We start from the raw sequence: 137,740 nt of genomic DNA on the forward strand, positions 1-137,740 counted from the left end.
GCCGGTGGGGGCAAGTTGGGCCGAAAGGCATGTTCCACACTGTATCACTCTGCGAGTCTATGACTAGAGGGCTTGGTTTTAAAGAGAGAGAGACAAAGTTTAGGGGTCATTTACAGGTTTAGAGGGATATGGGCCAAACGCAGGCAGGTGGGACTAGTGTAGATGGGACATGTTCGTCGGGGTGGGGAGGTTGGGCTGAAGGGCCTGTTTCCACACTGGATCACTCTACGATGATGTAGTCCTAGGTCAGGCTGTGCGTGAGGGGTGGTACTTGCAGGTGGTGGTGATGGTATGAACATTGTCTAGTTTAGTTTGTAGATGCAACGTGGAACCAGGCCCTTCGGCCCACCAAGTCCATGCCGACCGATGATCCCCGTTACACTAGCACACTCTACGTACTAAGGGCAACTTACAACTTAACCGAAGCCGATTAACCTTCTATTGACTCCATTTATACCTCACGCTGCCTCGGCAAGGCCAGCAGCATAATCAAGGGCGAGTGGTGAAAGTGGCAGCACGATGGCCCAACGGTAGAGTTGCTGCCTCACGGTGCCAGAGACCCCGGTTCGATCCTGACTACGGGTGCTGTCTGGTCGTAGTTTGTACGTTCTCCCCGTGACCTGCGTGGATTTCCCCAGGGTGCTCTGGCTTCCTCCTACGCTCCAAAGACGAGCACGATTGGCTTCGGTAAAAACTGTAAATTTAGATTTAGATTTTAGATTTAGAGATGCAGCGCGGAAACAGGCCCTTCGGCCCACCGGGTCCGCGCCACCCAGTGATCCCCGCACATTAACACTATCCTACACACACTAGGGACAATTTTTACATTTGCCCAGCCAATTAACCTACATACCTGTACGTCTTTGGAGTGTGGGAGGAAACCGAAGATCTCGGAGAAAACCCACGCAGGTCACGGGGAGAACGTACAAACTCCGTACAGACGGCGCCCGTAGTCAGGATCGAACCTGAGTCTCAGGCGCTGCATTCGCTGTAAGGCAGCAACTCGACCGCTGGGCTACCGTGCCGCCCGTTATTGTCCCCAGTTTGTTCGGATAGTGTTCGTGTGCGGGGGTCGCTGGTCGGCACGGACTCGGTGGGCCAAAGCGCTTGTTTCCACGCTGTATCTCTAAGCTAAACTAAACTAAGTCACTCAGCAGACACCCATTCCCTGATTCCTGGTCCGTGATTCACTGGATGATAATTTACGGCCTCTGTGCTAATATCAATGCAGAAACCACATCTGATCTTGCACCATCTTCACAACCTCAGTACATTCCAAAGTGATTTACAGCCACCGGGATCTGTCATACTAGCACAGGCATGAACAATACTGAAGAAGCTGTTGGGACATCGTGTGCTGCTGGAAGATCATCAACTCGGTGAGACTCACTCGTTGGTCTGGCCCCAAACCTGTTGACCTCCCAGCGGAGCGAGATGTCCGTGGGGGAATGTTGCCGACTGGCCCGCTCCAGACCGCAGGGGTACGTGCTGAGGGACGCACTGAAGCTCGGTGCAGCCAACGCCAAGGCTCTGTGGGGGAGGACCACAGTTTAGGGTCCCTCCACTGCTGGACATTGGTGGGGGGAGGGGGGGGCAGTTTGTGGTGGAGACGCCCCTCAAACAAGGGAAGGGATATCACATGAGTGGCAAGGGTGCCTGGTGTAATGATAGCTTGTGAAACATGGAAACATAGAAAATAGATTTATTAGATTTAGAGATACAGCGCGGAAACAGGCCCTTCGGCCCACCGAGTCCGCGCCGCCCAGCGATCCCCGCACATTATCCTACACACACTAGGGACAAAGTAGGTGCAGGAGTAAGGCCATTTGGCCCTTCGAGTCAGCACCGCCGTTCATTGTGATCATGGCTGATCATCCACAATCAGTAACCTGTGCCTGCCTTCTCCCCATATCCCTTGATCCCGCTAGCCCATGGAGCTCTATCTAACTCTCTTTTAAATTCATCCAGTGAATTGGCCACCACTGCCCTCTGTGGCAGAGAATTGCACAAATTCACAACTCTCTGGGTGAAAAAGTTTCTTCTCACCTCAGTTTTAAATGGTCTCCCCTTTATTATAAAGGCTGAGAATGTCAGAAGAGTTTTTGCCCTGTTCTTGTTTTGTATATATATATTTTTTTTTATAATTCCGAATAAAATTTACTTTTGGAGAAAAAAAAATGCCATCAAGAAGCTTGGAGGACCACTGTCTTGGGTTCTTCTGCTGCTGGACATTGAGGGCAGAGTGAGCACAGCCCTCGGTCAAGGGAAGGGATACCACCCCAGGTGGGCACATAAGTGGGGAGGGTGTTTTTTTAAAGACAGATGCAAACACTACAAACACTTCTCTCCAGAGATGCTGCCTGTCCCACTGAGTTACTCCAGCATTTTGTGTCTACCTTCGGTGTAAACCAGCATCTGCAGTTCCTTCTTAGACACCACAGAGTGCAACATTATTGATTGTATCGACATTAAGAATGTGTAAAGAGTTGGGGGGGGGGGGGGCTTGCACGGTTTTTGTTTTATCCCTCTCTTCCCCTCCCCCTTTCCAGATCTCCCACTGTCTTCCTGTCTCCACCTGTCTGAAGAAGGGTCTCGACCCGAAACGTCACCCATTCCTTCTTTCCCGAGATGCTGCCTGACCTGCTGAGTTACTCCAGCATTTTGTGAATAAATCGATTTGTACCAGCATCTGCAGTTATTTTCTTATCCACCTATATCCTTCCTTTGTCCCGCCCCCCTGACATCAGTCTGAAGAAGGGTCTCGACACGAAACGTCACCCATTCCTTCTCTCCTGAGATGCTGCCTGTCCTGCTGAGTTACTCCAGCATTTTGTGAATAAATACCTTCGATTTGTACCAGCACCTGCAGTTATTTTCTTACACTAGTTATCAACCTCTACTCAGCGAAACAAGTTCTACCTGTTCATCGTGGCAAAGCCACACGCAAATTTTAAACATAAATTAAAGCTTCCCCGTGTGCACCAGGCCACGGGGACAACTCGGATTGGGCCATAGGATGGAGCCACATCACCCGCTTCCATCCTGACTCACATGGTGAGAAGATCACCAAGTCAACCTGTTTACCACTTAGATGATGCAAGCTACAGGGAGAGGTCAGATAGACATGGCTCAATTCCACAGGAGGGTTGAGAGGAGACGTGATAGAAGAACACAAAACAACGACAGGCATCGATAATGTAGGCAGGAGGCAGCCGGAATCTTTTTTTTCCAGGGCGGATATGTCAAAGACCGAAGGGTAAAGCTTCAGGGAGAGAGGGGCAAAGTTTAAAGGAGATGTGCGGGGCAGGTTTTCTACACAGAGGGTGGTGGGTGCCTGAATCTCGCTGCCAGGGGTGGTGATGGAGGCAACTGTGATGGTGGTATTTAATCTGCCTGTCACTCCGGTCCTCAAGTCCTGGCAATATCCTCGTAAATCCTCTCTGCACTATTTCAAGCTTAACAACATCCTTCCTATCTGGGTGACCAAATCTGAACACAGTGCTCCAAATGCAGCCTCACCTATGTCCTGCACAAGTGTAATAATGACATCCCGACGTCTACACTCAATATGTAAGAAGGGACTGCAGATGCCGGTTCAAACCGATGTAAAGGCCAGTGTACTGAAAGCCTTCTTGACCACACTACCTGTGATGCCACTTTCAAGGAATTATGTACCTGCACTCCTAGACCGCTCTGCTGTACAACACTCCCCAGGGCCCTGCCATTCTCTGTGAAGGTGGGCACAAAATGCCGGAGTAACTCAGCGGGACAGGCAGCATCTCTGGAAAGAAGAAATGGATGACGTTTCGGGTCGAGACCCTTCTTCAGACTGATGTCAGGGGAGAGGGAGATAAATAGACGAGGAAGTATAAGGTGTGAAAATAGGACAAAGGGGATGAGATCAAGGAAAATGTAGAATAGATCATTGTTAGCTGGAAGAAGGTTAGACCAACGTAAACAGAGATAGAATGTAGTCGGAGACAGTAAGACTGGTGGGAGAATTGGGAAGGGGGAGGGATGGAGAGAGTGGGAAAGCAAGGGTTACTTGAAGTTAGAGAAGTCAATGTTCATATCGCTGGGGTGTAAGCTGCCCAAGTGAAATATGAGGTGCAGTTCTTCCAATTTGCACTGGTCCTCACTCTGAAAATGGAGGAGGCCCAGGAGAGAAAGGTCAGTGTTGGAATGGGAGGGGAAGTTAAAGTGTTTAGCAACCGGGAGATCAGGTAGGTTTAGGTGGACTGAGCGAAGGTGTTCAGCGAAACGATCGCCGAGGCTGCGCTTGGTCTCGTGGATATATGGTTCAGCAAAACGATCGGCGAGACTGCGCTTGGTCCCACCCTGCTTCCTGTAAAGGCTCTATCCCCCAACTCCCAATTCCTCCATCTACGCTGCATCTGAACAACCCTCTGTGATTCACCCTGGTTTGACTTCCCAAAATGTAACACCTCGCACTTATCTGCATTAAATGCCATTTCCCATTCCTCAGCCCACTGGGTTAACTGATCAAGATCCAGCTGTGATTTTTGATAACCTGCTTTGCTATCTATGATACCACCCACTTTGGTGTCATCTGCAAACTTATTAATCACGCCTTCTACTTTCCCATCCAAATTGTTGATATACACCTCAAACGGCAATGGGCCCAGCGGCGATCCCCAAGGCACATCGCCAGTCACAGGATTGTACATCATTAAACCTTTGATCCTCCAAAATTAGTATTCTGTCGTCAGTGATTGAATTAACACCTGGTCCGTTTGTTTCCGTGATCCACTTGAATGTGTGGGAAGAAAATGCAGATGCTGCTTTAAACGGAAGAGAGACACAAAAAGCTGAAGTAACTCAGCAGGACACGCAGCATCTCAGAAGAGAAGGAATAGGTGACGTTTCGGGTCAAGACCCTACTTCAGACTGAGTCAGGGGAAAGGGAATCAAGAGATATAGATGGTGATGTAGAGAGAAATAGAACAAACTAGACCAAGTGGACCTGTTGGGCCCAAACCTTTCCTGCATTGGTGCAGCACCCTCTCCTCCCCCACTCCCCCCCCCCTCCCCTCCCCTCCCCCGCAATCCCCCATCCCCTCTCCCCCCCCCCCCCCCCCACCCTCCCTCCACTCCCCTCCTCCCCCTCCCTCCACTCCCCACCTCCCTCCCTGGGAGATGGATTTAAACTTTAAAATGTGAATAACTTTTAAAATATAACACCGATTTTAATGAAACTTCTTCCATTAGCACCATAGGGACGACGGTGAGTAAGGTGGGCCTAAAATTGCCGCGCTATCGTGTACTGTTTTGGCTGTAGTTGAGGAACAAACATACAAACAAACGGGAATTTGGGTATATAGATGAATGAAAGATATGCAAAAATGAAACGATGATAAAGGAATATGAATATGTTCTTAAATATGTTCACTCCTCACATCTTATTTATTTTTGACCTCTACATGGGGATTGTTCACCCATTGTGGGTTTTTTTAAATGTTGTGGTTGTATAATTTTAACCCCTTGTGGTTGTGTACGTCCCATGGCTGGCTATTTTAAACACATCAGGCAGCTGAACGCACCATTTTGCCTCTAGTTAGTAAAATGTCCCAAGGAGCATTCAAACCAATACACAGGAGGGGATAAGAGTGCAGGTGACCAAAAGCTTGTTTAAAGCGAAAGGTTTTAAGGAACAGTTTAAAGAAGATTCTTCATGCTGGATGCACTGGAGGATAGTGGAGGAAGCAGCACCTGGAGTGATTGTGGCAGTGGAGCAATGACTCCAGAGGTAGGGATACAGGGGACCACAGTTCAGGACAGTCATCTTATAACTCAGTTCCAGGCAGAATTGGGGAGGATGTTTCCACTAGTGGGAGTCTAGGACCAGAGGGCACAGCCTCAGAATAAAAGGACAATAGACAATAGACAATAGGTTCAGGAGTAGGCCATTCGGCCCTTCGAGCCAATACCGCCATTCAATGTGATCATGGCTGATCATTCACAATCAGTACTCTTTTCCTGCCTTCTCCCCATACCCCCTGACTCCGCTATCCTTAAGAGCTCTATCTAGCTCTCTCTCTTGAAAGCATCCAGAGAATTGGCCTCCACTGCCTTCTGAGGCAGAGAGTTCCACAGGTTTACAACTCTCTGACTGAAAAGTTTCTCCTCATCTCCGTCCTAAATGGCCTACCCCCTATTCTTAAACTGTGGTTCTGGTTCTGGACTCCCCCAACATTGGGAGCATGTTTCATGCCTCTAACGTGTCCAATCCCTTAATAATCCTATATGTTTCAATAAGATCCCCTCTCATCCTTCTAAATTCCAGTGTATACAAGCCTAGTCGCTCCAGTCTTTCAACATACGACAGTCCCGCCATTCCGGGAATTAACCTAGTGAACCTACCTTTAGAATGGAGATGAGGGGGGATTTATTTAGCCAGAGGGTGGTGAATCTATGGCATTCATCACTCTGGAAGCCAAGTAATTTGGAGATGAATTGTTGTTGATTAGCAAGGGTGTGGGGTCAAGGAAAGAGCGTTCTCGTCATGGCCCTGTTTCCATGAATCTTTTCACCTCTACGCACAAGAAGCGCAAGACGCCATTGTATGCAGATGCCGAGAAGTGTGTTTCTAATCTTGTGATATGGACACGATAAGAAGTAAGGATGTCAAAGATTACAGGGAGAAGGCAGGAGAATAGGGTTGAGAGGGAAACGTAGATCAAGGTTTGAGTTTGAGTTTAGTTTGAGTTTAGTTTGAGTTTAGTTTGAGCTTGAGTTTAGTTTATTGCCACGTGTACCGAGGTACAGTGAAAAGCTTTTGTTGAGCGTTAACCAGTCAGCGGAAAGACAATATATGATTACAACCGAGCCATCCACAGTGTACAGATAAGGGAATAACATGAATAATGTTTAGTGCAAGATAAAGCCAGTAAAGTCCGATCAAAGATAGTCCGAGGGGCTCCAATGAGGCAGCTGGTAGTTCGGGACTGCTCTCCAGTTGTGGTTGAATGGCAGAGCGGACTCGATGGACCGAATAGCCTAATTCTGCTCCTCTGTTTTATGATCTTCTGGACTTAAAATGGAGATTCCACGCAGAGCCGCACAGCTCATGCAAGCGTCAGAGCGAATAGTAGCCCACCTTTGGAAAACTGGTTTCTATCTGTGCTACCCTCAACAGTGAAAGAGCACAGCAGTGAAGAGGAGGGAAACATATCTTCCACCCACATTGAGCTGCCCCTGAGATTCCACGACAATTAAATCATTACCGCCCCCGAGCTTGGCGTTTAATTAAGGAAAAGGTGAAAACAAAATGCATTCTCACACACGACTTTCCAACAACACCCTGAAACAATATTATGGTTCTGGGCCCCTGCTGAATTACTTGGTTTCCATTGCCTTCTTCAGGCCTGTTGTTTCTTAAAGAGCAGAGGCCAATCTCCCTTGGTCAGGCGCGGCGAAGCATTCACATTAACCCATGGGAGGAGGGACTGCAGAGCCTCCACTTAAACCATTCCCCACGGACAAAAACATCTTCGAGCCCTAGACGATTAGAGCCCTGCCCACCGTTCCTCACCTCACCACGGAGAAACTGCAAGAACGGGATCGCGTCCTTGGAAGAAACTGGGGTGGGGGGGGAGGGGGGGGAGATGCAGGCAGCCATGGGAGTCAGTGGACTTATGGTAAACATCTGTGGGTCGTCTGGCTCCTGAGATGGAGATAGAGAAAGGGGAGAGAGGTGTCAGAAATGGTCCAAGTAAATTCGAGAGCACGGTGGGAGTTGGTGACGAGGTCGATCAATTATACGAGTTCTGCAAGGGTGCAGGAGGCAGCCCCCATTGCAGTCACTGATGCAGCGGAGGAAGAATCGCAGAGAGTCACAGAGTCATGCGGCGTGGAAACAGGCCCTTCGGCCCAACTTGCCCACACCGACCAGCATGCCCCATCTTTTAGAAGGATGAGAGGAGATTTTATTGAAACATATAAGATTAATAAGGGATTGGACATGCTAGAGGCAGGAAAACCACGCTATCTGCAGGATTATGTGCCCAAATAAGGATAGGGCCTCTACATGTAGTTGAGTATAGATGTAAAGGCTATTAGGTTATGTTTAAAAAGTTCATGTTATATTTGTAAAGGCTATTAGGTTATGTTTAAAAAGTTCATGTTATATTTGTAAAGGCTATTAGGTTATGTTTAAAAAGTTAATGTTATATTTGCGGTTATAGTTTGATATGCATAGGTTTATGTAGAAGTAGTGGTAATGGCCATTTAAAACTAAATAAATAAACAAACAAATTAATAAATAAAAAGGGGAAAGGGAATGAGGAACCAGACATGTGTTGTTCAAAGTTTAGATAATTCCGAGCACTGACCTGTCACAGATCCAAGGGAGGAGAATTTGGAAGCTACCACGGAAATGGATTGTCAAAGGCATGTTGGAAAATGGATTGTTGGGGACATGTCGGACTCAGTGAAATAAGATGCCATGGAAGAATTTAATTTATGACTATACATGTAAAGTTCCTGTACATATCTGTTTTGTACATAAAGGGGGATGTCATGGGAATAGCGCACCCGGTGTTGCAGTACCCATGAGGCAGTAGCATTAGAAGACTGAGGGGGGGATCTTATAGAAACATATAACATTCTTAATGGGTTGGACAGGCTAGATGCGGGAAGATTGTTCCCGATGTTGGGGAAGTCCAGAACTAGGGGTCACAGCTTAAGGATAAGGGGGAAGTCTTTTAGGACCGAGATGAGAAAACATTTCTTCACACAGAGAGCGGTGAGTCTGTGGAATTCTCTGCCACAGAAGGTAGTTGAGGCCAGTTCATTGGCTATATTTAAGAGGGAGTTAGGTGTGGCCCTTGTGGCTAAAGGGATCAGGGGGTATGGAGAGAAGGCAGGTACAGGTTACTGAGCTGGATGATCAGCCATGATCATATTGAATGGCGGTGCAGGCTCGAAGGGCCGAATGCCCTACTCCTGTACCTATTTTCTATGTTCTAAAGGAGATCCTGAATTAAAATGGCTGAACCCAAGGCTCGAGTGTAAAGCCTCTGTTAATTAGATGTGTAGCTGTAATGGAGCAGGTTACAGAAAGGAACCACACTAACAAAACAGGTTGGAGCTCCGAGGTCGAACCTTGGCAAAGGGATCGCGAGCTCCCCGATGGTAAGTCCACGGTGCAGCTCTCAAAATCGCTCTCCAGCAAAAGCCGCCAACTGCTTGATGTTAGGCCGCAGTGCGGACGGAGATACGATACAGAAAACAAATTGCTTCTCCGTCGAGGTAAGAGATTAGAAAAAGTTTTCCCCAACCACCCCCCCAAACCCCCACATAAAACAAGCTAAAGAACACTAAAAACATCATAATAATAATAATAATAATAATACATTACATTTATATAGTGCTTTTCTAACACTCAAAGACGCTTTACAAGGTTTACTAAGACATAAAAGAAAATAAGTAGATAAATGAGTTAACGAAGGGAAAAGGAAAAAGAAGGAGAGGTAACGGTCAGTGGTTGAAGGCAGTGCTGAACAGATGAGACTTCAGTGATGTTTTGAATGTGGTGAGTGAGGAGGAGTCTCTGACGGTTTGGGGTAGTGAGTTCCAGAGGGTGGGAGCAGCGATGGAGAAAGCCCTGTCCCCCCAGGATCTGAGTTTGGTCCCTGGAGATTGAGGATGGAGGTCCATTGCAGTGGGGTCCAGAGAACGTCCATGGCCGCTATTTGAAGAGACCTGCAAGAGATGTGTATGTTAGTCATACAAGTGAGAATCAACAGACCAGAGTCAGAAGACAGTTCATGGCCCCATACGGTATATATCATAGTAATGTTCAGAGCAACAGATGTACTGTGACATTATGTGATAATGTAATAAAAAGGATCTGCAGATGCTGGTTTATACCAGACATAGTCACAAAATGTTGGAGTAACTCAACGGGTCAGGCAGCATCTCTGGAGAAAATGGACAGCTGACATTTCGGGTCAGGACATTTCTTCAGACTCACTATTTCAACAGAAGTTAGTATTTCAACGGAAATACTGGTCTTCCGTTCAGACGTACATGCATGTATGTGTTTTCATGCACATAAACACACACACGCACGCACACACACTCACACACACGCACACACACACACACACACACACACACACACACACACACACACACACACACACACAGACACACACACAGTTAATCTATTCACTGCTCCTATATAGAATGATACAGTGTGGAAACAGGCCCTTCGGCCCAACTTGCCCACACCGGCCAACATGTTCCAGCTACAGTAGTCACACCTGCCTGCGCTTGGTCCATATCCCTCCAAACATGTCCTGTACCTATCCATGTACCAATCTAACTGTTTCTTAAATGTTGGGATATTCCCTGCCTCAACTACCTCCTCTGGCAGCTTGTTCCATAAGCCTTTGTGTGAAAATATTATTCCCCAGATTCCTATTATATCTTTTCCCCTTCACCTTGAACCTATGTCCTCTGGTCCTCGATTTCACTACTCTGGGCAAGAGACTTTGTGCGTCTACCCGATCTATTCCTCTAATGATTTTATACACCTCTATAAGATCACCCCTCATCCTCCTGCGCTCCAAGGAGTAGAGACCCAGCCTGCTCAACCTCTCCCTATAGCTCACACCCTCTTGCCCTGGCAATATCCTCGTAAATCTTCTCTGAACCCTTTCAAGTTTGACAATATCAGCCCAGAACTGAACACAATATTCTAAATGCGGTCTCACCAACATCTTATACAACTGCAACATGACCTCCCAACTTCTATACTCAATACTCTGACTGATGGAGGCCAATGTGCCAAAAGTCTTTTTGACCATCTAATCTACCTGCAAACCGACCAAGGAAACATGCACCTGCACTCCTAGATCCCTCTGCTCCACAACACTACCCAAAGATCTACCATTTACTGTGTAGGTCCTGCCCTTATTAGACGTCCCAAAATGCAACACCTCACACGTCTCTGTATTAAATTCCATCAACCATTCCTCAGCCCACCTGGCCAATCGAACCAGATCTTGCTGCAATCTTTCACAACCATCTTCACTATCTGCAAAACCACTCACTTTTATATCATCAGCAAACTTGCTAATCTTGCCCTGAATGTTCTCATCCAAATCATTGATGTAAATGATAAACAGTAAAAGGCCCAGCACCAAACCCTGAGGCCCACCACTAGTCACAGGCATCCAGTCCAAGAAGCAACCTTCCACCATCACCCTCTGCTTCCTTCCATGGAGCCAATTTGCTATCCATCCAGCTATCTCTCCTTGGATCCCATGCGATCTAACCTTCCAGAGCAGCCTACCATGCGGAACCTTGTCAAATGACAAGGAAAGAACTGCAGATGCTGGTTTAAATTGAAGGTAGACACAAAATGCTGGAGTAACTCAGTGGGCCAGGCAGCAACTCTGGAGAGAAGGAATGGGTAACGTTTCAGGTCAAGACCCTTCTTCAGACTTCTTCTTCAGACCGTTTGAGACCAGTTTGAAGAAGGCTCTCAACCCGAAACGTCATCCGAAACGTCATCTTTCTCTCCAGAGATGCTGCCTGTCCCGCTGAATTACTCCAGCATTTTGTGTCTACCTCTTGTCTGCCCTCATCGACCTTTTTGGTCACGTCTTCAAAAAAATGAATCAGACTTATGAAACACGACCTCCCACTTACAAAACCATGCTGACTGTCCCTAATTTGCCCTTGCCCGTCCAAATGCCTGTGCAACCTATCCCTCAGAATACTCTCTGGTAACTTTCCAACTACAGATATTAAGCTCACCGGCCTATAGTTCCCAGTAATTTCCCTGCAGCCCTTCTTGAAAAGAGGCACAAGATTTGCCACCCTCCAGCCTTCTGGCACCTCTCTTGTATTTAAGGCCGACCAGGGCTCAATTACAACCAGAGCTCTCGCAATTTCCTCTTGGGTTTCCCACAATGTCTTTGGATATATCTGATCAGGCCCTGCAGATTTGTCTACCTTCATATACGATAGTACCTTCAGTACGTCTTCACTGACTTCTCTCAAGACACTTCCATTGACTGCCCCAAGTTCCTCCATCCTACTGTCTCTCTCCTCAGTAAATACAGAGGAGAAATACTCATTGAGGACCTTGCCCATCCCCTTTGATTCCTGAGGTCCCACTCTCTCTCCAGTCACCCTTTTCCCCCTTATGTATTTATAAAATCTTTGGGGATTATTTTTAATGCTACCCGCCAGAGCTATCTCCGGGACCCTTTTTGCCCTTCTAATCTCCTTTTTCAGTTTACTCCTTAGTTCCCAAAACTTCTCCAGGGATGCACTTGATCCCAGCTGCCTATACCTGTCCCATGCACCCTTCTTGTTTTTTACTAATGCCTCAATTTCCCTCGTCAGCCAAGCTTCCTTACGTTAGCCTGCTTTGCCCTTCACTCTAACGGGGACATACGCATCCTGACATTTTGCCAGCACACTTTTAAAAACATCTTATGGTGTGAACAGGCGATCGATGGTCGGAGTGGACCCGGTGAGACAAAGGGCCTGTTTCCGCGCTCTGTCACTAAATTAAAGCTAATTGGGATTTCCGACCCTGGGGAACAGACTGCAAGCAAGAATTCCCTGAGGATGGTGATGATGGGGTTGGGAGATCCCGGGAAAGCCCCCTGGTTTTCCAGCCACTCGCCCACTCCCCTTTCCCCCTTCCACGCCAGTCTGGGAACTCCCGAGTTTTCGGGACCAAGGACAAGCACGCTTCTAGGGACAAGCACGCTTGCCTTGGCCAGTGGTTCCTCAGCAAGTATCTCAGAGCCTGGGCAGGGAATCCCCAAGAGCTCTGGACTTGTTTACTGAATGACATCATCCCTCTGGTAGGGGGCGGGACCTAGAGCATGGGGAGGGCGGGACCTGTCGGAGGACCAATAGAAGGCGGCGATGGCCGGAGACTGACAGGGGGAAGGGCCAATGGACCGAGAAGGGGCGGGGTTTGGTTAATGTGATTGACAGGAGCTGTGCATAAAGCTAGAGTCCCGTTAGTTGTGTCCCTTGGATCTGCTGAACGGTGGGAGGAAGGAAGGAAGGATCGATCATCGAAACATCCACACAACGGTCTCATTCGTTCAAGTGAAGTATGAGAAGATCTTTAACCTTTAAATTCTTGAGGGAGACAGCATTTTGAGTGATGTGTGTCACAGTTCCACTGGAGAGTAGGAAAATCAAATGATATGGGATCTGGTGTGTAGGAAAATAACTGCAGATGCTGGTACAAATCGAAGGTATCACAAAATGCTGGAGTAACTCAGCAGGTCAGGCAACACCTAGGAGAGAGGGAATGGGTGACGTTTCGGGTCGAAACGTCACCCATTCCCTCTCTCCTAGATGTTGCCTGACCTGCTGAGTTACTCCAACATTTTGGGATCTGGTGTGGGTCTTCAGGGGGGTTCTTTGGAGGGTTTTTCCATTGGATTGTGTGTGAATGTGTATGTGATCTGAGGCTGTCCTCTCGCTCTCCGCCAGCATTTACTTTGCCAACCCAACCCACCCAGAAGGATGAGAGGGGATCTTATAGAAACGTATAAAATTATAAAAGGATTGGACAAGCTAGATGCAGGAAAAATGTTCCCAATGTTGGGCGAGTCCAGAACCAGGGGCCATAAAGGGGAGGCCATTTAAAACTGAGGTGAGAATTTTGTTTTCCAAAGCCAAATCACTGAATGGATTTAAGAAAGAGTTAGATAGAGCTCCAGGGGCTTGTGGAATCAAGGGATATGGGGAGAAGGCAGGCACGGGTTATTGATTGGGGACGATCAGCCATGATCACAATGAATGGCAGTGCTGCTCGAAGGGACGAATGGCCTCTTCCTGCACCTATTTTCGATGTTTCTTTCCTCCCTCTTTCTGCAGCCGCCCAAACAGTCAAAGGCAAGATGCTATCTCAATTGGAAGGGGCGATGGATGCAATCATCAAAGTCTTCTACCATTACTCTGGGAAAGAGGGCGACAAGTACACACTGACCAAGGCTGAACTCAAGGACCTCCTGAGGGGGGAGCTTGGAGCCTTCCTGAAGGTAAATTAGTTTTGTTTATTATTGCCATGTGCACCCATCTTTCTAGCTGTGTGCTATCCAGTCAGCAGAAAGACTGAACATGATTACAATCCTGCTGGGGTGGGAGCTGCTTTCTGTCCTCGTCGTCCACCCTGGGTGTTTCTACGGAACTGGCAAAACTTGCAGCAAAGCATCAACTGCGGTACTCTGAGGCACCAATTGCAACTTTTGACTGTTGTAGTTGACATACGAAAGAAAGACAACCCTGCCACCCACAGCGTACAGACGTGTGCACACAACACATGTGCTGGAGTAAGTCAAGAGAGTCAGGCAGCATCTCTGGAGAAAAGGGATGGGTGACTTTTTGGTCCAGGACCCTTTGGTACAAGATAAAGGGAATGACATTTCGGGCCAGATATAGTCCGATTGAAGATAGTCCGAGGGTCCCCAATGAGGCAGATGGTAGGTTAGGACTGCACATTAAGTGTGTGATGGGATGATTCAGTTGCCTGATAACAGCTGGGAAGAAATTGTCCGTTAATCTGGAGGAGAGCGTTTTCACACTTCTGTACCTCTTGCTTGATGGGAGAGGGGAGAGGGGGGGGGAGGGAGAGACTGATGAGAGAGGGGAGAAGGGGGAAATTTAAGCTGTGGAGCTAGTTGAATGAACATCAGTGCCGAGAGGATGAATAGATAGCTTCAGATGCTACAGAGGAGTATGGATTAGTGAGGTGATTGGTTGCAACATTTAGTGGTGGGATGGATGAGGACTGAAATGGGAGGTTGCGGGGAGATTTTATTTTCTCCAATGCGCACTCACAACTCACAGGGAGTCGAGCTTGATCCAAAACCTCTACCTGTGACGAGCTTGCAGAGCCGCAGAAAGCAACGAGGGTTTGAGGTTCCTGCATCTGCAGGAGCTGTCAAATCTCAGCACGTCCCTCAGTGCTGACAGAGAGCAGGATTTGCATGTCATTCCCCGTCGGCATGTAAGAAAGACAGCAAGATCCCAGACAGAAATCTGAAGAAATGTCCCGACCCAAAACATCACTCATCCATGTTCTCCAGGGATGTGGCAAAAGAGGAAATATTTAGGGGTGCATCGAGTTACCGGACCTGGAGGGAGTTCACCCCAGACTCTTAAACAGAGCGACAGAGGAATCTGTAGAGGCTCTGGCTGATTTTAAACCCTCCGTGGCTAAAGGGCAGATGTGGGAGGGTTGGAAGGTTGTTAACATTGCACCATTGTTTAAGAAGGAATAAAGGGATAAAGCAATTAATTACAAGTCGAGACCCAAAGTGATGGAGTAACTCAACAGGTCAGGCAAGAACTCTGGAGAAAGTGGATAGGTGACCTTTTGGTTTGGGACCCTTCTTCAGACTGATTGTGGTCAGGGGGTAAAAGCTGGAAAAGAGGTGGAAATCTAACCATGTTCTCCAGAGATTTTGTCCTTTTGTGTATCTGCACACCCTTGTGTCTTAATTACAGGTTAGAAAATTATTAGAATCTACATTGAGGTACCAAGATTTGTTCAGGGAAGATGGACACAAAGTGCTGGAGTAACTCACCAAGTCAGGCAGTATATCTGGAGGGAAAGGATGGGGGACGTTTCTAGTCGGGACCCTTCTTCAGTCTAAAGCCTGACCCGTTGAGTTACTCCAGCACTTTGTATCTATCTTTGGTATAAACCAGCATCTGCAGTTCTTTATTGAAGGTATCACAAAATGCTGGAGTAACTTTAGCATCTCTGGAGAGAAGGAATGGGTGACGTTTCCGGTCAAGACCCTTCTTCAGACTTTATTGCTACATTTTTTTAAGGGAAGGCCAGGACTAAAAAATAATGAAATTCTTTGAGGAGGTAAACAAGAATCTTGATAAAGGTAGCGATTTGATACATTTCCATGGGTTAAATATAGCAGGGGATTTGACACAGGTAAAAGGTTAAAAGCCCAAGGAGGAGTAGAAAATGGATCCAAGGCTGCTTCAATGGCAGGAAGCAAATGAGGATGATGAATGGGTGTCGTGAGAATGGAACGCTGCTTCCAGTGGAGTTCCACATGGCTCAACACTCAGCTTTTTGTAACACATTTTAACGATTTAGACCAAAATGCAGAGAGTACAGTGGTCATAGACGATGCAAAAGTTGATGGCGTGGTGGTCGATGAAGTGGAAGGAATGCGCCAGACCTCAGGGTAGATGGCTTGGGCAGTAAAATGGAAAGTATAATTTAACCCAGGGTGGTGTGAGGTGATGCATTTGGGAAGATGCAATGGGGCACGACATTCTTCTCTCCCCGGCCGCCCATCAGGGTTGAGGATGACTTGTTTCCACTCCATTGCAGTGGGTTCTGAGGTGGTTGTTGAGGGCGACGTGAGATCGCTCCTTTGTCCATGGGTTGGGAAGAATGGTCGTGACAGGATGGTGGTTTGGGAGCTGGTGTCCTTCTGACCTTCACAATGGCCTTCGCTCGACTACCGACAAGGGGACTCCACACTCTCGATGCAGTCCCGAAACACTCCAAAGACGTACAGGTCTGTAGGTTAATTGGCTTTGGTAAAATTGTGAATTGTCCCCAGTGTGTGTAAGATGGTGCTAGTGTGTGGGGATCGCTTTACGGTTCAAAGTGTGAGATCAACACTTTACAATGATTCTCTTCTTTCAAACAACCAGTTGCATAATTTGAAGATCAAGATATTAATCATAGAAAGGGAGAGCCCATGAAATCTGCAGGAAAAAAAACTGCAAATCGAAGGTAGACACACAATGCTGGAGTAACTCAGCAGGTCAGGCAGCATCTCGGGAGAGTAGGAATGGGTGACGTTTCGGGTCGAGACCCTTCTTCGGACTGATCAGTCAGAAGAAGGGTCTCGACCCGAAACGCCACCCATTCCTCCTCTCCCGAGATGCTGCCTGACCCGCTGAGTTACCCTAGCATTTTGCGTCTGCCCATGAAATCTGTTCTGGCCAAACAGGAACTATCATTTGAATCCCATTTCTCACGCTCTCAATCCGGTACGATGCGAGTTTCAAACACAAAATATTTATTAATATTTATTAATGTGGTTGGAGTTTCTGCCACCACAGTCGTTTCAGAAGTGAGTGCCACGCCCAGCCACCTTTTAGTTGAAATAAAGTTTTCAACTCCCTTGTAATACACTGTGCCCTGTGGTCATGGAACTGTTTGTAATGGGACATAGATACTTCCTGGTTGTCCTCTCCAGATCACTAATAGTTTTATACACAGCTTCCCTCAGCTGCTTCCTCTAATGTTCTTTTTAAAAAAAACAACCAGTTGAGGGAGTATTATTGAATACATTAGCTCCAAATTGAATCTGTTTCCCATTTTCTGCCCCGTGGGCCTCTTGGCTTGTCTTATCCGGTTGTGACCAGACCAGGGCACTGTATTGGGGCTGTGGCCCACGAGTTTTTGGGACAGTTCCCACCTTCTCTTGTGCTCCACAGCAGGCAAAGACACACATCCCATTCTTACAAGGACACAAAGTGCTGGAGTAACTCAGCGGGTCAAGGCAGCTTCTGCCTGGAGAATATGGATAGGCGACGTTTCGGGTCGGGACACCTCTTCAGTCTGAAGAACCCGGAATGTCCCCGATCCACGTTCTCCAAAGATGCTGACTGACCCGCTGAGTTACTCCAGCAGCCTGTGCCTACCTTCGATTTTAACCAGCATCTGCAGTTTTTCTCCTACACATTTTGCCGCTCCCACTGCGAATTACAAGATGCTGCATGACCCGCTGAGTTATTGTGTGCCTACCTGCAATTCCTTGCGTATCTCATTGTTAACCATCTTATGAATATTTGTTAACCTTCTTATGAATATTTAATACACTTCTCAGCATGTGACAATTTACTGCATATTCCCATTGCCCTAATGGCCCCTTCCTTAATCCATTAACTCCAAACTTTCTCCCCCCACAGTCCACACATACCTTCCCACAGTCTTTAGCTTCTTTCCTCTCGTTCAACCAAATGCCACATAATAATTATGCCCAGTATAGTTATCCATTTGAGCTGGTAAGGAGTTCTGATGAAGCCCACAATAGCCTCTTGCATTGTGTGATATTTTAGCTAGCGATTTCAGTGGAGGGTTAATAATGGATCCTATTGGAACTGCATCCTCCTGTCGACTTCAAAGATACGGTGTGGAAGCATGCCCTTCGGTCCATCGAGTCTGTGCCGACCAACAATCACCCTGTACACTATCACTATCCTACATACTAAAGACCATTTACAATTTTACCGAAGCCAATTCACCCAAAAACCTTTCCATCTTTGGAGTGTGGGAGGAAACCGGGGCACCCGGAGAAAACCCACACAGTCACAGAGAGAACGTAGAAGCCCCGTCCAGACAGAACCCGTAGTCAGGATCAAACCCAGGTCACTGGCTCTGTGAGGCAGCAGCTCTAATGCTGCACCCCCCCCTACCCTGACCTTGCTAGCTTTTGGACTTCAACTCATTTACTCGCTGTGCAGCAGCAAACTTCTGAGAATCCTAGATTAGTTTAGTTTATTGTCACATGTACGGAGGTACAGTGAAAAGCTTTTTTGGTGAATGCTATCCAGTCAACTGAAAGATTATACATTACAATCAAGCAGTCCACAGTGTACAGATACAGGATATAAAGGATAAAGTAAAGTCCAGTAAAGCCCGATTAAAGATAGTTCGAAGGTCTCCAATGAGGTGGATGGGAGGTCAGGACCGCTCTTGAGTTGCAGATCGGATGGTTCAGTTGCCTGATAACAGCTGCGAGAAACTGTCCCAGAATCTGGAGTTATCACAAAATGCTGGAGTAACTCAGCAGGTCAGGCAGCATCTCTAGAGAGAAGGAATGGGTGGCGTTTCGGGTCGAGACCCTTCTTCAGATTCATCCCACATTCTCCTGTCTTCTCCCCGTAACCTGTGACAGCTGACCCGCACATGGATAAAGGATCCCATTGAACTCCGAGAATGTTTGCACTTTTACCGACATTATGTCCCTTCTGTTACTGACGCCCCTTCCGACCTTTATTGACCACTGGTGTCGCACTTGAGGGAGGTGAGAGTGCAGCATTGTGAACCACCTCCACACCAATCCCAACAAGCCGTAGTTATGGGATGTGTTCGAGGATCATTGAGGGTATATTACAGGTGATGGGCAAGGTGGGGGGGGGGGAGGGGGGAGAGTTTGTGGGGGAGGAGATGAAGTTGGTGTTCAGTGAGGGGGAGAGACACCAGCATGTGAGATCATGACCGTTTTTAGACAAGACTGACTCATCCCGCCTTGTTGATATGGAAACAATTTTGCAAGAGGCTGTTCAAAGTAATTGTCATATTTATGTTTCCACCTTGTCTCCAAGGAGAGCTCACTGTGGGAAGGGAGGGAGGGAGGGAGGGAGGGAGGGAATGTCATTAATCTGAGCTGCTGATCACCTGGGGAATCCTTTACACTGGGAGTTTGGCGATCAGACTGGCTGAATAATGTTTGGTGTATTTTAGAAACTGTTCCCTGGGGCGGCACAGCTGAATTGTGGCATGTGAGACGTAGTGTTTGGGAACACGAAGCTGTGCAGGGGCCAACACAGACAAGGTGGTGCTGGTAGAGCTGCTGCCTCACCAGGGTTGCCAACTCTCCCGTATTAGCCGGGACATCCTGTATTTTGGGGCTAAATTGGTTTGTCCCGTACGGGACCGCCCTTGTCCCGTATTAGGCCTGTGGGCCGCTGTTGGCCGCCCAGGCCGGGAGGCAGGTTGCTACGCAACCTCCTTTAGGCGAACACACTCCGTTAGCCTACACTGTCCCGGCCGACAGTGGCCAGCAATTCGCAGTGGCAGCGGCACGATGTGTAGGAAAAAAAGGGTCTCAAAAAAGGGACTCGACCCGAAACGTCACCCATTCCTTCTCACCAGAGATGCTGCCTGACCCGCTGAGTTACTCCAGCATTTTGTGTCTACCTTCGATTTAAACCAGCATCTGCAGTTTGTTTTTTTCCTACACAACGTGCCGCTCCACTGCGAATTCTCCTCGAGGTGTGTCCACTTTGAAGAAGTTCTCCTCCTCTCTTCGACGTGAGTTTAGCAACCTGTCTGAAGAAGGGTCTCGTCCTGAAACGTCACCCTTTCCTACTCTCCCGAGATGCTGCCTGACCCGCTGAGTTACTCCGGCATTTTGTGTCTACCTTCGATTTAAACCAGCATCTGCAGTTTTCTTTGCCTAATGTATATGTTTATTTATTTCACAATCGTGCTGTCCCCGCCCTGAGGTGTCCTCCTCAACCACTATTCTTACTGTAATCGTTATGCTCCAATTATCCTGACTTTAATTCTTCCATCTGCCTACTGAATCTGTATGCAACCATGAATCACTGGGTGGTTCACCTGACTGAGTAACAATGTGGTTGCTTCAAGCCCTACTCCAAGTTCTTTTAGACTTTAGAGACACAGCGCGGAAACAGGCCCTTCGGCCCACCGAGTCCGTGCCGACCAGCGATCACCTCATGCACTGCTTCTATCCTACACACTGGGGATAATTTAGGATTTTACCAAAGTCTTTGGACTGTGGAGAGGAGACCGGAGCACCCAGAGAAAACCCACGCAGTCACAGGGAGAATGCACAAACTCTGTGCAGACAGCACCCGTAGTCTGGATCGCACCTGGGCCTCTGGCGCTGTGAGGCAGCAACTCTACTGCTGCACCACTGTGCCATCCTACTTGAGTGCAAAGTTTAGACTTCGCACACTTTGTTAAAGAGACTTGAATTCTTCGAGTCTTGTATAAGTTTGGCATATCCAAAAAGCATTTTGCAACCTATGAAGTCTCCTTGAAATGTGGCAATAGCTGGAGATGACTTATTTTGGATAACAGATTTAATGGAGACAAGGAAACAGAAATACAGAGCAGACGTTGACTGCTTGGCCCCTTGAACTTTTTCTGTAATAGTTATACAGCAGAGAAACAGGCCCTTCGGCCCAACCCGACCATGCTGGCAAAAATGCCAATAGACAACAGACAATAGGTGCAGGAGTAGGCCATTCGGCCCTTCGAGCCAGCACCGCGATTCAATGTGATCATGGCTGATCATTCTCAATCAGTACCCCGTTCCTGCTTTCTCCCCATACCCCCTGACTCCACTATCCTTAAGAGCTCTATCTAGCTCTCTCTTGAATGTATTCAGAGAATTGGCCTCCACTGCCCTCTGAGGCAGAGAATGCCACAGATTCACAACTCTCTGACTGAAAAAGTTTTTCCTCATCTCTGTTCTAAATGGCCTACCCCTTATTCTTAAACTGTGGCCCCTGGTTCTGGACTCCCCCAACATTGGGAACATGCTTCCTGCCTCTAACGTGTCCAACCCCTTAATAATCTTATACGTTTCAATAAGATCCCCTCTCATCCTTCTAAATTCCAGGGTATACAAGCCTAGTCGCTCCAGTCTTTCAACATATGACAGTCCCACCATTCCGGGAATTAACCTAGTAAACCTACGCTGCACGCCCTCAATAGCAAGAATATCCTTCCTCAAATTTGGAGACCAAAACTGCACGCAGTACTCCAGGTGCGGTCTCACTAGGGCCATGTACAACTGCAGAAGGACCTCTTTGCTCCTATACTCAACTCCTCTTGTTATGAAGGCCAACATTCCATTGGCTTTCTTCACTGCCTGCTGTACCTGCATGCTTCCTTTCAGTGACTGATGCACTAGGACACCCAGATCACGTTGTACGTCCCCTTTTCCTAACTTGACACCATTCAGATAATAATCTGCCTTCCTATTCTTACCACCAAAGTGGATAACCTCACACTTATCCACATTAAACTGCATCTGCCAAGCTTCCGCCCACTCACACAACCTGTCCAAGTCACCCTGCAACCTCATAGCATCTTCCTCACAGTTCACACTGCCACCCAGCTTTGTATCATCGGCAAATTTGCTAATGGTACTTTTAATCCCTTCCAAGTTGGTCTCATTTGACTGCGTTTAGTCCATATCCCTCTAAAACTCTGCTATCCATGTACCTGGCTGAATCCTTTTTAAATATTGCTATAGTAGTTGCCTCATCTACTTTCTCGGGTATTCAATATGATGAGGCCTAATTCTCTAACTAAGGTCCTGTTCTCTCCCTGTAACTCAATGCCATTCGTATCTAGAAATCTATCTTTATTTTAACTGTTTTCTGCAACTTGGCCTCCACAGCCCTCAGTGGTAGAACATTGTGCAGGTCTCACATTTCCATCGAAATGTCTTGCACCATTTTGTGAGATTGCAACCCCTGATTCTGGACCTCCAACCATGGGAAAGGTCCTCTCTGGCCTCTGACATTTGAATGCTTCAACGAGAGCTCCTCTGGGTGGGAACTGGGTGGCACGGCGGTAGAGTTGTTCCCTCACAGCGCCAGAGGCCCGGGTTCCATCCTGACTATGGGTGCTGTCTGTACGGAGGTTGTATATTCTCCCCGTGACCTGCGTGGGTTTTTGCTCCAGTTTCTTCCCACACTCCAAAGACATACAGGTTTGTAGGCTAATTGGAGTGGTAAAATTGAAAATTGTCCCTAGTGTGTGTAGGATGGTGTTAGGGTGTGGGGATTGCTGGTCGGCACGGACTCGGTGGGCCAAAGAGCTTGTTTCCGCGTTGTATCGCTAAAGTAAACGAAACTGTAAACTCTAGTGAATACAGTACTAGTTAACCAGAGAGGCAAATCAAGATTAGTGTCATGCGCAGAGGTTCAGTGAGGTACAGGACATCGGAGCAGAATTAGACCATTCAGCCCATTGAAAGATCAATACTAGTTTGGACAGGAAATCAGAGACCAGGGCCTGCAGAGACAGATGTTTTAATTTGGGGAAATAGGGATGGCGAGACATGAGGAGGAATTTCTTTTTAATCATAATCATAATTACACATTATTAGCCAAATATGTCTTGCAACATACGAGGAATTTGATTTGCCATACAGTCATACCAATTAAAAGCAACAGAACGCACAAAATACACTTTAACATGAACGTCCACCACAGTGACTCCTCTCCACATTCCTCACTGTGAAGGAAGGCGAAAAAAAAGTTCAATCTCTTCCCTTCTTTGTTCTCCCGCGGTCTGGGGCCTCGAGCCTTCTGTCGACGGGACGATCTTGACTCCCGTAGCCGGCAGCATTTGGGCCTTCCACATCGGGGCGATCAAGCTCCTGCATCGGGGGGGGCCTCAGCTCCCCCCGCACCGGGCGATCTGAACCCGGGTCGGGGCTGGTCGAAACCTTCAAAAACGGCTTGGAGCTCCCGACATCGGTCACTGCCCGAGACCGCGAGCTCCTCGATGGTGAGTTCTGCAGGCCGCGGTCGTTATGGGATTCTTTGACTATTAGATGATGGAAACAAAATCAAACCTGGCTTTTAAAGGGATATTGAGCGAGCATGGCGCAAAGTGTTGGAGTGTTTTGTGCAAAGTGTTTTGCTCAAAATTTCAACATCTGCCGTTCCTTGTGTCTGCTTTGAATAAGCACTCACTTGGTGGGCTAATAATGACTTGGAAGGTCATTGGGGGGGGGGGGTGGGAGGGAGCAAGGGATTAAGGCTACCCAAATCCCTCAACATGAAATCATTGGATGTTTCCAGTAGTGGCAGAGTGTAAGACTAAAGAGTGCAACCTCAGAATAAAAGGGTGTACCTTTAGAATGGTGCTGAGAAGGTATTTCTTTAGGTATCACAAAATGCTGGAGTAACTCAGCAGGTCAGGCAGCATCTCAGGAGAGAAGGAATGTGTGACGTTTCGGGTCGAGACCCTTCTTCAGCTATTTCTTTAGCCAGAGGGCGGTGAATCTGTGGAATTTTGCCACAGACAGCTGTGGAAGACGAGCCATTAGGTATTTTTTAAAGCAGAGACTGATAGGTTCTTGATTAGTAAGGGTGTCAAAAGTTACGGGGAGAAGGCAGGAGAATGCAGTTGAGAGGGGAAAATAGATCAGGCATGATCGAATGGTGGAGCAGTCTCGATAGGCCAAATGGCCTAATTCTGCTCCTATATCATGGGAAACCACAAATGGGCCAAATAGCCTCTTTCAATGCAGTGTGCATTAGTGTGCACAATTAGAGCACATGGTATTGGGGGTAGGGTATTGACATGGATAGAGAACTGGTTGGCAGACAGGAAGCAAAGAGTAGGAATTAACGTGTCCTTTTCAGAATGGCAGGCAGTGACTAGTGGGGTACCGCAAGGCTCGGTGCTGGGACCCCAGTTATTTACAATATATATTAATGATATAGACGAAGGAATTAAATGTAAATCTCTAAGTTTGCAGATGGCACAAAGCTGGGTGGCAGTGTGAGCTGCGATGAGGATGCTATGAGGCTGCAGAGTGACCTGGATAGGTTGGGTGAGTGGGCAGATGCATGGCAGATGCCGTGTAATGTGGATAAATGTGAGGTTATCCATTTTGATGGCAAGAACAGGAAGGCAGATTATTATCTGAATGGTGTTAGATTAGGAAAAGGGGAGGTGCAACGAGACCTGGGTGTGCTTGTACATCAGTCACTGAAAGTAAGCATGCAGGTGCAGCAGGCAGTGAAGATAGCTAATGGCCTGTTGGCCTTCATTGCGAGAGGATTTGAACTTAGGAGCAAGGAGGTCCTACTGCATTTGTACAGGGCCCTGGTGAAACCACACCTGGAGTACTTTGTGCAATTTTGCTCTCCTAATTTGAGGATGGACATTCTTGCTATTGAGGGAGTGCAGCGTAGGTTCACCAGGTTAATTCCCGGGATGGTGGGACTGACATTTGATGAAAGAATGGGTCGACTGGGCTTGTATTCACTGGAACTTAGAAGGATGAAAGAGGATCTTGTAGAAACATATAAAATTCTTGAAGGATTGGACAGGCTAGATGCAAGTAAAATGGTCCTGATGTTGGGGGAGCCCAGAACCAGAGTCACAGTTTAAGAATGAAGGGTAGGCCATTTAGGACTGAGATGAGGAAAAACTTGTAAAGTGCTGGTGTAACTCAGTGGGTCAGGCAGCATCTCTGGAGAAAAAGGATGAGTGACTTTCGGGTTGGGACCTTTAGAGAGGCACAGAGACAGAAGAAGGGTCACAACCTAAGACATCGCCCATCCTTTTTCTCCAGAGATGCTGCCTGACCCGCTGAGTTACGCCAGCACTTTGCATCTACCAGTGCAGATACTGGTTTACAAAAAAAAGGACACACAGTGCTGGCAAAACTCAGCGGGTCCGGCAGCATCTTGCAGCGCCAGAGACCCTGGTTCGATCCTGGCTACGGGTGCTGTCTGCACAGGGTTTTCACGTTCTCCCTATGACTGCGTGGGTTTCTTCTGGTGCTCCGGTTTCCTCCCAAACTCCAAAGACGTGAAGGTTTATAGGTTAATTGGCTTCTGTAATTGTCCCTGGTGTGTAGAATAGGACTAGTGTACTGGTGATTGCTGGTTGGTGTAGATTCAGTGGGCCTGTTTCCACACTATATCTCTAAAATAAAAACTAAATCTATGGAAACCATGGATAGGTGATGTTTTGGATCGGGACCCTTCTTCAGACTGAATTCTTTGTACAGAAGTGCAATTGTTCAATGGACTTCTGTGTTTGTCTTTATTTGACACATATTCAACTGCACAGTGAAATTCTTTTTGCATATGTTACACGTTGGTGCTGCAATTTTTGGCTCCATTATTCAAAGTCCAAAGTCTGGTCAGCCCGCCCGCTCAATGTCCTGGAGCAGTTCCCGTGAACCGACGTCCCCTCTCTTCTCCTCTCCTCTCCTCTCCTCTCCTCTCCTCTCCTCTCCTCTCCTCTCCTCTCCTCTCCTCTCCTCTCCTCTCCTCTCCTCTCCTCTCCTCTCCTCTCCTCGCCATCTGTGTCCTGGGGGCGCCTCTTGCAGCCCACCTTGAAGGTGCTGGAGGCATTATCCTGGTTCACCCTCCGACCCGCCCCTTGCTCCTCGCGTCCGTTGCAAAGACGTGCAGGTTTGTAGGTCAATTGGCTTCTGTAAATTGTCCTAGTATTGATCATTCAATGGGCCAAGTGGCCTAATTCTGCTCCCATGTCTTGTGATGTTGAAGCAAGCAAGAGTTTCCATTGCGCCTATATCAACACTGAACCTATACCCACACTAGTGTACGGGTGACTGCTGGTCGGCGCAGGCTTGGCAGGGCAGCCAAACATGGGGTGCTTCTGCTCTCAACAATTCCTCAATAGCAAAGCATCTCCAAGCTAGCTTTCACAAAATGCTGCAGTAACTCAGCAGGTCAGGCAGCATCTAGAAGAGAAGGAATGGGTGACCCTTTGGGTCGAGACCCTTCTTCAGACTGATGTCAGGGGGCGGGACAATGGAAGGATATAGGTGGAGACAGGAAGACAGTGGGAGAACTGGGAAGGGGGAGGGGAAGAGAGGAACAGAGGAACTATCTAAAGTTGGAGAAGTCAATGTTCATACCGCTGGGCTGTAAATCGAAACATGAGGTGCTGTTCCTCCAATTTCCGGTGGGCCTCACTATGACACTGGAGGAGGCCCATGACAGAAAGGTCAGACTGGGAGTGGGAGGGGGAGTTGAAGTGCTCAGCCACCGGGAGATCAGGTTGGTTAAGGCGGACTGAGCGAAGGTGTTGATCGAAACGAGCCTGCGTTTAGTCTCGCCGATGTAGAGAAGTTGACATCCAAGCTAGTTTTACACTGGGATCAGCCAATCATCCCTGTCCCACCTGCAATTGGTCCAAAACGCCGTAGTGAGACTCCTGACGGGTACCCGTAAAAGGGACCACATCACCCCGATTCTGGCCTCTCTCCACTGGCTCCCTGTACGGTACAGAATCAACTTCAAGCTCCTCCTATTCACATACAAAGCCATAAACGGGCTTGCCCCCCCTATATCAAAAATCATCTAACCCACCTTTCTATCTCCAGGTCCCTCAGGTCGGCCGACTTGGGGCTACTGACTATCCCGCGGACAGGCTTAAGCTCAGGGGTGACCGCGCTTTTGCGATTGCAGCTCCTAGACTGTGGAACAGCATCCCTCTCCCCATCAGAACTGCCCCCTCCATCGACTCCTTTAAGTCCAGGCTCAAAATCTATTTCTACTCCCTAGCGTTTGAGGCCCTCTGAGGGGGTGCTGTGAACTGTTTATGTATGTGCTGTTATGTTTGTGTGCCATTGTATGTTCGTTTTTCTTAGTACCTGAACTGATGTACAGCACTTTGGTCAACGTGGGTTGTTTTTAAATGTGCTATACAAATAAAATTGATTTGACTGTGGCTCAGCGGTAGAGTTGCTGCCATACAGCGCTTGCAGCGCTGGGGACCCGGGTTGGATCCCGACTGCGAGTTTGTACGCTCTCTCACCGTGACCGCGTGGGTTTTTCTCCGAGATCTTCGGTTTCCTCCCGCGTTCCAAAGACATACAGGTTTGCAGATCAATTGGCTTGGTGCGTGTGTAAATTGTCACTGGTGTGTGTGTGTGTGCGGGATAGTGTTAATGTGCGGGGATCGCTGGTCGGTTCGGGCTCGGTGGGCCGAAGGGCCTGTTATTCCTCTCTAAACTAAACGAATCTAAACTATTGAACCTGTCCTTTCCCCGCAGTACCAGAAAGACTCGCACGCTGTGGACCACATCATGAAAGACTTGGACGTGAACTGTGACGGGAAGGTTGATTTCCAGGAGTTCATCCACTTGGTCACGGCCATCACCATCGCCTGCAATGATTTCTTCATTGAGCTTCTGAAAAAGCAGGGGAAGCTGTAAGACATTTGCCGAGAATCCTGAGCAAAAATCACCCAATGCTGGACATTGATAATTATCAATAAAAGTGACGGACCGGCTGTGACTGCCAGGTTTCTGATTTCCATTCATTACCTTGGCTCTTTCTAACCACTTGAAGCTCATGAGCAAGGATGGTTGGCATTCGTGCAAACATCTTATGCATTATGCAGCAAGGAGCTTTGTAAAAACGACGATCAATTGACGACAAATTGATATCAGTGGTCTAAACCAGCATCTTTAGTTCCTTGTTTCTACATTACCTATCATAAGTTCACAAGATATAGGTGCAGAATTAGGCCATTCAGCCCATCGAGTCTACTCCGCCATTCAATCGTGGCTGATCTATCTTTCCCACCCCCCCCCCCCCCCTCCCCTCACATTTTCATGGATATTGGATGAGGTAACTGAAAGCTTGGCAGGCTTTAAGGAGAAGAGGATATGTAGAGGGGACTGTGGAGAGGAGAATTCCAGAGATGAGTTCAAGCAACTGAAAGCATGATTGCTCATGGAGGAGTGACCAAGTGATTAGAATCAGGAACGATCAAGAAGTAGAAATGAAAAGACTGCCAGGATCTGAGGGTTCTCCGCTTGCAGCATTATTACAAGGGATAGAGAGGAGAGAGGTTCAGTTTCAAGTGGAGAATAGTGCTGGAGTAACTCAGCGGGTCGAGCAGCAGAGCATGGATAGATGGCCCTTAGGGTTGGGACCCTTCTTCAGACTGATTGTGGGGTGGGGGAGAACACTGGAAGAGAGGAGAGGCAGGACAAAGCGCGGCAGGAGAATGCTTCTGGCGAGGCACTGACCCGACTTTACACCCTATTGCAAACACAGGGAAACAGAGTCCATGTTTCAGATCCAAGACCCTACATTGGAAGCGGGGAAGCGAGATTAGTTGTAAGTGACGGTAGGTATGGATCTGTTATTTAGAAAGGATGAGAGGGGATCTTATAGAAACATATAAATTTCTTAAAGGATTGGACAGGCTAGATGCAGGAAAAATGTACCTGATGTTGGGGGAGTCCAGAACCAGGGGTCACACTTTAAGAATAAGGGGTACGCCATTTAGGACTGAGATGAGAAAGAAACATTTTCACCCAGAGAGTTGTGAATCTGTGGAATTCTCTGCCACAGAAGGCAGTGGAACCCAATTCACTGGATGATTTCAAGAGAGAGTTAGATATAGCTCTTAGGGCTAGTGGGATCAAGCTATATGGGGAGAGGGCAGGAACGGGGTACTGATTTTGGATGATCAGCCATGATCATATTGAATGGCGGTCGGTGCTGGCTCAAAGGGCCGAATAGCCTACTCCTGCACCTATTTTCTACATTTCTAGATGACATGGACATTTGGACATGTTGCTGTGGGTTCAGGCTCTGTACAACACTGGGTACACACTTGTCACTGTATTTAACAGTGCTCAGTTCTGCAGTACCAGGAACAGATCACCTGTTACAGAATCGAGATAGAGGACTGGTGAAACAGGTATGTTGCCCATGTTTATTTAACCTGGTTTATTTACTCTTCCCACACATCATTTCCAAGCAAAGTGCTTTGCCGAGCCAAGTCAACATTCACCCAGTCTAAAGAAGGGTCTCGACCCGAAACGTCACCCATTCCCTCTCTCCCGAGATGCTGCCTGACACGCTTAAATTACTCCAGCATTTCGCGTCTACCCACAAGTAACTCTGCTGAGTTTACTCCAGCACTTTGCGCCTACCTTCGATTTAAACCAGCACCTGCAGTTCTTTCCTACACAAGCTTTCAATGCAAGCTGGATAAGTACGTGGAGGGGAATAATTTCCAGGGTTATGGAATAAAAATGAAGGGAGCATTTGGGAAGATATGATTACACGTTGAGTGGGAATATTGGCCATGTTTATGTAGTAGCTGTGTGTGCTGGAGACACACCCTTCCCTTCTTCACTTGCAGCCTGAAGCTTTCGAAAATGTGGTAAACTTGCCCAGAGTTATCCTTCAGAAAGCAAACATGCTGAAACCTGCTGGGATCCGGCTTTGCTGTCGCCCGAGCCTGCGGTAATTGCCCCTCCTTCAGTGGGTTGATCGAAACTTAAGCAAGAGGGTTAAATGAGGCGTTGGAATTTCAGGCACACCTGGTTCACCGTTTCGCTTGTGCTTAAAATACTGACACAGTTGCGGAAAGGGTTGGGACCTTTCAGACTGATTGTGGGGTGGGGTGGGGGAGAACACTGGAAGAGAGGAGGGGCAGGACAAAGCGAGGCAGGAGAATGCTTCTGGTGAGGCACTGACCCGACTTTACACCCTATTGCAAACACAGGGAAACAGAGTCCATGTTTCAGATCCAAGGCCCCACATTGGAAGCGGGGAAGTGAGATTAGTTGTAAGTGACGGTAGGTATGGATCTGTTATTTAGAAAGGATGAGAGGGGACCATTATAGAAACATATAAAATTCTTAAAGGATTGGACAGGCTAGATGCAGGAAAAATGTACCTGATGTTGGGGGAGTCCAGAACCAGGGCTCACAGTTTAAGAATAAGGGGTTAGGCCATTTAGGACTGAGAGGAGAAAAAACATTTTCATCCAGAGAGTTGTGAATCTGTGGAATTCTCTGCCACAGAAGGCAGTGGAGACCAATTCACTGGATGTTTTCAAGAGAGAGTTAGATAGAGCTCTTAGGGCTAGTGGGATCAAGGTATATGGGGAGGGCACTTCTCACATGTGACAACAGTAAAAGCACCATTGACCAAATGAGAAGGCTGATGTGTGACATGGTGGCGCAGCGGTAGAGTTGCTGCCTTGCAGCGCCAGAGACCAGGGTTTGATCCTGACAGTACAGAGATGTTCTCCCTGTGGCCATCTGGGTTTTCTCCTGGTGCTCCGGTTTCCTCCCACATCCCAAAGACGTGCGGGTTTGTGGGTTCATTGGCTTCTGTAAAGTGCCCCTCAGGTGTGGGATGACAAAAGTGGGATGAATAGAACTAGTATACGGGCGATGGATGGTCGGTGTGGACTCAGTGGGCCAAAGGGCCTGTTTCCACGTTGTATCACTGAACTAAACTAAACCAAAAGACCCCCCAGCAGCACATTTCAGGCACATACCACTCGAAGTGTAAGAGGTTTGTCTTGTAAATCACCCCTAAACTTTGTCTCTCTCTCTTTGAAACCAAGCCCTCAAGTTATAGAGTTAGAGGCATAGAGTCATGCAGTGTGGAAACAGGCCCTTCGGCCCAACTTGCCCACACAGACCAACATGTCCTATCTACACTAGTGCCAATTGCTTGCGTTTAGCCCATATCCCTCTAAACCTGTCCTATCCATGTACCTGTCTAATTGCTTGTGAAACATTGCGATAATCACTGCCTCAACTACCTCCTCCGGCAGCTCGTTCCATACACCCACCACCCTTTGCGTGAAAAGGTTACCCCTCAGATTCCTATAAAATCTTTCCTCCTTCACCTTAAACCTGTGCCCTCAGGTTCTCGATCCTCTCACTCTGGGCAAAAGACTGTGTGCGTCCACCCGATCTATTCCTCTTACCATTTTATACACCTCTATAAGATCATCCCTCATCCACCTGTGCTCCAGGGAATAGAGTCCCAGCCTGCTCAACCTCTCCCTGTAGCTCAGACCCTCTGGGCCCTGGCAACATTTAAAGCAGTAAAAGCACCATTGACCAAATGAGAAGGCTGATGCCTGACGTGGTGGCGCAGCGGTAGAGTTGCTGCCTTACAGCGCCAGAGACCCGGGTTTGATCCTGGCTTTTACTGTTAACAAAGATTAGTTAAAACAAATGTGGGTCCCTTGCAGTCAGAAACAGGTGAATTGATCAAGGACATGGCAGACCAATTGAATAACTACTTTGGTTCTGTCTTCACTAAGGAAGACATAAATAATCTGCCGGAAATAGCAGGGGACCGGGGGTCAAATGAGATGGAGGAACTGAGTGAAATCCAGGTTAGTCGGGAAGTGGTGTTAGGTAAATTGAATGGATTAAAGGTCGATAAATCCCCAGGGCCAGATAGGCTGCATCCCAGAGTGCTTAAGGAGGTAGCCCCAGAAATAGTGGATGCATTAGTGATAATTTTTCAAAACTCTTTGGATTCTGGAGTAGTTCCTGAGGATTGGAGGGTAGCTAATGTAACCCCACTTTCCAAAAAGGGAGGGAGAGAGAAAACGGGGAATTACAGACCAGTTAGTCTAACATCGGTAGTGGGGAAAATGCTAGAGTCAGTTATTAAAGATGGGATAGCATCACATTTGGAAAGTGGTGAAATCATTGGACAAAGTCAGCATGGATTTATGAAAGGTAAATCATGTCTGACGAATCTTATAGAATTTTTTGAGGATGTAACTAGTAGAGTGGATAAGGGAGAACCAGTGGATGTGTTATATCTGGACTTCCAGAAGGCTTTCGACAAGGTCCCACATAAGAGATTAGTATGCAAACTTAAAGCACACGGTATTGTGGGTTCAGTATTGATGTGGATAGAGAACTGGCTGGCAGACAGGAAGCAAAGAGTAGGAATAAACAGGTCCTTTTCAGAATGGCAGGCAGTGACTAGTGTGGTACCACAAGGCTCAGTGCTGGGACCCCAGCTATTTACAATATACATTAATGATTTGGACGAGGGAATTGAATGCAACATCTCCAAGTTTGCAGATGACACGAAGCTGGGGGGCAGTGTTAGCTGTGAGGAGGATGCTAAGAGGCTGCAACGTGACTTGGATAGGTTAGGTGAGTGGGCAAAGTCATGGCAGATGCAGTATAATGTGGATAAATGTGAGGTTATCCACTTTGGTGGCAAGAACAGGAAAGCAGACTATTATCTGAATGGTAGGATATGGGGAGATGCAACGAGACCTGGGTGTCATGGTGCACCTTTCATGGTGCACCTGTCATTGAAAGTAGGCATGCAGGTGCAGCAGGCAGTGAAGAAAGCGAATGGTATGTTGGCATTCATAGCGAGAGGATTTGAGTATAGGAGCAGGGAGGTTCTGCTGCAGTTGTACAGGGCATTGGTGAGACCACACCTAAATGTAAATATAAATGTAAAATGTAAAAAACCTGTATTGTCACGACACAAAGTACAGCGAAATTAAAGCAATCCAGATGATGCAATCACACAGCAGACAATACAAAGGATAAACCTTTATCCATTAGCTAAACCTAATCTACTGAATTAAACAAACTGACCTCTAATACAATATAGACAAAACAATTACAATACGATCAAGGCAGTGTACAGTTCAATCAAGACAGCTAGTTATTGCACAGCAATGAGAGCTAACATATTGCAAGTGCCGTTTTTAAAAAAAATAAAAGAAATAATGTAATTAAATATAAGGTGCGGTCGGTTGTAACATGTAATAAGTTTAGCAAATGTTAAGCAATATAAGTGCAGTAGGGTGTAAACATGTATTAAATTGAGGCTTATGTTTTCTGACAAGTAACTGACAGTGTTCCGATCAGTTCCGTTCCTTCCATTCAGTTTTATGTGAGTGTCTGGCAGTGTTCAGCTCACGTATGACACTGAGGTAGAAGCTGTTCTTGAGTCTATTAGTCCGTGATGTAATGGGCCTGAACCGTCTACCAGAGGGCAGCAGTTGGAGCAGCTGATGACCAGGGTGGGAAGGATCCCTCAGGATGTTGGCTGCTCTGCTGAGGCAGCGGTCGGAGTAAAGTTCCTCTAGAGAGGGCAGTGGGCAACCAATGATTTTCTTTGCAGAGTTGATGACCCTCTGAAGGGCTTTCTTGTCTGCCTCTGAGCTGCTGGTGTACCACATAGAAATACAGTACGTCAGCACACTCTCGATGGTGCAACGGTAGAAAGTCACTAGCAGCTGCTCTTGCAGGTTGTTCTTCCTGAGGATCCTCAGAAAGTAGAGCCGCTGCTGTGCCTTTTTAACTGCCGCTATGGTGTTTGTGGTCCAGGAGAGATCCTCAGCAATATGCGTGCCCAGGAACTTGAAGGCAGGGACCCTTTCCACACAAACCCCGCTGATATGCAGTGGTGTGTAGCCCATATTGTGTCTTCGGAAGTCTATTATGAGTTCTTTTGCCTTGGAAGGATTCAGAGCCAGATTGTTTTCCGCACACCATCCTATCAGTTTTTGGACTTCATCTCTGTAGGCTGTCTCGTCATCTCCTGAGACGAGTCCAACCACAGTCGTGTCATCCGCAAACTTGATGATGGTGTTGGTAGGATGAGTGGGGGTGCAGTCATGGGTGTAAAGGGCGTAGAGAAGGGGGCTCAACACGCATCCTTGTGGGCAGCCGGTGCTGATTGTGAGAGTGGAGGATGTGTGAGGGCCTAATCTGACCATCTGGGGCCGATTGGTCAGGAAGTCCTTAATCCAGTTACAGATAGATTGGGAGAGTCCTAAATCAGGAGTATTGCGTACAGTTTTGGTCTCCTAATCTGAGGAAAGACATTCTTGCCATAGAGGGAGTACAGAGAAGGTTCACCAGATTGATTCCTGGGATGGCAGGACTTTCATATGAAGAAAGATTGGATAGACTCGGCTTGTACTCGCTGGAATTTAGAAGATTGAGGGGGGATCTTATAGAAACGTACAAAATTCTTAAGGGGTTGGACAGGCTAGAAGCAGAAAGATTGTTCCCGATGTTGGGGAAGTCCAGAACAAGGGGTCACAGTTTAAGGATAAGGGGGAAGTCTTTTAGGACCGAGATGAGAAAGTTTTTTTTCACACAGAGAGTGGTGAATCTGTGGAATTCTCTGCCACAGAAGGTAGTTGAGGCCAGTTCATTGGCTATATTTAAGAGGGAGTTAGATGTGGCCCTTGTGGCTAAAGGGATCAGGGGGTATGGAGAGAAGGCAGGTATGGGATACTGAGTTGGATGATCAGCCATGATCATATTGAATGGCGGTGCAGGCTCGAAGGGCCGAATGGCCTAGTCCTGCACCTATTTTCTATGTTTCTATGTAAAACCTTTCCAAGTCAACAACATATTTCCTATAACATGGTGCCCAGAACTGAACACAATATTGTAAATGCGGCCTCACCAACATCTTATACAACTGCAACATGACCTCCCAACTACTAAACTAAACTCTATGCTAGCCTTTGATACTTTCACATTGGGTAGAAAGGTTTGGAATGTCTGCCCTATCTCCGCCTATCATAATGTTGTCCACTTCAAAAGTAATAGATTTAGAGGTAAATGCCAGTCATTTGAAATCTCATGGCGAGGTGGGAGCTCAACCTACAAAGCCAACAAAGCAGATTGGAAAAGGTGAGCTGGACCGATGGATGGCTGAGGCACACAAACTGAGGAAGGGGTTAAACTGGGTTTAGCTGCAACGTTAAATTGATCTCATTCACCTGTGTTTATTTGAGCAGCTGGAACACCACATTAATCCTTTATTATCCCGAAAACAGGAATCTTTCAATAGCTGTCTTCAAGCAAATATTTATCTCCAACTCAGTATTCAAGGTAATTCTGGAACAATACCACCTCATTGGCGGCTTGGAATCAAATTCACTCACAACATCAATGACGGAGAACTACATTAATCTCAAATAAAACAGTAAAATATTGGAGCAGAAAGGAACTGCAGGTGCTGGTTCACACCGAAGGTAGACACAAAATGCTGGAGTAACTCAGTGGGACAGGCAGCGGCGTCCCTGGAGAAAAGGAGTAGGTGATGTTTCGGGTTGAGACTCTTCTTCAGACCGAGAGATCAGGGGAGAGGGAAACGAGAGATATGAAACTTTACCAATAAATGAATGAAAATCGATGCCTGTTCGGTGCGTCATGTGGAATCAGTATCAGAGACACAGAGTTATCATTTCAGGTCCAAAACCCTACGTCCGCACACAGGTAGGGGGACTGCACATTGGAATGAACGATGTGTTGATGTAAAATGTGACTTTGACTTTAGAAACCCGGGGTGAGGACGATATGCTCTCCTCTCCCTCACCCAAGCCCAGACCGGGTGATCACCATGCAGAACCAGAGCTTCCGGTTGCAGGGCCGTCTTAACGCATGGGCCTGATGGGCACTTGCCCAGGGCCCCACGAGCATAGGGGCCCCATGCTGATCTGTGTATGTTAAGTGACTTGCAATAAATAAATACTACTTTAAAAATGTAGGTTCAATAAGTGCTTTTTTCCACATCATTTTCGGTCCCTAAGTGTTTTTTTCGCAACATTTTCCATCCCTAAGTGCTTCTCACAGCGATCTGTTTCGCAACAATTAGCTCCCTAAGTGCATTGCTTTTCAATCCCTAAGTGCTTCTCACAGCTGTAAGTGCTTTTCGCAACAATGTAGCACCCTAAGTCCATTGCTAAGTGCTTTTCGGTAAGTGCTTTTCGCCGGCACGACAGGGGGGGGGGGGGCTGGTAGGGAAAGGGGGGTGGGGGAGAGTAACGGTGGGGGTGACGGGGAGGGTGGGAGGAGGAGAGAGTGGGGGTGGGAGGAGGCAGAGTGGGACTGGGGAGAGGGATAGCAAGGGTGGGGGTTGGTGGTGGGGGGGAAGAGATTTTGTTGGAAGTGCCAATAAAATAAATATATGTTTAATTTTATCGACCATTTATATTTTTATTCCTGTGAGTAGTTGTCATAGGGGCCCCAGTACACTGCTTTGCCCGGGGCCCATAATGCTGTAAAGACGGCCCTGTCCGGTTGTCCACCATTTTAATTCCCTGACCCACTTCCACCGTAACCTATCCGATTGTGGCCTCCTGTACAATGAGGTCCAGTGCAAGCTGCAGGAACAACACTTGGAGTCAAGTAGCATGGAAACAGGCCCCTCAACACAACTCGCCCACAACTTGTCCTAACTGCATTAGTCACACCTGCCTGCATTTGGCCCATGTCCCTCTAAACCTGTCCTATCCAAAAAACTGTCTAAATGTTTCTGAAACATTGCAATAGTCCCTGCCTCAACTACCTCCTCTAGCAGCTCATTCCATCCACCCACCATCCTTTGTGAAAAAGTTAACTCTCAGTTTCCTATTAAATCTTTCTCCATCACCTTAAACCTATGCCCTTTGGTTCTCGATTCCCTTACTCTGGGCACGAGGCTCTATGTGTCTACCCGATCTATTCCTCTAACGATTTTGTACACATCTCTATAAGATCGTCCCTCATCCTCTTGCACTCCAAGGAATAGAGTCCTAGCCTGCCCAACCTCTCCCTATAGCTCAGGCCCTCGGGTCCTGGCCACATCATTGTAAACCTTCTCTGCATCCTTTCCAGGGAGGGAGAGAGAGAGATGGGGGGGGGGGGGAGAGGGAGAGAGAGGGGGGGGGGGGTGCAAGGGTTACTCGGTTTAAACCAGCATCTGCAGTTGTTCCTTTCTACACATCGAACCCACAAACCTGTAGGTTTTTGGAATATGGAAACTTTGTACAGACAGCACTCGCGGTTAGGGTGGAACCCAGGTGAATGGCTCCATGAGGCAGCAACTCTACCGCTCCGCCCCTGGTGGGTAAATCCCTCAAATGCTGGATGCCAATGGCATGCAAGACTCGGTGAGAGTGACAGGGGGGGTGACGAACTGTCGGTATATATTGCAGCCCCAGAAACATCTTCACAGCGCCAGATCCCGCACACCTTCGCAGGTGAGTAAAGGTCAGAGGAAATCCACAAACGTGAGCCCGCGAGTGGAACAGAAGTAGGATTTCGAACTGAGACAGGACACGGGACTGGAGCAGGGAAGGTAGACTCGACATGTTGGAGTAACTCAGCGGGTCGGGCAGCACCTCTGGAGAGAGGGAACGGGTGACGTTTCAGGGTGAGACCCATCTTCAGACTGAAGAAGGGTCTCGACCAGAAATGTCACCCATTCCTTCTCTCCCGAGATGCTGCCCGCCCCGCTGAGTTACTCCAGCATTTTGTGAAGTGGGATAACGCGTGTGGATCGACGGTGGGTGGAAGGGGAGCCGTTTGTTTGTTTGTATGGTGTGTGTGTGTGTGTGTGTCTCTAAACTAAATGAAAGACAGAAAGACAGACACAAAGTGCTGGAGTATCTGGGCGGGTCAGGCAGCATCCCTGGAGAACATGGGCAGGTGATGTTTCGGGTGGGATCCGGGGAGATGCTGTCTGGCCCGCTGAGTTCCTCCGGCGCTCTGTGTCCATCTTCGGCATGAACCAGCACTTCTTCGAAGATTGGACACAACAAAAAAAAAATATGTTGGAGTAACTCAGCGGGGCAGGCAGCGTCTCTGGGGAGAAGGAATGGGTGGCGTTTTGGGTCGAGACTCTTCTCTTCGGACTTCTACAGAAAGGGAAGACATTGGCTGGAAGACAGACGCGGAAATGGAATCGGAGTGAACTCTTCGCGTGTTTTCTGTTGTTACTTCACGTGTATCAGTTTACTTGGACCCTTCTTCCCTTCGGCTATCAAACCGTACATTCCCTCCCTCCCTTTTGACGTGGGATAGACTGAGACTGATCCATCCTCTCTCCTCCCCCCCCCCCTCCTCTCCTCCCCCCCCCCCCCAAGCCTTTCAACTCGTCGCTTGAATGTCATGCTTCATGTATTTTGTGTTGTTATTGCCGTTGGCAGATCCTGTTCTATTACATTGCCCGCGGACCCCAGACATGGCCTGTGACCCCACGCAAGTTCAGCAGGCGTTGAGCTCGCTGCTCAGCGTGTTCAAGGCAGCGGCTGTCTTGACCGAGGGCGACAAGTCGACACTGGACCGCACTGAGCTCCGCATTTTGATTCAGAACCAGCTTCCGTTTTTATCCGAAGTAAGTCCGAATAATAAGAATAAGGGGTAGGGCATTTAGAACTGAGATAAGGAAAAACTTTTTCAGTCGGAGAGTTGTGAATCTGTGGAATTCTCTGCCTCAGAGGGCAGTGGAGGCCAATTCTCTGAATGCATTCAAGAGAGAGCTAGATAGAGCTCTTAAGGATAACGGAGTCAGGGGGGTATGGGGAGAAGGCAGGAACGGGGTACTGATTGAGATTGATCAGCCATGATCACATTGAATGGCGGTGCTGGCTCAAAGGGCCGAATGGCCTCCTCCTGCACCTATTGTCCGAGCGTGTAGCTGAAGCCACCCGCCCGGAGGTGATGGGGAGAAGGCAGGAGAATGGGGTTAGGAGGGAGAGGCAGATCAAGCCACGATCGAATGTCGGAGTGGACTTGATGGGCGTAATTCTACTCCTATTCCTTATGACCTTACGAATGAAGACAGACACAAAATGCCGGAGTAACTCAGCGGAGTAACTCAGCGGGACGGGCAGCGTCTCTGGAGGAGAGAGAGAGAGAGAGAGAAGGAATGGGTCAGATGAAGAGACGCCGCCTGACCCGCTGAGTTGCCCCAGCATTTTGTGTCTTGCCTCTTGTGTCTGTAGTTATTCCGTACATCACGCGTAATGCAGATTCGGTGGGTGGAATCAGGGCCGTTTTTACAGCATTATGGGCCCCCGGGCAAAGCAGTGTACTGGGGCCCCCACCCCCCTTTCCCTACCAGCCCCCCTCCCTGTCGTGCCGGCGAAAAGCACTTACCGAAAAGCACTTAGCGATGGACTTAGGGTGCTACATTGTTGCGAAAAGCAATTACAGATGCTGTGAGAACCACTTAGTGACCGAAAATGTTGCGAAAAAAGCACTTATTGAACCTACATTTTTAAAGTAGTATTTATTTATTGCAAGTCACTTAACATACACAGATCAGCATGGGGCCCCTATGCTCGTGGGCCCCCGGGCAAGTGCCATATCAGGCCCATGCGTTAAGACGGCCTTGGGTGGAATGAGTGGAATTGAATGCCGGTGGGGTGGGAGAGTGAAGGTACGGACACGTGTCTAGTTCAGGTTTAGTTTGGGAAGGAACAGCAGATGTTGGTTTAAACCGAAGATAGGACACAAAAGGCTGGCGTAACTCAGCGGGACAGGCGGCATCTCTGGAGAGAAGGTTAGGTTGAGGAGGGTCTCGACCCGATCCATTCCCCTCTCTCCAGAGATGCTGCCCGTCCCGCTGAGTTACTCCAGCTTTTTGTGTCCATCTTTAGTTTATTATTGTCACGTGTACCGAGGTACAGTGAAAAGCTTTTCGTGGCCGGCTACCTAGTAGTGAAAAGATTATACATGATTACAATCAAGCTGTCCAGTGTACAGAAACAGGGTGAAGGGAATAGCATTTAGTGCAAAATATAGTCTGATTGAAGAGAGTCCGAGTGAAGTAAATTAGTTGGTAGCTCAGGGCCGCTCTACATTTACAGAGTTTGAGGCCGTCGGTGGATATTTTAAAGGCAGAGATAGATTCTTGATTAGTACAGGTGTCAGAGGTTATAGGGAGAGGGCAGGAGAATGGGGTTAGGAGGGAGAGTTAGATCAGCCATGATTGAATAAAGGGGAGGCCATTTAAAACTGAGGTGAGAAGGTACTTTTTCGCCCAGAGTTGTGAATTTGTGGAATTCTCTGCCACAGAGGGCAGTGGAGGCCAAATCACTGGATGAATTTAAGAGAGTTAGATAGAGCTCTGGGGGCTAGTGGAATCAAGGGATATGGGGAGAAGGCAGGCACGGGTGGATGATCAGCCATGATCACAATGAATGGCAGTGCTGGCTCGAAGGGCCGAATGGCCTCCTCCTACCCCTGTTTTTCTGTGTTTCTACGAATGGCGTAGACTTGATGGGCCGAAGAGCCTAATTCTACTCCTATCACTTATGACTGGCGTTCCGGTTCGGTACGTGGCCCCTTTACATACGCAACCATTTCTTTCCTTTGCAGAAGCAAGACTTTGAACAACAATTCGAAAAATTCTTCAAGTGCATGGAGGACAAAAAAGGCAGCAACGTCGACTTTAAAGAATTCATGTGCCTACTGGCGACGCTTGTGATGTGCAGTGAGTGTCGTCCTTGAGAAGTCGTGTTAATCCACCGTAAAACACCAGTTCAAATCGAACTACCAGCTCAATAAAATGTTTAGCGAAGACAGAGAGTATTGTGTTTCTTTGACGCACTGTGAGGTGGCAATGGAATGACTTACTTTAGTTTCAAATCAGTTATTTCGCTTTTAAATATGGAGTTTCACTGATAGACACAAAATGCTGGAGCAACTCAGCGGGACAGGCAGCATCTCTGGAGACAAGGAATGGGTGACGTTTCGGGTCGAGACCCTTCGGAAGAATGCTGAATGTCCCACGGAGTTACTCCAGCATTTTGCGTCGATCTTAACAAACTGCCCAAGACTGGCTTTACCTTGCACTAAACATCATTCCCTCGTCATGTATCTGTATCGGATTGTAATCGTGTACTGTCTTTCCGCTGACTGGTTAGCACGCAACAGAAGCTTTTCACGGTACCTTTCCCACACGCGGCGATAAACTAAACGGTGTAGGCACAAGACGACAGACACGAGAATCTCCAGCCTAAAAACAAAGAGTGGAGGAACTCGGCGGGTCAGGCAGCATCTGTGGAGGGAAATGGACAGACGATGTTTCGGGTCGGCACCCTTCCCCAGACTTATGGAGTGGGGAAGGAAAGCGGCAAGAGAGAGAGTTGAGAGTGGGGCAAAGATGAAATGGGGCAAAGATGAAATGGGGGTGAGTGGCAGATGGAGATTGTGGGGGGAAAAAAGAGATGAAACAGAGACAAGAGTGGCAGATAAGGGTGGAAAAGCTGGAGTGAAAAGTAAAGGGGGAGGGAGGGATGTGGGTGGAAGAGGACCACGGGTGAGGGGGGGGAGAGAGGATGATAAAGGAGAACGGGAGAAGCAGTTGGGAGATGAGTGGAAGGTATTGCATAAAGGAACAGGGGGACGTGCCGGGTGAACACATGGGGGAGGGGGGTAAGAGGGCTGGGGGATAAGGGGGCATGGGGGGGTGAGTGTTGGGGGGTAAGAGGGTTGGGGGTAAGAGGGTTGGGGGAGGGGGGGATAAGAGGGGTTGGGGAGGGGGGATAAGAGGGTTGGGGAGGGGGGTAAGAGGGCTGGGGAGGGGGGATAAGAGGGTTGGGAGAGGGGGGATAAGAGGGGTTGGGGAGGGGGGGATGAGGGTTGGGGGGATAAGGGCTGGGAGGGGGATGAGGGTTGGGGGAGGGGGGATAAGAGGGTTGGGGATAAGGGCTGGGAGGGGGATGAGGGTTGGGGGAGGGGGGATAAGAGGGTTGGGGGATAAGGGTTGGGGGAGGGGGGATAAGAGGATGGGGGGATAAGAGGGTTGGGGGAGGGAGGGTAAGAGGGTTGGGGAGGGAGGGTAAGAGGGCTTGGGGAGGGAGTTACTTGAAATTAGACAATTTAATGTCCATCCCTGCAATGCCCCCGCCACCCCAGTCACCCTACTAGTTCCACTGTTCACATCCTTGAATCCCTCCATCTTCCCCAGCCAACAATGGGCCATTATGAGCTCCACTTCCCCGGTCATCTAGTGCCTGCCCTAATTTATTCTTGCCTTTTCTCGCCATCATTCTCACTAACCCCCCCCCCCCCCCCCCCTCAATCTTTTAGTCTGAAGAAGGGTCTTGACCCATTCCATTTTTCTGGAGATACTGCCTGCCCCCGAGTCATTCCAACATTGTGTGTCCATCTTCAATATTCATGCTTTGGGGGGTGTACGCTACCCATGTAGGATACGAGGTGGTGTTCCTCCTCAGGTTTGCACGCAACCTCGCTCTGCCAATGGAGGTTGGTATGGGGACGGTTAAGGGAGTTCAAACGATTAGCAACCTGGAGATCGAGCAGGCTTTGGCAGACAGAGCACACACGTGTACAGTGAAATGGTAGCCTAGGCTACGTTTGGTCTCGTCCATGTAGAAGCCACGTCGGGAGCACCAAATGCACTAGTGTCGAGAATGGAAGCGTTTAGAGATACATTGCAGAAACAGGCCCTTCGGCCCACCGGGTCCGCACCAGCCAGCGACCCACCCAAATATTAACACTATCCTACACACACTAGGGACAATTTTTACATTTACCAAGCCGAGTAACCTACACACCTGCACGTCTTTGGAGTGTGGGAGGAATCCCGAAGATCTCGGAGAAAACCCACGCAGGTCACGGGGAGAACGTACAGACTCCATACGGACAGCACCCGCAGTCGGGATCAAACCCGGGTCTCCGGCGCTGTAAGGCAGCAACCCTACCGCTGCGCCACCATGCCGAAGCCAATACAGAGTACGTGGTCACAGTTGTTTGACATCTGGTGGAGATCTCTTGAAATCACAAAAACATCTTCATTTGGAAAGGGGAAACTTGTCGGAACCAGGGCGCTATCAAGGACATTCTGATTTTTTAAAAAAACAGGAATTCTAGTGAACCTCCTTTATCCGGAGGTGGTGAGACTGTGGAGTTTACCACCACGGGGAGTGGCTGAGGTGAAAAACAGGCAGCCTGACGGCAGAGTTGCTGCCTTACAGGGCCAGACGTCCTGGTTGGATCCTGACCACAGGTGCTGTCTGTGGCGAGTTTGCACATTCTCCCCGGGAGCACGTGGGTTTTCTCCGGGCGCTCCAGTTTCCTCCCACACTCCCTCCAAAGACGTACAGGCTTGTAGGTTAATTGACTGCAGTAAAACTGTCCCTAGGATGGTGTCAGTGTATGCGGTGATCGCAGGCCGAAGGACCCGTTTCCACGCTGTGCCTCGAAAGTTTAAAATAAAGATGCCCATGTAGAGTTTAGTTTAGCTTAGAGATACAGCGACAAAATGGGCCCTTCAGCCCACCGAGTCTACACCGACCAGTGATCCCCGCACATTAACACCAGCCTCGGTTTAACACTATCCCCTCACATTAACACCAGCTCGGATAGAGCCGACGGTAGAAGAGCTCAGCAAGGCCATTGACAGCCTGGCCTCAGGCAAGGCCCCAGGCAGTGACGGGATTCCCCCTGACCTGATCAAGCACTGCAAGACTACCTTACTGCTTCCTTTGCATGAAGTCCTCTGCCAGCGCTGGCAAGAAGGCACTGTACCGCAGGACATGAGGGATGCCACGATCATTACCCTCTACAAGAACAAGGGCGAGAGAAGCTACTGCAACAACTACAGAGGCATCTCCCTCCTCAACATCGTCGGCAAGGTCTTTGCTCGGGTCATCTTGATCCGCCTGCAGAAGCTGGCAGAATGTCTCTACCCAGAGTCACAGGTTCCTGTCAAATCTTTTTCTCCTCCAATGCCCTAAACCAATGCCCTCTGGTTCTCCATTCCCCTACTCTGGGCATTGACTCAATCTATTCCTCTTATGATTTTGTACACCTTTATAAGATCTCCCCCTCATCCCCCTGCGTTCCAAGGAACCCTGACCTGCTTAGCCTCTCCCTTTAGCTCAGGTCCTCGAGTCCTGGCAAATATTCTCGGCACCCGTTACAGCTTGATAACACCTTTCCCATAACAGGGTGACCAACATTGACCACGATACTCTAACTGTGGCCTCGCCAATGTCTTGTACCACTGTAACGTGACCCCCCCCCCCCAACTTCTATAAAATGGAGCTAGTAAAAGTCCCCCCCACACCCCACCTTACAGACTATCGCCATCATCTTACCAATAAATTGTCACGCACTGCATTTTTCATTTTTATTACAGTTTTTATGAAGGTACAATGCTGTTTGCAGAGAGGGATGTGGACTGCAGGGAGCTGGTGATGTCAGCCCTCCCACCAGCCCTGGACAGTGCAAGGATTTTTAAAAAATTGACCGAGTAAAATATTCAGAACAGAAAGTGAGAAGGAATTTTAATGCTGGACTTCAGTTAAAAAGGTGCCCGGATTCAGGGCCTTACCGTTCGAGAGGTTATCAGAAGCCTCAGGCAGCCTCCAGCCCATGCTCCTCGCCTCTAAAACAGAATCAGGACACAAGCCCCTCACTTCAAACCCACACCATATGCCACAAGGGGAGGGGGGGGGGGGGGGTTGGGGAGAAGGGAAACAGGACCCATTAAGGGCGAGGTGTCTCAGGATCTTTGCCCGCAAGGGGGGGGGGGGGATTATCATTATCATGGGGGGTGGGGGAAGGGTGGGTTTGGGGGGTGGGGGGTATCAGGACCTTCATCCACAGGGAAGAGAAGCCTCTTTAACTCCACACAAGAGGGAAACTGGAGGCTCAGGCCCCTGTCACTGAAGAACTGTGTCACCTGAGAGACTGCAGAAAATGAGCAACATTTGAGAAAGAGAGAGGAGAGAGGGAAAGGCAGGGGGTGAGAGAGGAGAGATAATAAAGGGGGGAGAGAGGAGAGATAGTAAAGGGAGGAGAGAGGAGAGATAGTAAAGGGAGGATAGAGGAGAGGGGGGAGAGAGGAGAAGGGGCAGAGGAGAGGAGGGGGAGAGAGAGGGGGGAGAGAGAGGGGGGAAAGAGAGGAGAGGGGGAGAGAGGAGAGAAGAGGAGAGAGGAGAGGGGGAGACAGAGGAGAGGGGGCGAGGGAGGAGAGGGGGCGAGGGAGAGGGGGCGAGGGAGGAGAGGGGGCGAGGGAGAGGGGGCGAGGGAGGAGAGGGGGAGGGGGGTGAGGAGAGGAGGGGGAGGAAAGGAGGGAGGGAGGAGAGGGGGAAAACGAGGGGGGGAGAGACGAAAGGGAGAAAAGGAATGGAGAGATAAATGAGAGGAGGGAGAGGAAAAGAGGGGAGAAAAGAAAGGAGAGCAGAGAGCCAGGAGAGTGAGAAAAAGGAGATAGAGAGAGAGAGAGAAAGACACAGATTGGTAAATGTTTAACTTCACAAACAGGCATTGCATTACAAAAGCAGACAGCACAGCATTGACATCTCCTTAAACATAGAATTCGAGAGATTTCAATAATCACACAATGTAAAATCACTTCATATTGTTTCACACACGGCAAGAACAAAATGAAAATTATCACCGTGACCGGGAGGGGGGGACGGATCCACTGGAAGGCTGTCGCCAATGGCAACGCTGACAATCAGCGCGCGCCCCCCCCCCCCCCCTCAGGATGGGATGGGATGACCTCCAGTACAACTCCAGTCAACTATCCCCTGTAAATGGTCTCCCTCTTCACACCGTCCCCTTGCTCTTGCTCTCGTTTTCCCCAGCTGATGCTCCATGCAGTTGGCAGGGAGGGGGGAGATGGTATGCGGTGACCGAGACGCTGATAATGATATCGAGGACCCCTCACGCCGTTTCCCAACCCTCCCCATGGAATAATTTAGCTTCCTTTAAGCACAGTGACAGCGAGAGAGGATGGGGTGGGGAAAGGACTACACAGTCCACTTTGTTTTGCTCCACCCCCCCCCCCACCACCAAATTATGCACATGGTTTCATGTAAAGGAGTATTTTGATTTTTTTTTCCTTTTTAAAACATTTGATAAATACAAGTGGTTGTTTACAAACGCTACACACCCCTTATTCAGTTGTCAAGGCAGCTAATGGGGATAGGTGGCAACCGATGGGAGGAGCTGTGCTCCTGCCCACAGTTTGCTGAACAACCACATTATTTGGGTACCCCCTCCCTCCCTCCCTAACCCCGAACCGGGACCCCCCAGTGCCTCGACGCCCCGCTCTGCAAGCGGGACAAAGTGCAACAGTGGCAATCAGGTGCAAAGACTCAGCACCGCACAGATTACAGCCATCGGCATCGGTGTGTGTGTGTTAAAAAAAAAAAAAAAAAACCCGTTCTACTGCTGACTGCCGGTAGCTTTTCCGGCCAAGAACAGTCCCATGCAAATTCTGTTCCAGCCTGGCGAAGCAGAGAGGAAACAAAGTGCATCGCTCCCATGTGACGGTTTAGTCCAGTGATATAGAGATTCACCAGTGTGGCTGCGGTACGCCCTGCTGTGAGTGATGGTGGTGTAAGGCTCGAAATATAACTGAATGCAAGCTCTCATGAAGTGCCATCAGCGTTACCTCCACTCCTTTCACCACAGATGCTGACTAGCCTGCCGACAATTAGCAGCATCTTCTGCCAAACTTCCAATGTGCTGCATCCATGGTATTTTGCCTACTGACAGAGGGAAACTCCCTCACCCATCCCCACCCATACTGACCCCCTCCCCCCCACCAAGGGCAGTCTGCAGGCAAGTTCCAACGATCGTCAATGCCAAGGTGGCGGGTATGAGTTGCAGGGGGCAGCGGAGTGAAGGATGAGCATGTGCCAGCTATTTCACCATCAGCTGCGGGTGAACGAGGATAAGCGAGGTTTGGCTGGAGATAACTCCGTCCACAGAAACCTAAAGGTTTGACGGCAATGTGCCTCTTTTTCCCTCTCCTTTCGTACAACCCTCCGGTTTCAGAGGGCGATCTTTCCATCCCTGGAGACATTCCACTGGACAGAAGCACACGCCCTCTGCAGTTTCTGGACTCCAACATGAACCACCACCCAACCATTTCAGTGCAGAAGCCAAGCGGGCACCCAGGGGTATTTGGCAAGGGTCAGCCTCACTTGGCAACCCTCCATCAACCTGCCACGTGCTGCAACTAAACAGGGTCACTGCTTGAATTAAGAACACTCTCAGAACAGTTTTTAAGCCTCCCTCTAAAGATAATCTTACACACAAAACATTTAAAAAAACCACCATCCTCAACACCTTGAATCTTTCAGCAAGACACTAATTTAAACAGAGATATTTCCGTAAAGAAGCAAGCCTTAAATTTGAAAACTTTACATAATAGTCAAAAAAATTCCCCTGAATTTCAGGCAGTTAATATATTAACACACGTGTGTTTTGCTTTTGTATCTCCAGTCCATGATTCCTCACTCCAACCCCACTTGCTTCCATAGCAATCTTCAACATGACTTCATAGGCAGCAGCTTCAAAGGAAGTTAAAGGACTCGGCCCGTTAGAGGGTTCAGATTAACATCAGCAATCCTTAAGCAGCTCAGAGGGGTCATGTCGATTTGTGCACAGGTGCACCTGTCCATTTGTCAGCCAGGGATAATGTGAACTGATGGCAGTTCAGCACAAAGGCGCAGGTGGCAGTTCAGCACAAAGGCGCAGGTGGCATTCCATTCAACGAGGCCATCTTACGCTGCTCCCATTTGGCCGAGGTTTAACAGTGTTTGGACGAGCACAGCCTTGAATTGTTACGGACGTGGCCTCCTTACAACAGAAGCGCTTCTGTTTCCAGCTGGACAGGGCGGCAGAGAACACCCTTTACACACCGCGGCAAAACCCAGCCACCGGCCCTGGGACTTACACAACACCTGATACCAACCTTTAATACTGGTCACTGGCAGGGAATTCTGAAAGCAGAGCCCCAGCAACTTGCCGATCCTCCACTTTGCTCGGATGCGGAGTCGGTTGCCTCTGATGTTGCGCAGTTGGCTCGGTGAGATGTACATGCTCCAGGGTTGGCTGATCTCTCACTGGCACAGACCGTAGCAGCAGCTCGTGCGTGCGGGAAGGAACTGCAGACGCTGGTTTACACCGAAGATAGACACAAAATGCTGGAGTAACGCAGCATCTCCGGAGCAAAGAAAGGACGGGTGACCTTTCGGGTGGGGTCCCTTCCGTCGGATGTCTGTCTGACGAGGTGAGGTCGATGTACAGATGAAGATTCACGAGCCTTGCAGTCTTGGTACATGTTTGTGCGAGAGGTTGTCTCAGATATTTACCGCCGTCCGAGAAGCAATGACAGCCTCTGCTTCTTTGTCAAGATAAGGGCGAGTGGGCTTGGGGTGGGAGAGAGGCGCTGTAGCTGGTGAGCACCACAGTCTTTCTTTTCCTAGTCCTGCTAACTGGCGGTCAGGTTGCATCACAGGGTCACAGGGGGGAGTACACATCAGCAAGCATCGGGGCGCAACCAAAAGTATGTCATGCAACATCACAATGTATAATCAGGGGCGGGAGGAGGGAAAATACGACAAAATGGGGAGGGGGGGTGGGGGGCTGGGGAAGGGAGGGGAGAATGAGTTCAAGGATCACAAGCAGATTCATGTCAAGTGCATTTCCTCATCGATAACACGAGCTGTGTTCTGTAGACTGGTGCTGTGATGATCATTCACTTACACAGGGGGTCGGACAGCCCACACAGTCAGCTCGGCAGCTGAGAGCATGGCGTGTTCCCACCGTGGCACAATGCACTTGCAACCGCAGCCTTTGAGTGTGCAAGCACGGGTTCAGTGCAGGAGGGTGTCACGGCGAGGGGGGGCACGGGCTGTACTGTACACGGTATCTGTTGACGGGAATGTCGTGGATGGTGTCGGTCTCGCAGATGGTCTTGCACAGGATCAGGTCCTCTTCGTCCTCGCCCATCAGCCAGTCCTGCACCAGCTCGGCCGCCTCGTCCGTCACGTGGCTCTGCAGCCAGCGGTTGTGCCACGACTGGAACTGCTGGTGCTGGTACCGCACCACCTGGCAGTGAGACTGAGGGAGGGTGGCAGGGCAGGGCATGGGAGGGTGGCAGGGCATGGGGTGGGAGGGGAAGGTGAGGAGGGGAAGGTGAGGTGGGGGAGAGGAAGGTGAGGGGGGAGGGGAAGATGAGAAGGTGGAGGGGAAGGTGAGGTGGGGGAGGGGAAGGTGAGGTGGGGGGGAGATGAGGTGGGGAGGGGAAGGTGAGGAGGGGGGGGGAGGTGAGGTGGGGAAGGTGAGGAGGGGAAGTGAGCAAGAGACAGACAGTCCCCGGAGGGAGGGGGTTGGAGAGGGGCGAGGCGGAGAACCGGGTGAGGGGTCGAAGAGAGGGGTAGGCGAGGGGGACGGGTCAGGGAGAGGCACCGGTGGGGAACAGGCAAGCAGGGATGGGGAGAGTGGCACATGGGGAGACAGGTGGGGGGGGGGGGGCAGGGAAGAGGGACGCGGTGGAGAGAGATGCAGGCAGAGGACAAGGCGAGGAGTCACAGTGCGGGGGGGGGGGGGGGGGGGGGAGATATGGGCAGTGGGCCGGGCAGGGGATGGGGAGGCGGTGAGAGGCAGGGAGAGGAGCAGCGGAAGGTGGGAAGAGTGATGATCGGAGATGGAGGGGGATGAAAGTAGACGGGGGGAGCGTGGGGGGAAAAGGGATTTTGCAGGAAGAATGCAGAAAAGGGAATGCGTGAAAGATTGAAGGTACAAAAGTAGGAGAAAAAAAATGTCAATAGTTGTACCAAATATTTAAGCTCATTGCAACAGTGAAATCACTGATAGAAGTTTGGTAACAAATACATAGCCCTTTCCCATCCCCATAACACAGCACAGATATACACACCCAGTGACACACACAGCTCAGGAGGGCTTTGATTCGGGGAATGGACTACACTCCATGTCACAGGTGTTCTCCCAACACCCACTCTTTGGGCAGGTGGGGTATCGCTTAGATAGACTGATGGTTGCTCTACGCTGCCCCACGCACGCTTCTTTCCCATCACCGCACGTTGCAACTGCTACTGCCCTTCAATTCCCCTGACCACCCCCTGTCCATTACGAGGAGTCGCCTCCTGTGCTCAAAATACATCAGTTGACAGAGGGAGGCGGGGAACAGAGGGAGGCGGGGAACAGAGGGAGGTGGGGACGGGGCAAGGCAGGGGTAGAGGAACGGCAGAGAGGGAGATGGGTGGAGGAATGAAGGGAGACGGGGATTTCGAAGAGACGAGAGAAAGAGGGAGGATAAAAGGAGATGGGAGGAGGGGGGGGGGTAGAATGGGGAAAGGGGGTTTACGGGATGAATGCAGGTCCCTTTGTCTGTAATGCTGCCTGGTAACAGCAGCCATGCTACCAAAGACCATTCATCAGTACAACGGGCGGAACAGTCTCTAGCAGCATGGCTGATGTCTCAATGGGCGAAGGAAGGGTGTGAATGGCTACGTGGAGAAGGCAGGAGAATGGGGTTGAGAGGGAAAGACAGCTCAGCCATGATTAAATAAATGGTGGAGTAGACACGATGGGCTGAATGGCCTCACTGCTCCTATATCTTATAGTCTTTTCTGGTAATGGTTTGAGTCAATGAAATAGGAAGGTGGGAGTACGTAAGGGAGATTAACGCTAGGTTTTATACAAGTAACCCAAGTTTGGTTTAGTTTGGTTTAGTTTAGAGATACAGCGCAGAAACAGACCCTTCAGCCCAACTGGTCCAGGCTGACCAGCGATCCCCGCACACTAACATTATCCTGCACACACTCGGAACAATGTACAATTTTACCAAGCCAATTAGCCTACAAACATGTACGTCTTTGGAGTGTGGGAAGAAACTGAAGATCTCGGAGAAAAACCCACACAGGTCACGGGGGGAACGTACAAACTCCGTACGGGCATCACCCGTAGTTTGGGCTTGATTGTAGTCATGTACTGTCTTTCCGCTGACTGGTTAGCACGCAACAAAAGCTTTTCACTGTACCTTTGGTACCCGTGACAATAAACTCAAACCCGGGTCTCCAGCAGTGTACGGCAGCAACTCTACTGCTGCGCCACCGTGCCGCCCCAGTGACGTGTGATAGAGGGAGGGGGATTACCTCACGTGCTCGGTGCAGAGCTCCACAGCGGTACATGAAGTCTTCAGAGTTCATGACGTACACCAGCTTGTGAGTGTTGAGTTTAAACTTGCAGTCGATGCTGTTGGAGTTCTCGACTCCCAGGCTGCGCTGCCTGCTGTTCCTGCTTTCGTTCCTCATGGATAGAAACTGCTTCTGTTGCCACTTACGAAATTTTCTGAGGTTTCTGCCAACACAGTAGATTTGTTTTAACGTGCACATTCCCACCCGCCAACGTCAAACAGAGGTGACAAGCAGGAGTGTTACACCAGGGAGGCTACTTGCGAACAAAGGGGTAACATCGGCACACAAAAAATTAATCCCAGACAAAAGCCCCGACAGACACTGGGAACTCACCTGGGTAAAAACACTGGCTTATAAAAGAACCCGTCAGTCTGCTCAAACTGCATGGCTGCCTCTGGACCCGCATACTGTTCAACATAACTTGTTAAGTTCTGAGAATGCAACAAGCATTGAATTAGAATGAACACAAGTATCACAGAGCCCGGTCCCTGTTCGGCAGGGATCGAAGAGGAGGATGGAGGGTGATGGTGGCGGAGGCTGGACAAAAGGCCTGGTAAGAAAAACTGTGGGTCTTACCTTCCACGCCCTCAAGTTGTGGGAGGCACTCCACCCACCCCCCCCCCCCCCCCCACCCGCGGGAACAAGCTCTGAAGAGGGCCATGCAAGGAGAGGCACGACGGTTGGCAGGACGACCAGAATGAAGGTGACGACCAGAATGCAACGGGCCTTTGTGACCGGCTGCAGCTGGCAATGTAAAATGGTGCCAAAATGGCTTCTCTTGGAAATAGACTCGGTGGGCTGTTCTATACATTCTGTACCATCCGGGAGATTGGGCTTATGTGTGGTGATAGTCTTGCTGAGTTGTATGCAAAAAAACTATTTCACTGTAGCTTGGTGCACGTGATAATAAAACATAGAAAATAGGTGCAGTAGGCGGCCATTTGGCCCTTCTTTGTGATCATAGCTGATCATTCACAATCAGTAACCCGTGCCTGCCTTCTCCCCATATCCCTTGATCCCGCTAGCCCATAGGGATCTATCTAACTCTTTTAAATTCATCAGTGAATTGACCTCCACTGCCTTCTCATCTCAGTTTTAAATGGCCTCCCCTTTATTCTTAGACTATGGCCCCTGGTTCTGGACTCCCCCAACATTGGGAACATTTTTCCTGCATCTAGCTTGTCCAGTCCTTTTATAATTTTATGCGTTTCTGTAAGATCCCCTCAAAAAACCCATTGAACCATAGATAGAGAAGGTGGTGGTGGGTGGGACTGGACAACTTGGCAGAGAGAATTGAGAATTGCAGGAGAAATGAGCAGGAGTAAAGACCTGAGCGACTTTGACAAATCTGTGGAATTCTCTGCCTCAGAAGGCAGTGGAGGCCAATTCTCTGGATGCTTTCAAGAGAGAGCTAGATAGAGCTCTTAAAGATAGCGGAGTCAGGGGGTATGGGGAGAAGGCAGGAACGGGGTACTGATTGTGAATGATCAGCCATGATCACATTGAATGGCGGTGCTGGCTCGAAGGGGCAAATGGCCTCCTCCTGCAACTATTATCTATTGAATTCAAACAACATTACTCTAATGTAAATTAAAACAAGCGTGGAAGAGTCATGCAGATATTGGAGTTGCTTTTTCACAGCTGCAGCAACCCAGCCTCTGGTGCTGCCCATGTGGAGTTTGCACGTTTCTCCGTGAGTGTATGGATATCCCCCCCAGATCCTCCAGTTTCCTCCCACGTAGGTCAACTGGCTATTGGAATTTGCTGTCTTGTGCGTAGTGAGAGTCTAGCAGACGGGCAGGGATGGGGTGCGTAGGGAGATTCGGTGCTCATAAGTTCATAAATTCTAGGAGCAGGATTAGGCCATTCGGCCCATCAAGTCTATTCTGCCTTTCATTCATGGCTGATCTATCTTTCCCTCTCAACCCCTTTCTCCTGCCTTCTCCCCATAACCACTGACACCCGTAATAATCAAGAATCTGTCAATCTCCGCCTTAACAATATCCATTGACTTGGCCTCCACAGCCGTCTGTGGCAATGAATTCCACAGATTCATCACACTCTGACTAAAGAAACTCCTTCCAATCTCCTTTCTAAAGGTACGTCCTTTTATTCTGAGGCTATGGGCTCTGGTCCCAGACTCTCCCACTAATGGAAACGTCCTCTCCACATTCACTCGATCCAGGCCTTTCACTATTCGGTGCTCTGTGATGAACTGAATGGCACTGCTTCTAAAGAGTGCGTGGTTCCGGAGATCTTTGGGTACTGTCACCCCATGTCACTACGTTTCCCCAGCTCACATCTGGAATGCACCAGTCACGTACTGGGAGTGGAAAGTTCCTTCACCTGCAGTTCCAGAGGATCGTCTGAAGGTGCCTCCTCTGTGTCCAGCAGCTCGATGGTCATGGAAACACGCCCCTTACTCTGAATAAACATAATCTACAACAAAAAATAACAAGAGTTTATTCTGCGCAGATTCACAACTGTGATTGTGATTCACAACTTACTTGCCCCTTTCAGACATTCTATCCCTTCCTACAACCTGCCGGGCAGCACGTTGGCGCAGCGGTAGAGTTGTTGCATTAAAGCGCCAGAGACCCATGTTCGATCCTGACTATGGGTGCTGTTTGTATGGAGTTTGTACGCTTTCCCCGTGACCTGTGTGGGTTTTCCTGCAGTTGCTCCGGTTTCCTCCCACACTCACTCCAATGACGTGCAGGTTTGCAGGCTAAGATAGACACAAAACAACTGGAGTAACTCTGCCTGTCCCGCTGAGTTACTCCAGCTTTTTGTGTCTATCTTCGGTTTAAACCAGCATCTGCAGTTGCTTCCTACAGGTTTGTCGGCTAATTGACTAGGTAAAATTGTCAAATTGTCCCTAGTGTGCAGTGCAGTGTAATGCTAGTGTGCGGGGATCGCTCGTCGGCACAGACTCGGTGGGCCGAAGGGCCTTTAATATCTCTAAACTAAACTGTTCTTAACCATATCTCACCGCATACTCAAAAAAACTCTTCTTGAAACACAGATAGCTTTCCCAATGCATCAATCAGTTAGTTACATTGACATGGCTCAGTACAAACAAGCAATTTACTTTCATTTGGCCATTATTTCAGTTATCAATGGAATCCATTGGGTCTCAATTTGTCTGGCCATCCTGCTGCTACCTCGTTGGAGTGGAGTGGAGGTGGTGGTTGATGCTTTATCCTGAATGGCTTTGAGCTTAATGAGTGTTGTTGAGGCTCCACACATCCAGCAAGCAGAGTAAAAATTTTCCACCCCTTGGCATAACTTGTCCATACCCGAAACAACTTTTTTTTGTCTGAAGAAGGATCCTGACCTGAAACATCACCTATCCATGTTCTCCAGAGATGTTGCCTGACCCGCTGAGTTCCTCCAGACTTTAGACTTCTCTCATCATTCAACTTTGGGTAATAATCCCCCTTACTTATTTTAGTTTAGAGATGCAGAGATAAAGCACCTGTGGGGTGTTTGCATGCTCTCTCTGTGACTGCATGGGTTGCCTTGTTTTCTTCCCACATCCCAGAGTGCGGGTTTGTCGTTTAATTGGCCTCTGTAAACTTCCTCTGGTGTTTAGAGAGGATGCAAAAGTGGGATAACGCAGAATTAGTATGAACAGGTGATCATTGTTCAGCGTGAACTTGGACCTGTTTCCGTGCTGTATGTCTAAACTAAACTTGACACAAGCTGTTGGGCTGCGGCCTCACAGTGTCACAGACCCAGGTTCAATCGTGACCTAAGTCTGTGTGGAGACCTGAGTCTGTGTGGAATTTGCATGTGACCACGTGGGTTTCCTCCAGGCTCTCCAGTTTCCTCCCACATGGGCTTGTAGGTTAATTGGCCTGTGTAAAATTGCTCCTACTGTGTAGAGAGTGGATGAGAAAGTGGGATAACGGAGAACTGATGTGAACAGGCGATTGATGGTCGGAATGGATTCGGGGAGCTTTTGCCCGGGAATACCGGGTGCTATAAGCTTAGTTGGTACTTGGATGGGAGACTGCCCGGGAAACCCAGGTGCTATTAGCTTCTGTGGCTACACTACCTAGAAAACGTCTGATCTCAGAAGCTAAGCAGGCCCAGGCCTGGTTCTTACTTGAATGGGAGACTACCCGGAAATACCAGATGCTATAAGTGTCTGCTGCTACATCAGCTAGCCAATGCCCATCTTCGGTGTGCCGAAGGTGCCTGTTTCTATACTGTATCTCCAAACTAAACCGGGCTAAGAACCCTGTGCACTCCTCCTTGATTCATGGCAAGAGTTTCAGCAACCCAGTCCTTACCTTAAAACAGTTTTCGTCTGGCATCGCTCGCTCTGCCTTTAGCTGGTAGGCTGCTTCCAGGGTGGCTCGGACACACTGGGAGGGCAAGCTCCCGCCAGCAGCTCCTCGCTTTCTCTCGCTCAGGTACACCTCCGCTGCCTGCACACACACGTCATCACTCACCAGGTGCTGTAGCTGCACGAGAAAGGGGCCGTGAGATGCACAGAAATTATAAGTGATAGAAGAATTAGGCCATTCAGCCCATCAAGTCTACTCCGCCATTCAATCTTGGCTGATCTATCAAGTGTTAGGGATGGGGGAAATTAGATAAGTTTAGGGTTAGGCTTATTGTTTCTGTATGACGGCCATCCCACCACCTGAATGCAAGGGAGCAGAAATGAAAGACCCACTCTTCCAACAAGCCTCCTGTCCCACTCTCCAAAAGTGCCGCACCCCTCACCTGCCGCACGATATTCTGGATCAGCTTATCGACAGTGAAGCCAATGTACGCGTGGATGGTGAACATCTCTCGCAGCGTGTCCTCGTACTGTGTCGGCTCGATGTTTCCGTCCAGCAGGTTCCTCACCATGTCCAGAAAGGCCGGGTAATACTCTTCCAACTCAATCTCACCTACAGGTTCAAACAGGCACAAGCGTTCAGTGCACTATCACAGCTGGCATGCATGGCCTTGCACTAGGTAAGTACACTTGACCTCAGGCAGAATTCAGTGAACATCAGCTCCACAATGCTGGCTGAAATGAGGCGGATTGGGAGTGGGAGGGGTGAGGGGGTGCACTGTCAGAGTGACCCTGCTCGAAGACTACTGGCCTGTTGCCATGTGTCTTTTACATGAGACTTTAAACAGATAAATCTCTTGCAAACGAATAGATCCCACTCTTAAAAATTATTACAGCAGTCCAACAATTGTCCGACTAAACCATCCTGCCTTGCAGCCATTGTGTACGCAAAGTGCACTCTCTTTTCTTAGGAACAGAATTAAGAGGAGGCACTGAATTCTGATGTTACGGCATTCGATAATCAGCCAGAGAGGCAAGGCAAAGGTGGAGGAGGTGATCAAGATGAAAATATGCGATAAGAGAGACAGAGCTCATCACTGTTGTGATACTGACAGATACTCAATGATCGGGCTTGTTTAGTTTACAGATACAGCATGGAAACAGGCCCTTCAGGCCAAAGGGTCCGCGCCGACCAGCGACCGTACATACATTAGTTCTATCTAACACCCCGGGACAATTTACAGAAGCCGATTAACCTACAAACCCGCACGTCTTTGGAGTGTGGGAGGAGACCGGAGTAACGGAGAAAACCCACGCAGGTCACAGGTAGTTATCCACTTTGGTGGTAAGAATATGAAGGCAGATTATTATCTGAATGGAGTCAAGTTAGGAAACGGGAACGTACAACGAGATCTGGGTGTCCTAGTGCATCAGTCACTGAAAGGAAGCATGCAGGTACAGCAGGCAGTGAAGAAAGCCAATGGAATGTTGGCCTTCATAACAAGAGGAGTTGAGTATAGGAGCAAAGAGGTCCTTCTGTAGTTGTACAGGGCCCTAGTGAGACCGCACCTGGAGTACTGTGTGCAGTTTTGGTCTCCAAATTTGAGGAAGGATATTCTTGCTGTTGAGGGCGTGCAGCGCAGGTTTACTAGGTTAATTCCCGGAATGGCGGGACAGTCGTATGTTGAAAGACTGGAGCGACTCGGCTTGTATACACTGGAATTTAGAAGGATGAGAGGGGATCTTATCGAAACATATAAGATTATTAAGGGGTTGGACACGTTAGAGGCAGGAAACATGTTCCCAATGTTGGGGAAGTCCAGAACCAGGGGCCACAGTTTAAGAATAAGGGGTCGGCCATTTAGAACTGAGATGAGGAAAAACTTTTTCAGTCAGAGAGTTGTGAATCTGTGGAATTCTCTGCCTCAGAAGGCAGTGGAGGCCAATTCTCTGAATGCATTCAAGAGAGAGCTCGATAGAGCTCTTAAGGATAGCAGTCAGGGGGTATGGGGAGAAGGCAGGATCAGGGTACTGATTGAGAATGATCAGCCATGATCACATTGAATGGCGGTGCTGGCTCAAAGGGCCGAATGGACTACTCCTGCACCTATTGTCTATTGTCTAGAACATGCAAACTCCGTACACACAGCACCTGAGGTTAGGATTGAACCCGGTCTCTGGCGCTGTACGGCAGCAACTCTACCGCTGCGTCACTGTGCCGCCCAAAATTTTCTGCGGTTTAAAATTGGGGGGTTTGACCAGCTGTATGGTGGCTTGTTGTCAGTACCACAGGCTCAATAGAGAAACCAAACCTCGGGGAAACGAATCGTACTTTGCTGCTTGAGCCGGAGCTCGACGGCAGGATCACTTGCTTTCTCCTTCCTTCCCTCCTGCAGCTGTTTCTCCTTCTCCTTCTCCACCTGGTAGTCCAACAGCTGTTTCTCCGCTTGCCTGTAGATGCGCAGCAGCCGGTAGCACAAGATTTGGTGGAGCCGCAGGAAAAAGTACCAGTTGTTGTTGACAAAGAAGAGATTGTAGACGTCGTCCAAGTTCTTTTGGTACTCGGCCACCTGGTCGCGCAGGTCCACCCGCTCCTCGGCCAGGCTGCTCTCTGGCGACGTCGCTCCCTTCTGCCCCGTGTCCGCGCTGTTGCGCTGGCTGTGTCGCTGATCGCTCTCCAGCTCCTCGTCCGTCGAGTCCTCCGACTCGCTCAGCTCCCCGCGCTGGGAGAAGAACAAGTCCGGCACAAAATGGTAGATGATACGCTTGATGTGATCCTTGTCCTCCTTCTGAACGGTGGGCTGCCGCTTCACGTGGTAGATGATGAGGGACGCGGCGTCCTCCATGATTTGCTTGTCCTCGTACACGAACATCAGGTGGGGCCCCGTGAAGCCCGGGCAGCCTTCCTCAGAGTTCTGCTCTTGTCGCTACATCAAGGCAAGAGAAGAGGTCATTTCACTGCGTCTTCATACTGCCTGATAATTTGACCAAAACACAAAACGCTGCAGTAAGTCAGCGGATCAGGCAACGTTGCTTAACCCAGAGGCAAGGATCTGGAAAGCTCGTGCTTAAGAAGCCAGCGTTTGCTGTTCCTTGTGTCTCCAGGTTGACTCTATCCACCCATCACTTGCCAGGCTTTATCCTGCCCCCACCTCTCTTTTCCAGCTTCCTTCGATCAGTTTGAAGAAAGATCCCAACCCGAAACGTCGCCGAGCAATTCCCTCCTCACGTGGTGCCTGACCCGCTGAGTTCCTCCAACATTTTGTGTTTTACAACAAAATTTTAATGAACCATTTAATCAGACAACCAATCTCCCTTCTAGACTCTGTAAGTTTGGTGACCATTCTAAACCCAGTTTATAGCCCTGGACTGACCAAACTCCAGTTTATAAATTGGGATTGACTGATGGACTGGGTTTTATAGTCCAGAATCAACTTGAACCTAATTAATTGTCCAGGACAGACCTGAAGCTGGGTTTTTACCTGCGACTGACTGAAATTAGCCTAATCGACAGTCCAGACTGTGCATAAACATGCTGAATATGGGCAGAAACTTGTTCCATATTTTGTTACAGAAGAACTTCATCGCACTTAGTCCCATTTCTTGGGCAGAACAATTATAGTCATACAGCACGGGAACAGGCCCTTCGGCCCAACTTGCTCATGCCAACCAAGATGCCCCATCTGCACTAATCCCACCTGACTGTGTTTGGCCCATATCCCTTTAAACCTTTTCTGTCGATGTACCTGTCCAAATGTCTTTTAAATTATGTTATAGTTTCTGCCTCAACTACCCCCTGGGCCAGCTCGTTCCATGTACCCACCACCTTGCGTGAGAAAAATTGCCCCTCAAATTCCTATTAAATCTCTCCACTCCCACCTTAAACCTATGCCCCCTGATTCTTGATTCCCCTACTCTGGAGAAAAGACTCCGTGCATTCACCCTCCCTATTCCCCATACGATCTTTCCAACCTCTAAAAGATCATCCCTCGGACTCCTGCGCTCCAAGGAATAAAGTCCTAACGTGCCCAACCTCTCTCTATAGCCAGGCCATCAAGTTCTGGCAATATCCTTGCTCTTGAGATAAAAAATAAGCATGGAAATTTTAAAAAAGAATTCTTCGCAATAATGTTTTTCAAGCACTGGAGATTGTCTTTGGGATTTTGCCTTGTGATTTAATTAGTTGCTCACCACCAACTAATTAAATAGCAAGATTCCAATAAAGGTTTTCATAGCACTTCTCTGATTCTGTTTACAAGGTCTTGTAACAGCATAGATTTATGCAGAAACAAAGAACTGCAGAGGCTGGTTTCTACCAAAGAAAGACAAAGTGCTGGAGTAACTCAGCGGGTCAGGCAGCATCTCTGGAGCATCTCCACCGCTGCTGCCTGAGTTACTCCAGCACATTGCGTCTATCTTTAGCACAGATTCATTGTTTTATGTAACCGTAAATCACCTCATCGTAAACGCTTTCAATCTCGTTCAGCAGACTCTTGGAGCGCAGTGCCTTGGTGTCGTTCTGCTTGAAGTTGACTCCCTGGTGATCCAGTGACTTCAAGTACGATTTCTCGTACTGCTCCCGCCAGATCTTGTTAAAGCCCTGCTGCGCCTCCCGCCATTCCTCTTCCTTGGCTTTCAACCTGCAACAGCACACACGTAATAAAACCTCCTGGTTGGTACAACGTCCTGAGAAAGGTTCACAGGCGTGGGTTTGTGGAATAAGACCGGGCAAGGCAGCGAGTGTCCAGGACAGTGAGGCAGCTAAAGATCTGCACCCAGAAAATGGCTCAACTCCCAACCACAGGCAACAACACAGCGGCTCGTTCACCAAACCCGTTATCACGGCATTTCTTTTAGCAGAAGTAGGCCATTCGGCCAATCAAATCAACTCAGCCATTCAATCACCCCTGATCTATCTTTCCCTCTCAACCCCATTGTCCTACCTTCCTTCCATAACCCTTGACATCATTACGAATCAAGAATTTGTCAATCTCCTCTTTAAAAATTGACGGCCTCCACTGTCTCAGACTGTGGCAATGAATTCCACAGATTCACCACCCTCTGACTCGAGAAATCCCTCCACATTTCCTTTCTAAAGGGACCTTTTATTCTGAGGCTGTGGCCTCTGGTCCTAGCCACCCCTATCAGTGGAAACAGCCTCTCCACATCCACTCTATCCAGGCCTTTAACCACTCTCACCATCCACTACTTTCAGCATCCACTATTCATGCACTCTGAACCTACTGCCTGAACACCAACACTTTTTTAGTCCTTTTTCAGTTTTTAGAAATACAGCGCAGAAACAGGCCATTCGGCCCACCAAGTCCACGCCGACCAGCGGTCCCTGCACATTAACACTACCCTACACACACTAGGGACAATTTTACATTTATGTCAAGCCAATTAACCTACAAACCTGTACGTCTTTCTGCAAAGACCTCGGAGGAAACCCACGCAGGTCACGGGGAGAACGTACAAACTCCCAGACAAGCACCCGCAGTCAGAATTGAACCCGGGTCTCTGGCGCTGTAAAGCAGTAGCTCCACCGATGTGCCACCTATTCACTTGCACTCTTCAAATCACTTCCTCATCATGTATCCCCTTCCCCAACTAACCAAACCCCCCCCTCCGCAGTCACCTTTAACCGTGCCCCGCATCCTCAATTGAGGGAGGCAGATCCCACATATTAACTCTCACCTCTTCAGCACCACAGGCACGGCCGCTCCTGGGTTTTTCTTTAGTCCGTCGATTATTTCTGGCGCTTTATCCCCGTAGATGCGATAGATAGCTCTGCGGTGGATGACTTCCGAAGTGCCTCCCAAACAATTATCAAGGCGAAATTTATCCTGGTCCTCCGGCGACAGTCGGGTCAGCTTCTTCTGCACGCTCTCCAGCACACGGATCGTGGCAAGGTTTGTTTCCAGGACAACGTCAAGCTATTTGTCAAGAAACATCCAAAGCAAATATGATAACTGTTCAGTAACCATGGCAACCCGGGCTCAAACCCAATTCCATGCAAACCATGACAATTTATGTATCTTTTATTTATAATGAACGATCTCTTGCTCTCTTGCTGTCCACTTTGCTGCTGTAACACTGTAAATTTCCCCGGTGTGGGACGAATAAAGGAATATATTATATGGAAACTGCTTTCTTTCAAACACAGGTATTTATTTCACAAAATGCTGGAGTAACTCAGCAGGTCAGGCAGCATCTCAGAAGAGAAGGAATGGGTGGCGTTTCTTCAGACTGAAGAAGGGTCTCGACCCGAAACGTCACCCATTCCTTCTCTCCTGAGCTGCTGAGTTACTCCAGCATTTTGTGAAATAAATACCTTTGATTTGCACCAGCAAAGAAAGTTATTTTCTTTCAAAGACAGGCAGCTCGCATTTTACGCGTATTTGGTCAATGCATTTTTTAAATAACATGCTCGTTCCATTAACACCAAAGCTTGATTTATGCGCCGGTATTTTCCGAATAAGGTGCCCAAACTTACTGCTGACAGCATGGTCGCATAGATGCTTAAATGACATGTTTATTGAAGATTGCGCTGTTGTTCAGGCTCGTAGCTCCCGTGTACAACACGAGGGCCTGCAGCAGCCTGGGGCTCACCTGGATCGTTGGTGCTCCAGTACTTTCAGCATGTGGACCGGACTTTAGACCTTTCCTTTGTAAATGGCGCCAAAATATGGCGACCGTGCATTTATGGGTTGTGCAAAAAAATGTGCATACGCGAGAATAAAGAACCATTGAACTGGGCGGCACGGTGGCACAGCGGTAGATTGCTACCTCACAGCTGGGTTCGAGTTTGTACATTCTCCCTGCGACCTGCGTGGGCTTTCTCCGCTTTCCCCTCCACGCTTTAAAGACCGACAGGTTTGTAGGCTAATCGGCTTGGTATAATTGCAAATTGTCCCCAGTGCGTGTAGGATAGTGTTAGTTTGCGGGGATCGCTCGGCAGCGTGGACCCGGTGGGCCAAAGTGCCTGCTTCTGCTCTGTATCTCTCTAATCTAAACTAAACATTGAAACAAATCCTAAGATAATACGACCCATCCTCAAACCCAACCTTGTGTCAGCCCTTCACTGTATATCACAACCCACCCCGGTTCCTGAGCCGGCAAATCTGCCAGCAAGACCCAAGGGCTAACGTAATAAAGTGCTAAGACATTGGGCATGAACCTCTCCCTAATCATGCTGAGTATTTATAGCAGACTCTGCTCGTCAGAGTAGTTTCAGTACCTCAAATCTCTCATCCTCACAGCGATGAAGCTGCTCCTCGTAGGGGGTTTTCTTGGAGCTCACGAAGGTGGAATCTTCAGACCAAGAGGGGAATGAGACCCAAGTATCATTGAGAACCTAAACAGGAAGAAATGCAAGCAGGTTAATCCGAGGCAGACTGGGGAAGACTGAGTGCAGAAACAAGGAACTGCAGATATGGAGTCATACAGCTGGGAAACAGGCCCTTTGGCCCGACTAGCCCACGCCGACCACTTTGGGGAAGACGGACGTGTCTTTCATTCTTGTGTGCTCGCAACTATTGCAAAATCATTGCACTGAATTATTGGACTGAAGCTACAAATCTCAAGGAAGAAACAAGCCCTTCCAGCAAATTGCGCCATGCATTGGCTGGTACCTTGGCAGTACAGGGGCGGCACGGTGGCGCAGCTGTAGAGCTACTGCCTTACAGCGTCGGAGACCCGGGTTCGATCCTGACTACGTGTGCTTGTCTGTACGGAGTTTGTACGTTCTCCCCATGAACTGCGAGGGTTTTCTCCGAGATCTTCCGTTTCCTCCCACACTCCAAAGACGTACGGGTTTGCAGGTTAATTGGCTTGGTATAAAATGTAAAATGGACCCTAGTGTGTGTTGGATAGTGTTAATGTGCTGAGATCGCTGTCGGTGCGAACTCAGTGGGCCGAAGGGCCTGTTTCCATGCTGTATCTCGGAACAAAACTACAGGGAAGATGAAGGAGGAGCTGGTGCGGGACAGAGAGATTTGGGCTTCGCATGCCCAATGCAGGAAAAATGTTCCCAATGTTGGACGAGTCCAGAACCAGGGGCCACAGTCTTAGAATAAAGGGGAGGCCATTTAAAACTAAGGTGAGAAGGAACGTTTTCACCCAGAGAGTTGTGAATATGTGGAATTCTCTGCCACAGAAGGCAGTGGAGGCCAAATCACTGGAAGGATTTAAGAGAGAGAGTTAGATAGAGCTCTAGGGGCTAGTGGAATCAAGGGATATGGGGAGAAGGCAGGCCCAGGTTATTGATTGTGGATGATCAGCCATGATCACAATGAAAGGCGGTGCTGGCTCGAAGGACCGAGAGACCTCCTCCTGCACCTATTTTCCATGTTTCTGTGTTTCTAGGCGTAATTCCACATTGACAACCGTCACCACTTCCAATTCTAGTGCAAGATGGAGAGATCTACCAGTACAGGAACTATCGCAATGTTCAATAAACATTTAGACAGATACATGGATAGGACAGGTTTAGAGGGATATGGGCTAAATGCAGACAGGTGGGACTGGTGTAGATGGGACGTGTTGGTCGGTGTGGGCAAGTTGGGCCGATGGGCCTGTTCCCATGCAGCAGGACTCAATGAGGAACTCAGCGTTCAACGGAAAGGCTTCCTGTACAAATATTTGAAACGATGAGCAATGGCTCTGGAAATTGCTGAAGTAAACTACAGCACAGCAGTTCCGACATTAAGAATTTAAGTTTTAGGAGAAGTGAAACAAGTTGCGCATCAAAGTGATGCAGAAGAGAATTTCAAGATCGAGAATTAGTAGACAGGCTAGCCCACACACACGCTTTCCAGAGGAGTTAAACCAAGGGAACGGTGGAGAGCAATGAGATCACCGAACCAAAGGAGAACTGTGCACAACACAGGAGTAGGCCCTTCAGCCCACAACTTCTGTGCCGAACATTATGCTCTGGGCACTCGTATGGGCCCCAGCTGTGCCTGCCCCTTTGTAGGGTACGTCGAACAATCACTGTTCCGGGCGTGCACTGGCCCAATCCCAGAACTCTACCTCCGCTACATTGACGACTGCATCGGTGCTACCTCCTGCACCCATACAGAATTCATTGACTTCACTAACTTCACGACTAATTTCCATCCTGCACTCAAATTCACTTTGACCATCTCCAACATCTCCCTACCATTTCTAGATCTCACCGTCTCCATCACAGGAGATAGACATCTATTATAAACCCACTGGCTCCCAGTGCTATCTAGACCCTGCTGCCCGTAAAGACTCTATCCCCTACCCCCAATTTCTCCGCCTACGCTGCACCTGCGCCCAAGATGTGGTGTTCCATATCAGGTTATCAGAGATGTCCTCATTCTTTAGGGAACGGGGTTCCTCTCCTCCATTGTAGTTGAGGCTCTCACTAGGGTCTCCTCGATATCCCGCAGCTCTGCTCTTGCTTCCCCTCTCCCCATTCGTAACAAGGGCAGAGTCCCCCTTGTCCTCATCTTCCACCCCATCAGCCGTCGCATACAGCATATAATCCTCCAACATTTTCGCCACCTCCAAGGGGATCCCACTACTGGCCACATCTTCTCATCTCCACCCTTTTCCACTGAGACCGGTCCCTCCGCAACTCGTTGGTCAAATCGTCCCTTCCCACCCAAACCGCCCCCTCCCCAGGTACTTTCCCTTGCAACTGGAAGAGATGCAACACATGTCCCTATAACTCCTCCCTCGACTCCGTCCAGGGACCCCGACAGTCTTAACAGATGAGGCAGAGGATCACCTGCACCTCCTCCAAACTCATCTACAGTATCCGCTGTTCCAAGTGTGGACTCCTGTGTATCGGCGAGACCAGGCGCAGGCTCGGCGATCATTTTGCTGGACACCTCCGCTCAGTCCACCTAAACCAACCTGATCTTCCGGTTGCTCATCACTTTAACTCCCCCTCCCATTCCCACACTGACCTTTCCGTCCTGGGCCTCCTCCACTGTCGGAGTGAGGCCCAGCGCAAATTGGAGGAACAGTACCTCATATTTCGCTTGGGCGGCTTACACCCCAGCGGTATGAACATCGACTTCTCTAACTTCAAGTAGCCCTTGCTTTCCTTCTCTCTCCATCCCTCCCCCTTCCCAGTTCTCCGACCAGTCTGACTGTCTCCGACTACATTTTATCTCTGTACCGCCCTCTCCCCCTGACATCAGTCTGAAGATGCTTTGAGAGGCTGGTCCTCTCACACATCAAATCCAGCATCCCTGACTCACTGGACCCACATCAATTTGCATACAGGGCAAATAGATCCACAGAGGACGCCATCTCTCTGGCTCTTCACACTGTCCTGACTCACCTAGAGAGACAGGGCACGTACGTGAGGATGCTATTCATAGACTATAGCTCCGCCTTCAACACGGTCATCCCCACCAAGCTCATCACCAAACTCCACCAGCTAGGCCTCAGCTCGTCATTATGTGACTGGATCCTGGACTTCCTGCTGGAACGACCGCAGGCAGTGAGAATGGGCCCGCACCTGTCCTCCACTATCACCCTGAGTACCGGCACACCACAAGGCTGTGTTCTGAGCCCCATGCTCTACTCCCTCTTCACACACGACTGTGTTCCTGCATTCGACACCAACACCATTGTCAAGTTTGCAGACGACACAACGGTGATCGGGCTTATCACCAACGGGGATGAAACAAACTATAGAGCGGAGGTGCAGAACCTGGCGGACTGGTGCTCGGATAACAACCTGTCCCTAAATACCACCAAGACCAAGGAGCTGATCATCAACTTCCGTAGGTCACATAACGGGGAATATGCCCCGATCTCTATCAACGGGGACAGTGTGGAGAGAATGTCCAGCTTCAAGTTTCTGGGCACTCACATTTCGGAGGACCTAACATGGTCCAATAACACTGCTGCGCTGGTCAAGAAGGCACAACAAAGACTGTTCTACTTAAGAAAACTGAAAAAGTCTGGTCTACCCCAACAGCTGCTGACGACCTTCTACCGCTGCACCATAGAGAGCATCCTAACGCATGGCATCCCTGTGTGGTACCTCAGCTGCACGGAGGCAGAAAGGAAAGCTCTACAGCGGGTAGTCCATAGAGCTCAGAGGGCCATCGGAACACAGCTACCAGACTTGGAGGGCATCTACAACACACGATGCCTCAGAAAAGCCACCAGCATCCACAAAGACTCTTCACACCCCTGCAAGTCTGTTCGAACTCCTTCCATCGGGCAGACGATACAAGGCCTTCTACGCCCGCACCTCCAGACTCAGGAACAGCTTCATCCCCAGGGCCATAGCTGCTATGAACTGGTCCTGCTGAACCGGATGGCCACAACGCATAGATCAACTTGCACTTTACCCTGTCTAAAAACTGTTCCAACTGTTTCGTTTCGTTGGGTTGCTGTTAATTACTTAAATTATTGCATCGTATGGGAGGCGCATTCCCAATCTCGTTGTACCCCTGGGTTCAATGACAATAAAGATATATTGTATTGTATTGTATTGTAAGAAGGGTCGCGACCCGAAACGTCACCCATTCCTTCTCTCCAGAGATGCTGCCTGTCCCGCTGAGTTACTCCAGCATTTTGTGTCTATCTTCGATTTAAACTAGCATCTGCAGTTCTTTCCTACACATTATCACATGACAGGGGTGGCGCAGCGGTAGAGTTTATGCCTCACAGCGCCAGAGACCCGGGTTCGATCCTGACTACGGGTGCTGTCTGTAGGGAGTTTGCACATTGTCCCTGTGACCGCGTGACTTTTCTCCGGGAGCATGCTTTCCTCTAAACGTACAGGTTTGTTGGTTAATTGGCTTCTGTAAACTGTTAGGTGGCGCGGACTTGGTGGGGCAAATGGCCTGTTTCCACGCTGTATCTCTAAACAAAACATAAATATTCCAAGCACCTGGATTTGATCAGTGACCTACTCACTGTTCAAACATCTGGAGTTTTCAAATGCCAGAGTTTAGAAGGATGAGGGGGGGACCTCATTGAAACTTACCGAATAGTGAAAGGCCTGGATAGGGTGGACGTGGAGAGGATATTTCCACTGGTGGGAGAGTCTAGGACCAGAGGCGATAGCCTCAGAATAGAAGGACGTACCTTTAGAAAGGAGGTGAGGAGGAATTTCTTTAGTCAGAGGGTGGTGAATCTGTGGAATTCATTGCCACACACTGCTGTCAATGGATGCTTTTAAGACGGAGATTGACAGATTCTTGATTAGTAAGAGTGTCAGGGGTTATGGGGAGAAGGCAGGAGAATGGAGTCAAGAGGGAAAAATAGATCAGCCATGATTGAATGGCCGAGTAGACTTGCTGGGCCGATCGGCCTAATTCTGCTCCGAAAACATATGTAATAATGAAAATATTCCAAGAATCCCCTCCTGTGATGTCTGTCCATCCATCACCATGTACTCCACATATTCTGAATTAACTCCAGTCTGATGCATTGATCTAACCCTGCTTGCACCTTACTCTGGAACTGTCCCTACCTCTTTGCAGACGGTCGTCCGCCCGGTGCACTTGGGCTGTTGGTAGGTTTTAGGCAGGGCTCGGTAGCTGGAGCCCAATCTCTTGCACGACGCATAGTCGATCTCCCGGGCAATCCCATCCACCGGCCGATCCCTCTGCAGCGGCTGCGTGAGCGACAGCTCCTTCTGGCCCAAGAACGACTTGAAGCGTGCAAAGAGTTCCGGAAACTTCCTGCTTTCAGAACAGAGGGGGTTCCGACGAGAAGCCAGGAGAGAGGGCAGGAAGCAAAAAAACAAAACATGCATTGTAAAAGTTGACCCAATACATGAAACAGCCACCAGTATACTTCTGCAGAAGGGATAACATACATTATGCGATGTATGTAGGTTAATTTGCTTTGGTAAATGTAAAAACTGTCCCTAGTCGGTATAGGATAGTGTTAATGTGCGGGAATCGCTGGTCGGCGCAGACCCGGTGGGCCGACAGGGCCTGTTTCTGTGCTTTATCTATAAACTCTATTGTCAGGCAAATCAGCTGCATCATAAAATCCTAAATTCTCTTCTTTCGCACAAAATACACATCTTGCAAACTAAATTAAAATGAATTACACCGTCGAAAGGACTCAAACCCAATAGAAAAGAAAGATGGCAGCGGCGGTGGACAGTCATAAGATCATAAGGAATAGTAGAATTAGGCCATTCGGCCCATCAACTCTACTCGGCCATTTAATCATGGCTGATCTATCTCTCCCTCCTAACCCCATTCTCCAGCCTTCTCTCCATAACCTCTTGCACCTGTACTAATCAAGAATCTATCTATCGGAGAAGCAGATCGGTGCTGGTGCCGGTCACCGATACCGTGACCCGCGAACCCGCCTTCCACGTCCTCAAAGGCGCTCTGTGGGTTCAGCCGCGGGGTGCGCCCCGCCACACGGAGGCAGAGCAGTGGTTGTGGGATGTGAGGGTTGGGCGCGTTCACGGGTCGAGGTGGCAGTGGAGTGGGTCTCTGGTGGACCTTGCAGCAGGCAAGGGATCGTGTGGCTCGACCTTCGCTGGTGGCCCCACAAAGGCCGTGCACGTGGATCGGACGCGGCCCGCAGCAGCGCAGGCACAGGTGGAGGACATCAACAGCATGGCGGGGCCGGCAACACCCACCTAGTGCCACCGCCACGACAACAAACCTTTACGACCTAGATGATCTATATACTAACACTCTCGTTGGTTTGCTTGTTCCTGAACCACAGCTAAAACCTTACACGATAGCGCGACAATTTTAGGCCCACTTTACTCACCGTCGTCCCTTTGGTGCTTATGGAGAAGTTTCATTGAAATCGGTGTTATATTTTTTAGTTATTCACATTTTAAAGTTTAAATCTATCTCCTAGGGAGGGAGGGAGGAAGGGAGGGGGTGGAAGGAGGGGGGTGGAGGATAAGGGGGTTAGAGAGGGATGGAGTTCGGGGGGAGAGGAAGGGGAGTGAGGGGGGGGAGAGGGAGGGGGAGGAGAGGGAGGGGGAGAATAGGGGAGGGAGGGGGGGAGAGGGAGTTAGGGGAGGGGAGGGAGGATAAGGGGGTTAGAGGGGGAAGGAGTTGGGGGGAGAGGAAGGGGAGGGTGAGTGAGGGGGGAGAGGGAGGATGGGGGAGGGATGGGGAGGGGAAGGAGGGGAATGGGGGAGGAGAAGGTGCTGCACCAATGCAGGAGAGGTTTGGGCCCAACTCACTTTATATAGTTTCATTGAAATCGGTGTTATATTTTTTAGTTATTCACATTTTAAAGTTTAAATCTATCTCCTAGGGAGGGAGGGAAGAAGGGAGGGGGTGGAAGGAGGGGGGTGGAGAATAAGGGGGTTAGAGAGGGATGGAGTTCGGGGGGAGAAGAAGGGGAGTGAGGGGGGGAGAGGGAGGGGGAGGAGAGGGAGGGGAGGAGTTGGCTGCGCCTAACGGCTGCGGCTCTCTGGCAGTCTGTTTGTCTTTTTTTCTTTTTTTTTGTTTGTGTCGGTGCTGGGATGGTTTTTGTTTCTGTTTTTGGCTGTGTATGTGTGGGGGGGGGGGGGTGGGTGTGTTGGGGGGAGGGGCGGGGTAAACCTTTCTTTTATTAGGTCTCTTCCCCGGGGCGCAGCTCGCCCGCGGGGCCTTCCATCGCCCGGTGCGGCCGCGGGGCGTTTCGGTGCCCGGGGCGGCTCGGCCGGGGGGCCTTCCGTCCCCTTGCGGGGGCTGTGCGTGTCGGTTGCCTCGGTGGGGGTCGAGTTGTCTGTCCGTGGGTGCGGGGGGAGGAGAGGGGAAGTTTTGTTGCCTCCATCGCAGTGGGGGGGTGTTTGGAGTCGCTGTGATGGATGTTTGTGTTGGGGTCGTGTGTCCTGTGTTCTTTTCTTTTTTTGCTGTGACTGCTGAAATTTCGTTCGGTGTTGTGCCGAGTGACAATAAAGTGTTGTTATGTTATGTTATGTTATATTTACAAACTCAAAACCTGAAGGGCACAAGATGGCACCCAAAACTTGGCGACTCTTTGTGTACTCCCTGGGTGAAGTCTATAATTCTTACACTAGAATCCTTACACTTTTGCACTAATTTAAGATTGTGCTTATCTTTGGTGAGATTTTACTGAATTGAATGCAAAACGAATTTCACCGTATCTAGGTATACTAGGTGTACCCAGATGTACTGGAGGGCAGAGGATCTGGGGGGGGGGTAGAGGAAATGAAAGAAATTTTCATTAGGCGAGAAATAGTATTGGGTAGACTAATGGGACTGAAGGATGATAAATCCCCTGGGCCTGATGGTCTGCATCCCAGGGTCCTCAGGGAGGTGGCTCTAGAAATAGTGGATGCATTGGTGATCATTTTCCAATGTTCAATAGATTCGGGATCAGTTCCTGCGGATTGGAGGATAGCTAATGTTATCGCACTTTTCAAGAAAGGAGCGAGAGAGAAAACGGGGAATTACAGACCAGTTAGCCTGACTTCGGTGGTGGGAAAGATGCTGGAGTCAATTATTAAAGAGGTAATAACGGTGCATTTGGATAGCAGTAAAAGGATAAGTCCAAGTCAGCATTGATTTTTGAAAGGGAAATCATGCTTGACTAATCTTCTGGAATTTTTTGAGGACGTGACAAGTAAAATGGATGAAGGGGAGCCAGTGGATTTTAAAAAGTGAAAAAAGACTTTCAGAAAGCCTTTGATAAGGCCCCGCACGGGTGATTGGGGACAAAAATTAGAGCACATGGTATTGGGGGTTGGGTGTTGACATGGATAGAAAATTGGTTGGCAGACAGGAAGCTAAGAGTAGGAGTAAACGGGTCCTTTTCAGAATGGCAGGCAGTGGCAAGTGGAGTGCTGCAAGGCTCGGTGTTGGGGCCACAACTGTTTTCCGTATATATATTAATGATTTGGAAGAGGGAATTAGAAGCAACACTAGCAAGTTTGCGGATGACACAAAGTTGGGTGGCAGTGTAAACTGTCAAGAGGATGTTAGGAGGTTGCAGGGTGACCTGGACAGGTTGAGTGAGTGGGTAGATGTGTGGCAGATGCAGTATAATATAGATAAATGTGAGGTTATCCACTTTGGCGGCAGAAACAAGAAGGCAGATTATTATATCAATGGAGTTAGGTTAGGTAAGGAGGAGGTCCAGCGAGACCTGGGTGTCCTTTTACACCAGTCACTGAAAGTTGGTGTGCAGGTACAGCAGGCAGTGAAGAAAGCTAATGGAATGTTGGCCTTCATAACAAGAGGATTTCAGTATAGGAGTAAAGAGGTTCTTCTGCAGTTGTATAGGGCCCTGGTAAGACCACATCTGGAGTATTGTGTACAGTTTTGGTCTCCTAATTTGAGGAAGGACATCCTTGTAATTGAGGCAGTGCAGCGTAGCTTCACGAGATTGATCTCTGGGATGGCGGGACTGACATATGAGGAAAGATTGAAAAGACTAGGCTTGTATTCACTGGAGATTAGAAGAATGAGAGGGGATCTTATAGAAACATATAAAATTATAAAAGGACTGGACAAGCTAGATGCAGGAAAAATGTTCCCAATGTTGGGTGAGTCCAGAACCTGGAGCCACAGTCTTAGAATAAAGGGGAGGCCATTTTATAACTGAGGTGAGAAAAACCTTTTTCACCCAGAGAGTTGTGAATTTGTGGAATTCTCTGCCACAGAGGGCAGTGGAAGCAAAATAGACAATAGAAAATAGGTGCAGGAGAAGGCCATTTGGCCCTTCGAGCCAGCACCGCCATTCAATGTGATCATGGCTGATCATTCTCAATCAGTACCCCGTTCCTGCCTTCTCCCCATACCCCTGACTTCGCTATCCTTAAGAGCTCTATCTAGCTCTCTCTTGAATGTATTCAGAGAATTGGCCTCCACTGCCCTCTGAGGCAGAGAATTCCACAGATTCACAACTCTCTGACTAAAAAAGTTTTTCCTCATCTCTGTTCTAAATGGCCTACCCCTTATTCTTAAACTGTGGCCCCTGGTTCTGGACTCCCCCAACATTGGGAACATGTTTCCTGCCTCTAACGTGTCCAACCCCTTAATAATTTTATACGTTTCGATAAGATCCCCTCTCATCCTTCTCAAAATCACTGGATGGATTTAAGAGAGAGTTAGATAGAATTCTAGGGGCTAGTGGAAACAAGGGATATGGGGAGAAGGCAGGCACGGGGTATTGATTGGGGACGATCAGCCATGATCACAATGAATAGCGGTGCTGGCTCGAAGGGCCGAATGGCCTCCTCCTGCACCTAGAATATTTTCTATGTTTCTATGTAGGTACACATGACAATTCTTTAAATCATTGAAACTCATTTCTTCCACCTTGGTCTGTCTAACCTCGGTAATCTCACACCTGCATATGGAAAGAAATGTAAAATTCTGACACCAACCGTGCGATTGCAAATAACATACAACTGGGCTCACTGCAACGGCAATATTGGAAAATGACTTCCTTAAAAAATGTCTTATATCAGCAAATCACACAAACTGAGGGGCGAGGCAGCAAAAAACAAGAACCTTGACAGTGTTTTGCAGAAGTCAGGAGGACAATACAGATCAAACCCTGTCAGGTAACGTGGGAGGCTTCTAACCTTCAATTAACAGGGGTGCAGCGGTAGAGTTGTTGCCTCACAGCGCCAGAGACTGGGATTTGATCCTGACTACGGGTGCTGCCTGTGCGGAGTTTGTACTTTCTGCCTGTGACCGCGTGCGTTCTCTCCGGTTTTCTCCCTCATTCCAAAGACGTAGGTTCATTGGATTCGCTAAAATTGTATATTGTCCCCACTGTTTAGGATAGTGCTGGTGTACGGGGCGATCGCTGGTCGGCATGGACTCGGTGGGCCGAAGGGCCTGTTTCCACGCTGTGTCTCTAAAGCGAAGAAGAAAGATGCATAGACTTACCCCAGGAATGGAGTGACCAGCTGCAGGAGCTCAGAGCCAGACACCACCTCCTGGTTGAACAGGGCAATGCAGCGCAAGAAATTCTCGTACACCTCCTGGCTCTTCAGAATCCGCCGCACCTGGGGAAGCCAGAATCGGGTGGGTGTGGGGGACGGGGTGGGTGTGGGGGTCGGGGTGGGGTGGGTGTGGGGGACGGGGTGGTGATCAGTGGGTGGGGATGGGGGTTGAGGAGGGGGGAAGAAATCAAGAGTCACACACTTGTCATTCCAACATCATTCCACGTAGAATTTTCTGCTTTCAATTGATGTCAGGTAAATCTACCGTACAGAGCAAAGAACAAAAGATCTTTCGGTGGTGTCTCGGCAAATGACTCGGCGCTGTTCTGTGCATAGGTGTTTTGCTAAGCAGTAGATAACATCCTACAGTACTGAAACAGGCCCTTCGGCCCAACTTGCCCATGGTAACCAATGTGCCCCATCAACTTAACTCCCACATGCCCATGTTTAGCCCATATCACTCTAAACCCTCCCCAACCATGCACTTGTCCATTGTCTTTTAAATGTTGCTATAGACAATAGACAATAGATGCAGGAGTAGGCCATTCGGCCCTTCGAGCCAGCACCACCATTCAATGTGATCATGGCTGATAATTCTCAATCAGTACCCCGTTCCTGCCTTCTCCCCATACCCCCTGACTCCGCTATCCTTAAGAGCTCTATCTAGCTCTCTCTTGAATGCATTCAGAGAATTAGCCTCCACTGCCTTCTGAGGCAGAGAATTCCACAGACTTACAACTCTCTGACTGAAAAAGTTTTTCCTCATCTCCGTCCTCAATAGCCTACCCCTTATTCTTAAACTGTGGCCCCTGGTTCTGGACTCCCCCAACATTGGGAACATGTTTCCGGCGTCTAACGTGTCCAACCCCTTAATAATCTTATATGTTTCGATAAGATCCCCTCTCATCCTTCTAAATTCCAGTGTATACAAGCCTAGTCGCTCCAGTCTTTCAACATATGACAGTCCCGTCTTTCCGGGAATTAACCTAGTAAACCTACGCTGCACGCCCTCAATAGTAAGAATATCCTTCCTCAAATTTGGAGACCAAAACTGCACACAGTACTCCAGGTGCGGTCTCACTAGGGCCCTGTACAACTGCAGAAGGACCTCTTTGCTCCTATACTCAACTACTCTTGTTATGAAGGCCAACATTCCATGTCAGACTAACTGGTCTATAATTTCCTGTTTTCTCTCTCCCTCCTTTCTTAAAAAGTGGGATAACATTAGCTACCCTCCAATCCACAGGAACTGATCCTGAATCTATAGAACATTGGAAAATGATCACCAATGCGTCAACAATTTCTAGAGCCACCTCCTGCAGAGCATCAGGCCCTGGGGATTTATCAGCCTTCAGTCCCATCAGTCTACCCAACACCATTTCCTGCCTAATGTGAATCTCCTTCAGTTCTAGGATCTCTGGCCACTGGAACATCTGGGAGATTGTTTGTATCTTCCTTAGTGAAGACAGATCCAAAGTACCGGTTCAACTCGTCTGCCATTTCCTTGTTCCCCATAATAAATTCCCCTGCTTCTGTCTTCAAGAGACCCACATTTGCCTTGACTATTTTTTTCCTCTTCACACACCTAAAAAAGCTTTTACTATCCTCCTTTATATTATTGGCTAGTTTACCCTCGTACCTCATCTTTTCTCCCCGTATTGCCTTTTTTGTTATCTTCTGTTGCTCTTTAAAAGAGTACTTGCCTCAACTAGCAGCTCTTTCCATAAACTCACCACCATATGGTGGCACACAAGGCAAGAAAACCGCTCTCTGCCCGACATCTACTAAATAGTAGAATACTATATACTATATTGTGTTTTATGTAACACTATATACTACAACCTTTTTTTTATGTTGCACTAACTTGGTGTGTGTACGTATGTATGAATAAATATGTATGTATGTATGCATATATGTGCGTAGCTACCTACCTACCTAAGGCAGACACAAAATGCTGGAGTAACTCAGCGGGTCAGGCAGCATCTCTGGAGAGAAGGAATGGGTGACGTTTCGGGTCGAGACTGGATCAGTCTGAAGAAGGGTCTCAACCCGAAACGTCACCCATTCCTTCTCTCCAGAGATGCTGCCTGACTCGGTGAGTTACTCCAGCATTTTGTGTCTGCCTTAGGTAGGTAGGTAGCTACGCACATACATGCATACATACATACATATTTATTCATACATACGTACACACACCAAGTTAGTGCAACATAAAAAAAAGGTTGTAGTATATGTCTACCTTCGATTTAAACCAGCGCCTGCAGTTTTTATTCCTGCCTACCTACCTATTTATGGTATGATCTGCTTAAACTGAACACAACGCTAAGTTTTTCCACCATATCTCATGCCATATGACAATAATAAGCTGTGACTGGAATGAGGTGATAATAACAAGTGACTGGAAAGAGATAATCTCTCAGACCTGGAGCCTGTCATTCAGGCAATCAAGCTGGTGCTGGCCACTTTGAAAGACATATTCAGAGATCTCAATCCCTAATCTTTTCTTATTTCATGTTTCTATTTGTTAATCTGTTTCCACTCGGGTGACTCTAAGAATATTTCCCAAAAATCGCTCCACTCATGATACTAATTGATCTGCGATCACTTTTTCCTTTATCCCTTTTTGATCTGCTTATCCCCTTTCACTGTTATAAAAACATAATCTCTTCATATTCAAGGAAGGTCCATTCCATAAATAGCCACAAATAAAACGGTCACATATTGTTCAGCAAACGTGAGGACGCTTTATGCTTGCTTACTGCGATGGCAACGGAAGACACATGGCCTTGAAATCAAACTGTGGTCTTGTTACCATTTTGCTTCAGATAGGAAGGGGCAACAGTGAGATGGGGGCATTTCTGAAAGCCTGGCCCCTGACATAATTTGATCCCAGAATCAATCCCAAGGATTACAATGTTGAACAAGGTTAGAGAGGTTAACAAGTGGGGTATCTGTTCCACCTAAGAGGAACCGAGAGCCAGAGGATATAAGTTTAAGATGAGGGGGAGAAGATTTAACAGGAACCTGCGGGTAACTTTTTTTACACAAAGGGTGGTGGGTGTATGGACCGAGCTGCCGGAGGGAATAGTTGAGGCAGGTACTATCGCAACGTTTAAGAAACATTTAGACAGGTACATGGATACAACAGATTTAGAGGGATATGGGCCAAACGCAGCTAGGTGTGACAGGGCATGTTGGTTGGCGTGGGCAAGCTGGGCTGATGGGCCTTTTCCCAAACTGTATGACTATGACACAAAAGACAAATACACGCTGAAATGATCAACTGTGGAGAGTTGAGTGTTGCTTTATAAAGTTTCTATCGTGCAAATAGTCCCACCAATAGATTCAATAGATTCCTATCGGAAATGTTGCCCTAAACATAATGTGAACCATATTGGTGGCTGCACAGGCTAAAGGATCAGGGTCGGGACAGATGCAGGGAGTGGAGTGACAATGCTCACTTCAGTGCTTCTGCCAGCCTGCACCACAGAGGAGTCTCATCAGGAATACAGTACTAGAGGGGGTTGACTACGGATTTGTAAAACCTCGGAAGTTAAATACACGCAGGAATTTTGTTTATTACTTACTCTCCAGTCCTCCAGCACCACTAACCAGTCCTGGTTAGCACGCCACAAAAGCTTTTCACTGTACCTCGTTGCACGTGACAATAAAATAAACTCAAACTACACGTGCCGGAGGATTGGAAAATGTTTGTTCGAGCTGCCACCACCTCTCCCCTTGCTTCCTTTGACAAGTTTGGGTGCATTTTTCTGGATCTGACAACTGATGATTGAGCTAATGTGAAATGTTTGCCCTATTTCACCAAGACGATAATGGGGTTTATTACATTTCCTCAAACTCGTCCCTTTTCAAAGAAGAATGTCTCCAGTTCCTCTATTCTCTCCTTATAACTGAGCTTTCCTATTCCTAGTAACATTCTAGAAATAAATTTACTCTGTGGTCACAATGAGGTTAGTTTATCTGTCAACTAACCAGAACTGGACGCAATATTTTAATTCAAGCCTAACTGAATGTTTCAGGTCTCCCTGTTCCTGCCCCACTTCAGAAATAAATCAGAATGCCAGCCAGTGCCGACACGACGTTGGCAAACTCACTCTGTCGAAGAAGCTGAACTCTCGCAAGGTGCCATGCTTGCCCGCAGAGGCCAATGACCGGTCCTTCACACTGGATAACTTCAGCTTTTTCTGAAAAACATTTCAATCAATTTGGAGCAATGAGCGGAAAAGACAAAAATGGTGTAAGAGCTGCACCAGACAACAATCACTGTACCAGACTGAGCGATGAATGATGGCTTGGTGATGGCACAGAGGCACAGCTGGTAGTGCATCTGCCTCACAGCACCAGAGACCCGTAGTCTATCCTGACCCCAGGTGCTGTCTACATGGGAGTTTGCACGTTCTACCCGTGCCTGCGTGGGCTCTCTCCAGCTTCCTCCCATATCCCGGGTTTATAGGTTAATTGGCCTCTGTGTGACTTGCTTGAGTAGGGAAGGCGGCAGTGGTGCAGTGGTAAAGTAGCTGCCTCACAGCGCCAGGGACCCAGGCTCGATCTGGGTGCTTAGATTTCCTTCCACATTCCAGAGGTGTGCAGGTTTGAACTTTGAAGGCTTCTATTAATCGCAAATTGTCCCTAAAGAATGGATGCAAAAATGGGGCACAGAAAATAGTATGAACGGTAGATCGACGGTCTGCATGGACTTGGTGGGCAGCAGGGTCTGATTCCACGCTGTATCTCTAAACTAAACAGTTAGTAACATGACAACTGAAACAAAATCAGAAATGTCTTGTATCACCCCACCTTAAAGGTAGTCTTCGACCTTGGTCATTTAGATGCTGAGAGGACGTTCCCCCACACGGTCGAGTGGTGAGAACTAATCCAATCTGCACAATGTTCAAGAATTGAAGGGCACGTTTTGAGCCCGAAATTGCAGGTGGCCACCAAGATGGAAACGGACAGGGTGATTCCTCACCACAACATTCACGGAAATACATACGAGTGTGCTGCTGACCTTGAGCGGGGGAGGCACTTGGGGCAGCAGCGAGGTTCGCAAACGCTTCCTGCTTTGCGAGTGTTTGGATCCGTCGTCATCGTCGGCCATTCTATTGTCATCCTTTTCAGACGCAGCGCCTCCAGTGAACTGGGAATTAAAACGGAGACTTCAAATCTCAAAGAAACAGCAGTGATTTGAACAGTAGCTGGATGTGCACTAAAGAGTGAAGCACAAACTATAAACTTGTGAATATCATCTTCTTTCCACCATTACTCACAGGCTGACATCATAGACTGTAGAACAAGAACAGGCCCCTTTAGCTCACTTTGTCTGCACTGACCACAAAGCCAATTTAACCAAGTCCATCTGCATGCACATCATAAGGTCGTAAGTGAGAGGAGTAGAATTAGGCTATTCGGCCCATCAAGTCTACTCCGCCATTCAATCATGGCTGATCTATCTCTCCCTCCTAATCCCATTCTCCTGCCTTCTCCCCATAACCTCGGACACCTGTACTAATCAAGAATCTATCTGTCTCTGCCCTAAAAATATCCACTGACGGCCTCCACAGCCTTCTGTGGCAAAGAATTCCAGAGATTCACAATCCTCTGACTAAAGAAATTTCTCCTCATCCTCCATCACAAAAGAACGTCCTTTAATTCTGATGCTACGACCTCTAGTCCCAGATTCTCCCACTAGTGGAAACATCCTCTGCACATCCACTCTATCCAACATGGTTCGTATAGCTCCATTCCCTGTCTGTTCACGCGATCTGTCTGTCTGTCTGTCTAAATGCCTCGTAAATACTGCTATTATTTTTGCTTCTACCATCTCCCCCGGCAGTGTGAATCAGGTATCTCCGTTCTCGGAGTGAAAAGATGCCTCACACATCTCCATTGAATATTTCCCCTCATCTTAAATCTATGTCTGCCAGTATTTGGCATTTCCATCCTGGAATAAAGGCCGACTATCTCAGTGAATTTTATAAGCTTCATAACACTTCCCAGCCTCCAACACTCCAAAGTAACAATCCAAGTCTGTCCCACCTCTTTGTAGTTATCACACTCCACTCCAGTCAATATCTTGGCAAACCTCTTCTGCTAGCGTTCCAAAGCCTCCACATCATTCTTATAATGTGGCAACCAGAACTGCACACAACACTCCAAATGTGGCCCAATCACAGTTTTACACAGCTACAACGAGAATGGAGATACGAAAGAATTTCTTTAGCCAGAGGGTGATGAATCTATGGAATTCATTGCCACAGATAGCTGTGGAGACCAAGACATTGGGTGTCTTTTAAGCGGAGATTGATAGCTTCTTGATTAGAAATGGCGTCAAAAGGTTATGGGGAGAAAGCAGAACGATGGGGTTGAGCGGGAAAAATTATAGATCAACTATGATCGAATGGCAGAGCAGACTCGATGGGCACAATAGCCTAATTCTGCTCCAATGTGTTATGGTCTAATTACATTCCACAAGGTGGCGCCGTCAGCGATGGCAGCCTTGCCAACAGTCAGTCTGTTCTTCTGTCTTTTTTGTTATTTTTAGCATGGTTTAGAAGTTTGTGTTAATGTTCTCTGGTTTGTTTTATGTAGGTGGTGGGGGAGGGGATCGGGGGAAACTTTTTTCAATCTCTTACCTTGCCAGAGATGCGATTGTTTTCCAGATCGCTCTGCGGCCTAACATCATGGAGCTGGCGGCCCTGCTCGGGACTGACTTTGAGCCCCACTGTGGGGACGTGGACTTACCATCGGAGCCGATCCCTTGCCTGGGATCAACGCTCCAACCGCGGCCTGCGGATTTCAACATCGAGGAGCTTGCAGTCTCGGGTAGAGACCGATGTCGAGAAACCTCCAGGAATGTTTCGACCAGCCCTGACCCGGATCCAATCGCCCGGCGTGGGGGAGCTGAGATTCCCCCCCCCCGATGCAAGACCTTGATCGCCCCGATGCGGAGGGCCCAAACGCCGCCGGCTACGGGAGCCAAGATCAACAGAAGGCTCGAGGCCCCCGACCGCAGGAGAACAAAGAAGGGAAGAGATTGAACTTTTTTTTTCACCTTCCATCACAATGAGGAATGTGGAGGAGTCACTGTGGTGGATGTTCATGTTAAAATGTATTTTGTGTGTTCTGTTGCTTTTAATTGGTCTGACTGTATGGCAAGTTAAATTCCTCGTATGTTGCAAACATACTTGGCTAATAAAGTATGAGTATGAGTGTGCCAACCTTTAAACTCAGTGCACCGATGGATGAAAGCAAGCATTCCATACACCTTCTTTACCACCCTATGCAATGGTGTTGCTACCTTCAGGAAGCTAGGAACTTACACCACAAGATGCCGCTGAACATCATTGTCCACAAGGGTCCTACCATTTACTATACTTTCCTCTTGCATTATCCCTCCTCAAGTGGGAAGTGCATAATGCCCATACCTGGAAAATTAGTACTGAAGGTGACAATATTTGAGATGAAATTCAATTATTTCATTTGAAAAGCGTCCACCTGTGAGAATGCAACATTCACCTCGTCCTGCGGTGTGGGGTTAGTCCGGATTTATAATACAAACTCCCTGAGTGCTGATTAAAATTTTCAGGTTCTGGAATAATATTATAGGAACGGGTAGGATATCTTGATTTATGATGAATTGGCCATTCACCAAGTTAAACTCTGAATCAATGAAGCGGAGGAAGCTGTACAGTAAATAGGTTCATATGTTCACAAGTTCTAGGAGCAGAATTAGGCCCTTTGGCTCATCGAGTCTACCCTGCCATTCAATCACGGCTGATCTATCTTTCCCTCTCAGCCCCTTTCTCCTGCCTTCGCCCCATAACCCTCGACACCCGTGCTAATCACAACCCGGAGCAATCAGGCCGCTCAAACATGAAACTGCCCGCCTGACCGAACAACAGAATTACCACCAAGTTAGTCAAGAGTGCTCAATTGTCTTAGGCCCTGAGACAGAACAATGTGATTCCTACAGAAATACGACTTTACAGAAACATTAACGTAACAACAAAACAAATAGTTATACATAATACAATAAGCTGTCAGTTAACTGGAGACAAAATGGGGGAAAAAAGCATTGCAGCGTTGTGTCATTTGAGAAAAGGGTTTTGATTTCACCCTAAAATTTCACACAGAGGGCAAACGAATGTGGTCCATTCCTGACCCTTCAATTGACCTCCAATGTCTGGAAAAATTCTCAACTGTGGGTGTGGCGGGGAGGAGAGTGGGAATGGTCACGTACCAGAGATCGTTTGGCATCTGGAAGAAATTGGCCAAACTCAGTCAGCAGATCCTCCTGGCCTCGGAACAGATTGGCAACTTTCGCAAAGACTTCATCTTCCGTCATGCCACAGTAAGGTTTCCCCTTAGTATCCTTCACAATCAGCTGCTCCTTCTAGCAAGAGAGAGGGACGGGTGATTATTGGAACATGGAACAGTGTGACTGAGAGTGGTGCTGATTGAACATAAGGAGGCATCTCCATCAACATTGAGAGTGCTCAAGTCTCTGAGTACAGCATATAATTCCTGCATGCGGAAATCTCTCCGGCATTAGATGCTGTAAAGCACTTAAAGGCCAATCAGTCCAACAGTGCGGTGATTATGACCGCACGCGGATCCACCATTTCTCCTCAGCTGACCCAACCAACACATTCTTCCATTTCTATCTTTCCTTTATGTTAACAGAGATTCCCCTTTAAAGCTCCACATTCACACTGCTCGCAAGGTAAAGAAAATCCTTTATTGGATTCATTCAAGACCACCTTTCACCTATAGTCCCTAGTTTTGGACGCCCCTGCATCTATATTTACTTAATCAAACCTTTTGAAGACCCAGGGCCCTGCAGCAGTCTCCTTTGTAAAATCATTGATGTTCATGGCACAGTAAAGGAGGCTATTTGCACCATTTTGTCCAAGCCAACTAAAAAAGAGCAGAAGATAGACACAGAGCTGGAGTAACTCTGCGGGTCAGACAGCATCTTAGTTTTTAGTTTAATTTAGAGATGCTGCCCGGAAATAGGCTTTCAGCCCACCGAATCCGCACCGTCAGCCATTCCCGCAAACTAACAATATCCGACACACACTAGGGACAATTTTACATTTATACCAAGCCAATTAACCTACAAACCTCAAGGCCTTTGGAGTGTGGGTCACGGGGAGAACGTACAAACTCCGTACAGACAAGCACCCGTAGTCGGGATCCCCGGTCTCTGGCGCTGTAAGGCGGCAGCGCTACTGCTATGCCACCGGCTGCCCCGGTCTCCTCCCACTCCAAAGACGTACAGGTTTGTAGGTTAATTGGATTGGTAAAATTGTAAATTGTCCCTGGTGTGTGTAGGATAGTGTTATTGTGCGGCGTATGCTGGTCGGTGTGGACTCGGTGGGTCAAAGGACCTGTTTCCACACTGCATCTCTAAACTAATCTAAAATGATCTTCCCCAAACTCCTTGCCTTTTTCCTTATTTAAGGCAACTCTTTAGATTAATCAAACTCCTATCAAGAATTTTGTCACATCCCCAATATAGTTTGAAAACACCCCTGTAAAGAATATTAAGTGTTTTGCCATATTAAGGGCATGTATAAATACGAGTTGGGACAGCAGAATCCCAGAGTTCGATAGCTCGGTTTTTACCTGATAGGTGTGCAGAATCTCCAGAAAGGATTTGTAAACCTCAGGGCGTTCTAGGTAGCGGTTTTTGATTTTATTCACGTAACTAATTGCGTTGTCGAACTCCACGGGATGCGGATCGTTGGATGTTATGTCGTCGTGGTGATCCAGTAAACGCGGAGTGAAGTCCTCGCGGATGGGCCGGCGGTCCGTGTGCTCGTCCTTGTGACCCAGCAGAGGGCTCTGGGCCGGGGCAGAGTCGGCACGGGACACTGGAGCGGCGGCAGCATTGGTGGGCGCGGCAGCTGCACGCTCGTGCGCCGCCTCCGACAGCACCTGTGGATGGAAATAATTGGCAGCCTCAGCTCGGGGGGCCCATTAGAGGGCGGCACTGTGGGGCAGCTGGTAACGCTGCTGCCTCACGGCGCCAGAGACCCGGGATCGATCCTGGCTTTGGGCTCAGTCTGTGTGGAGCTTGCATGCTCTCCGTGTGACCATGCAGGTTTCCTCCTACATCCCAAAGACGTGTGGGATTGTAGGTTAACTGACCTCTGTCCTTTGCCCCTAGTGTGGAGGAAGTGGTTGCCAACGTGGGATAACATAAAACTAGTCTGAACAGGTGATCACTGGTTGGCATGGACTCCATGGGCCAAAGGGCCTGTTTCCATGCTGTGTCTCTAGACATTGCACAGTCAAACTAAGCTCAAGAAGCGGAAGTTGCGGCGCCTAACGGCTGCGGCTCGCTAGCAGTCTGTTCGTCTTTTTTCTTTTTTTTTTGTTGTGTGTCGGTGTTGGGATGGTTTTTGTTTTTTTTTGGTTGTGTATGTGTGGGGGTGGTGGTGTGGGTGGTGGTGTGGGTGGGGGAAACCTTTCTCTTTTAGGTCTCTTCCTCACAGCGCGGGGTGCGGCTCGGCCGCGGGACCTTCCATCGCCCGGTGCGGCTCGGCCGCTGGACTTAACAGTGCCCGGTGCGGCTTGGCCGCGGGGCCTTCCATCGCCCGGTGCGGCTCGGCCGCGGGGCCTAACATCGCTGGTGCGGCTCGGCCGCTGGACTTAACAGTGCCCGGTGCGGCTCGGCCGCGGGGCCTAACATCGCTGGTGCGGCACGGCCGCTGGACTTAACAGTGCCCGGGCCGCGGGGCCTAACATCGCCCGGCGCGGCTCGGCCGCGGGACTTTTCATCGCTGGTGCGGCTCGGCCGCTGGACTTAACATCGCCCGGTGCGGCTTGGCCGCGGGGCCTAACATCGCCCGGTGTGGCTCGGCCGCGGGACTTAGCTGCGCACGGCTCGGTCGCGGGGCCTTCCACCGCCCGGTTCGGCCGCGAGACGTCTCAGCGCCCGGTGCGACTCGGCCACGGGGACTTCCATCCCCTTGCGGGGACTGTGCGGGTCGGTCGGGGACGAGCTGTCTGTCCGTGGGCGTGGGGAAGAGAGTGGAAGTTTTGTTGCCTCCATCACAGTGAGGGGGTGTTTGGAGTCACTGTGATGGATGTTTGTGTTGGGGTCATGTGTCTTGTGTTCTTTTTTGTGTGTGACTGCTATGTAGTTTCGTTCGGTACCTTGGTACCGAATGACAAATAAAGCTCTGTTGAGTATTTAGAGATAAAACAGGGGTGAAGTCTGAAGAAGGATCTCGACCCGAAACGCCACCTATTCCTTCTCTCCTGAAATGCTGCTGCCTGACCTGCTGAGTTACTCCAGCATTTTGTCAAAATAAATACCTTCGATTTGTACCAGCATCTGCAGTTATTTTCTTACACTAGAGATAAAACATGGCATTTATAGTGACTCTGGTGTGAGAGAATCCCAACTTCAGATTCAGCGACAGTTTCTTCCAAGCTATTTTCAGGCAACTGACCATCCTTTCACCAGCTGGAGTGTGGTCCTGACCTCCAATCTACCTCATCAAAGTAGACATAACTCCTCCATTGTCAGAGTGAGGCCCAGCGCAAATTGGAGGAACAACATCTCATATTTCGCCTGGGCACCTTACACCCCAGCAGCAAGATCATTGACTTCTCTAACTTCAAGTATCCCTTGCTTTCGCTCTCTCTCTCCATTCCTCCCCCCATCCCAGTTCTCCGACCAATCTGACTGTCCACGTTTACATTTTATCTGTTTGCTTTGTTACCTTCTCCCAGCTAACAATGATCTTTTCTACATTTTCCTTGATTTCCATCCCCTATGTCTTGTTTTCACACCTTACACTTCCTTATCTCTGAATCTCCCTCTCCCCTGAATCCTGACGAAGGGTCTCAACCTGAAATGTCACCCATTCCTTCTATCAAGAGATACTGCCTGTCCCGCTGAGTTACTCCTGCATTTTGTGTCTATCTCCCATCTACCTCATTGGAGACCTTTGATCTATCTTTAATGGACTTTATCTTGCAATAAATGTTGGACCCTTTATCCTGTATCCGTACACTGGGGATGGCTGGATTGTAATTATGTCGTCTTTTAGTCAACTGGTTGGCACGTTACAAAAACCTTTTTCACTGTACCTCAGTAAACATGACAATAATCGGTTAAACAAAAATTTCCTTGCAGAAAACCAGCAGTGAAAAGCAAAACCCTTTGGTTCCTGCCCGTACCTATTTACAATGGGTTTTCTTAAAGAATATTTATTTCACAAAATGCTGGAGTAACTCAGCAGGTCAGGCAGCATCTCAGGAGAGAAGGAATGGGCGACGTTTCGGGTCCAGACCCTTCTTCAGTCTGAAAAGGGTCTCGACCCGAAACGTCGCCCATTCCTTCTCTCCTGAGATGCTGCCTGACCTGCTGAGTTACTCCAGCATTCTGTGAAATAAACACCTTTGATTTGTACCAGCATCTGCAGTTATTTTCTTACACTTCTTAAAGAATGTGTCATTAAAGAATTAGGAAAGCGTGGTTGTGGACACAGACACACTGTCCGCTCGGCTGGGCTACTGGGGACCATGGACGATGACCAATGCACACACACCTGAGTCTCAGCCGGGGTGGGTCCATGCACACTCACTGTCTTGTTCTTCTGAATCTCTATTCTGTAGCCCGGTGGCAGGAAGGCATTGAATCCCAGAATAAGGTCGGGATGTCCCTGGAAAAGCCGGGAAACCCTGTCAATTACACCAGGTGTGTCGATGCTGCAATCCAGAATAAGAAGCATTTAGTGGTGAAAGCGTTGAGAAGTGTGATAGAACCACAAACCCCTCAAACAGTCAAAGAGCAACAGATTCATCAGATTGCCAACACGATCAGCGTCGCTCCTCTAAACACTAAATACTTGGGGCTCTACTCCTATCTGATCAATCGAACTGTTCAGTAGACTGGAGAGAGAAATAAAGCCGTGGTACTGGGAAGTTGGGAGGATGATAAGAAATTACATTATATTTGTGATGCGGTAGCAGGAGGGGGAATTTTGGACTTTTGCTTCATAACTAAATTGGGTTTTCAACCAATCCTTGTCTCCCTTCCATGTTCTAGCTTGCATTCTATCTCTTCTGGTTAGCTACCAGCAAGAAGCAAGAAGCCGGTAGCTACCACTAGAGGCTATCAATCTCAGTTCTGAAGGCTCCATTTAATCCGCATCTTTCTGAGGATTCAGAACCCCCCCCCCCATTTGTGTTAAGCTGTGCTTTCTGACATCAACTGGAACAGCCATGTTCAAATTTACAGACCATATCTTATGCTCATAAGTTATAGGAGCAGGCTTCGGCCATTCAGCCCAGCAAGTCTACATCGTCATTCAGTCATGGCTGATCTATTTTTCCTTCTCAACTCCATTCTCCAGCCTACACCCCATAACCCCCGACACCCGTACGGATCAAGAATCTCTCAATCTCAGCCTTAAAATTGCCCATTGACGCCCTCCACGGCCGTCCATGGCAATGAATCCCACAGATTCACCACCCTCCGCCTAAAGAAATTCCTCCTCATCTCCTTTCCAAAGGTACATCCTTTTATTCTGAGGCTGTGCCCTCTGGTCCTAGACTCTCCCACTAGTGTCTTTGTGTTCCCGGCTCCCGATGGAACTTTATTTACTTTTCCTTATCGCAGATGGCAAAATAAGAACAATTGAGTTAACAACGTCACGAGGCAACGTTTTCACAATCTCCCGAATTCCCAACACATCAAGTGGGTTGCTTGGACAATAATCGGACAGGCTAGTGGGTTGATACGAATTGCTCCCTTCAGACTGAGGTGGCAATGCACTGAGGCTGCCTGCATACCTTTGAGATTTAAATTCCTTCATGATGTCAAGGAACTCATTGTAAACGGCCGGGTTGTTCCCGAACTGCATCTTAACCTGGTCCAGGTATGACAAGGCATCTTCAACCTGAAAAGCACACTAATAACGTATGAGGTTGTATTAACAGGACTATTCTGTAGAAAACAGAGCACATCATTTTATCCTTATACAACCCCCTGCTAGTGCCATACTTAGAAAATGCATCCCATCATGAAATGGTTGAAACTAAGCTTTAAACATTGCAGTCAGACACGTGTACACTGCAGTAATAAACAGACATTGGAAAAGCAATTCCCGATGACAGATTATTTCAATATGGGTTACACACAGACAGGGTTTGGTTAGATATTAAAACTTATTGTGGATTATTGATCTGCAGTAGCAGCAGATTGTAATCATACAGAAGTCTGCTCTTGGGCGAGGCAGAGAGATATCCTTAAGTGATTATTAAAAAAAAGAACACAAAAAAATCGATTATTAAAAGTTGGTCAAATGGAATGTTTTTATAAAATTTTCTATTTTCAAAGTGTTCATAGAACAACAGCCCAGTGTGTCCCCTCTAACTGGTCTTTATGGTCCAGTTGCATTGATAATCTCAGGATCCCACAAGATTACATGGCTGTTTGGTAATCTAAGGGTGCACTGGCATGAAGTTGCAGGTATCAGAACCATGCCTTGAAAACATATTCAGGTGTTCTTTTCTTACCATCAGGGTCACGTGAATGAACAGTTTATTAAAACTTTTTAAAAAAAACCAAAACAGGTCAGACCGCACGGCGGCGCAGTTGGTAGAGTTCCCGCCTTACAGCGCCAGAGACCCGGGTTCCATCCTGACTACGGGTGCTGAAGGACAATACAGGTTAAACCCTGACAGGCAACGTGGGAGGCTTCTATCCTTCATTGAATAGGGGCGGCAGCACTAGAGTTGCTGCGTTACAGCAGCAGAGACCCGGGTTCAATCCTGACAACTGTGCATTCTGTACATAGTTTGTACATTCTCCCTGTGACCATGTGGGTTTTCTTCAGGTGCTCCAGTTTCCTCGCACACTCCAAAGACCCTCAGGTTTGTAGCTTAATTGGGTTCGGGAAAAATTGTAAAAATATTCCTGGTGCACAGGATAGTGCCAGTGTACGGGGGTGATCGTTGGTCGACGTGGACTTGGTGAGCTGAAGGACCTGCTTCAATAGACAATAGGTGCAGGAGTAGGCCATTCGGCCCTTCGAGCCACTGTATCTCTGACGTCTGACACCAAAGTGCATGCACAAATGTGTGTACACATATGGGTGGGTGGGCACGCACATTCACACAGGTATGTGTGCACAATACACAAAACTGTGGCAAGCACCATTGCTTCACTTAAATATACTCCGACACTGATGAAAATGTTTGAAACCCTACGGGAGCAGGGCACGGGAAATATCGTCTCCAGGGAGCTTCTGACAACAGAACTGAAATCGATTACAATCCTTATTAAAATTTGCTATAACAGAGGTTTCTTTCAGCAAGCAATGCACTTGCGCAAATTAGTAAAATTCCTCTTTATGTACTCAGTGCCAGTAACGGCACAGGGCTCACCAGATTACTCACCGGCTCTCCCAGGGGACATGGCTACTTCAGAGAAATATTCACAGCAATTTAAAACAACATCAATTAACAATGACACGGGTAGATCAATGTTTATCTACAGGGCAGGACAACCATTCCCTCCCAGCTGTCCTGGCCACGTGTTTCCATCTTGATCGTTACACATAATCCCAGTTTGATTCTCTCCTAGAACTTTAGTTACAATGAGCAAGGGGGAGTGGAGAAGGACAGTTGCTGCCAAAAACCCCAGTGTCTGGAACACAACATCTCCTCTGTGTTTGATTGAGCACAGAAATGTTAACGCTCTATCTTGGTCCTGACAATGGTAACTAATGGAGCCTCAGCTTGCAAATGCCTAGAAGTGAACTGTTGTGAAGAACACATTCTGGAGCACACAGCATGCAGTCTCTGGCTACAGGCGGTGTAATACTGAGCCGTGTAACAGCACCCCATATTTCGCTTGGGCAGCCTACAACCCAGCGGTATGAACGTTGATTTCTCTAGCTTTAGGTAACTCCCACATTCCCGCATTCCCCCTCTCCCCCCCCCCCCCCCCCACGCTGACCGTCGTACCAGTTCCACTGCTCGCATCCTTGTATCCCTTTGTTACCACCTCTTCCCCAGCCAACAATGGACCATTATGGACTCCACCCTTCCCTGGTCATCTATTGCCGGCTCTGATTTGTTCTGGCATTTCCCCGCCTCCAATTCCCTCCCCTCTACTTACAGTCTGAAGAAGGGTTCCGGCCCAAAGCGTCACCCATCCTTTTTCTCCAGAGGTGCTGCCTGACTTGCTGAGTTATTCCAGCACTTTGTGTCTATCCTCAGTACTGTCGAGTGAGCATTGCTCGTCAGTGCTGTCGACAATAGCTTTCATCGGATGAATGATGGGAGGCTGACTCGATTGTAATTAGCCAAATTAAGTTTGGCTTTCTTTTTGTGAACAGGAAATATCCGAGCGGTTTTTCACATGGCCAGGTGGGTGTACGATTAATGGTACTAAACCAGTAGGGTCTTGATCGGTTGGGCAGGTGGGCTGAGGAAAAGTGATTGGAATTTAATGCAGAGAAATGGGAGGCGGTGCATTTTGGGAAGTCTAACATTGGCAGCACCTACACAGGGGCTCTGGGAAGTGTTGTAGAGCCGAGGGATCGAAGTGTGCAGATACATAGTTCCTTGAAAGTGGCGTCACAGGTAGGCAGGGTGGTCTAAAAGGCTTTCGGCACTTTGACCTTCATCAGTCAGAGTATTGAGTATATAAGTTGGGAGGGGTCATGTTGTAATTATACAAGACATTGGTGAGGCCACACGTAGAGTATGGTGTTCAGTTTGAGGCACCCTGTTATAGGAAAGATGTTGTCAAGCTAAAAAGGGTGCAGAGAAGATTTACGAGGATGTTGCCAGGATTCAAGGGCATGAGCTATAGGGAGTGGTTGAGCAGGCTGGGACTCTATTCCCTGGAGCGTAGGATGGTGAGGGGTGATTTTATGGAGGTGTGTAAAATCATGAGAGGAATAGATTGGGTAGCCGCACAGTCTCTTTCCCGGAGTTGGGGAATCGAGAACCAGAGGACATTGGTTTACGGTGAGGGGGTAAACATTTAACCGGAAACTAAGAGGGTAACTTTTTGTTACCACACAAAAGGTGGTAGGTGTATGGAACGAGCTGCCAGAGGAGGCAGTTGAGGCAGTAACTATCGCAACGTTTAAGAAACATTTAGACAGGCATATGGATAGGTTTAGAGGGATATGGGCCAAACGCAGGCAGGTGGGACTAGTGTAGATGGGTTATATTGGTAAGGTGGGCAGATGGGCCTGTTTCCATGCTCTATTATTCAAACAACTTAATTGGATCCAATGGCCTGTTTGGGATACAAGTCTTCAATATGACAGCTGGAAGACAACCTGTCAAAACCGTGTACAGCAGATTCTTCCGATCGTTCTTACCTTGAGCCTCTGGAACTGTTGCTGCTGTGCCTGTTTCTGCACTGCAAAGGTCTGAGCCTGGATTTGATGGTTCATCTGCTGAAGATGGGCCTGAATCTTGGCCATGATCTCTCCTCCGCGCCGATGTAGCTGGGACGGTGGAGGTTCCGAGTCTAAGCCTTGGGTCACCCCAGGCATCTGGTAGCAAAAGGACATAAAATGAGCCGTTGATTCAGAGTGGGTCGATTGGGAGGAACGGCAGCTGGGTAGGGAGTAGGACATGAAGTGGAGAGGAACGCAGCGATGGTCCTGGGAACATTATACCTGTCGGAAGTAATCACCCCTTTCCACTGGGAAGAACATTGCTATGCTTCCGTGGGTGATAATACTCTTTCCTCTGAGCCAGGTGGCCAAGGTCAATTCCCACTCCAGAGACCTGAACCCATCTTCTGGGTTAATACTCCCAATGAAACTCTGAGCGGATTTCCATTGTGATGATACTGTCTTCCAAAGAGTGGATTCAAAATATTCCACAGCGAGTTTCAAAGAACGCGGTTATCTTCCCAAATATTGCCAGGATCTTTAAATCATTAAAAATCTTAAAACAGCTAGCCTGTTACTTTCACATTGCTGTTTTTTTGAGACCTTTCTGTTCACAAAGCTACTACAGAGATGACACAGAAAAGTGCTGGAGGTGGGAGTCGGACAAAGTCTGGCAAGTGGTAGGTGGTTACAGGCGAGAGGACAGGAGGCGGTCGGAGGATGTGAGGGGGTGGGGGTTGGAGGATGAGAGATGTGGGTGGGGGTGAGTTTGCGAGCAGGGGCAAGGACCTGGAAATTGGATGGGAGGGAAGACAGGAGTGGGCTCAGAGGAGCAGAGTTGGCGAGTGAGGGGGCAGAGGAACGGAGTGGGTGTGGGGAAGGGGGGGGGGGAGATGGAGGTGAGGTGAACATGAGGATGAAAGCGGGTAGGGGGCTGCAGGGGTGGAGTAACATAAAGCGTTGAGGAAGAGATCGCGTAAAACAACGAACGAAAAAACAAAATAAAAAGTGGGCGGCACAATGGTAGAGCTGCTGCCTCACAGCGCCAGAGACCAGAGTTCAATCCTGACCCTGGGTGCTGTCTATGTAGAGCTTGCACGTTCTCCCTGTGACCGCGTGGGTTTTCTCCAGGTGCGCCGGTTTCCACCCACATTCCAAAGACATGCGGGTTTGTAGGTTAATTGGGCAGTTTGGTTTAGAAACCCACCGAGTCCGCAATGACCAATGATCACACGTATACTAGTTCGACCCTGAACACCAGTTCCGCACCTGGAGTATTGTGTACAGTTTTGGTCTCCTAATCTGAGGAAAGACATTCTAGCCTTAGAGGGAGATCAGAGAAGGTTCACCAGATTGATCCCTGGAATGGCAGGACTTTCATATGAAGAAAGACTGGATAGACTAGGCTTATACTCGCTGGAATTTAGAAGACTGAGGGGGGATCTTATTGAAACATATAAAATTCTTAAGGGGTTGGAGAGGCTAGATGCGGGAAGATTGTTCCCGATGTTGGGGAAGTCCAGAACCAGGGGTCACAGCTTAAGGATAAGGGGGAAGTCTTTTAGGACCGAGATGAGAAAACATTTCTTCACACAGAGAGTGGTGAGTCTGTGGAATTCTCTGCCACAGAAGGTAGTTGAGGCCAGTTCATTGGCTATATTTAAGAGGGAGTTAGATGTGGCCCTTGTGGCTAAAGGGATCAGGGGGTATGGAGAGAAGGCAGGTACAGGTTACTGAGCTGGATGATCAGCCATGATCATATTGAATGGCGGTGCAAGCTCGAAGGGCCGAATGGCCTACTCCTGCACCTATTTTCTATGTTTCTATGTTTCTATCCGACACAGTAGGGGATATTTACAGATACAGGTAAATATCCCCCACTGTGTCGGATAGAACTGGTGTTCAGGGTCGAACTATTATACGTGTGATCATTGGTCAGTGCGGACTCGGTGGGTTTCTAAACCAAACTGCCCTGAAATAAGCATTTCAGTCCGCACTGAAGTAAATCATGTTTTGAAATTTGCTGAAATAATATTAGAAATTGGTAGAGCAATTTAGCTCGCAGAATACATTACAGGGGCAGAGAGGCATTATTCAGTCCCTTGAACCAGCTTCTCAACAGCTCAGCACAACTGCCTTTGCTCCAGAGCTTGTGATGAATTGATACTACAACATCCTATCAATAATAAAACAGATTGTTGTACTGCTCAGCAGGCTGCCCAACCAATATCTGCAGGGGGGGGGAGAGATAATGTTGATATCCCAAGATGATGACTTTTCATTTGGCAAGTTTAGTTACAAATGGTTTCAAGATTTAGAGAACCGAGTTGAAGAAGAGAGAACGTGAGGCCAGTCCGGTGTTACGCGGAAAACAGGAATCAATGCCCAGCAAAAGATCTAAACCCACCAGTTCTCTGCCCTAATGTAGATCAGTAGCTGCCAGTAGTTTACTCCAATGTCATCATAGGGCACAGCCCCTCCAGTACTGCAACCAAGCATTAAAGTGACAAAAATGGACTTCTAATGGCACAGTGGAGCAATGGTGGAGTTGCTGCCTTACAGCGCCCGAGACCCTGACTACGGGTACTGTCCTTACGGAGTCTGTACGATCTCCCTGTGACTCCATGGGTTTTCACCGGGTGCTCCGGTTTCCTCCCACACTCCAAAGACGTGCAGGTTTGTAGGTTAATTGTCCCTAGTGCGTAGGATAGAACTAGTGTACTGGTGTTTGCCGGTTGGTGCGAACTTTGAGAGTCAAAGAGCCTGTTTTCATGCTGTATGTCTAAGCTAAACTATGCCCACCTGCACTGTGGTCAGCACTACTGTCTAGCATGGCAGACAAACCAGCATAACCTGTATTTGACAACTCAAACTGATCTGCAGATGGAGCTTATACTGGGAACATACGTTACTGCTTATTTTTAACCCTGTGATAGTTTCACACGCAAGTTCAGCACTGTTTTCTCAACATGCTAAGGTCCTGTTGCGTTGATAGACACCTCGGTATTGGCTCAGAATCCCACCCACTTTACACCTCTTCCAGGGCAGGTGGTATGTCTGATGCTGCAGAGATCATAAGACATAGGAGCAGAATTAGGCCGTTCGGTCCCTCGTCTCTGCTGCGCCATTCGACCATGGCTGATCCATTTTACCCTCTCAAACACATTCTCCAGCCTTCTCCCCGTAACCTTCGACACCCTTACAAATTAAGAACAATCTTTAAAAATACCTGACGACTTGGCCTCCACCTCCTTCTGTGGAAATGAATTCCACAGATTCATCACCCTCTGGTGATAGAAATGATCATATCCCTTCTAAAGGTACGTCCTTTTATTCTGAGGCTGCACACTCTGGTCCGAGACCAGTGGAAACATCCTCTCCACATCCACTGTATCTAGGACATTCAATATTCAGTAAGTTTCAATGAGATCCTTCATCCTTTTAAACTCCAGCGAGCACAGGCTCAAAACCATCAAACGTGCATCATATGTTAATCATGCCCAGAATCATCCTCTGGACCCCCTCAGATATCGGCAGGTCATTTCTCAGATATGAAGCCCAAACTGTTCACAATATTCCGAATGTGGTCTGGCCAGCATCTTATAAATCCGCAGCATGACATCCTTGCTTTTACATTCTAGTCCTCCCAAAATTAATGCTAACATTGCATTTGCCTTCCTTACGACCGATAGTCCTAAGCAGAGAACAAGAATTCTCCATAAACTGCGGCACAGTGGCGCAGCGGTAGAGTTGCTACCTTACAGCGAATGCAGCGTCGGAGACCCAGGTTTGATCCCAACTACGGGCGCTGTCTTTATGGAGTTTGTACGTTCTCCCAGTAACCTGCGTGGGTTTTCTCAGAGGTCTTCGGTTTCCTTGCACACTCCAAAGACATACAGGTAATTGTCTTGGTAAATGTAAAAATTGTCCCTAGTGGGTATAGGATAGTGTTAATGTGCGGGGATTGCTGATCGGCGCGGACCCGGTGGGCCGAAAGTGCCTGTATCCGCGCTGTATCTCTAAACTAAACAACTAAATAAGGAGCCCGCATGAAATCCCAACGCATTCTGTAGCCTCAGTCGCTGTATCAGCAAATCCCTGCTACACCAGCCATGGGCAAATTATGACAGGTAATGGAATCCTGGGCTGACAAGAGGTTTAGGAGAGAGACATTGTTCTCACGGTGGATGAGGAGCTTTTTCATGAACTGAGGTTCGAAATTTACAAACATTCTGAAAGCAGATTAGTGCCAGAATATTGGCAGATGGGTAAGATTACATCTATCCCTTTTTTTAAAAAGTGTATTGCTTTTAGACAACACTGGGATATTACTGTAACAATGTGTGCGCTACCTATAAAATGCCTATTCACATCCCCCCCCCCCCCATATCAAAAATCTTCTAACCCACCACTCTACCTCCAGGTCCCTCAGGTCGGCCAACTTGGGGCTACTCACTATCCCGCGGTCTAGGCTTAAGCTCAGGGGTGACCGCGCTTTTGCGGTTGCGAGAAAGATTGTACTCCCTAGCGTTTGAGGCCCTCTGAGGGGGCGCTGTGAATTGTTTATGTATGTGCTGTTATGTTTGTGTGCCATTGTATGTTCGTTCTTAGTACCTGAACTGATGTACAGCACTTTGGTCAATGTGGGTTGTTTTTAAATGTGCTATACGAATAAAATTGACTTGACTTGACTATAAGTTTTCATCAAATCATCAATGCTTTGTAGACAGCATTTCCCCAAACTGTTCCATCGCCACCGAGTCAAAAGCCTTGGATGGTTAAGATAAAAGCACGATGGATTACCACACAGGCTCCAGTGACTTAAAACAGAAATGCTGAGAAAGCACTGACAGCCCAGCAGCATCTGGGGAAAGAAAAAAACAGTTAACGTTTTGGGTGAAAGATCCCCTTCTTCAGAACGGAGAAAGAGAGAATGCAAGTTGGTCCAAGTGGAACACCACCACTCTAATGACCTAAACCAGTTCTTCAACTTCTCTAAGGCACATGGTGGTCCAATTCTATGAGATACAAATATAACAGGAGATGAGCTGAAAATAAGGTCAAAGTGGATTCAAAAAGGGAAGGTTGGTCTCACTGAATTCTTACACAAATGGCCTTCAATAATGTATAACACAAAAGTGAACGCCCAAAATAGAACCAGGGGAGTCATGGGACATGTTGCTGAATGGATAGCAAGCTTCTAAAGGTATAAATAAACATACAAAGCTCAAGGTGGTTGGAGAGAGGGGAACAAAAGGAAGGAAATAGAATTCCAAAGAGGCCACTTCTCTGCACAATTTATAAAGGCGACGAACCTTGGAAGTCAGAAGTGGGGTATAAAATTGAAGATGACAACAAATTGGGATGGAGGATTAATTTAAACAATGACTGTGGATACAGACAAGAAGGCATCACAAGAGGGTTTGTGCAAGATGGTACCTTCTGTCAGAATCGGAAACAACACACTCTCTACGTTAGTACAAGAAAATATCTGCAGATCCTGGTACAAATCAAAGGTATTTATTCACAAAATGCTGGAGTAACTCAGCAGGTCAGGCAGCATCTCAGGAGAGAAGAAATGGGCGACGTTTCGGGTCGAGACCCTAGTACAGCACTTTTACTTTAGAGATACAGCGTGGAAACAGGCACTTTGGCCCACTGAGTCTGCACCCACCAGCGATCACCCCGTACACGAGCACTATTCTACACACTAGAGACAACTTACAATTTACAGAAGCCTAATGTGGGACAAAACCGGAGCACCCAGAGAAAACCCACGCGGTCACGGGGAGAACGTACCAACGTATAGACAGCACCCATAGTCAGGATAGAAGCCGAGTCTCTGATGCTCTGAGGCAGCAACTTTACTGTTGTGGCACTGTGCTGCCCCGCTCCTTGCCTGCTCCAGGCGTTTGTCCAAGCCACTGCACAACTGAATCGTAACTTCCTTTTATATTCCAAACTGAGATTAAGTAGCTCTGGAATAGCTGCAGTCTCAGAGAAGATAACCCTGCTCAAGGGAGAACTTTACAGCTTTGCAACTTGCCTGATGCTACCCAAAGACCACTTGGTAAGTTCCCTACTGACTTACTGGAACAGTTGCTACACTTTCCCAGTCAATGAGAACCCAACAATCTTTTGTCCCATTGCAGCCCCAACGCTCCACCACTGTCCCTTTAACTACATATCAACACAAGTAACCATGATTGTATGTGCATGTAGAAATAAGGAACTACAGATGTTGGGTTTTTTTTTAAACAGAAACAAGTGCTGGAGAAATTTAGCAGGTCAAGCAGCATCTCTGAAGAACGTGGATCGGTGATATTTTGGCTTGGAATCTGACTGATTATTGGGGAGGAGGGAAGAAAACTGGTATCAGGAGAGATAGGGCAAAGCATGGCAGGTAATAAATGGACACAGATGAGGGGGTTATTGATAGCGAGATGGTTGGAACAATGGCCAGAGATAAAAGCAGATGGTGCGAGAAAGACTGGTTGAAGAAATGTAAATTGTGAAGCCAGAGGAAGGAATATAGGAGATGGGGAAAGGGGAAAAAGGGTGGGAGACCGGGGGGGGGGGGGGGAAGAAACGGGAGGTGGAGGGGGGGAGCGGGGTTGTTGGAGGTTAACTAATATTGGAGAATTCAATGTACATTCCGCTTGTGCAGCTTACAACGGAAATGTATGAACATTGAAATCTCCAATTTTAGGTAAACTCTAACAACCCCATCCCTCCTTTCTCACCTCCACCTACAATCAGTCTGAGGATGGGTCCCGCCCTGAAGCGTCACCTAACCATGTTCTCCAGAGATGTTGCCTGACCCATTGAGTTACCCCAGCACTTTGTTTCCTTTTGTGCGTATTTGAGTAGTTCAATCAATACTCAACCACTTTCCAGAAGTGCTCATTGTGCAGTGTCCTTCCATCCGAGCCCATCCAAGGGGCACCAGTTCACACATCCCTCACTGAGCTCCCATGAGCAAACCTCAGGATTCCTCCATAGTCAAAAAATACTTCTGTAACAATCTTTGCACAAATTACATTGACCAGATTTCAAAGTTTGCCACTGTACTTGGTGTCTCAGTCATAGGGTGAAGCTTCCACCAGTTCCATCAGCACGTGTGCAAAATAACTGGGGACTTGAAATGGAAAATTATTGATGTGCTTGTGTTTCCCACAGTCGTTTAAGCAGCTTTGACATTCATTTCACTCCGGTTTGACCAAGGAGCCAAACCTCGATTTCCTGTCCAACAGACCACCATCAGTGTGGATGGGGGACAAATCATCCACCACAACAATCCTCAACACTGGTGTTCTGCAAGGATGCGTTCTCAGCCCTCGTCTTTAATCCTTATACACCCATGACTGTGCAGCCAAGTACAAATCCAATTCATATTACACATTTGCGGATTATACCACCGTAGTGGGCGGGGTATCAAATAATGACGAGACGAAGTACAGGAAGGAGCCTTCATAACAAGAGGAGTTGAGTATAGGAGCAAAGAGGTCCTTCTGCAGTTGTACAGGGCCCTAGTGAGACCGCACCTGGAGTACTGTGTGCAGTTTTGGTCTCCAAATCTGAGGAAGGATATTCTTGCTATTGAGGGCGTGCAGCGTAGGTTTACTAGGTTAATTCCCGGAATGGCGTGACTGTCATATGTTGAAAGACTGGAGCGACTAGGCTTGTATACATTGGAATTTAGAAGGATGAGAGGAGATCTTATCGAAACGTATAAGATTATTAAGGGGTTGGACACGTTAGAGGCAGGAAACATGTTCCCAATGTTGGGGGAGTCCAGAACAAGGGGCCACAGTTTAAGAATAAGGGGTAGGCCATTTAGAACTGAGATGAGGAAAAACTTTTTCAGTCAGAGAGTTGTGAATCTGTGGAATTCTCTGCCTCAGAAGGCAGTGGAGTCCAATTCTCTGAATGCATTCAAGAGAGAGTTAGATAGAGCTCTTAAGGATAGCGGAGTCAGGGGGTATGGGGAGAAGGCAGGAACGGGGTACTGATTGAGAATGATCAGCCATGATCACATTGAATGGTGGTGCTGGCTCGAAGGGCCGAATGGCCTCCTCCTGCACCTATTGTCTATTGTCTATTGAGAACCTTGTAACTTGGTGTCAAAACAACAGCCTTTCCCTCAATGTCAGCAAGACAAAGAAGATAACGATCGATTTTAGGAATCGCCGAAGCAGAGGTGGTTGAAAGCTTCGAGTTTCAAGTAGTAAATATCACCAACAACTCGTCCTGGACTACCCATATCGAAACAATGGCCAAGAAAGCACACCAACGCCTCTACGTCCTTAGAAGGCTTTGGAAATTCGGCACGTCCCCAACAACACTCACAAACTTCGACAGGTGCGCCGCAGAAAGCATTTTATCGGGGTGCATCACAGCACGGTTTGGGAACAACTCCATCCAAGAAGGATGAGAGGGGATCTTATAGAAACATATAAAATTGTAAAAGGACTGGACAAGCTAGATGCAAGGAAAATGTTCCCAATGTTGGGCCAGTCCAGAACCAGGGGCCACAGTCTTAGAATAAAGGGGAGGCCACTTAAAACTGAGGTGAGAAAAAACTTTTTCACCCAGAGAGTTGTGAATTTGTGGAATTCTCTGCCACAGAGGGCAGTGGAAGCCAAATCACTGGATGGATTTAAGAGAGAGTTAGATAGATCTCTAGGGGCTAGTGGAATCAAGGGATATGGGGGGAAGGCAGGCACGGGGTATTGATTGGGGACAATCAGCCATGATTACAATGAATGGCGGTGCTGGCTCGAAGGGCCAAATGGACTCCTCCTGCACTTATTTTCTATGTTTCTATGACCGCAAGAAATTGCAGAGAATTGTGGACACAGCCCAGACCATCACACAAACTAACCTTCCTTCCACTGACCCCATCTACACTTCACGCTGCCTCGGTAAGGTCACCAGCATAATCACCCCTCTTTTTCCCTCTCCCATCAAGCAAGAAGTACAGTTATCAAATATCAGGCGCCTGAACCATCCTAGCACCAACTATAGAGCAGTCTTGAGCTACCATCTACCTTATTGGAGTCCCTCAGACTATCTTTAATCGAACTTTAACTTGCACTAAACGTTATTCCCTTTATCCTGTATCTGTACATTGTGGACGGCTCGATTGTAATCATGTAAAGTCTTTCCAGTGACTGGAGAGCACGCAACAAAAAGGTTTTCACTGTACCTCGGTACACATGACAATAATCTAAACTAATTAAACATCCAATCCCAATCAGGTGCAAATATATAGTGCTTCAGGAAGCCGCTTTGCATTATGTTTCTTCTCGCAGTCGGGATGTAGACAGGGTAGATTCACATAGTCTGTTACCTAGAGTAGGAGTATGAAGAACCATAGGACATGGGTTCACGGTGAGAGGGGAAAATTTACTAGGGACCTAATGGGCAACTTCTTCCACACAGAGGATGGTGGGTATGTGGAACAAGGTGCCAGAGAAGGTAGTTGAGGTAGGTACTATAACAACATTTAATAGACATTTGGACAAGTACATGGCTAGTAAAGGTTTAGAAGGATATGTGCCAAACATGGGCAGGTGGAACTTGTGTAGATGGGGCATCATCATGATCAGCATGGCCAAGGTAGGGAGAAGAGCCTGTTTCTGTGCTATATGACTCTGTAGATAGTTCAGTGTCATTTTTCTATAACATTCAGGGCTGGTACAGCTGCTGCCTCGCAGCGCTAGAGACCAGGGTTCAATCGTGACCTCGGGTGCTGTCTGTGTGGAGTTTGCACATTCTCCCTGTGACCCCATAGTGTTCCTCCCACATCGGTAGTGGGGAAAATGCTAAGAGTCAGTAATTAAAGATGAGATAGCAGCACATTTGGAAAGTGGTGAAATCATTGGACAAAGTCAGCATGGATTTATGAAAGGTAAATCATGTCTGACGAATCTTATAGAATTTTTCGAGGATGTAACTAGTAGAGTGGATAAGGGAGAACCAGTGGATGTGTTATATCTGGACTTCCAGAAGGCTTTCGACAAGGTCCCACATAAGAGATTAGTATGCAAACTTAAAGCACACGGTATTGTGGGTTCAGTATTGATGTGGATAGAGAACTGGCTGGCAGACAGGAAGCAAAGAGTAGGAATAAACGGGTCCTTTTCAGAATGGCAGGCAGTGACTAGTGGGGTACCGCAAGGCTCAGTGCTGGGACCCCAGCTATTTACAATATATATTAATGATTTGGACGAGGGAATTGAATGCGACATCTCCAAGTTTGCGGAAGACACGAAGCTGGGGGGCAGTGTTAGCTGTGAGGAGGATGCTAGGAGGCTGCAACGTGACTTGATAGGTTAGGTGATTGGGCAAATGCATGGCAGATGCAGTATAATGTGGATAAATATGAGGTTATCCACTTTGGTGGCAAGAACAGGAAAGCAGACTATTACCTGAATGGTGGCCGATTAGGAGAAGGGGAGATGCAACGAGACCTGGGTGTCGTGGTACACCAGTCATTGAAAGTAGGCATGCAGGTGCAGCAGGCAGTGAAGAAAGCGAATGGTATGTTGGCATTCATAGCGAGGGGATTTGAGTATAGGAGCAGGGAGGTTCTGCTGCAGTTGTACAGGGCATTGGTGAGACCACACCTGGAGTATTGCGTACAGTTTTGGTCTCCTAATCTGAGGAAAGACATTCTTGCCACAGAGCGAGTACAGAGAAGGTTCACCAGATTGATTCCAGGACTTTCATATGAAGAAAGACTGGATAGACTCGGCTTGTACTCGCTGGAATTTAGAAGATTGAGGAGGGATCTTATAGAAATTTACAAAATTCTTAAGGGGTTGGACAGGCTAGATGCAGGAAGATTGTTCCCGATGTTGGGGAAGTCCAGAACAAGGGGTCACAGTTTAAGGATAAGGGGGAAGTCTTTTAGGACCGAGATGGAAAAGTTTTTTTTCACACGGAGAGTGGTGAATCTGTGGAATTCTCTGCCACAGAAGGTAGTTGAGGTCAGTTCATTGGCTATATTTAAGAGGGAGTTAGATGTGGCCCTTGTGGCTAAAGGGATCAGTGGGTATGGAGAGAAGGCAGGTACCGGATACTGAGTTGGATGATCAGCCATGATCGTATTGAATGGCGGTGCAGGCTCGAAGGGCCGAATGGCCTACTCCTGCACCTATTTTCTATGTTTCTATCCCAAAATCGTGCGGGTTTGCAGGTTAATTGGCCTCTGTAGGTTGCCCCTGGTCTGTAGGGAGCAGATGAGAAAGTGGGATAATAGAGAATTAGTGCGAACGGGTGATTGCTGGTGAGCACGGACTCGGTCAGCCTGTTTCCATGCTGCATCTTTCAATCAATCGATCATATATCAGGAGAAATGGTCACTATTATGTCGCACTATCGTCACACGATGGGGTATCGTGGTCGGCATGGGGAAGTTGGGCCAAAGGGCCAGTTTACATGTTGCACAACTTTATCTATGACTATCACTAAAATCTTTTGTGCTAAACTCATTTTCAGGTATATTAATAAAATCGCATGTGCAGGAAGGAACTGCAGATCCTGGTTTATACCGAAGATAGACATAAATTGCTGGAGTAACTGAGCGGGTCAGGCAGTATCTCTGGAGAAAAAGGATGGGTGACAATTCGGGAAGGATTCCAACCAGAAACATCATCTATCCCTTTTCTCCAGAGATGCTGACTGACTTACTGAGTTGCTCCAGCAAAATTTGTGTCTGTCTTAATAAAACTGCATCTTATTACCGATCTTTTACACACTAAAAAATATGAGAGTTAATTTTAAAACAAATTCTGTCCAACTATTCTGTCTCATTGAAGACTTTGTGTTTGAATTCTTGGCAGAAACAGTAACCTATTCAGCACCGTTTCAACATGGTACCCAACACAGAAACTGCACCCACATTTATAAACTAGAGATTGAGATCAGTTCAGACGACTCACTGAACAATGAGGGGAGAGGTAAGGAATGCACTCTTTCTTCCACTTAAAACTCCAACCACAAGGTTACAGGCCAAATGCTCGTGGTAGGATGGAAAAGAGAAGGGATAATGAAAGAAAAAGCATTTAACTATCAGAGTTGTGTTTATTAACTCCAAGACGAAGGAATCGGATAAATCAAGTATTAAACTGACACCGTAGCTGTTGTGCCGACAATAATGGGCTAAGCTTATTCTTTCACTACTCTCAGTGATAACCAGCAGTGCAGGGTTCAGCCAGCAAGTCACAACTCAGGGATCACCAGCAGAACATCACAATGAACATTTACAAGACCCTGTGGGAAAATAAACTGCAGATGGTGGTTTAAATCTGCAGATGGTGGTCAGGCAGCATCTCGGGAGAGAAGGAATGGGTGACGTTTCGGGTCGGTCTGATCAGTCTGAGGAAGGGTCTCGACCCGAAACGTCACCCATTCCTTCTCCCCCGAGATGCTGCCTGACCCGCTGAGTTAATCCAGCATTTTGTGTCTACCTTCGATTTACAAGACCCTAAGCTGTCTGCAGACAATCTATGGCAGTCCAGCCAAAAGACTGGATTGGGTAAAATAGCATTCTTCCAAACAAATAGAAACAAAGAACTGCAGAATGCTGGTTTATGCCAAAGCTAGACACAAAGTGCTGGAGTAACTCAGTGGGTCAGGCAACATCTCCAAAGAAAAAGGATAGGTGACGTTTCGTGTCAGGATTCTGAAGAAACCTGAAGCATCACTACGTATTTTCTCCAGAGTTATTCCAGCATCTTGTGTGTTATATCTTTAATATATATGCACCGAGTCTCGTACTGATACCACTGTTCATTTCATTCTCAGCAATTGGTGTGTACGGACTACAGCAGAAATTAGAGCTGATATACTAATATTCAGGATCAGAACTGCAAGGTTCTCTTAATCAAGTTCAACAACTACAACTTTTAGATTGGGCACAAAAAATCAACTCCAGAGATTCCACATCAGCGCTCCAGGCTGAAAACGATCAATTAAACAATTGCTCTCGGATCGATGACAGGCTGCTTAAATTGACAGCAGCTCACATGGCATGCCGTTCCTGATTTAGTCAGCATGTGCTACCGAGAATATGATTCTCAGAACCAACGATTGCATTTGCAGATTCGCATAAGAGAATGAGTAAATCATGAAACCATGTCAGAACCGAGACGTTTTAAATCAAGGAGTAGGGAGCGAGAAAGGGGAAGTGAGGCCGAGGGAGGGAAGAGATGGCTAAGTGCAAAGGAATATTGAGATCACCAGAAGGCAGGCAAGAAGATTTGGAAATGGCATCAGGTGGGAAGAGAGCTTGGTCAACATGGAGGGGGCAGAGATCAGGGTGGGACGGTGCAGTGGGAGACACATTGTTGGTGTGCGGACCTGCCTTCCCATCTACCTCTTTTTAAACCTTTGAACTATCTTTGGACGCACATTGAAGATATAACATTGAACGGACTTCAATGTTATATCTTGCACTAAATGTTGTATCTTTTATCTGCGCTCTGTGGAGATATATTCACGTAGTCTTTTCTTTGACTGGTTGGCATTCAAACAAAAGCTTTGTACGATTCCTCGGTACACGTGATAATAATAAACTAAATTGGCATTGACAGGGAGAAACTGGGTTCGATGGAAAGACGAAGACTCGCATCGACGAGGAGGGGAGAGACTGGGGCCGACGGGGAAGAGAAATCAGGGTCAGCAGGTGAGTTGGGAGCGAGATTGGTGTTGATGGGTAAAGGGGAGAGATTGGAGTCGGCTGGGGAGGGCGAGAGATTTTGGTTAACCAGAGGGAGATGGGATAGGGTCGGCAGCTAGGGTGGGAGAGAGATTTGGGTCCTTGAGGAGAGTTGGCGGTCCATGGGGGGAAGGGAGATTGGGGACCACAAGAAAGGGGAGTGACTGGTCGATGGGAGAGATTGGGGTCAAGTGGAGGGAGATTGGGGTCAAGTGGAGGGAGGGGACAGATTGGGGTCAAGTGGAGGGAGGGGACAGATTGGGGTCAAGTGGAGGGAGGGGAGATATGTGCATCAGAAGGTGGGATGGGAGAGACATTGGCGTCAAACGGGGGAGATTGGAGTGGAGGGGGTAAGAGATTAGCGTCGATGGGAGGGGAAGATTGGCGTCAGCGGAGAGAGTGAGGGTCGCAGGGGAGGGGACAGAGGTGTTCATGCGGGGAGAGGACGGTGTTACTCCCCATCACGCCGGCCTGGGCCCGCACTCCCTGCCCCGCCGCCGTCGCCTCCCCCCGGCCCGAGGCCCCGCTCTCTCCCCGGGCCCAGTCTCACCCGCCGCCGCCGCTCCCTCAGGCTCGAGGCCCCGCTTGTCCCCGGGCTCGGTCTCTGTCGCGGTCCCAGTCCCTGCCTCGCCGCTGCCCGGCCCGAGGTCCCGCTCTCACCCGCCGCCGCCGCTCCCTCCGGCCGGGGACCTGCGCTCCGTCTCTCGGTTCCGGCTCCTCGGCCCCGGCGGCGCCCCGCTTCCGGTCCCACAGCCTAACCCTTCCGCCGGCCCGGCCTGCCGCCAGCCAATCGGAGGGCAGCAGTGGCCGGTGTCCCGCGGACGGGGTCCGGGTCGCCGTCGAGGGTTCCGGACACTGGCCTGAGGGGCCGGAGGGTACCGGCACCACAACAACCGGGCCCGGCCCTCGGCGGAGCTCCCTCTGCACTGACCCCCCCCCCCCCCTCTGCACTGACCCCCCTTCCCCCCTCTGCTGCATCTCGCAACTAGAAACAGGGCTGGGCTTTCATCAGTCTTTCCCACTGTGGAGTCGGGTCATGTCCCATCAGCTCATATCCATGTCCACCCCCATCCCCCTCCGCCTTCCCCACCCCCATCCGCCTTCCTCTTCCCTATCACCATCCCCTTCCCCACCCCCATCCGCCTTCCCTATCCCCTTCCCCACCCCCATCCGCCTTCCCTATCACCATCCCCTTCCCCACCCCCATCCGCCTTCCCTATCCCCATCCCCACCCCCATCCGCCTTCCCTATCACCATCCCCTTCCCCACCCCCATCCGCCTTCCCTATCCCCTTCCCCACCCCCATCCTCCTTCCTCTTCCCTATCACCATCCCCTTCCCCACCCCCATCCGCCTTCCCTATCCCCATCCGCCTTCCTCTTCCCTATCCCAATCCCAACCCCCATCCTCCCCAAGGGATGCCTGAAAACGGCATTAAAGACCCACACCACGCTCTCATTTCACTCCCATCGCCGGGAAGAAGCTGCAGGAGCCTGAAAACCGTGACAAGGTTTAAGAATGGCATCTTCCCGACAAACCGTCCAGCTCTTGAACTCCATACAACAAAAGCCCCAACTATGGACGTTGGATTTCCTTTTTGCACTAGTATTATCCTTATTTTTTTGTTGTTGTTATTATTATCAATGTGTTTTGTGTTTACAAGCCTGTTGTGCTGCTGCAAATAATAATTTCATCGCTCCCTTTTGTTAGGAAACGCCCTGAACAGATTAGGCATCAAACCCTCTGGGCACAGAAATCCAAATATTCGCAGCCTTCTGTGTAGAGAATCTGCGTTTTATTTCAGCCCCACGCAAGAAAAAGCAGATTTGGTTTAGAGAGGTAGAGATACAGTGTGGAAACAAGGCCTTCGGCCCACCGAGTCTCTGCCGACGAACGATCGACTTTCCACGTTATCCCAGTTTCGCCTCCTATACATTAGCGGGACAATTTATGAAAGCCAACCAGTCTGCACATCTTTGGAGCGTGGGAGGCAACCTGGAGACAACCCACATGGTCACGGGAAGAACGTATAAACTCCGTAGACAGCGCCCATGGGCAGGATCGAACCCGGGTCTCTGGCGCTGTAAGGCAGCAACTCTACCGCTGCGCTACCGTGCCACCCAATGGCAGGCCAACGGGAGTCACTGAGTCCCACCCCCGCTTGGTCTGCCTGTTAAATCACTTGTAACTCCAGCTCCAGCCAGCAGTTGTCAGCAAATAAGTTTTTTTTTAAAAGTAGAAACTGCCACACACACACGGTGGAAGCTAGGAAGCCTTCTGCAAAAGGCTTTTGATTCATTTTAAACCTTTGCGATAGATTGATGCAGATAGGTGGAAGCTTATGATTTCTCCATTGGGATGAAGTGATTCCAGTGCACCAATGCTCAACAGGTTCTCCTAATCAGTCATCCTTTGCTCCCGAATCAGCTCACATTCCAGTCTCACTCCCTGGGGAAGCTACAATGGCTTCTTCCTCCAGGATTTTAAAGAAGACCCCAATGGCAGATCAAGGCTCACTCTGCTCTCACACAAACATTCAAGATTTCACTTCACTGCAAAGCAGCAGAATTGCCCCAGTACCCTGCAGTTAGTATTTATCCCTCAACCTACATCCTATTTTCTATGTTTCTATTGGAGAGAAGGCAGGTACATGTTACTGAGCTGGATGATCAGCCATGATCATATTGAATGGCGGTGCAGGCTCGAATGGCCTACTCCTGCACCTATTTTCTATGTTTCTAAAAAGCAGTCAAACTTTGTGAAACATTGGCAGCAAGAGAAAATTCCATTGGGGAATTATAGTTTCCACTTACTCCACACCTCTGCCCCATCAATCCTACTCAAAGGTTTAAAATGAATCAAATGGGGGTTTTTTCAGAGATATATTTCTACCTTCTACCATATCTGTGCAGCAGTTTCTACTTTTGAAATATTCTGAAGAAGTAGTCCAGGGATGCTGTCTGGCCTGCTGAGTTACTCCAGCACTTTGTGTCCTTTTATGTATTAACCAGCATGTGCAGTTATTTTTTTCTGTAACTGTAATTAACTTTGAAAGATAGCTAGACATTGTAGCATTAAAGGTACCATATTAATTCAAGTTTTTTCTCAAAACACCACAGGTCTGTCTTTACTCCATATTCTTAACTTTCCCAACCAGCAGAAATAGCAGTTCTGTTAATAGACACAAAATGCTGGAATAACTCAGCGGGACAGGAAGCAACTCTGGAGAGAAGGAACGAGTGACGTTTCGGGTCCAGACCCTTCTTCAGACTGAAGGATCTCGACCCGAAACGTCACCCGTTCCTTCTCTCTAGAGATGCTGCCTGTCCCGCTGAGTTACTCCAGCATTTTGTGTTAAACCAACATCTGTAGTTCCTTTCTACACATAGCAGTACTGTTAGTTCCCCATTAAACATCAAAATCCAGCGATTCAAACTCATTCCTTGCAAAGTAATCATCTAATTCTTACAAGTCCAAATACCATTCCAATAAATCTATACTACGCATCCTCCAGGGTCAGAATATCTTTGTGTGTTGCCTAGTACCGTTGACTGCGGTCCAATCAAACTATAGATGCAGCTTGCAGTGAAAAGAAACTGCAGATGTTGGTTTATACCAAAGTTAAATACAATGCTGGAGTAACTCAGCGGGTCAGGCAGCATCACTGGAGAAAATGGATAAGTGATGTTTTGGGTCGGGACCCATCCTGATATGAAACGTCACCTATCCATTTTCTCCAGAGACGCTGCCTGACCCGCTGAGTTACTCCAGCACTTTGTGTCTGCCTATAGATGTAGCATATCTCTTTGTACGTCAGTTCTGTAGATTAACTTTCACTTGTATATACACACGTTAGCCTCTATTAGCCTTTACTTATATCAATGTAGTCACTTGACACCACAATGGTCGAACATATAGAAGGGATTCTAGATCCATATTGAATAATCTTAACACCAATCCATACCAAAATACATTTTCTGAAAGTTCTCCGTCTTTTTAATCTCTTTCGTAAATTAATCTGAATTGCAGTTTCTGGAAGGCAAAACTGGTCTCCAGAGTTTGCTCAACATTTTGGGGAAGTTGTGGTGAAGTGTAATTGAAATGAGTCCGCTCCCTCTGAGTAACTGAAGCAAGGGGGAAATACATTACCCTGAGAAGCTAAAACACAATTTGCTGGAGGAACTCAGCGGGTCAGGCAGCATCTGTGGAGGGGAATGGACAGGCAACATTTCAGGTAGGTACCCATCTTCAGACTGACAAATAGACTTTTTCTCTGAAGCATTGGAGACTTAGGAGTGACTTTTTTTAAAGTATACAAAATAATGAGGGCTGTGGATAAAGTGAACACAATCCCCCCTCCCCCCACTTGTAAAACTAGAGGAGAAAGGCTCAAGTTGAGAGGGAAGGGATTTAAGAGTAACCTCAGGAGAAACATTTTTCTTTAAACAAAGACCTGACCGAAAATGTCACCTGTCCATTCCCCCCACAGATGACTTGCTGAGTTCCTCCAGCGCTTTGTGTTTTGCTCAATATTCAGCATCTGCAGTTCCCTGTGTCTCCACCCTCTATGGACTACACCATGGAAGCAGCCTCCACCGGGCCTCTCTCAGACCGGGGAGAGGTTTAGAAACGGCTTTGCAGCGACACAAACACTCACCGTGTCCTGAAAAGTTCTTTATTAGATTTAGAAACAAAGAAATAAAAAGACTTAAAGCCAAACTCAGGATCACTTCTGGCTCCTGCCAGTAAACGGAGATGAAGCAACAGTGAACCCCCCCTCCCCCTGGTCACAGGAGGAGCGGTGGCTCTAGACACCGCAGGTTGAGGGCAGGGAGTGCGTGCGCTCACTCACACACACACACAATGACCGGCAGCATTGGCAACCGCAAGCAAGGAGGGAGACCGCACAGCAGGTTTCCCTACCCCTACCGCCCACCTGCAGCCGTTACCGTGACAGTCCCAGAGAGCAGGGTGCTTCGCTGAAGGTGCGAATGCTGAAATAAATGACGGGCCATCTCCAGACTCAATGAAGCAAAACCCGGCCGTCTGACGTGCGGAAAGTTTGATCAAACTCGCACGACAGTCACGCTGGGTCGCCAGATGCACAGCGCGGGGAAGGTGGGGGGGGGGGGGGAGGACCACCAGCTCTACACTCTATCACCAGTTCTACACTCGCTCAGTTCTCCCCCGTACACCTTGGCAAGACCGTCACCAACCCCTGAACCATAGCACCCGGGAGGGCCATGGTTAGTCGTGTCCAGCCAGACCACATGCCCACTGACCGAGCGGTGGCCGCAGTGCCCAAAGTCCCAGCAGGGACCACAGTTGGGTTGAGGAACGTGTACACAGCAAGGCGCTACGCACCAGGTGAGACAGGGCCAGGACAGAAAGATCCCACACTCAGCATGGAGTTAACCAACACTCTCTGCCCCCCCCCCCCCTCCTATAATCACGCCCCCCAGCACTGCCCACCTCAGGCAACAGCAGCGATTTTCAGGACACCAGGCCTTCTACAGCAAAGGGAATCTGAGCCTCAGCAGCCCCACTAAGAAAGAGCCGAGAATCACAATCAGGCGTTCACTTGGCTACAGATGCCCCCTCCCCTCTCCAGGGCAGAGCCACTGCCCCACACCCGAGGCCAGTGTGCACACCATTGCACAATGCGACCCGCTCCCAGGAGGTGAAGCCATTGACCAGCACAACCTCACGCTTACAACTCCAACCAGAAGGAAGGAGCCTTCGGTTGCTAGCCATGCTCGGAATTATCCAAGGTAGACACAACGTGCTGGAGTAACTCAGCGGGTCAGGCAGCATCTCGGGAGAGAAGGAATGGGTGACGTACCGGGTCAAGACCCTTCTTCAGTCTGAGAAAGGGTCTCGACCCGAAACGTCACCCCATTCCTTCTCTCCCGAGATGCTGCCTGACCCTCTGAGTTACTCCAGCATTTTGTGTCTACCTTCGATTTAAACCAGCATCTGCAGTTTTTTTCCCTACTGGGATTGACCCAAGCTCCACCCCCACCCACAGGCCGTGGACAAACTAAGCACTGATATCCTGCTGGAGCGAGACTGCAACCGTGCCACACTGCATCCGACACCAGCTTTCTTTACCTGTCGGGGAGTAACGGAGAGCTGGGAGAATCTCTCGGTACTGCATGTGAAGGTATAAAAAGACCCTCCCTTCCCGCTCCCTCCTCCAATCTGAAACGTTTACTAATCCAGGGAGGCCACGGAGAGCAGGAACAGTCACCAACTTCACCTCCATTTTTCTCCCCTGCTGCTAACAGTATTGCACCACCCAGAACATCACAGTAGAAGATTAATGGTGCTGGAGGGAGAGCTTGGTCTGGGGTCTTGAAGGGTAGAGTGAAGGTGGTGCTCACCCTAATCCCACCCCCGAGCACTGGCTGAGTGGCCCCCAGGACAAGTACACATGTATAAGCACCGTGTGCGTGATGTGGGGTTGTGGGCAGAAATGGATTCAAGTCATTTTAAAACGGTTTCTCCAAAAAGATAAGCGGTAAATGGCAAAAATAAAAACTATTGAATGTAAACACTTTCACGTCCCAGCTAAATCCCATCGCCGTTCGGCTCGATTCGGATCAGACCTGTGATGGAAAGGAAATCCCAGCAACCAGTGAAGTGGGTGGGGGGGGAGGATGAGGCTTCAATCCCAGCTTCCGAATCAGCGCTGCCTGGAGCAGAGGGCCTGAGAGGGGAGGGAGTGGGAGGAACAAGGAGGCGATGGAAACGACAGGGCACTGGCAGGAGGGAGCAGGGAAAATCGCGCTCGATCGTCAGAGAGCGAAGATTCCCGACTGAGAACAGAAATGGTGGGACGGGAAGGTTAGCAGTCTTCGCAGTGCAGGAAGGAACTGCAGATGCTGGTTTGTAGATGGGCACAGAGTGCTGGAGTAACTCAGCGGGGTCAGGCAGCATCTGTGGAGAAAAGGAATAGGTGACGTTCCGGATTGGGACTCTTTTTAGTTTAGAAATACAGCGTGGAAACAGGCCCTTCGGCCCACCAAGTCCGCACCGACCAGCGATCACCGCATATTAACACTATCCTACACACACTAGGGACAATTTTTACATTTACACCAAGCCAATTAACCTACACACCGTCTTTGGAGTGTGGGAGGAAACCGAGGTTCTTGGAGAAAACCCACGCAGGTCACGGGGAGAACGTACAAACTCCATACAGACAGCACCCGTAGTCGGGATCGAACCCGGGTCTCTGGTGCTGCATTCGCTGCAAGGCAGCGACTCTACTGCCCCGCCGCACATTTGAGATTAAAACGTCATCTATTCCATTTCTCCAGAGATGCTGCCTGGCCCCGCTATGTTACTCCAGCGCTTTGCGTCTTGACTTCGAGTAGTCGTCGTTTTCCTCCCTAACCTCATCTCTCCAACCTCAGCCTCCCACAATCTCATCTCCCGCCAACTCCTCAGGAGAGGCTGCTGGAGGCAAACTAGCTGAGTTGGGGCCTCGGGGAGAGACCGCGCGGGAATCCCAGAGCGACAGGTTCCCGAGCGGCGTCGCGGACACGCAGGGGGTGTGGGGGAAGCAGGACAAGATCGGTCAAAAGATGGCGATAAAGACCCAAACTCCACCGGAGATCAGCGCTGTTCCCCACCATCCCCCCTCCCCCCCAACCACAAGATAACACACATGGATAAGAAAGGGCTTGAGCTAGTAGCTAGAAAGTATCACCAGAGACAATCTTTATCAGCATATTACATGGGGCGATGCCACACCACCCCATAAATGTTTCACCATCGGACTTTCGAGAAAAAAAAAAAACCAAAACAATGACACAGCTTAAGAAACAAGGACAAGAATACAAGACCCTCCCCCATGCACGCGCACACGCACACACACGCACACACACACCCCTCCCGGCCACAGGCTCACAGCAGGAAAAGAGTTTGTTGTGGAAGAGCAGTGTCATTGCGACTCGGTGCCCAAATACTTTACTGGGGAGGGGCTGGGCGAGGGTCGCAGTTGGGAGGAGGGGTGGGGTGGTGAGGGTGGGTGTCGGGTCCCAGAGCCAGGGCAGCCGCAGGCCCCGGGAAGGGGGGTGTGGGTTGGGGGGTGTGGGGGGGGAAGCTAGAGGGAAGGGCGAGAGTCAGGTCTCGCCGGTCACCCCCTCCCGGCTTTGGTCACGATTCCTCGTTGCCCGAGTCGTCATCGTCGTCGAAGAAGTCTCCGTCGCCGTCGTCCTCCTCGTCCATGTCGTCATCGTACAGGTCGTCGTACAGCAAGTCCGAGCTGTTGTCGTGCGGCGGCGCCTTGGTCTTCACGCAGTACTCCGCCAGCGTGGTGGGCACCTTCACCCCGTCCTTTTCCGCCTCCGCCTTGGTGGCCAGGACCTGCTTCCTGGGGAAGGCACAGAGAGACGCACATTTAGGCAGACACAAAAACTGCCGGAGTACCTCAGTGGGTCAAGGCAGCATCACCAGGACCGGGGGGGGGGGGGGGGGCACACAGTAGAAGAATCTTACAGAGACGTATAAAATTATAAAAAGGACTGGACAAGCTAGACGCAGGAAAATTGTTCCCAATGTTGGGCAAGTCCAGAACCAGGGGCCACACACAGTCTAAGAATAAAGGGGAGGCCATTTAAAACTGAGGTGAGGAAAAAAAAAAAAAATTTTCACCCAGGGAGTTGTGAATTTGTGCAATTCTCTGCTACAGAGGGCAGTGGAGGCCAAATCACCGGATGGATTTAAGAGAGAGTTAGATAGAGCTCTAGGGGGTAGTGGAATCAAGGGATATGGGGAGAAGGCAGGCACGGGTTACTGATTGTGGACGATCAGCCAAGATCACAATGAATGGCAGTGCTGGCTCGAAGGGCTGAATGGCCTCCTCCTGCACCTATTTTCTATGTTTCTAATAAGGGGAGGCCATTTAGAACACAGACGAGGAAGAACTTTTTCACCCAGAGTTGTGAATCTATGAAATTCTCTGCCACAGAAGGCAGTGGAGGCCAATTCTCTGGATGCTTTCAAGAGAGAGTTAGATAGAGTTCTTAAAGATAGCGGAGACAGGGCGTATGGGGAGAAGGCAGGAATGGGGTACCGATTGTGGATGATCATGGTGAAATGGCGGTGCTTGCGCAAAGGGCCGAATGGCCTACTCCTGCACCTATTGTCTATTTGAATGGGTGACGTTTTGGGTCGAGACCCCTCTTCAGACTGATGTCAGGGGAGGGGGTGGGACTTTAAAGAAGGGTCTCGACCCCAAACGTCACCCATTCCTTCTCTCCAGAGATGCTGCCCGACCCACTGAGTTACTCCAGCATTTTGTGTCTACTTTCAATTTAAACCAGCATCTGCAGTTTTTTTTCCAGCACAGAAATATTTCATCCATTCCCCCTCCCCCCTCGGATAGAGCATCAAACCTGTCTCAGATCAAACCTTCAGATTCCTATTAAGTCTTTTCCCCTTCACCTTAAACCTATGTCCTCTGGTCCTCGTGTTAAATAGAGCTCTTAGGGCTGGCGAAATCAAGGGGTATCGGGAGAAGGCAGGAACGGGATACTGATTGTGGATGATCAGCGATGCTGGCTCGAAGGGCCGAATGGCCTACTCCTGCATTTATTGTCTATGTATCTATGATTCACCTACTCTGGGCAAGGGAGCTGCTACCTCACCACGCAAGAGAGCCGGTCTCGATCCTGACCCCGGGCGCTGTCTGTGTGTGGGGGTTTGCACGTTCACCCTGCCACTAGGTAGATTTCCACCCGGTGTTTAGTTTTAGAGACACAGCGTAGAAAACAGAGCCTTCCACCCACCCAGTCCGACGAACAATCGCCCATTACGCTGATTCTATCCTACACACTGGGAATAATTTACAGAAGCCAATCAGCCTACAAACCGGTCTTCGGAGTGTGGGAGGAAACCGGAGCACCCGGAGAAAACCCATGTGGTCACATGGAGAACATACAAACTCTGTACAGACAGCACCCGTGGTCAGGATGGAACCCGGGTTTCTGTCGCAGTGAGGAAGCAACTCTACCGCTGCACCACCCTGACACTCTCCCCACTTTGATCCAGATTTTGGAGGCCCAGTGGGTTCCCGTCTGCGAATCTGTTTCAGTTGGTCCTGCCCACTGTGCAATCCTCACTGACCCGGCGGGCGGCAGCACACCGACCGCACCAGGGCAGCAGTGCGCACGTTTGGAACCCGCTGAAACTCCACACAGATAGAGCATCAAACCTGCGGGATCGAACCTGCGTCTCCGGAGCTGCGAGGCAGCAGCTCCACCCGCCGTGCCGCCATTTTGCTTCCCCCTTTTCAAACACGAAGCGGCACTCACCTAATAATCTCTGCATATTCTCTGTCCTTTCCTTTGCTGTCTCGCCATTTTCTGAACATCACCGAGGCGTCCACGTTAGCGGGAGAAAAGGTGTTTGGCTCGTTTAAAAGGGAGATGACGCTGAGGAGAATCGTCCTGAATCGGAAAGTCGGGGGCACAGTTACAGACAGGCAAGGCAATGTACAACTGAACACACGCAGCGACACAGGAACGAGAGGGAAGGAACAGACAAACACCGCAGGTTGGGGGTAGAAGGTCGAATATAAGCTTGGTGCCGCCCAAAGTCCCGTACCTGACATTCTGTGTGGGGTTCCATCTCTCAGAGGGTAGTTCCCCGCTTTGGGGGTCATCGATGGGCGGATGCAGAATCGAAATGCACACGTCCCCATTCTGCAGGAAAAAAGGAGCAACATTGTGAAGTTGGACGATGAACAAAGGGCGGCAGGCACAGTGGCACAGCGGTAGAGTTGCTGCTCCGGAGGCCCGGGTTCGATCCCGACTACGGGTGTTGTCTATACGGAGTTTGTACTTTCTTCCTGTGACCTGTGTGGGTTTTCTCTGGGACCTCTGGTTTCCTCTTAAAACGTTCAGGTTTGTAGGTAAACTGGCTCGGTAATAATTATAGGGTGCCCCAGCGTTCATTGTGGCGTTGGTGTACGGGGATCACTGCAGGTGCTGGTCTCAACTGAAGGTAGGCGCAAAAAGCTGGAGTAACTCAGCGGGACAGGCAGCCTCTCTGGAGAGAAGGAATGGGTGACATTTCGGGTCGAGACCCTTCTTCAGACTGTCCTCTACACCCCAGCTAATATCCTCTTTGCTGTCTTAACCACATTATCTACCTGTGAGGTTGCCTTCAGTGACCTTTGAGTGTGTATTGGTAGTTCTACTCAATACCAAAGTCTGTAGTCTCTTTTTTGCTCTGGTTTATTTTCACCCACATGTTTAGACCGTAATGTTGTGTCCTTATTGTTTTGATGTGTTTATGCTTTATTCTTAATTGTTAACTGTATGCTTGTGTTGTCATTTGTGAGCGGAGCACCAAGGCACATTCCTTGTGCATGCACATACTTGGCCAATAAACCTATTCATTCATTCATTCGTATTGTGAATGAATATTGGACATCAACCTCAGCACTTGGGAGTCTCTTGCTCTGGACCGTCCAACCTGGCGTAGCAAGCTCACCACAGGAGCCCGTGCAGCAGAGAACAGACGCACTGCAAAGGCCCAGAGGAAACGCACCGCGCGCAAGGCCCGGGCTACCTCCACTTCCACTGCAGCACCCATCCACTTGTGTGGGCGTGCCTTCCGGGCCCGGATTGGCCTCACCAGTCACTTCCGGACCCACAGTCACCAATCCTCCAACTGAAAGTGAAGTCATGGTCATCTTCGAACCCGAAGGACGAACAACAATATTGTGGGCCTCAGGGCCGGTTTTTGTGCTATGCTGCTTGATGTTCACCCAATCCCCTACTCAGCCACGGTCATGCCTTTTCTCTACTTCAGCCCAACAGCTCAGTTTAGTATCCTGTCACGTGTGCCGAGGTACAGTGAAAAGTTTTCTGTTGCGTGCTAACCGGTCAGCAGAAAGAGACTACATGATGACAATCAATCCATTTACAGCATGTAGATACATGATAAGGGAATAACGCAAGGTAAAGCCAGCAAAGCCAGTCCGAGAGACATCAATGGTAGATAGTTGAAGCACATGGCTTGGACAACAGTTGAAGCACACTCCTTAGTTTAGTTTAGAGATACAGTGCAGAAACAGGCCCTTCGGCCCACCGGGTCCGCGCCAACCAGAGATATTAACACTATCCTACACACGCCTAGGGACAATTTTTACATTTACCAAGCCAATTAACCTACAAACCTGGACATCTTAGGAGTGTGGGAGGAAACCGAAGATCTCGGAGAAAACCCACGCAGGTCACGGGGAGAACTTGCAAACTCCGTACAGACTGCACCCGTAGTTGGGATGGAACACGGGTCTCCGGCGCTGCATTCGCTGTAAGGCAGCAACTCTACCACTGCGCCACCGTGCCGCCACTCCTTGGCACTCCAGGAAAACCTTGATTTTATTCCCTCTCTGAACACTTCCTCTAAGTGTGAACTAAGCAAGGTTGGACCCTGGCAAGTGTAGAGGGACCTTGGTACACAGCCCAAAGTTTGCAGAAGGCAGCAGCATGGGTAGATAAGGTGGTTAGGACAGCAAAGGGGATACATGCCTTCATTATCTCTTCACACATCTCCCGGTGGCTCAGCACTTCAACTCCCCCTCCCATTCCCAATCTGACCTTTCTGTACTGGGCCACCTCCATTGTCAGAGTGAGGCCCAGCACCTCATATTTCGCTTGCACTTCATATTATACCCCAGCGGTATGAACATTGACTTCTCTAACTTCAGATAATCCCTGCTTCCCCTCTCTAACCCCTCCTCCTTCCCAGTTCTCCCACTAGTCTTCCTGTCTCCGAATACATCTGATCTTTGTCCCGCCCCCTCCCCTGACATCAGTCTGAAGAAGGGTCACCCATTCCTTCTCTCCCGATATGCTGACTGACCTGCTGAGTTACTCCAGCATTGTGTGTCATGCCTCCATTAGCTGGGGGTATAGAAGTCAAGAGCAGGGAGGTAGAGAGATAGACGAGACTGTAGATGCTGGACCTTTGAGCAGAAAACAAATTGTTGGAGGAACTCGGTGGTTTGAGCTGTGGGGTGGGGTGTGGAAAGAAAGGGGTCAACATTTCAGGTCCAGATCCTGCAAAAGGGACCGTGTAGAGAGGAAACATAGCCAGTAAAAAAAGAGGGAGGGAGATATTGAAACATAGAAAATAGGTGCAGGAGTAGGCCATTCGTCCCTTCGAGCCAGCACCACCATTCAATATGATCATGGCTGATCATCCAAAATCAGTACCCCATTCCTGCTTTCTCCCATATCCCTCGATTCTGTTAGCCCTAAGAGCTATAACTAACTCTCTCTTGAAAACCCAGTGAATTGGCCTCCACTGCCTTCTGTAGCAGAGAATTCCACAGATTCACAACTCTCTGGGTGAAAAAGGTTTTTCCTCATATCAGTCCTAAATGGGCTACCCCTTATTCTTAAACTGTGACCCCCCTGGTTCTTGACTCCCCCAACATCGGAAACATTTATCCTGTATCTAGCCTGTCCCAATCCCTCAAGAACTTTAAATGTTCCTTTAAGATCGCCTCTCATCCTTCTAAATTCCAGTCAATACAAGCCCAGTCGATCCATTTCGATGAGCCAGGAAGTGACATGTGGACTAAGGAAGGGGCAAGGGTGATATGCAAATGGAATCAGTTGAATTTGGAAGACAGAGACTGGAGGGGGGAGAAGATTCACCAGGATGGAGACGGCAGGAACTGAAGATGCTGGAGACTTGCAAAGAACACACTCGGGTAACTCAGCAAGTCAGGCAGCATCACCCGAGAACATGCACGGGCAACATTTTGGGTCAGGACCCTTCTTCAGACGGAAAGAGTTTGATGGGATTTGACAAAGAATGTTTCATCCAATCCTTGAAATCTGGAATATACTCATCCTCAGAGTTGTAGTAGAAGCATGAAATCTCATCACATTAAAACACACATATTTAAGTGAGCACTAAATGTCATCGCAAAACTGCTATGGGCCAAGTGTGGAAAATGCATTAGTGTAATTAGGTGCTGGAGCAAACAAAAAGACATTATGTTGTAGGAACTCAGTGGTTCAGGCAATAACTTTGGAGGGAACTGCATAGAGGACATTTCAGGTTGAGACCAGAAACATTGACTATCCATTATTCGCTATTTGCTCCACAGATGCTGCCTGACCCTCTTGAGTTTCTCCAGCACTTAGTTTTTTTACTCAAGATTCCATCATCTGCAGTCTCTTGGCCCTGCACAAAGAGGCCTGTTTCTGTGCTACACAATTCTGACTGCTCTCGCCCCAACTTCATGTCTACTTGCTCGATCCATGACCACCCACCTCCATCCCAGTGCCCCCCCCCCCCTTCCCGATGTGTGCGTGCGCCCCTCAATCTTACCTCATAGATATTCGGATGCCACATCTTGGTGAGGAAGCGGAACGATGGCGGAGAGTAGGGATAATCAATGGGGAACATCAGCTGAGCCTGGCAGTGAGGAAACAAACAGTCAGAGGGCTGCGATCTGAAGCCCCACAGCCAACCCATCACCGAGGCCCTTACCCCCGCAGTGCCCATCCTCCTCCCAATGGCTCACAGTCGTTGCTAATGTTCATGCATGATGACCACATTGGAGGACACCAGACATCATTGCCTAAAATAGTGGAAGCACATCACTGTGTTGGAAGGAACTGCAGATGTGCAGATAGACACAAAATGCTGGAGTAACTCAGCGGGACAGGCAGCATCTCTGGAGAGAAGGAAAGGGTGACGTTTCGGGTCGAGGTGGATTGTCAAATTGTGGAGCATAAAGCCCCTGTCTCACTTCCCTCTCCCCTGACTCTCAATCTGAAGATGGGTCACCCATTCCTTTTCTCCAGAGGCAGCCTGACCCACTGAGTTACTCCAGTTTTTTTGTGTCTGTCCTGTTTCCAGCCTAATGCCACTAGCAGTCGAGCTGATCAATACCACACTGAATGACTATTTGCCAGCTGGCTAAACCCACACAGTCGATCCATGGGATATGCAAGGTATTGCAACACTTGCAGTTTTTCTGTGCCCTCCATTTTCAACTCAATTTGGACTTTACATTAGCACTATCCTGCGCGCTAGAGGCGATTCCCAATTAACGGAAGATAATTAACCTGTAAACCTTTGGGATCATGGAGGAAACCAGAGCATCCGAGGAAAATCCATGCGGACACGGAGAGAACGTATAAACTCTGTATAGACAACAACCGTGGTCAGTTTCACAAAATGCTGGAGTAACTCAGCGGGTCAGGCAACATTTCAGGAGAGACGGAATGGGTGACGTTTCGGGTCAAGACCCTTCTTCAGACACAACCGTGGTCAGGATCGAACCCAGGTCTCTGGCAGTGTGAAGCATCAGATCTACCACTGCACCACACATCGAGAGGGGGAATTTAAAAAACCCATTTCCACCCTCGACCTCCCACTAAAACAGATTACGGCTTAAATCTACAGGGTGACGCCATCTGCAAACATATATTGCACATCCACCTCACTGTGAGAAGTATGGATGTCATTTGCGATACTGGACCGTGCAGGTATTCCTCACTGGCTCACCCAGGCCGGGCACCAACAGCCAGCAGCTCAGCGCCAGTCTCATCTCCCCACGGTCCAGTACACATGTCATGTGCAAAGTTCCATGACCAGGCACAGTCACCAAGGTTTTGCAGGTGAATTTTCAGCTGGTGGGACACACCGGACTAAACATTCCGCGAGCCAAGACAACAAATCTTGCCATGTGTATCTCTGGGCTGGCAGAGCTGCTGCCTCACAGTGCGATCCTGACCTCAGGTGCTGTCTATGTGGAGTTTGCACACTCTCCCTGCGACCGCATGGGTTTCACGAGTCACAGAAGCGGAATCAGCCCATTTGGCGTGGAATCTACTCTGCCATTCAGTCATGGCTGATCTATCTTTCCCTCTCAACCCCACTCCCCCCATAACCATCGACACCCTCACTAATCAAGAATCTGTCAACATCCGCCTTAAAAATATCCACCGGCGGCTTCCACAGCCGTCTGTGGCAATGAATTCCACAGACTACAGAAAATCCAGAGACCTTCTTTCTATAGACACATCCTCTTATTCTGAGGCAGTGTCATTTAGTTTCCTTTCCAGTTTCCTCCCACAAAGAAAGTGGGATAACAGAACTAGTTTGAACGGGTGATCCGATGGTCGGCGTGGACTCAGCGAGCCGACAGGCCCGTTTCAACATTATATCTTTAAACTAAGCTATAGAGGAAACTTAGCTCAGTGGACAGTCAGAACAATGGCCCTCAATACTAGCAACCATCACCTTGTCCTCATATCCACTCGGATGCATCAGAATGAGGTCTATAACCCGTAACAGGTCAATGAATGGAATTGAGTCTGGTTCTAAAAACACTATCCAACACAAGGAACACATACATTCAAGACCCAAAAGCAAACCTGCCCTGACTTCACCAACCCCAGAGGATGTCGCCTCAAAATAGACCAGAAACAAAACATGGACGATGTGGCCACTGAAAGCATTTGTAGCATAATCTATTCCTCCACTGCTCTCAAACAAGAGTCAAACCAGGGTCAAACAACAGGGACCATATCGCCAAATCATAGCCTTGATACAAACACAGTGGAGATAGCTTTGAAATAAACTTTCTTTCCAAAAGGATACACAGTGGCTTACGAAACTCAACTTAAGAATGTTGTTCAGCAAGACAAGGAACAAAACCTCTCAGCAACTCCACAGGAGTATTATCCATCAGAAATGCACACCAGGCTATTCATTGAAATCCAGATCATATGTTCAAGAGACTTGTTAAATCAAAGCCTTGAGGAAATAAGGTTGAGGGAGGAAACACCTCCCTTTAAATTTTAAGCTGCTGAAACACAGTTGCTAATGGTAACAATATTGAAGTCAAGGGCATTCAAGACCAGAATCAGAGGTAAGAAAAACTTAGCACAAACTAAAAGCGAGTGTCCAGAATTGCCAACAGTCATCAGATTGTCAGCAAATAGTCACTCTGCCACTACTATTGCTAGGATCTCCAATATAAGGTGTGCAGGAAGGGACTGCAGATGCTGATTTACACTGAAGACAGACACAAAATGTTGGAGTAACTCAGCGTGACAGGCAGCATTTCTGGAGAGAAGGAATGGTGACGTTTCGGGTCGAGTCTGAAGAAGGGTCTCGACCCAAAATGTCACCCATTCTTTCTCTCCAGAGATGCTGCCTGTCCCACTGAGTTACCCCAACATTGTGTCTATCTTCGGTTTAAACCAGCATCTGCATTTCCTTCCTACTCAATCCTTCTCTCCAGAGATGCTGCCTGTCCCGCTGAGTTACTCCAGCATTTCGTGTCTATCTCCAATATAAGTGGCTGCCCATTTCTGATTCTGATCCCATTTCTGTTCATTTCTGATTGCTTCCAGTCTTGGTGGTTGTCAACTGCCAAACCCTGTAGCTAATCAATCCATCCACAGGCAATTTCACACCAACACGACAGCCGCAGAGTGATAGAATCATACCCATATCAGGCTTTATAGTAACTACCCTCCCAAACTTTAAAACTTCTCTCCTATATTTATGGGGCAATGGGGAACGTTTTTTCTATAACCATCCAGTTACTGAAGAAAAATAATTTCACTGTGCAGTTGCATATGTTACAAAGTAAAGCACCATTGACTATTACTGTTTGATTACAATCGATTAGTATGGGTGTCTGGGGTTATTGGGAGAAGGGAGGAGAATGGGGTTGAGTTAGATCAGCCATGATTGAATGGCAGAGTAGACTTGATGGGCCAAATGGTCTAGTTCTACTCCTATCACATGAACTTACTGAAGCAAAAATAGCCATTGGATGAAGAGCAATCCTCCATCCCCACGATGTAAACAATAATCCATCAGAGTTCCTAGTGGCATCCAACTATGCAGGGACTAGGAAAACCAGCAAGGAAAGTCTGCTGGTCTTGGGGGAAAGAAAAAAGGGAATAGTCCTAACCTCCTTCTGGGGAAAGAACTAAACTAGTTCCTAATCCCCGCTCCTATAGACTGGGACAAAGAAGTTCACCTTCCCCGAGGCTTTCCCCTCACCACGCCCGCCCCTTCACTCGGTCCAGCGCCCACAGTCCACACAGCCCCCCTGTTGGAATCCTTGCACCCGCGGCCTTACCTTGAAGTAGCCCCCCTCGTAATGCGTGTTGGGCGGCCCGAAGATCGCCACCTCCCAGTTGTAGAGGTCGGATTCATCGACCAGGGTAATGCGGAACCCCTCCACTGGCTCCTCCTGCAGGCTCTTCAGCTCCAACATCAACGCCTTTTGAGAGCTGCTGGTCTGCTGGTGAGCCATGACCGCCCGGGGCCCGGGGCCCAGCTCCCGGCGAGAGAAGGAAGGAAGGAAGGAGGGTGGGGGAGAGGCCGCGGCCGCTGAGAAGAGACGGGACCGCAGCCGGGAGGGGGGAAGGAAGGGGGAGCTCTGAGGGTGGGTTGGGGGGGACCGCTGTAGGGTGAACGTGAGGCCGCCGAGCGGGCCCTGCAGCCCCGGCCTGGAGCGTGTGGGAGTGGGTGTGCGGGCCGCTGCTCAGGCGCTGTACGTCCCGCTGCCGAGTGTCGCTGCGGCCGCTGTCTGTACGCCCGCCCGGGTACACAATGCCCCCGTGACCCCGCCCGCGGCCAATCGGCGGGCGGCAGCCAAGTAGCAAATCATAATGCGGCCCAATCAGCGCCGCCCGCCGCCCGCGGCCAATCAGCGCGCGCAACAGCAACTGTATCCAGTCGGATGGGGATGTAAGGGCGGTCAATCACAGCGCGGCTGCAAGGGCGGCCAATCGCAGCGCGGCTGCAAGGACGGCCAATCACAGCGTGGCTCGAAGGCCGGCCAATCACAACGGCGGCTGCAAGGGCGGCTAATCACAGCGCGGCTGGAAGATCCAATCACAACGGCGGCTGCAAGGGCGGCTAATCACAGCGCGGCTGGAAGATCCAATCACAGCGCAGCTGGAAGGGCGGCCAATCACAACGGCGACTGGCAGATCCAATCACAGCAACCACCCCCCCCCGTCCAATCAGGTGGCGGCCCGCCTCCCCGGCCGCCAATCAGCGTCGGCACCCCAATTACGACACCTGGGGCGCGGGTCATTCTGGGAGATGTAGTTCCTAACTAGAGAGTAGGAGAGAAAGAGAGAGAGAGAGAGAGGGGTAGAATTTTGGAACACACACGCACAGTGTGTGCAGGGGAGGACACTGCAGATGGACATACAATGCTGGAGTAATTCGGCTGGACAGGCAGCATCTCTGGAGAGAAGGAATGGGTGACGAGACCCTCTGACTTCAGGGGAGAGGGAGGTGCAGAGATCAGGAAGTGTAAGGTGTGAAAACATTACAAACGGAATGCGGAGATCAAGGAAGATGTAGTATAGATCATTGTTAGCTGGAAGAAGGTAACAAAGCAAACAGAGATAAAATGTAGTCAGAGACAGTAAGATTGGTCGGGGAATTGGGAAGGGGAGAGGGATGGAGAGAGAGGGAAAGCAAGGGTTACAAAATTCGAAAGGACTGCAGATGCTGGTTATGGGTGTCTCTATTTTGATTTCTCTAACTTCTAGTAACCCTTGCATCCCCTCTCTCTCCATCGCCCACCCACCCTAGTCATCGTCCTAGTTTATCAGGGAGCTCTTTCCACATCTGCAGTAAGATGCTGCAGATATTTTACCAATTCGTGGTAGCCAGTGCCATCTTCTTCGCTGCCGTGTGCTGGGGCAGCAGGGCAAAGTCTGCGGACGCCAATGGGATCAACAAACTCATCAGGACTCCCCCCCCCCCCCCCCAATCCTTTCCACTCGTCACTATAATTCCATGTTTCATGGCTTTTGTGTTTTTATGACTATTGGCAGATCAATTTCCCTCCTGGGATAAAGTTCTATCGTATCGTAGAAGGGTCTTGACCTGAAACGTCACCTATTCCTTTTCTCCAGAGATGCTGCCTGACTCGCTGAGTTACTCCAGCTTTTGTGTGTCTATCTTCGGTTTAAACCAGCATCTGTAGTTTCTTCCTGCATGTACTGGGTTCATTGTCGTCCTGCTGAGTTTTACTGTTTGTATTACTCGTTATCACCTTCCCCACAGCCAGCAATGGACCGCTGTGGGCTCCACATTTCCTTGATCATCATCACTGGCTTTAATCTGTCTTTTTGCACATCTTTCATTAATTTGTTCTATGTACCTTTTCATATCTCTCACTTCCCTCTCTCTGACTCTCAGTCTGATGAAGGGTATCAAGCCGAAATGCTTGTACGGAGTTTGTACGTTCTCCCCGTGACCTGCGTGGGTTTTCTCCGAGATCTTTGGTTTCCTCCCACACTCCAAAGACGTACAGGTTTGTAGGTTAATTGGCAGGGCAAATGTAAAAATTGTCCCTAGTGTGTGTAGGATTGTGTTAATGTGCGGGGATCGCTGGGCGGCGCGGACCCGGTGGGCTGAAGGGCCTGTTTCCACGCTGTATCTCAAAATCAACAAAAAAAATCAAGTCACCTATTCCTTTTCTGCAGAGATGCTGCCTGGCTCACTGAGTTACTCCAGCTTTCAGTAGACACCTTCGGTAAACAAAGAGAGTTGGAGTAACAGAGACCCAGGCGGCATCTCTGGGGAACATTCCGGGTCGGGACTCTTCTACAGAAGACCCATTTGAAGTTTCCATTTTCTCCACAGATGCTGTCTGACCACTAAGTTACACCAGCACTTTTGTGTCCATCTTTGGTATAAACCAGAGTTTACAGTTCTTTGTTATTACAATGCAGAAGGTGATGACTTCTGGTCATGAAATCTGAAATGACGATTGAAAATATTGGAAATATTCAGTTTAGGCAGTATAAATGAGAAAGTGAAAGGGGGTTAATGTTCCAGTCAATGATCCTTCGGCAGAACTATAGGAATTAATTTATTGCTTTGTTTGTTATATAGTATCTGTGCGTGTGTGTTGCAGGCTTGTTATGCTGCTGCAAGTAAGAATACAATTTTCATCACACGATAATTTAAAAACCCTTGACTCTTGAATTGTACCAAAATCACTAAACCTACTTGACTGTATTGAGTTTTTTTTAAACCTGCAATACTATTTCCCATTAGTTCTGATAAACGTTACTTTTAATTGAAAACTAAAATAAAGCATTAACATTTTGGGAAAAAAACATACTGCTGGGGGGACTCGACGGATCAGACAAGAAGAGGTCCTGAACGCTGGCTGTCCATTTCCTTTCACAAAGTTGCCTGACCACGCTGAGTGTCTCATGCATTTTTTTCCTTCAGATTCTAGCATCTGCAGTCTCATGTGTCAACATTTCAGATCAACTAGTTAAGTTTCTCTTTCCTCAGCTGTTGAGTGATCGGAGTACTTCCAACATCCTAAACGTTATTCCCTTATCATGTATCTATACACTGCACTATGGATTGATTGTAATCATGTATTGATTTTCTGCTGACTGGTTAGCACGCAACAAAAAGCTTTTCGCTGTACCTCGGTACACGTGACAATAAGCTAAACTGAACTGAACGTCTTCAGTTTTTGTTTCAAATTTCCAGCGTCTGCAGATTTTTTATTTTAATTTTCATTTGCTTTTAAAATAATAGTCCAGTTATAGCAGCAGAATGAGGCCATTCAGCCCATCTAGTGCACTCTGCCATTCAATCATGGCTGGTCTATCTATCCCTGTCAACCCCATTCTCCTGCCTTCTCCCCATAACCTCCGACACCCATACTAATCAAGAATCTGTTCATCTGTGCTTTAAAAAAACCCAATGACTTGTCTGTGGCAATGAATTCCAGATTCGCCACCCTCTGACTACAAAAATCCTTCCTCATCTCTTTCTAAAGCTGCATTCTTTTATTCTAAGGCTATGGCCTCTGGTCCTAGACTCTCCATTTGTGTCTAAGTCAGACTTAAGTCAGTCTGAAGAAGGGTCTCGATCCGTAACGTCACCCATTCCTTCTATCCAGAGATGCTGCCAGTTCCGCTGAGTAACTCCAGCATTTTGTGTTTATCTTCGGTGTAAACCAGCATCTGCAGTTCCTTCCTACCACGGACTGAATTTCCAGTGGTTCATCAATTTAGTGGTTCATCAATTTTATTTTCGGGATAATCAGTAAGCAGAAGCTGCAGGCTGGAATCAAATTCTGAGGTTCATATATATATAGAACAGATGCACATGAGCAAAGTAAAGGCTGGAATTCATTCATGAATTTGTTAGTTGCCGCCTTCCCATGTTGATTCTGTCGTTTGTTTATAATCCAGCGCAGAGAATGCAAAGTATTCCATTGCAGTTAGGAATGAAGGAGACAGTGCCATCAAGTTGCTGTTGCAGGCTCTGATGAGGACCCAGACATTCTGTAAACCGCATTTCTAAGTCGACTCAAGGTTTTCAACGAAGATGTCAGTTTATGCTGCCCTCCCCCGCAGTGATTTAGCCTTGTACGACATCACACCAACATTGTGACTAAAGCAAGTGGTCTATGTGCGAGCTCGAGTCATCTCAATTCACTGTGTTTAGCTTTCAAATGAGGTTCAATGGATCAGCACACCTCAGCTGTGTGGGTTGCAAATACGTAGGATGGCTCTGTGGGAACTGTTAACACTGCTGTTCCCAGACTGGAGGATATTTGTGGCCAACATGTTCCTGGCTTGGTGGAAGTGGGCCGGGTACCGGATTCTCGCCGGGTTCGGCCTGGATTTTGAGGACGAAGAAAACTTCGACAAGTATGAAACGGACTCGACCTTTGATTTGCCCACGGAAGAGTCCATGGAGTCTCTCACCTCGCCGCCCGCCACCACCGCCCCGAAGCGCAGGGCGTCCTGGGGGGGAGAGGACGAGGAGAAGATGGAGCGGCTCAACCAAACCTTCCACCAGTTCCAAATCGGGATAGCTGACATCACCAGAATGTACACCAGAGACCTCCCTCGCTCGACAAAGAAGCCCCGGGGTCGAGGCAGAACGAACTTCAAGTTCCCGACCCGCCGGGACCACCGGCTACGTGGGAGCAACTTCAGCAGGAAAACCGGCAGGCGGGAGAAGGACCTGATGAAACGGTGGATGGAAAACATGTTGGAGAGGCAGAAGTAACTCCTCCCGTGACAGGTCTTGAATTCCAAAAGAAAATTGGGATACTTCACAGGGAAAACTTGAGAATGCAAGCCACTGTAGCCCAGTGTATATAAGCCGAATATATAAATGGAATTTTGAATTTAAAAATTGACCTCACTTTTGAACTCCCTCAGCAAGTGACCTTGGGTGCCTTGAAACCAACAGATTACTCAGTGAGTGCTCTGATTTAGGATTCCTTTTGCAAGCTTATTTACCTTCACTCATCCTTGGAGCACATCATGAATAAAATGTCCGGCTTTTAATTGTTTTACTAAGGAGTTTAAAACAAAAATGGTTTTCAAATTCCCTGATTTGATAACAGGGGGAGGTAAACAGGTTTACCAGACAGATATACAAGGAGAATACAAGGAACTGCAAATGTCGGTTAACCAAAATAAAAAAGACACAAAGTGCTGGAGCAACTCAGCAGGTCAGGCAGCATCTCTGGAGAATGTGGATAGGTGATGTTTTGGGTCGGGAACAATCTTCGCTCCATCCCAAAACATCGCCGATCCATGTTCTCCAAGATGCTGCCTGACCCACCGAGTTACTCCAGCACTTTGTGTCTTTTCGTTTAAAACAGGATGATCCCTGGACTCCAAGGGTTAAAATATAAGGAGAGATTCCACAAACAAGTTTTCTTCCATGCATTTAGATGATTAATAGATCAATATTTTCAAGATGGTTAGAGGAACTGACAGATTGGATAGAAACTATTCCCTCTGCTTGAGGAGTCCAGAACATGGTATATTGTCAAAAGAATTAGAGCCAGGCCTTTCTGGACTAAATGTTGGAAACATTACTACTCATTAAGGACAGTAGAACTTTGAAAGTCTCGTCCACAAATGATAATTGATGCAGGGTTAATTGTTCATTGTAAATTGATAGGCTTTTGATAAGCAAAGATAATATGGGGAATGGTTCATAAATTGTAGGAGCAGAATTGGCCATTTGGCCCATAAAGTCTGCTCTGCTAATTAATTATGGCTGATCTATCATTCCCTCTCAACCCCATTCTCCTGCCTTCTCCCTATAACCCCTGACACCGTACTGTTCGAGAATCTATCAATCTCCACCATAAAAATATGCATTGACAGTCGCCACAGCCTTCTGTGGCAAAGAATTCCACAGATTCACCACCCTCTGCCAAAAGAAATTCCTCATCTCCTTTCTAAAGGTATGTCCTTTTATTCTGAGGCTGTGCCCTCTGGTCCTAGAGTCTCCCACTAGTGGAAACATCTCTCCACATTCACTCTCTCCAATCATGTTGAATGATAGAACACACTCAAAAGGTTAAATGGCCTCCACTTGTTCAGAATTTTCTGCTTTGATGGGAAGTTTCTTTGGTGGCAGGTTAACACGTGCGAGCTGCAAGATTTACCGTGAGAATTCAAAGCACCAGTGACAATAGACAATAGGTGCAGGAGGAGGCCATTTGGCCCTTCGTGCCAGCACCGCCATTCAATGTGATCATTGCTGATCATTCTCAGCCCTGCGATGGGGCTGTGGTGTCCTTAACCATACAACTTTCATGGGATACCGGTGTTCCACTGATCTACCTGATTGATAGACCTCCAAAACTAGCTGCGCTGGGTAGGGCTGGGTTGCTCCTGGGCCTGGCCAAGCTGCCCATCAGCGAGTCACGGCGCCAGGCGGAGGAGGGCTCTACCCGAGCCGGTTGCCTGCCCCTTTTCCGTGGTTACGTCCGCGCCCGAGTGGCGTTAGAGAGGGACTACGCCACCCGGGCACCCTGGGGGATTTCCAGGACCGCTGGGCACTGCGGGGGGTTGAATGCATCCTGGACAAGGATTGTAACATAGTTGTATAGTAGCTCATTTAGTATATTTGTTTGTTGTGTATCTGTTTTGTTTTATTGTATTGTAACTGTCATTTTTAATAATTGAATACATTTTTTGATATAAAAAAAGAACAGCTGCGCTTGGCCGAGGAAAGAACATAGTGCTCTGGTAGCGTCACTTCCCATCGAGGAGAAACCCCTCGACCACGTTCACAGCCTAATGCAAAGAATTCCACAGCCTTCAGAGGTGATACCTTTGGGAGATGGTTCACATTAAAGCCAGAGTCAAAAGAGGAGGGGGGGGGGGACTAAAACAGGGAGGAAACAGGAAATGTGAATACAATTTGTTTAATTTAATCTTGCAAAACACAGATATAAAATAAGAAACAACCAAGCAATCAACAATCATTAATAAGACATCTAATCAGACAAACAAGGTGTACAAAAGATTAGTGACTTACTTTCATGTGGTAATGCTGTTATACCAGTGTGGCACCACCAAGGACAGAGAGTCATGCACCGTGCCCTTGGGATGGGGGAAGAACCAAATCAGACCCTGGTTCTCCTCTTGGTCCCCGGTCCTGTCCTGCTGCAGCAGGGATGAAAAGTTCCTTGCTCCCAGCCCTCATCCAGTCCCAAAACACAAAGTGCTGGAGGAACTCAGCGCGTCAGGAAGCATCTGGGGAGGGAAAGAACAGGTGACGTTTCGCGTCGGGACCCTTCTTCAGACCGAACCCACTGAGTTCCGCCGGCACATTGTGTTTTGCTCAAGATTCCACGTCTGCAGTCTCTCGTGCCTCCTTACCCAGTACAGTTGGGTTGGGAAGAGTCTTACTCCCAGTCCCCATCAACATCCTCTCTGTTAAGGAGTTTGTGTGTCTAGGAACTCACTTGATATGCAGTCATTGGCAGAAACATCACTCAGGTGCAAATTTGGGAGGTGCGCGGGGACTCAACACAAATGATTAATAAAATAATCACCATGTTTGCCAACTGGCACACCAAGTGAAAACAAAGGCAAGTAAATGTCTCAACTTGAGCTGGAGTCCGAAACACACAGAGAGCAGGGAGCTGACAGCAAACCCTGGACTCCAGATGGTGGAGACAGACCACGCAGGTGATCAAGGCTTGGACCGAGTGGACGTGGAGAGTATGTTTCCACTGGTGGGAGAGTCTAGGACCGGAGGCCATAGCCTCAGAATAAAAGGACGTACCTTTAGAAAGGAGATGAGGAGGAATTTCTTTAGTCAGAGGGTGATGAATCTCTGGAATTCATTGCCACAGAAGGCTGTGGAGGTCACATAAATAGATATTTTTAAGACTGAGATTGATTAGTACGGGTGTCAGGGGTTACAGGGAGAAGGCAGGAGAATGGGGTTGAGAAGGAAAGATAGATCAGGCATGATTGGATGGCGGAGCAAACCTAACGGGTCAAATGACCTAGTTCTGCTCCGAGAACGTCTGACAGCAAGGGCAGTAACTAAACCTCCCCCCTGCCCCAGCAGGTTAGTTAAGCAAGTAAAGTTATGTTTGGCGTGCGAACTGGAAGATAGATTTGGTGGGCAAGTTTGAGGGAGCGTGAGGTACAACCCAGGAACTGGGAGGGGGGGGGGAGGCAGCATCCTAGGAGAGAGCAAGACAGAGCACGGGAGAGGGGGGGGATGGGTGAAAGTGTGGTTTGCCTCAGGAAGGACACAAACTTGACAGCTCACTGGAAGTCAAGCCAGGCCACAATACACCAGCTTCGCGCCACACTGGCTGAGGGGGAACATGCAGGAATCTGGCGATGACGACCCTGGCCATTCTGTATTGGGGGCCTTGCTGCCAGCTCCTCTCCAGTCAACACATGGGCTTCACTCTCTGAATGAAGAGAGGAGCAGTGAGCTGGGTGAAATCCTCCTGAGTCATCGGTGGCGATGTTTCGTTTCTCCGCAGCCTCAGGGCTTGCTCCATGGTGTGCCCCAGCTGGTCAGGGCTGAGCTTGGAGGCAGCGTCCAGGCACCTGGTGCCTCTGGCTGACCCGCTGGCGCTCAGTGCATCCTGCAGGGCCTCGAGCAGAGCCTGGCACACTGTCCGACTGGCCTCGCCAGACTCCGCCACCACCTCAAACAGTCGTCGGGAAATCTTCACGTAGTCCAGGAAGACGAAGCACGTCAGCACGCCGTGTCTGAAGACGCCGAAAGGGACGGCCTCGTGATCCCAGCAGCGCAGTTTGTGAATTAAGGAGCTGGAAGCAGGACCTGCACTGCCACAAATCTGCTTCAGGAGCTCAGTGTATACTCTGCCTTTGAGACCAGGCTTCTTCCTCTTGTTTGTGGGGCAACTGAGGATCTGGAAGGCCAGAGCGGTGTTCCGGCTGAAGGCTGGTCTGTTGTAGTGGCAAAACAGCAGCTGTTTCAGTGCACTGGAGAGCTGCTCCTGTAGAGAGAGCAAAGTGTGTTACTCTACTGTCCAACTCTCCCTGTTCTCACTCTCCACAGACCTCAAGAGGCACAACCTCTCCCTCAAATGATGACGCAACGGTAGACTTGCTGCCTCACCGCGCCAGAGACCCCAGTTCAATCCTGATCATGGGAGCTGTCTGTACAGTTTGTACATTCTCGCTGTGACCAAGTGGGGTTTCTCCAGGTGCTCCAGCTTCCTCCCACAGTAGGCTCGGCTAGTTGGAGCCCTCCTCAGACAAGGGCCAGGGGTAGGCTCTGGGCCCCTCTCGCTGGACAAGGGCCCAGGTAAGAGGTTGACTATGGGCCCCTCTCGCTGGATAAGGCCCCAGGTAAGGGGTAGACACTGTGGCCCTCCTCAGACAAGGGCCATGGGTAGACTCTGGGTTCCTCTCGCTGGACAAGGGCCCAGGTAAGGGGTAGACTACGGGCCCCTCTCGTTGGGCAAGGGCCCAGGTAAGGGGTAGACTATGGGCCCCTCTCGTTGGGCAAGGCCCCGGTCCGGGGGTAGACTATGGGCCCCTCTCGTTGGGCAAGGCCCCGGGCCGGGGGTAGACACTGGGCCCCTCCTCAGACAAGGGCCAGGGGTAGACTCTAGGCCCCTCTTTCTCGCTTGACAAGGGCCCAGGTAAGGGGTAGACCACGGGCCCCTCTCGTTGGGCAAGGCCCCGGGTCGGGGGTAGACCACGGGCCCCCTCTCCCCCGGTTACCTCCTGCGTCCTCGGGACGAGTTTTTCTTCGGAGGCCGCGGCCGCCGCCGCCAGGTTGTGGAAGTAGTCGCCCAGGAAGGAGACGGGGTCCTGGGGCCGGTTCTCCAGCACCTTGAGCAGCGCCTCCCGGAGAGTGAGCGAGAGGCCGCCCGGGAGCAGCGGCTCCGTGCCCCCCGCCGCCGCCGCCGCCATCTTAGTGCGGGGCAAGGAGCGGCGTCACCTCCAAACCTGTCCCCCCCCCGCCCCACAGCAGCGGACCATTGGTACCGGGAACCTCCCTCACGTTGGGCAACAATACCAGGGAGGGTGCTTTCCTTCAGAGCTGCTTCTTATAAATCCAATTGGTTTGTTTTATTTTGGGGTTTAAAATTCTTTATTTGTAAAAGGTAAAACATCAAGTGCCGGAGTAACTCAGCGGGACAGGCAGCATCTCTAAAATACATGCATAAATGTTTGTGCAGAAATAATTACGGTAACTGCAGACAGACACAAAATGCTGGAGTAACTCAGCGAGACAAGCGGCATCATCTCTGGAGAGAAGGAATGGGTGACATTTCGGATCAAGAAGACCCTTCTTCAGATTGCGAGTCAGGGGACGTGAAAATGAGAGATAAGGAAGGCTACAAAGAGTATGTAAGGTGTGAGAAGGATAGAGAAGGAAATGTACAATGAATGGTTCATTGTTGGCTGAGGGGAGAATAACAAGGAGGTATACAAACAGTAATAATTAATGAACATTCCCTTGACCATCGTCTGCTTTGATCTCTTTGTAGCCTTCCTTATCTCTCGTTTCCCTCTCCCCTGACTTTCATTCTGAAGAAGGGTCTCGTCCCAAAACATTACCTTTTCCTTTTCTCCAGAGATGTTGCCTGACCAGAGTAACTCCAGCATTTTGTGTCTGTCTTCGGTATAAACCAGCATCTATAGTTCCTTCCTACACAATACTTCAGAACTCCTTAAATATACCTGGACTATCTCTGACATCTCCCTCCCGTTTCTGGACCTCACCATCTCCATCACAGGAGACAGACTAGTGACGGACATTTACTACAAGCCCACCGACTCGCACAGCTATCTGGACTACACTTCTTCCCACCCGGTCCCCTGCAAAAAGTCTATCCCCTACTCCCAATTCCTCCGTCTACGCCGCATCTGCGCCCGGGATGAGGTGTTTCAGACTAGGGCTTCCCAAAATGTCCTCGTTCTTCAGAAAACAGGGCTTCCCCTCCTCCATTATAGATGAGGCTCTCACTAGGGTCTCTTCTACATCCCGCAGCCCCGCTCTTGCTCCCCCTCCCCCCACTCGCAACAAGGACAGGATCCCCCTCGTTCTCACCTTCCACCCCACCAGCCAGCGGATCCAACATATCATCCACCAACATTTCCGTCACCTACAACGGGACCCCACCACTGGCCATATCTTCCCATCCCCTCCCCTCTCTGCGTTCCGCAGAGACCGTTCCCTCCGTAACTCCCTGGTCCACTCGTCCCTTCCTACCCAAACCACCCCAACCCCGGGCACTTTCCCTTGCAACCGCACGAGATGCAACACCTGTCCCTTTACCTCCCCCCTCAACTCCATCAAAGAACCCAAACAGTCTTTCCAGGTGAGACAGAGGTTCACTTGCACCTCCTCCAACCTCATCTATTGCATCCGCTGCTCTAGATGTCAACTTATTTATATCGGCAAAACCAAGCGCAGGCTCGGCGATCGCTTCGCTGAACACCTGCGCTCGCTCCGCATTAACGCAACTGATCTCCCGGTGGCCCAGCACTTTAACTCCCCCTCCCATTCCCAGTCTGACCTCTCTGTCATGGGCCTCCTCCAGTGCCATAGTGAGGCCCGCCGGAAATTGAAGGAGCAGCACCTCATATTTCGCCTGGACAGTTTGCAGCCCGGTGGTATGAACGTCGACTTCTCCAACTTCAGATAGTTCCTCTGTCCCTCCCTTCCCCTCCTCCTTCCCAGATCTCCCTCTATCTTCCTGTCTCCACCTATATCCTTCCTTTGTCCCACCCCCGACATCAGTCTGAAGAAGGGTCTCGACCCGAAACGTCACCCATTCCTTCTCTCCCGAGATGCTGCCTGACCTGCTGAGTTACTCCAGCATTTTGTGAATACTTCAGAACTCCTTTTATAAATCTAATTCGTTTATTTTATTTTGTGATTTTAAACTAATTGTTAATTTTTAAGAAAAGGTAAAACACAAAGTGCTGGAGTAACTCAGCGGGTCATGTAATATGTATAGGGAAAATTGATCTATTTGTCTAGAGATACTGCCTGACCCGTTGAGTTACTCCAGCACTTTGTATCTCGGTGTTTGTGTTTTGCTCAATACTTCAGAATCTGCAGTTCATTGTTTCTCCATTTGTAAAAGGTAGTCAGAGATTTGACAGACTGCACAACGCTAACTTCAACTTCGAACTGTGGTCTTTGGTTGCACGAAGGAACTCGTTATTTTTTTGCTCTAGTGTTATGATGATTAATTTATTGAATTTTAGTTTATTATATATTGTCTTTGTGTTGTATTGTGTATTGTGTTTGTTTACATGCCTGTTCCATCCATCTCCTCAATCTTCCATCACTGATGTTGTCCTCTTGTTGTCCATGAGCTAAGGGAAGTGTGTGTGTTGACTAGTTATTCTATCACAGGCGTTCATGATTTTATACATCTTGGTTTAAATCTCCGCTCTGTTTCAACAAAAAAAATACCCAGCCCATCCTCTTAGCTAAAGTTTTCCAAACCTGCCAGCCTTCTTGAAAATCTCCTCCCCACTCTCCAGACCATGGCATCATGTAATGTGGTATTCGAACTGTACTTGGTTTCCCAGCTGTGGTGTAACTGGAGTCTACCTCCCTCCTCATCTACTCTACGCTGTGACTAACAAAGAAAAGCACCTTGTGTGTCTTTTTAACCATCTTATTGACTCACCTGGCTACCTGCAAACATCTATTGGCATTTGCTCCTCCACCATTCAATATCCTCCCATTTTAGTTTGGTTTAGTTTAGAGATACAACGTGGGAAACAGGCCCTTCAGCCCATCGAGTTCGATCGACCATCGATCACCCCTTTCACAAGTTGTATTCCACACTCTGGGAACAATTAACAGAGACAAATGAACCTAAAAACCTGCACGTCTTTGGGATGTGGGAGGAAACCGTAGCACCTGGAGAAAACGCACGTGATCACAGGGAGAACATACAAACTCCGTATAGACAGCACCCGTAGTCAGGATCAGACGCAGGTCTCAGGCGCTGTAAGGCAGCAACTCTACCGCTGTACTACCGTGCAAACCGTTATTGCATATTCCCTTGGCTTCATGCAGCTCAACAAATGCATTACAAAACACTTCTCTGGCATGAATTCCATTTGCCACTTTCCTGTCCATTAATATTCTTCTGCAGTCGAAAGCTTTTTGCTTATTGACCACAAGATCATTTTTTGTATAATCTGAAAATTACTTTATCCCGCATCCACATGTTGGATTAAATCATTAATATATATGTTACAAAAGTCAAGGGAGTATATAGGAAGTCCTGGAACCTCATTGAAACAGCCTTGCTCTGGTTTATAAACTCCAACTAACAATCCCCTTCCTGTCACTGACCAATTTTGGATCCAATTTGCCCCTCTCCCTCAGTTGGCGTGGGCTTTTACTATTTTCCCCCGCCTGCCTTGTGCAGCCTTCTTATATGCCGACCTAGATTCCATCTTGTCATCAAATGGTCTACCCCCATCGATCCTCCTTATCACCTTCTCAAAAGAATCAATCAACACAATATAATGCTGTCTGACCTGCTGAGTTACTCCAGCATTTTGTGAATAAACACAATATACCATGGACAAATCCAAAGGGGACTTTAAGGTAGAAATGAGGAACTGCAGATGCTAGCACAAAAGGACACAAAGTGCTGGAGTAACTCAGCGCGTCAGGCAGCATCTCTGGAGAACGTCAATAGGTGATGTTTCGGGTCGAGATCCTTCAGTCCCAACATCAATTTTCTTCTAAGACTTTCCTCGGCCTGGTGGAATTTGTCCTCAAGAGTCTGAAGAAGGGCCCCGATCCGAAACGTCACCTATCCATGTTCTCCAGAGATGCTGACTGACCCGCGAAGTTATTCCAGCACTTGTGTCCAAAGGACACCGTTTTCAGAAGTTCTAGGAACAGAATTATGACATTCGGCCCATCAAGTCTACTCCGCCTTCATATCATGGCTAGTCTATCTTTCCCTCTCAACCCCATTCTCCTGCCTTCGCCCCATGACCCCGACACCCTCACTCATCAAGAACCTGTTGATCTCCGCTTTAAAAATATCCATCGACTTGGCCTCCACGGCCGTTTGTTTCGAGAGTGCAATGCCAAATGCGTCCAGAAACGCTTTGCCCCCATTTCTCTCCCCATGTCCGGTGATCTTGTACAGCCCAGCCCTGATGGAACGTAATCTCTGTCTGGCTGGGTTGACACAAGAGGCCGTCATGGTGTGATTGGGAGCACCCTGTAGGAGTGGAGAAGATCTGGGGTTGTGTGGGAGCATTGACTCATCCCCTATCCATGAGTTAATCTTCTTGGACCCAACAGAAGCCTCAGCCAGCATAAGATTGCAGTCGTAACAGAGGGTTATTTCTCTGTAGCAGCCCGAGGGCGGTGTGAGTGATCTCACGGTTGAACACCTTCCAAATATCATTTTTATTTCAAAGATCAAGGAAATAATTTGAGTGACAAAGCTCGATTTATAACAATCAGTAACTGTAAATCCTTACAATTGTATGTTTTTCACAATCTTGGTACGAGTGACAATAATAAACCAATACCAAATATCACCAGCGTAAGGCAGACTCCCTCCATCCCCACTGGAGTCCCGTCTCACCAGGACCACCCGAGACCCAGCTCCTGCCCAACCTCCAAAATCACACACAGAAAATGCACTCCACACCCCTCACTCAAAATGGAGTGCCTCACCCTGCAGACAAAGCCCCAGCTCTCTCCTCACAAGAGCCACCTTGTCCATCGTTGTGATTCCTAGTCCATATCCTCGAAATATTTATACTGACACGTGCTGGGGACAGATCAAAACCAGGGAGAGTATCTGGGAATATTTTTTTTCTCAAAAAATTCTCACTAATTCGCAAGAGGCGCCAGGGTGTTGATCATGGAGTTGGAGAACCAAGTTCTCCCAGTTAACCCCGTCACTGGATTAAGGAGTTAGTGGTGGACTTTAGGAGAGGAACACCCCTGTCCCCTGTCTCCATCAGTGGTGTGGATGTGCTGTTCACCAA

The 137,740-nt window shown here is 48.6% G+C and overlaps 5 protein-coding genes across 9 annotated transcripts; 2 read left to right on the forward strand and 3 right to left on the reverse strand.

Annotated features, from left to right (window-relative positions):
- Positions 1-12,984: 12,984 nt before the first annotated feature.
- On the forward strand, positions 12,985-27,841 carry LOC144607022 (protein S100-A1-like). Its single transcript, XM_078423566.1, has 3 exons — positions 12,985-13,109; positions 13,885-14,048; positions 27,597-27,841. Exons 2-3 carry the CDS (start codon positions 13,908-13,910, stop codon positions 27,756-27,758), a joined length of 303 nt encoding a protein of 100 aa, XP_078279692.1. The 5' UTR covers positions 12,985-13,109; positions 13,885-13,907; the 3' UTR covers positions 27,759-27,841.
- A 9,436-nt stretch (positions 27,842-37,277) lies between these two features.
- On the forward strand, positions 37,278-40,667 carry LOC144607322 (protein S100-A1-like). Its single transcript, XM_078424077.1, has 3 exons — positions 37,278-37,345; positions 38,294-38,481; positions 40,470-40,667. The coding sequence occupies exons 2-3, from the start codon at positions 38,329-38,331 to the stop codon at positions 40,599-40,601; spliced, it is 285 nt and encodes a 94-aa protein (XP_078280203.1). The 5' UTR covers positions 37,278-37,345; positions 38,294-38,328; the 3' UTR covers positions 40,602-40,667.
- Positions 40,668-46,681: 6,014 nt separating this feature from the next.
- On the reverse strand, positions 46,682-105,266 carry sin3b (SIN3 transcription regulator family member B). Of its 4 annotated transcripts, none has more exons than XM_078423672.1 (20): positions 104,957-105,266; positions 90,660-90,836; positions 87,109-87,215; positions 85,863-86,022; positions 82,924-83,235; positions 81,536-81,688; positions 78,305-78,433; positions 77,391-77,480; positions 73,220-73,338; positions 67,855-68,065; positions 62,620-62,736; positions 61,077-61,315; positions 59,836-60,019; positions 57,712-58,306; positions 55,823-55,992; positions 55,384-55,557; positions 53,432-53,524; positions 51,419-51,516; positions 51,044-51,248; positions 46,682-48,986 (listed from the first exon to the last, which is right to left on the reverse strand). In XM_078423672.1, the coding sequence occupies exons 2-20, from the start codon at positions 90,834-90,836 to the stop codon at positions 48,756-48,758; spliced, it is 3,564 nt and encodes a 1,187-aa protein (XP_078279798.1). In that variant the 5' UTR covers positions 104,957-105,266; the 3' UTR covers positions 46,682-48,755. The 4 variants fall into 4 exon arrangements, with proteins under 4 accessions (XP_078279798.1, XP_078279799.1, XP_078279797.1 ...); XM_078423673.1 differs by having other exon boundaries at positions 85,899-86,022; positions 87,109-87,227; XM_078423671.1 differs by having other exon boundaries at positions 87,109-87,227.
- A 6,847-nt stretch (positions 105,267-112,113) lies between these two features.
- Positions 112,114-123,045, reverse strand: LOC144607077 (ubiquitin-conjugating enzyme E2 R2-like). Its single transcript, XM_078423658.1, has 5 exons — positions 122,551-123,045; positions 118,770-118,856; positions 115,020-115,117; positions 114,728-114,862; positions 112,114-112,785 (listed from the first exon to the last, which is right to left on the reverse strand). Exons 1-5 carry the CDS (start codon positions 122,725-122,727, stop codon positions 112,569-112,571), a joined length of 714 nt encoding a protein of 237 aa, XP_078279784.1. The 5' UTR covers positions 122,728-123,045; the 3' UTR covers positions 112,114-112,568.
- A 6,399-nt stretch (positions 123,046-129,444) lies between these two features.
- Positions 129,445-132,652, reverse strand: tpgs1 (tubulin polyglutamylase complex subunit 1). 2 transcript variants are annotated; one of them, XR_013549051.1, is made up of 3 exons: positions 132,461-132,652; positions 129,771-131,727; positions 129,445-129,563 (listed from the first exon to the last, which is right to left on the reverse strand). XR_013549051.1 is itself a non-coding variant. In XM_078423649.1 (2 exons), the coding sequence occupies exons 1-2, from the start codon at positions 132,650-132,652 to the stop codon at positions 131,149-131,151; spliced, it is 771 nt and encodes a 256-aa protein (XP_078279775.1). In that variant the 3' UTR covers positions 129,570-131,148. The 2 variants fall into 2 exon arrangements, 1 of the variants encoding a protein (XP_078279775.1); XM_078423649.1 differs by lacking the exon at positions 129,445-129,563 and having other exon boundaries at positions 129,570-131,727.
- Between the last annotated feature and the right edge of the window lie 5,088 nt (positions 132,653-137,740).

The sequence above is a fragment of the Rhinoraja longicauda genome, chromosome 28, assembly GCF_053455715.1.
Source record: "Rhinoraja longicauda isolate Sanriku21f chromosome 28, sRhiLon1.1, whole genome shotgun sequence".
Taxonomy (NCBI): Eukaryota; Metazoa; Chordata; class Chondrichthyes; order Rajiformes; family Arhynchobatidae; genus Rhinoraja; species Rhinoraja longicauda.

Bases quoted from the DNA above. Each gene is read 5' to 3' on its own strand.
- LOC144607022 (XM_078423566.1), top strand. From the start codon at position 13,908: ATGCTATCTCAATTGGAAGGGGCGATGGATGCAATCATCAAAGTCTTC. The intron at 14,049-27,596 runs GTAAATTAGTTT...CTTTCCCCGCAG, and splicing joins AGCTTGGAGCCTTCCTGAAG to TACCAGAAAGACTCGCACGC.
- LOC144607322 (XM_078424077.1), top strand. From the start codon at position 38,329: ATGGCCTGTGACCCCACGCAAGTTCAGCAGGCGTTGAGCTCGCTGCTC. The intron at 38,482-40,469 runs GTAAGTCCGAAT...TTTCCTTTGCAG, and splicing joins AGCTTCCGTTTTTATCCGAA to AAGCAAGACTTTGAACAACA.
- sin3b (XM_078423670.1), bottom strand. From the start codon at position 90,920: ATGTCCTACTCCCTACCCAGCTGCCGTTCCTCCCAATCGACCCACTCT. The intron at 55,558-55,822 runs GTGAGGGGTGCG...TTTCTCGTGCAG, and splicing joins TCCAGAATATCGTGCGGCAG to CTACAGCACCTGGTGAGTGA. The intron at 51,249-51,418 runs GTGAGTTCCCAG...CTGTGTTGGCAG, and splicing joins AAGCCAGTGTTTTTACCCAG to AAACCTCAGAAAATTTCGTA.
- LOC144607077 (XM_078423658.1), bottom strand. From the start codon at position 122,727: ATGGCTCACCAGCAGACCAGCAGCTCTCAAAAGGCGTTGATGTTGGAG. The intron at 118,857-122,550 runs GTAAGGCCGCGG...CCTCACTGCCAG, and splicing joins ACGAGGGGGGCTACTTCAAG to GCTCAGCTGATGTTCCCCAT. The intron at 115,118-118,769 runs GTAAGATTGAGG...TTTTTCCTGCAG, and splicing joins GGCATCCGAATATCTATGAG to AATGGGGACGTGTGCATTTC.
- tpgs1 (XM_078423649.1), bottom strand. From the start codon at position 132,652: ATGGCGGCGGCGGCGGCGGGGGGCACGGAGCCGCTGCTCCCGGGCGGC. The intron at 131,728-132,460 runs GTAACCGGGGGA...CTCTCTCTACAG, and splicing joins TCGTCCCGAGGACGCAGGAG to GAGCAGCTCTCCAGTGCACT.